General features: G+C 35.8%; 1 protein-coding gene across 1 annotated transcript; it reads left to right on the top strand.

The window, feature by feature from the left end:
• Positions 1-30,412: 30,412 nt before the first annotated feature.
• LOC138709039 (uncharacterized) lies at positions 30,413-113,112 on the top strand. Its single transcript, XM_069839520.1, has 10 exons — positions 30,413-31,163; positions 34,628-34,759; positions 36,946-37,028; positions 37,167-37,346; positions 41,059-41,237; positions 47,845-47,954; positions 61,173-61,297; positions 85,878-86,024; positions 101,522-101,625; positions 110,514-113,112. Exons 5-8 carry the CDS (start codon positions 41,232-41,234, stop codon positions 85,955-85,957), a joined length of 321 nt encoding a protein of 106 aa, XP_069695621.1. The 5' UTR covers positions 30,413-31,163; positions 34,628-34,759; positions 36,946-37,028; positions 37,167-37,346; positions 41,059-41,231; the 3' UTR covers positions 85,958-86,024; positions 101,522-101,625; positions 110,514-113,112.
• The last annotated feature ends 31,067 nt before the right edge of the window (positions 113,113-144,179 follow it).

Here is a 144,179-nt window from a genome sequence, read left to right on the forward strand (position 1 = left end):
TGCCAGAGAATCAGTCCTATTCCGAGGCTTATTGTAGGGATTCGTAACAAGCTGTTTTTTTATGCTGATGGTTGTTAGCCCTTCGCCCAACCCCCAAGCTGGAGGACCACCCCTTATCGGCTGTCCACGACTGCTTATTCAATATATTCGCAGCTACCCTCCATATCTGGAGGCCGTCTCCTCTATCCGCAACCTGAGGACACGCCATGCCGTGGTGATAGGGACCCACCATGCATGGTCTAAATGTATTAAAATGTAAAAATTAAAAATGTTATTATTTTAAAATTGTGACGTGATAGAAAAGAACGGACTTCAGATCTGTAATCAGCACACTCGAATTAGGGATACTTGTTTTTGTTCAGTAGCAAAATCACTGTAGACCAGTGATATTGAAGCAAGCCTGTCTGATTCATTTCAATCACATTGAATGGCTTCTTTTTGCTTGTAAGTCGTACAAGCTCCATTCAGTCATGAGGAATGTGGATTTTTATGTCACAGTTTTTCTTCTTTCCCTCAATTTAGTAATGGTCGGAGTTGCACTCCATATGAGTGTGGCCTTTTATAAAAAACTTACGACTCAATGTTTCAAGGTGTGGATGATTTTTCAGAACAGATACATACATAGCCAGCATGTGAGAGTTTTTTTTTGTCCCCCCCTCATGTGTCTGAATACATTATTACATGTTTCACATGGAAAGGCAGATTATAGAGAATTTTGAAATGCAAGATGCAATTTGATTAGCTCCCCCGGTCATTATCAACTTCACTCCACATAAAACATGTGATTTGTCCGTCTTTACAGTTATGTACGGTCAAATTAAAAGTCCAAATTTGACGCTTGTAGAAAGCAACAGAAGTGTTCAACAAATTGGTGTCTGTAAACATTAATGTAAGTAAAATGTTATAATGTAACAACCAAACTTTCATGTGACTTTGTCAATACGTTTGTCACAAATTGAATTGTAATAATTATTGTGTCTATTATAATATCATGAAACTGTTTTATGTGCAGATTGTAGCCCTGATCATAGGAAAAGATAACTGCCCCTTTGCTCATTGCAACTGATTGTTAAAAGACTCAGTTGGAGGTATAATAATTCAAGATAAAAGAGGATTTCACTCTCCTCCAAACAAGAGTTCACTATGAGAAAATGATGGGTAACTATCAGTGTTGAATTGCGGACTCAATTCACCAGCATTATCACCTTCATTCCATTAAGATGTTAAATAACCTGAGATATTGATACAGCATCGTAAAATAACCCATTGATTGCATATTCTTTGCCTTGAGATTTTTCAAGATATACTTTATCAGCCAGATCTTGATATTGCAATAGGGACGCTTGTACTGTTGTCTTTCCATCTCCGGATAAACAATTCAGTTTCATCTTCAGGGTATCACATGTGTGATATGTATCTACGAGTATTTTGGGATGCTTGATTTTTAGATTCACTTGATGAAATAATTGTTCATAGACTGTGCGACTTACTGGCTTCGAATTTCCACAGTATCGATTTAGAAGGAAGAGGTAGACTCATCAAACATTGCCAAGAAACACTTTTTGCATACAGGAACAATCTGTCCATCAATTCTCAATGGATACTTTGATATTAAACAATGTAGCTGTTATGCCATACTCTTGCATAATGTTGGTACCGCACATGAATTATTCGAATGATATATGCAGCCGTCAAATGCAAAAATATTGTTATTCTTGGTATGTGAAACAGTATATTTGCCAAACTGCCAGTAAATTTTAAGTACAGTGTTACAGGTCTACATGTGTCTTCATCTAGAGGTTGTGCAAAAGGGTATAAGTTCAGTACCAAACATGTATGTGTGAAGGGGATCCAGGAAATAACGACCGTTTTGTTGTAATAATTAAAAAAAATATATTTATTTGAAAAAAACAAAGTCTGTTACATAACTGAAGCTTCCTTTACTTCTCTACATAATCACCACCTACATTTAAACATTTGTCGTATCTGTTCACTAGCTGTAGAATTCCCGTGTTATACTCCTCTGCCACCAGTTCATTAAGCCAGGTGTTCACTGTCTTCTTCAACTCATCACTTCCAAAACGCGTACCACCCAGAAAGTCTTTCAGCTTAGTGAAAAGGTGAAAATCGCTAGGAGTAAGGTCTGGACTATAGGGCGGATGATCAAAGATTTCCCAACCGAACTGATCCAGCAATTCTCGAGTTGAAGCAGCAGTGTGCGGGCGGGCGTTGTCGTGAAGAAGCACAACTCCTCTCGAAAGCATGCCTCGCCTCTTGTTTTGGATGGCTCACCGTAGTTTTCGTAAAGTCTCACAATAACGATTTGCATTGATCGTAGTGCCTTTTGGCATGAAATCCAGCAAAAGAACACCTTTGCGATCCCAAAAGACAGTAGCCATGACTTTTTGTGTTGAGAGAGTCTGTTTGAATTTTCTCGGATTCTTGGGTGATGAGGGATGATGCCACTGACGTGATTGGTGCTTGGTCTCTGGGGTGTTTTGAGACACCCAGGTCTCATCACCAGTCACAATTTGATCAAGAAAGGCGTCTCCATCTGTGTGATATCGCATCAAGAATGTCAATGCTGAGGCCATTCTCTGAGTTTTGTGTTGGTCACTCAGTTGCCGTGGAATCCATCGTGCACAGATTTTGTGGTAGCCAAGATGTTGCGACACAATTTCACCAAGCAAAGAACGAGAAATGTCAGGAAAGGCAATATGCAATTCGTTGAGTGATGTGCGCCTGTCTTGCAAGATTCTGTCGTTCACTTTAGTCTTCAGGTCTTCTATGATGAGTGATGGGCGTCCGGGTCGAGTTTCATCGTGGACATTTGTTCGCCCATTGTTGAACATTTCGCACCATTTTCTCACATTTCTTTCATTCATTACAGTATCACCATACACTTCTTTCAATTGCCGGTAAATTTCTGCAGGTTTCAAATGTTGGGCATTCAAAAATCGAATCACACTCCTCACCTCACAGTCGGCGGGATTATCAATCACGTCGTTTATTTTGAAGTAACACAAAATGCACAATGGCGACTTGTTGCAACCAGTACTCACAACATTATGAGAACACATGTTAAGGAAGCCAGTTGACCTTCAAACAAGGAAGGGGAGTCAGCTGCGCAGCGGATATGCGCGAACGGTCGTTATTTCCTGGATCCCCCTCTTACAATTCCAGATTGTGTAAAGGGATATAAGTACCGGTACACTTATCTCCCTTTACTCAAACAAACATTAGCTTTTTAGAATTAATACCCTTTTTCACATCTCTATATATACTTTTCTGAACTAGATGGACTTATGTCCCTTTACCCAATTATAGAATATGCCTTTCCGAACATCATAGCATACGTAACTCATTTTTCGATTTTTTGGACTTACACCCATTTACCCGGGCACCACAGAATTATGAAGAATGGAGACAATCCACAATCAGGTTCCACTTCTTTTACTAGATGGCTCCCGATACGACATACAAGAGGGGGAGGGGGGCAACATTTGCAAACGAAATGATACTAAACGTGAGGAATGTTATTAGAGGTGTGTAGTATACGACAGGTTAGATTAGGTTAGATGTGAAGTATTATGTGAGAGGTTAGGTTAGATTAGATTAGGAGTGTAGTATTATGTGCCAGGTTATAGTGAAGGTTACTAATGTCCTTGACACTAGAGAAAATTGTTAAAGTACCTTGAAAATGCCTAGGATTTATGGTATGGAGTAGTGGAAATTGGATGTGATCATTGGAAGAGCTGTATGCCCACCCAGCCCGGCCTAAATACGTATTTTACTTCTACTGTGGATGTATTTCAAAATAGGCCTATTTTGCTGTTCGTGATCGAACTTATAAATTATTTTCATAATATTAACTGTTAAGTATATTTATATGACAGCTGGCGTGACTATGGGTATAACACTCCAAGCGACTAGCAAGTTAGATCTATAGAAGTTGCTGACTACATTATGATTACACGTCAGAAAACTGGCTTTGTGTAATGTAACTTACTTGATATTTTGTATGCTGTATATGGTTCTTATAATTTTATTTAAAATCTTACAAGAATTTTACACGCAGTTAATCTAGAAAAATTAATGAGTTTGTGAAGTTGAGAATGAACTTCATAGGAGGTCAAGATGTTGTAAAATTTATGAAAGCTCAAAGACTGAGATGGCTGAGACATGTAAACAGGATGCCTGAAACACGCACTCCTATTAAAATGTTGAAGGGTAGACTATATAACAGGAGAAGAAAGGGTAGACCGAAGTTGACGTGGATGGATGGGGTATCCAAAGATCTTGAAATTATGGGAGTGAGAGGATGGACTAACATGGTGAAGAACAGAGTAAGATGGAAGACTGTTGTTAAGGAGGTCAAAACCCACCCCGGTTGTAGCGCTAACTGATGATGATGATGATGATGATGATGATGATGATGATGATGATGATGATGATGATGATGATGATGAGAATGCACTTCATACTTCCTTCTGCTTCTTACTTTCAAGTGAATGGCAGTTTGAAATATATAACTGTTCGAACGAATCAGGATGGTAAATTCAGTTCATTTCTAAATATATTTATGAAATGAAATGAAATGAAATGAAATAGCCCAATATGTCCCATGAAGGGCAAAGGCCTCCTACCCTTGGGTAGGGTTAGCTCAGTTTTCCTAACTTGGCGAGGTACTCCATGTTAGATTCAATGCTGTTCGTTAGGTATAATGTTGTTTGACACTACACTTTTCACTGTTCACTATTAAACTTCCCTCAAACAATGATGCTTGCATGTTGCTGTTCTAGTCGTTGCTCAGTTGTCTGCCTAGTGACTTCCACTCTTCTCTGTCCCTTGCTATCCGTGTCCATTGGTGCCCTGCGTGATCTTTGAAGATGTCCTCCCATCTGCGTCTTGGTCTGCCTTGCGTCCTTTGCCCAATCCGTGTGTCCCAAACAGTACTTTTGTAGATCCATCTGTTGTCTTGTAGTCTGGCAATGTGTCCTCCCCACTTCCATTTGCTTTGTGTGGCTGTTTGTGCGACGTCTGTTGTCTGTGCTAGTTGTTGGATTGTGGTGTTGGGTATCCTGTCTTGCAGGGATATTCCTAAGATTTTGCGCTGCATTTTACGTTGACATATTTGAAGTTTGTTCTTTTGCTGTGATCTTATACTCCTAAATATATTTATGCATCATTTGAATTCTGTATTTCCTGTGAGAAATGTCAAAATTAGTAGCTTAAAAAACAGGGATGTCATTTCAGTTTTTGCTTAAGTGGAGGTAGTGGCGTAGCCCTCTCCCCCTCCCCCCCCCCCCATATTCTCTCAGGAAGTATTTAAAAATTATATTAGATTTAAACCATGAAGAAACAATCCACCATCGGCATTGCGAGTGTGACACTGAAAGAAACATATTGTTTGTTTCTACAGACTATGATCAGTATTTCGAATAACAAATCCTTTATATTTCTGCTGATATGTTGTTTGTTTTAAATTGTCTGATAGTTTTTTCAAAGAAATATGAAGGTACCATTCTCAACACAATAACTACATTTATTTAGGGTCGACATCAGTTCATTCACTCTGCAGTAAAGAAGATTGAATTTTGCTTTATAACAACTTCTGTCCTGCACTGTGGGTCGTGGTCTAAGGCATCCTGCCTAGGACTCGCGTTACGGAATGCACACTGGTTTGAGTTCTTATGGGGGAAGAAGTTTTCTCATGAAATTTCAACCAGTGTTTGGGACCAGTGCCCACCTAGCATCGTGATATACTTGGGGAGTTATGATAGGTAGCGAAATACGGTTGTGAAAGCCAGCTATAATGGCTGGGGGGGATCATCATGCTAACCATATGATACCTCCTTTCTGGTTGGATGATCGTCCACCTCTGCTTCAGCATGTTAACATGAGACCAGCAACTGGCTGGTCGGTCTGGGCCCTTCAAGGGCTGTGGCACCGTGGATTATTATTATTATTATTATTATTATTATTATTATTATTATTATTAATATTATTATTATTATTATTATTATTATTATTATTATTATTATTATTATTATTGTATGTGTGTGTATTTATTCACACTGCAAATGGGTATATACCCGATGGCAGTTGTAACTATTTACACTCAATAATGACAATAATAAACACAATTAATAATAAATTAATAATACTTACTTCCTTACTTACTGGCTTTTAAGGAACCCGGAGGTTCATTGCCGCCCTCACATAAGCCCGCCATTGATCCCTATCCTGAGCAAGATTAATCCATTCTCTATCATCTTATCCCACCTCTCTCAAATCCATTTTAATATTATCTTCCCATCTACGTCTCGGCCTCCCTAAAGGTCTTTTTCCCTCCGGCCTCCCAACTAACACTCTATATGCATTTCTGGATTCGCCCATATGTGTTACATGTCCTGCCCATCTCAAACGTCTGGATTTAATGTTCCTAATTACGTCAGGTGAAGAATACAATGCGTGCAGTTCTGTGTTGTGTAACTTTCTCCATTCTCCTGTAACGTCATCCCTCTTAGCCCCAAATATTTTCCTAAGCACCTTATTCTCAAACACCCTTAACCTATGTTCCTCTCTCAAAGTGAGAGTCCAAGTGTCACAACCATAAAGAACAACCGGTAATATAACTGTTTCATAAATTCTAACTTTCAGATTTTTTGACAGCAGATTGGATGATAAAAGCTTTTCAATCGAATAATAACAGGCATATCCCATATTTATTCTGTGTTTAATTTCCTCCCGAGTATCTTTTATATTTGTTACTGTTGCTCCAAGATATTTGAACTTCTCCACCTCTTCAAAAGATAAATTCCCAATTCTTATACTTCCATTTCCTACAATATTCTGGTCACGAGACATAATCATATACTTTGTCTTTTCGGGATTTACTTCCAAACCTGTCTCTTTACTTGCTTCCAGTAAAATTCCCATATTTTCCCTAATCGTTTGTGGATTTTCTCCTAACATATTCACGTCACCTGCTTAGACAAGCAGCTGATGTAACCCATTCAATTCCAAACCCTCTCTGTTATCCTGAACTTTCCTAATGGCATACTCTAGAGCAAAGTTAAAAAGTAAAGGTGATAGTGCATCTCCTAGCTTTAGCCCACAGTGAATTGGAAAAGCATCTGACAGAAACTGACCTATACGAACTCTGCTGTACGTTTCACTGAGACACATTTTAATTAATCGAACTAGTTTCTTCGGAATACCAAATTCAATAAGAATATCATATAAAACTTCTTTCTTAACCGAGTTCATATGCCTTTTTGAAATCTACGAATAACTGATGTACTGTACCCTTATACTCCCATTTTTTCTCCATTATCTGTCGAATACAAAATATCTGGTCAGTAGTTGATCTATTACGCCTAAAACCACACTGATGATCCCCAATAATTTCATCTCCATATGGAGTTAATCTTCTCAAAAGAATATTGGACAAAATTTTGTACGACGTCAACAAAAATTATATTCCTCGAAAGTTACTACAGTTAGTCTTGTCCCCCTTCTTAAAAATAGGTACGATTATGGACTCCTTCCATTGTTGTTCTGTAAATAAATTAATAATACTAATAAATAATTAATACTAAAAATAATAATAAATAATAATAATAATAATAATAATAATAATAATAATAACAGGGAGCATCCTAAATTAAATGAAGCACAATCACTTAAAATTACATTTAAAGTACATTATTATTATTATTATTATTATTATTATTATTATTATTATTATTATTATTATTATTATTATTATTATTATTATTTATAACAACTTTTGGATAGTCTAAATTTCATAGAATTAAACAATTATTATTATTGTCCTTTAAATATGTTGCATGTAAATTACAGAAAAATTTGCCAAGTTATATTTCCAATAATGAAGAAATAGGAGAAGAACACTTGTGGAGTAATGGTTAGCGCGTCTGGCTGAGAAACCAGGTGCCCCGGGTTCGAATTCTAATGGGGGAAAGTTACCTGACTGAGGTTTTTTCCTCAACCCAATATGAGCAAATGCTGGGTAACTATCGGTGCTGGACTCCAAACTCATTTCACCGGCACTATCACCTTCATCTCATTCAGACGCTAAATAACCTAAGATGTTGATACAGCGTCGTAAAATAACCTAAAAAACAGGAAAAGAAACATTTAATATGTATGCGTCCTTGCAAAGGAATTTGGGGCTGAGAATAACTGAATATGTGAGCTCGAAGCCTGTTCGCCACTTGTCTCACTCTAAGATTAGTCATTTCACTGAAAGAACAGTAGAAAATTTTAAAGGGAACAGTTGAAAATTGACGTAACCTAAGAGCTACACATTAGTGGGGAAAAGCATGACAACAGGTCAGGATCGCCTGCCAGCCCTTTCACTATCACACTCGAGTAAACTCGCCCCAATGTACGGAAGTCAAGGCTCGTATTTCGAAGGTTTTAATTTGGAAAAATGCCAAAATTTGTGGGTATGTCCATGGACCATTTCTTTTAGGGCTTATTCCGACAGTTGTCTTAGTGCCAGGGTGCGAATTAATGGCGGGCGGGATGGGAGAGATTCTCCCCCTTTTGGACAGTTACCCCCCTCTCATAAATTCATATTAACGCCCCTGCCAGGGATAATTTCTATCTCCCTCACAAAATATAATTGTTTTAATAAGAATATACTTTATAAAATACAGTATAAAATAAGCAAATAAAATAATATTGATGTATTATTATCACCGGCAAGCTGAAAACAATCAATAACTTACGAATTATACATCTTATCTTAAGCCTGCTCATGGATATAATTATTATTATAATCAAAATGCAAGACAAGCAACTCAGTGCGACCAAGTGTTGAGCCGGATAATAATAATTTTGTGTGTGGCATTCTCTATCTAGGATTCTACCCCCCCCCTCATCAGAAATCTTAATTCGCACCCTGCTTAGTGCCATAGGAAAACCACTGGAAACTACAGCCAGAATGAGTTTTCTAAATTTAGGACACTAGTGTCAATTGGCTCTGAGGTGACTAGTAAGCATAGGCGGAGAAAGAACAGTTTCCTTGGGAGGGGGGGCAAAGCAAAACCATAGAATCCTGATGATAAGGTTATGAGGGACATTATTTACCTTCTCCGCCCGTTATATGAGGCATGTTCTTAAAGTAAGTTCCATTTTCATTATAGCCGTCGCATCGCTGCAATCATTTTGCACATGCGTGTTTTCTTCTTCAGTCCTCAGACAAGCTGTGCATGCAGTTTCAGAGCTTCAGTCCATGTGTGTGGTTAGTTGTGATCAATTGAAATGTTTAAAGTGATCGAGCACCCCACCGACTGTGAGATGCGGTCTGTTATCCATTCCTTGAATGTGAGAAATGTCAAACCAGCTGACATTCATCGTCAACTTTGTGAGGCGTACGGTGATGATCCCATTAGTGATGGAATGGTCAGGAGATGGGTTATGAAGTTCAACGAGGGTCATGTCTCTGTGCATGACAAGCAGCGTACCAGTTGGTCATCTTTGATCAATGATGATTTGGTGCATGCTGTCAATGAAAAAATTCATGAGGACAGGAGGTTCACAATTTTTTCACTTTCCTTGAATTTTCCACAAATTTCGCGGAGTGTTTTCTACAAAATTGTGACAGATCGATTACGATATCGAAAATTGTGCTCACAATGGGTACCCAAGATGCTCACTGAGGAACACAAAACCAAACAAGCTTCCAGTGCATTGAGCTTTCTCACACGTTACAGTGAGCAAGGCGATGAGTTTCTTGATCATATCGTGACAGGTGAGAAGACGTGGGTGTCTCACATGACACCTGAATCGAAGCAGCAGTCCATGGAATGGAAGCATACTGCATCGCCAAGGAAAAAGAAATTCCAACAAGCCATGTCAACACGCAAGATCATGTGCACTGTTTTTTGGGACAGAAAAGGAGTCCTACTCATCGAATTCTTGCCTCAGGGCGAAACCATTAATAGAGAAACCTATTGTCAGACCTTGAAGAAGCTCCATCGCGCAATTTAGAACAAGATACATGGGATACTGACTGACGGAATTGTGTTGCTTCATGACAACGCTCGGCCACACACAGCTCGTGACACCCAAAATCTCATCTCGAAATTTGGCTGGGAACAAATTGACCATCCCCCCTACAGCCCGGACTTGGCTCCGAGTGACTTTCATCTCTTCCTGCACCTCAAGAAGTTCCTCAGTGGTCAACGTTTTGATGGCGAAGATGAAGTGAAAACAGCAGTGTGGGAGTGGTTCGCATCACAGGTGGGCGAATTCTACAATGAGGGGATAGAAAGACTTGTGCCATGACTCGATAAATTCCTCAATAATGGTGGAGATTATGTTGAGAAGTAATTGAAGTGTGGGGAATACAATGCAACAAAAATGGTTTGTAAATATCTTCCTGTTTACTTACTACACCCTTTTGGAACTTACTTTAAGAACACGTCTCGTAGCTTCACCGTGGTACAGTATATCGGAATATGAACATTTAATAAAGGTATTTTCGGGGGGCATATTTCTTACAGTGTTACATCCATATCCACGATGTTTCAGACCAAGTTGTATAGGACTAGAACTGTAGGTCTACTTACTTAAGGAACCCGGAGGTTCATTACCGCCCTCACATAAGCCCGCCATCAGTCCCTAACCTGAGCAAGATTAATCCAGTCTCTACTCATATCCCACCAATCTCAAATCCATTTTAATATTATCCCCCATCCATGTCTCGGCCTCCCCAAAAGTCTTATTCCCTCCGACTCCCAACTAACACTCTATATGCATTTCTGGATTCACCCATACGTGCTACATGCCCTGCACATCTCAAACATCTGGATTTAATGTTCCTAATTATGTCAGGTGAAGAATAAAATGCACGCAGTTCTGCATTGTGTAACTTTCTCCATTCTCCTGTAACTTCATCCCTCTGAACCCTAAATATTTTCCTAAGCACCTTATTCTCAAACACCCTTAATCTCTGTTCCTCTCTCAAAGTGAGAGTCCAAGTTTCACAACCATAAAGAACAACGGGTAATATAATTATTTTATAAATTTTAACTTTCAGCTTTTTTGAGAGAAGACTGAATGATAAAAGCTTTTCAACCGAATAACAACACGCATTTCCCATATTTATTCTGTGTTTAATTCCCTCCCGAGTATCATTTATATTTGTTACTGTTGCTCCAAGATATTTGAATTTTTCTACCTCTTCAAAGGATAAATTTCCGATTTTTATATTCCCATTTCCTACAATATTTTGGTCACAAGACATAATCACATACTTTGTCTTTTTGGAATTTACTTCTAAACCTATCTCTTTACTTGCTTCAAGTAAAATTCCAGTATTTTCCCTGATCGTTTGTGGATTTTCTCTTAACATAATCACGTCATTTGCATAACCCTGATATAACCCTTTCAATTCCAAATCCTCTTTGTTATCCTGGACTTTCTAATGACATATTCTAGAGCAAAGTTAAAAAGTAAAGGTGATAGTGCATCTCCTTGCTTTAGCCCGCAGTGAATTGGAAAAGCATCTGAGAGAGACTGGCCTATACATACTCTGCTGTATGTTTCACTGAGACACATTTTAATTAATCTAACTAGTTTCTTGGGAATACCAAATTCAATAAGAATATTATATAAAACTTCTCTCTTGACCGAGTCATATGAATCTATGAATAACTGATGTATAGTAGGATTTTTCAAAGGATCCCCAGTCGGTCTCTTTTGTTGCTAGAGGAACTTAGCCGCACGGTCCACCCCGGTCATTAAGGAACGAGTGCATGACTTTGCCACGTGGGTATGAAACAATCGTAAATTTATTTCTATACAACAAATTTTATTGTACTTTCATTCAATCAATCAATCACGAATTAATGAATGGTTTATTTTGAGTTACTGTATGTATAATGATCCGATATAGAACCATTGTACTGTCAACGTCTTCAAATTAATATTATTTTCATATTTATATCAATAATAATAATAATAATAATAATAATAATAATAATAGTAATAATAATAATAATAATAATAATAATAATAATAATAATAATTTTTGAGTACATCGTCTCTAGAAGGACGGTTTCTATGCTTCGTATTGTTGGTTGCCATTTCCTACAGGCTTGGTAAACTACTTAGCCGCTCTTTCTGCGTTTCCAGGGTGCACCACGAGGAGGTGAGTTTACCATGAAATATAGTTGTGGAGCCCTTATTACAGCAAACCAACAAAGGATTAAAAAACTAGAACGTGTACAGAATCAAGCTCTCAGGCTAATCACTGGTGGTGTCAAAACTACTCCTATAAACGCTATGCTGTTGCTCACAAACAATCAGGATATGAAGACTGATATTGTCCAGTCTGCACTTAAAATCCATGAAAAACTAATCCGCCTACCCGGTGTTGACTAACCCAGCAATATGCAAGGACCCCGAAGATTAAAGACACGAGAGGGATTCCTACAGAAAGTTATGAAGGAAAAGGAAAAACTAGATATATCATTTCAGCCATGCCCAATATTGCTCCCAGAAAATCCGTTAGAACAGGATGATATAGACTATACTCTCGACCTAACTCACGACTGTAACAAAAATGATACTCTTCGAGACATTCTGCGAGCCATTGCCACAGAAACTATTCTGACGAGGTATCCAGAAGAAACATGGCTACACATATATACAGACGGGTCACAGATAGAAAGAGATGGCACTGCTGAAGGTGGCATATACTGTAGGCTCTTCTCAACATATCTATCTCTAGGCAGAAACCACATTGCCTTTGATGGAGAAGTGAGAGCCATAAAAACTGCTCTCACACAATTATTGCCTCGGTTATCAACATTTTCAAATGCTGTAATTCTATGTGACTCCCAAGCTGCAATATCTGCCATCACCAACAACTCTAACTCTCCACCTTGTCCTGATATACACGAATCCAGGAAAATAATTAGGAACCTTACTGAGCAAAACAAAAAAGTGGTCCTGCAGTGGATACCATCCCATTGTGGTATCCCCGGGAATGAAATAGCTGATTCTGTTGCAAAAAAAGGCACTAAAATCCTGCCCTATGTTTGTGAAGTACCTTACAGTCGAGCATTAACCATCATACGACAGAAGGTAAAGGAAACTTGCAAACAATCTCTGCAAGATAACATAAGCACCTTTGAATGGAAAGACAATGTCACTTCGGTACCGGATTGGCCAAAGAGAGAAGCAGTTGCCAAATTCCGATTAGCAACTGGACATGATTGCATCTATGCCGCATTGGTTTACTCCAGAATCCTAACTGCCCACTCTGCAACCAGAACATCGTAATGGACTCAGACCATAATGGATTGTCCCAATCTGTCCTCCAGAACACTGGTAGAGAAGTACTGGGAAGCAAGAGAGAAGATGATGGCCATCCAAATATAAATATATTCCATTATTCTTGCTGAGATGAACTATTTTTGTACTCTTCTCAATGTTTGTTTATTTATTTGTATATTTGTTTACTTGTCTCACACTATTGCATGTTGCCATTATCACGGCTAAAGATAAACTCTACAGCCCTGCATTAAATAAATAAATAATAATAATAATAATAATAATAATAATAATAATAATAATAATAATAATAATACCGAAAGAAGATAATGTCAATTTGTATTTCGTGTCTAAATCCGTAGCGAAACCTAAAGTGGTATGTAATAAAATATGACAGCATTTTGCTTTTTTTACCTATATTCGTCGTCACTCTCTCCTAAATGAATCACAAATCTCTCTTGGTTACTGTCCCTGTTGAGCTTCATGTAATTCTCTTCCGTGCATGTTGAACACAAGAGGACCAATTATGGGGACCGATTGTTGCAGCTCCATCACGCAGAAGTTAACACACTAGACTCAAGTCAGGGTAATATTGTTTTTCTTAACATAAGACTTTAGTTGGTGCCAAATCATTTCCAAAGAATTTAGAATGCTGTGGTACGGAGGAAGTCGTAGCACTTCGTGTCCATATGAGGCTGTGAGCTCCTCCACTGCATATTTCTTACTACTATTGGTTGATTTGATTTCCTGCAACATAACTCCCTTGATGGGTATGGAGTTGGGCACAGTAATATTATTGTACCTCATGAAGTTAATTATGTCTGTAACATTGCTGTTCATCTATCATTGCTATCTTGGAATTGTAAAAAAAAGTAACTAATTTACAATATACTCCACAAAACAATTGTAATAATAATAATAATAATAAAATTGTAGAAGACTTTCAAATAGCGAACAAAAACACTTTTGAATTGTTTGAACATGTGAAGAAAGACAGCAGTTAGTGTTAGCATTCAGGGGAGAATTGTAATAATAATAATAAAATTGTAGAAGACTTTCAAACAGCGAACAAAAACACTTTTGAATTGTTTGAACATGTGAAGAAAGACAGCAGTTAGTGTTAGCATTCAGGGGAGAATTGTAATAATAATAATAAAATTGTAGAAGACTTTCAAACAGCGAACAAAAACACTTTTGAATTGTTTGAACATGTGAAGAAAGACAGCAGTTAGTGTTAGCATTCAGGGAAGAATTGTAATAATAATAATAAAATTGTAGAAGACTTTCAAACAGCGAACAAAAACACTTTTGAATTGTTTGAACATGTGAAGAAAGACAGCAGTTAGTGTTATCATTCAGGGGAGAATTGGCAACATTTATGTTTGCCTCAGAAAGTGGAAACAGAGATTACCTCATCCCCTGAGTGGACAGAAAAGGTTGGGGGACAGTCTTACTTCAAAAGGCAACCTCTGAGCGTGCGGTAGCCTCTATCTTTAACTGGGGATGGATAGAACGATCCTATTTTACTGTGCCTTATATTCCCATTTTTTCTCGAATATCCGTCGAATACAAAAAATCTGTAGGTCTGCTACAAATTATAATAGGGCATACCTTAAAACAATCTCCCCACTTTTCTTTGTCATACACAAACACATGTATACATCAATAACACTATGTAACAGTGCTAACAGAAATTTTTTTATTCGAAGCTTACCTTCCTGAAGATATATGAAATGTAAATTCTAATTATTTTACTTAATCTCTCGTCTTTAAGTTTACACAGTATACCGGGATCACTTTTCTTTTTTCTGCAATGTTCTGCAGTATGCTATTCATATTTCTCCAAGTGGCAGCCTGAGTGCAGGCTGTTACATATGAAACATTACAGTGCTTCCATTCCTCAAATGAGGTATAGAAATTCTTATACATTAAAAAATTTAAAATAAATATTATAGTCCAGACACATGATCTGAAGACATTAATTCGTTAATTTAAGTTAATTATAAAAATACCAAGAAAAATCTTTTGAATTCAATATTTTCTAACATTACTAAAAAAAAAAAAATAGTTCAGACAAGTTTGGGGGGAAAGTGCCCCCCTATAACTCCGCCTATACAATTAAGACATGGCCCAGTCGATCCTGTGGGTTTGATATTGGGATGATGAGTGTTATTGTAATAGTCTGAGATGAATTTCGCTACGAGACAGGATATTGAGATGTTTCTGGCATAAGATGAGACTTGATCAAGGAATAGATGCTTGCTGCATCACAGGTCACTCTCAATCCTGTATTCTGGGTTGCCAGAGACTGAGTTCAGCTTTGTCAGCTCAAATAGGATAAGGAAAGGAATGAGGGCAGGAATTCGGGGGCGTGGGATGGTTCTGGCTTAAGAAGAGCTGAGGGTGGGATCTGGTCAAGAGCTTCGAACAAGCAATCTTGGCCCTCATCCCATCTTGAATTCCTGGCTACACCACAGGGAAGGGACAAGATTTTTTTAGGACATCTTATAGGGTATTTTGCGTGGCGTACTCTCCCCCCTCCCAATTTCCTTGAAAATAACTATTTTCCATACTGTAAATTGGGGTAAACTCGACTGCTGAAGAACTGTTCACAAGAAAAAAGGGGGAAATTTAAACCATTTGAGATGCATTGAATATATTTTTAACGGTCATTATTTTTTTCCATTTCTTAAGTAAGCTTACCGGCACTTTTTTTTTTATAATTATAAGTCACAAATAGGGCAGATGTGGTTTAGTTTTTTATGGTCAAGTTTACTCCACTTTACAATACTTATCCAGTTTGCAAACATTAACCTAATTATAACTTATCATACTTATATGATACATACCTAAATTACGTGCACTTACTGTTAGTATAACGTAGGTATGAACAAATGAACATACTTCTGATGGATAAATTTTATCGATTTTGAATCTTGCGTACAATACTTTTAACACTTGAATATAAGTAATTGATTAACTAGCGGACTTACTCGTGTTAATTATGTAAGTCTGTGCTGCTTACAGCTGTTTCGGTGTTTCATCACACCTCCTCAGAGCCTACTAGATCTTGCCGTCATCTCGAACTTCTCTGCCTGTTATGTGGGTGCGTTTGATTGTTTGATTGTTGAAAGGTGTTGGAAAGTCAACTACAAACAGGCACCAGCACACAAACTAGCCACGCACGTGGACAAAATCATCAGAAACAACATAAAATCCAGAAAACAGACAACAATAAAGAACACTATAGACCTAGTCAACAAAACAAAACAACAACACATACCACACAGTGCAACACTAACATCTTTCGATATCACTAACTTATACACTAACATACCAATACAAGACACATTACAGATACTGAAACAAATGCTCATAGACAACAACTCACCACAAGAATACATAGAAGAAATCAACCAAATCACAAACATCATAACAAAGCAAAACTATTTCACACACAACAACAAATACTACACCCAAACAGAAGGATTGCCAATGGGATCACCCATATCTAGCATACTAGCAGAGATATTTTTACACAACATAGAACAAACATACATGCTCAACAATGAACACAACAAATATGCAGGCAACATAATATACTGGCACAGATACGTAGACGACACACTCATACTATACAAAGGAAACAAAAGACAAATACACAAACTACACCAATACATAAACAAATTACACCCAAAACTTCAATACACACTGGATCTTGAAAACAACAACTCCATAAATTTCCTAGACATCACCATAAAAATTGACAACAAACACACCTTCAAAATATACAGAAAACCAACCACCACCACCACACACATACACAACACTTCTAACCACCCCATACAACACAAACATGCTGCATTCAGGACAATGGTACACAGATTACTCAACATACCCATGAGCCAACAATACTACAATGAAGAAGTGAACACAATCAAATACATAGCACAAGAAAACGGTTACAATCCAAACATAATAGACAACATCATAAGAAAGACAAAACAAAAACTTAACAAACACAAAAACACGCAAAACACAACACAAATACAAGAACACAAGAAATACATCACACTAACATATGAAAACAAAAGCATACATAAGATCGCATCTTCATTCAGAAAGCAGAAATACAACATAGCATACAGAACAGAAAACACACTACAAAGACATCTCAACACACAAAAAACACAAACAAATAAATACGACCACACAGGTGTATATAAACTCACATGTAATAGTTGCGACAAGTTCTACGTTGGACAGACAGGCAGATCATTCCAAACACGCTACAAAGAACACATTAAAGCAATAACCAGAGGACACAATACATCTACATACGCTGATCACATAACCAATGCTAACCATACATGCAATAACATAAATGCGGACATGGAAATCCTACACATACAACCCAAGAACCAAAAACTCAACACACTAGAACAATACGAAATATACAAACACATTAAAACACACCCTAATCAAATTCTCAACACACAGATCAATTTCAGTACACACACACTATTTGACTCCACTTTCCAACACCTTTCAACAATCAAACGCACCCACGTAACAGGCAGAGAATTTCGAGATGACGCTGAAATCTATCAGGCTCTGAGGATGGTGTGATGAAACACCGAAACAACTGTAAGCTGCACAGACTTACATAATTAACACGAGTAAGTCTGCTAGTTAATCAATTACTGATAAATTTTAATTTTAATTGAGAAAGAAATTGGACTTCTATTCACAATAGAAAATCACTGGAGCTGTAATTATATAAAGTATTATAGGAAATGATCCTGTTTTATATTAAATTAAAGAAAATGGCTCTTTTATTGCTTGAGAAATTAATATGTCTGCCACATGAAGCTAAGACCGACGTAATGGAAATTTAACAACACAGTTTGAGTTAGTCAGTAAGTAAAAAATTTTAGAAAAGGATTATAGTACTGCATCAATTTCAGAAAAACTAACATCACGATCCTCACTTGGATACATTGATATACAATATAATCTTCAACTTCTGAAAATATAAAGGAAAAGAACACGAATACAAAAATAATGAAATTACTGGCATTAGAAACTATAAATATATAATATCCAAAATCAGATTGGTTACACATTTATACAGATGGATTTCTGCAACACATTAATATTGGTAGAGCAGACATTTCTTTTTATCTTTTTTGCCTTTACCTTACACTAGAACACTCCATGCACTACTATGGTGAATTAAAAGCTACTGTATTAATACAGGAGTAGCTCGCCAAGTTAGGAAAACTGAGCTAACCCTACCCAAGGGTAGAAGGCCTTTGCCCTTCATGGGACATATTGGGCTATTTCATTTCATTTCATATTAATACTAATCTGCAACAACTAATTTAGAGAACTCATTCATTTATAAAAGTAGCCATGTTTTCTGATTCAGAATCTGCAATTCAGGCCATTGTTTCATTAACATCAGGAGAGGAGAGTGAGAAAAATCTATACGAAAATCAAGTTTCTACAAAAACAGACTAAAATAGGCCTAGTTCTGTTGTTTTATAATGGAAACCTTCTTATTGTGAATTGAAAGGAAATAAAAATGCATACCTTTTTGAAAAAAAAAAAAAAAATAAAATAAAATAAAAGAAGAAACTACATTCCAACAAACATTTCAGTCTGACATTCTGTATTACTCAGCAAAATTATTCATGAAGAAATATTATATTAAGTAGCTATAAATTAAAGATTATATTGCAAGATCGTTTCTGAAATTTTAAATAATAAAAATTTGATTCTTAATTCTCCAAGAAGAACAGCAGTGGCTATCTTCAGATTATTAGTACTATTAGTGTATGGCAGTGGCGGCTCGTGATAAAATGTTACGTGTGTTCACAATTTTGTGTTCCAGAACCGAAGAAAATTTGAAATTGTATGTTTAGCCTAATGTGAAATGTCATGATTCCAATGTTTCACTATCGAAAAAACCGTATATAAATTCAAAACATATAATAATAATAATAATAATAATAATAATAATAATAATAATAATAATAATTATTATTATTATTATTATTATTATTATTATTATTATTATTATTATTATTATTATTATTTATTTATTTTTATTTATTTATTTAGAATATTAATGTGCGAAACAACAGCACAAGGCCAATTACAGTTTAGCACAAGATACAAACAAAACAACAAATGATGATGAGAATGAATGATAGAAATGGCAGTGAGATGAAATACAATCAATATAATAGTCTACATTAGTCAAATGACCAAATGCAACAAAATAAATAGCACAAATAATAATTATTAAAATTAGTTAATAATAATAATAATAATAATAATAATAATAATAATAATAATCAGTCTTTTTATTTCCAATTTTTCCTCGTATGTCAGTTTACCCAGTTCTTTACTGTTCAAAATTACTTGAACAGAGTTCATTGTTTACGTTTGTTAAAAATTAATACATGCCACAGTGCAGTTATTTACAAAAGCGTGGCTCACAACACACTGATACACTACAGCCTATACCAGTAGCCTACTGTAATCTCATTCGCATAGATTGATTACTATAAATACATGCCAGTAAATATTATTCTTAAATAATATACACCACCATACAGATACTTAAATTCATACTACTATCACAGTCAGCCAGCACGTGTTTGAAAGCCAAACTATGCTATTATGCTAACACTAAAGTACAGTAATTCACAAGCTACACTCTCGTAGTAGCACTGTACACACATCTACACGTTCCGACGGTAAGAAATGCTGACACCTACAGGCTAAAATACAGACTATTAAATTTCCTCCTCGAGATGTCTTTGTTCGAGATATAGCACGTGGTCGATAGGCATCGATGCACCTGAAATCTGTAGGATAGATTCACTGTTCACTTAATGCTTTGTGCTCTTGACGAGTCATAAGCAACCAGCGAAGACAATTTTCTCCCGCGCATGCGTGAAATTCCTGTAAACTTCTTGAAAAGAACACGGCTTGTATGTGAACACATGTTGCCAAGTTTACATAAGATGTTTATGCAGGATGCGGGAAGTTTAAAATACTCGATTGTGATATTATACATCCTCACTGCATCAAAACGGTATTAAATAATAAAACTAGTCGTGCATTAATGGAAACAAGGTGTTCACGTGCTCTTGTGCTCTTATTGAAGCACCGCCACTGGTGTCTGGTAACTTTATCCGTGGAAGGAACAGCAACAAGTATGAGCGGAGTCACCAGATAAGCTACTACCTAAACATCCTTCCTTCTGCTGTCCCCGCTGAGAAGGTCAGACCCTTCTACAACAACTAATCTTACTGGTCACTGACAGTAGTAACTGGACATGACTAGTTAGCGGTGCATTTCTTCAGAATTGGAATTTGTACATCACCAAAGTGTGTTCTTGGCAGAGAAGAGGATTCAGCTAAGAACTTGTAGCACACTCTAAACTGCAAAACTATAAACATTTCAGATAAAAGTGTTAATCATATCACAGAGTGGAATATGTTGCTATTCAGCAATGAACTGGTGCAATGGAGGGGGAAAGGAACTGGCTGCACTACCCCACCATCTCCTGGCTTAGTTGTCTCATGAGTGATGCCTTATTGGTGTCTCTTGTGAGGTTCAACCTTTCTCCAGACAGTTAACTAAACAACAACTACACCACAGACATTCACTGGCATTTTAGGAAACAAATGGAGGAAATCCAGTGTTTTGACAAGTGAGCATCAATTAATTAAATATTGTAATAAGCGACAACCACTAATGTAGCCAAAGGGTAACTTCTAGATTTAATTTAAGCAAAACATTAACTAGCTCGTCTTTTATTTCTTAAGTGTCTGTAAAAATAGAAATTTTAATATTAAGGGGGGAGATGGATGAAATTTTGGTCATTTTCAGTCAAAAATCGCATTTTCATTTTTTTTTTTTTTGTGAAAAATGAATTAGCAATCTCTTAGCTATGCCTCTATGTAGTCCAAGTTTCAATGCTCTGCAGCGCTTGAAAGCATAACAATTACACAATATATAAATGGCTGCACCCTTGAACTGTAATTCCATGCAAATTTTACAAGCTGTTTTGTCACTCCTTTTTTCAGCACATTTTGTTAGGTTCGAAGTCTAAAGGCTCTTACAGTTTTTATGCTAGGAACATGAAATTTTTACTGCATGTTCTATATACTGTGGTTAAGAAAGCAAAATATCACTTTTTTGATAAACTGAATACTTCCAAAATTAAGAAATAAAACTTATTTAGTGGAACTAAAAATTTTAATTTTGAACTTGCATATATATTTTTTAAAATTTTCTCTCCCATTTAGATATTACCCTTTAGCCTTCGTTGCGTTCTCTTGTTGAAAATGTGATGAATATCTTTTACACTTTTCTTCTTATGGTGTTAGTGTGTTATTAACCTAAGCATTGTGCATGTGTGACACACAGATTTTCATTTTTCACTGCTGAGCAGCCATGCTTTCCACATGATAAAACATGAAAGACAAATCCATTTTCATAGTTATTTTGAATGTTTCAGTGTTGGAAATAAAATAATGAAATTTTGTGACATATGAATGGACATTTCAACGATATTCATAAAAAAACACATTTAACACAAAAAATTGCCAGATTTGCAAAAAACGGCATACTTTCTGGCAAAAAACGGGAAAAACGCGTAAAATTCGTGACAAATCGCGATTGTAAAACGTGGCTACAGAACGAGTCTCGTTTATTCCTATAAACATTTTAATTCTCTGACTTAGTTATCAGAAATTCATGAGGAAATCATTTACGAAATTCTAATGTCCCAACTTATAAGCATTACAACTGAACAAACGTTCAGTTATAATATGTACGGAGGCATTTCAGATGGTGTAATAGAGTGCAGAAATTCTCTGGGTATGTTGTTTACAAAATTAGTGTCCTTACGATCTGATAGTCATGTATAGACACAGTTATACTCCCTCATGTTACTGTTGGTTAAGAATAGGACTTATTTATTTATAATGGTGGAATTAATATGAAACTGATTTACTATAGCTCTGTTGTAAGTTGAACTATTAATATCTATATAATCGCCAAAAAAATTATGTGGCGATGAATCAGTAATCAGAAATGATTCTTTTATCTCCTATCTGACTTTGTATCTCATTATTTCTCAGTCTTCAGTTCACGTTCATAAACCACAATTCTTAAATCCGAATATAATTTTGTGATTAAAATACATGAATTTGTAATAATGGAGCGATATATATATATATATATATATATATATATATACATTTTTTTTTTGGAAATCCCGAGAGTAAGATGTCTATATCACACCCCTAGAACAACATTGCCACAACTAAAAAATTGGCTGTTTTGAGTTACGTCCATTTTCTGGTTCGTGGAATAGTCCTCTACCACAAACTAAAACCGTCATATCTCTAACTTGCTTCAATCAGAGGCTGCGTGAGATAAATCGGTGTTAAAAAGCGTTATTAATATCACGAATCAAAACTTTAAAATGCGATTATCTCAAAAGTGACTTTTTTGAGTTACAGCAGCGTTGTTCCAGGGGTGCGATATGTTTATAATCAGGCAGCCATGACCAAAGTATATTAGCTGACTCCATTGTTTATTTTTAATTTTTTAACCATAAAAGTCTAGATTATGAACATTTTAGTTCTCGTACTTTTCCCGGAATCCTGAGATTAAGACCTTTTCATTAATATATAACACAGTTTGTTTATTTACGGTTTTCTCACAATTTCTGGCACCAATTCAAATTGGTTATGTTGCTTATGTTGTTGTTATCTAATGCTGGGCTTAGGCAATGAAGCCATTAGCTCTCTTCCTCTCCAATATTTCTCTTCATTGTTGCATATTGTTTTATAATAATCACACTAAACATCCTTGTCTTGTTACTATAGATACGTATGTTTTCTTGATCAAGAGTGAACGCATATTATGACTTAGCTAATTAAAAACGAAATATGTTTGAAGTATATGGGACATTTGCTAAACTCTACAACTTAAAGGAAAGACTCTTCCAAGAAGAACCACCAGGAAACGTAAGTCTCACATCAATTACTATATTAACCATAAGGTAGCTGTCCTTAAGAAAAGAGTTGCCCAAAGGATAGAGCATACTATGAATACATTATTAAATCACATGCTGTATTTTAAATTTTACCAATTTAATCTATTTAGTTTGCTATAGTTATTAATAACATACAGTATAACTATGAAAGAGATTAGGCCTACTGAATTTACTGGTGAAAGTGATTTAACCCAAGCTTTTGTATAACTTAGATCTGATTTCATGAGAGACAAGATTCTAGTTAGAAATCCTTCAAAATTTAATGCTTAACAGTCCAAATACACAAATTTATAGGCCGCTTTTTAAATTTCAGTTTAAATGAGGCGAAAATACAAATTATTTACTCTTTTTATTAATTGCCGTATATTTATTTACATTTCATTAATATATTCGATTAGAGGGTGCTACTGTATGTTTGCAGTGAAAGACCTGCCCTTGAGAGAATGAAAAGCTAGCTTCATTTTTCATGCCTGTGAGAGTGTCTTTATGCCATTCTACGATGTGATTTTGCATACTGTAATTGATCTTCATAGGATAATTATTATCTGCATAGTTTGATAAAAAATATAGCTGTGTTTATATAGCTGTTAACTATCTCCAGATCGATATAGATCAAGTGAAATTCTAAGCACTTTTTCTTTCAACATAATGTTGATTATTATTCTGTCTGGAATTATTTGTTACTGCTGGATTTGACACTGGTCATTTTTTATAATAACAATTCACGTTCTTGAAAAAGACTGTGACGTGCCATATATGTTCTATTTAAGAAGTGAGATGCAGAAGAGTAATGCAGTTTTGCACTTTTACACAGGTTCTTCAGCCAAGTCTCTTTGAGGATGAACGGTGGGTGAGAGAGGTCTTGATAGAACTAAGAAGCAGGGACCTTGCTATTACAATAGAGGAGCATGAGGCAGAAATCAGAAGCCTGAAACAGATATATAGGACGAAACTTAAACTTCTTTTCTTACAGTATAATAGAACCTGCTTAGCTCTGGAAAAACAAATAGAAGCTAACACACAATACCAAGTATGAAGCAAATTAAATTATGTATATTGTGTTGGTACGTTCAAAATCTTGTATGCACTGTAACTTCAAGGTTCTTATTGGAGACTTCACAACAGGTATGTGCCTTCGTTTCTAATTTATTACTTAAGAATGCGATGTTAGTACCTTGTGTTATTTGATGGATTGTAAGTTATTCAGGAGAAGAAGGAATGTGATCTTAACTGTGCTGGTGATTGTTATATACGAGGGTTGTTTTTTTCAACTTCCAATCGTGCCGGTAAACAGATAATCAAGTGGTAGGAGACGAGGAGTCTTGGAGGGCGACTGCGCATCTTCCCCACTATAACCTGTGCCACTTCCAACGTCATTATGACATTTTGAGCTGAGTTGCAGGCACATAAACATGGCTGCTACGATTTATTCTCCCGCCAAGTGCAAGTTGCTTAGTGTAATTCGGTTTCTTCAAACAGAAGGGGATAGTGCAGTGAAAATTCATCAAAGAATGAGCCGAGTATACAGTGAAAACTTTATAAGTAATGGTGTTCTGTGTGAATGGTGTAGAAATTTAAAGAAGTAAGTATTGTGACATTCTGTTAAATGACGCAAGTTCTGAATTGTCAGAGAAGCTACAGTGAGTTCAGAATATGTGTGTAAGATATGTGTGCAATATCTGGTGATATGATCACATATCTCCGTCCTTCTCAAGTCTTTCGTGGTTTCAACTTGCTCTTTGTCTTTATTCTTTCGAATTCTACATACCTCGTCATCAAATTACCTTTCGTCTGCCTTCTCTTATCTATACTCTAACTGCGATGTAAATACCAGAGCACTTATCTTTGGCACGCTAAGTATACCTCTTCATAGAACATCTTTTTACTCCTCATCTTTTAAAGTCTCCACCTCGTGACAATGAAATTCCTTTCACAAAATATTAGGGGTTGCAAGACAATAAACACTTTTAAAAATAGCTTAAAGAATAGCCTTTTTAGCAATTCATTCTAATTATACTAACTTTAATGGTCACTGATTACATGGTAATTTCGTTCTTTAGACATGCATTTCTGTATTTTTACAATTGTTTCGTAATAATTTTTTCCTATTATCTAATATTATTTGAAATATATTAACATTCTATGTACAGTATATTAGTTTAATTTTGCTACACAGTTTGTATCTCTTTGTTTCATTAATAATTCATAATATTTTACTGTTTAATGTCATTAGTAGGGAGTGGATTTTTATGTGCTAAAAAATTTAAATATATTTATTTTTTATGTGCTAAAAAATACGAAAATATTTGCTAAAAATAAAAAAAATATTTCCTTACTTACTTAGCTTGGAAAAAAAAAAATGCTACTAGATACTCACCAACCACACTTGAGTGCTAGTAGTTGGCCGAGAATTGCAGTGAACAACAAAGGTCATCTCCAAATTCTCCATCACAAATGCATGCCGATTATCTCTGAACAACGACTTATACTATGAAAATGATCTTTCCACATCACAGGACGCCAGACATGCATATTTAAAGAGAGGAATGTCACAAACACAGACACCGTCAATTTCACCTACATGCACATCCTCCAATACTTGAGACAACTTTACACATTTTTTTATATCCACTGTCTTTCCCACACACATTCTGGAATTTGTCTCTTAGTACTTGTACTTCTGAACCTGGTAGCGAGTCTAGTTTAATTTTCACGGCACGCACCACCTTGTTTCAGGCAACAGGTTTTTGGATGTTTCGAGTTTTTTTTATGGTGTCACACAAAAAGCTTAAACTTGCTAATAGGAAAGCTAAATCGTTTTTAAACAACCATATTTCAGTATATCTTGAAGGATATTGATTGACGAAGCCTGATAACAGGGAATCACAACAAGACGTATTGCCTTACTTGAGATTTGTTTAAATTAAATAATGTTCATAACCGAACTCTTATCTGTTGTGTTTCACAAACAAAGTGTGGAATGAAATCATCTTTTTTTTATTGGGTTATTTTACGACGCTGTATCAACATCTAGGTTCTTTAGCGTCTGAATGATATGAAGGTGATAATGCCGGTGAAATGATCCAGGTTGGGGCAAGTTACCTGGTTGAGGTTTTTTCCAGGGTTTTCTCTCAATTCAATATGAGCAAATGATGGGTAACTATCGGTGCTGGACCCCGGACTCATTTCACCGCCATTATCACCTTCATCTCATTCAGATGCTAAATAACCTGAGATGTTAATTCAGCGTCGTAAAATAACCTACTTAAAAAAAAAGGAAACCTTAAATCCAGACATTTCAGATGGGCAGGGCATATAGTATATGCAGGCGAATACAGAAATGCATATAGAGTGTTAATTGGGAGGCTGGAAGGAAAAAGACCTATGGGGAGGCCAAGACATAGATGGGAGGAAATAATATTAAAATGATAATTGAAAAATGAGTTCTATTCAGTCAATACTTAACATAAAACACAATAAAACATGTTATAATAACATTTACACAGATTTAAAAACAAACGTTTTCGCCAATTTTGATTGGCATCTTCAGGTCGTGTAGGTCGAATGGAACATGTTATAAAAAGTGAACACTTGGTATATGACGTTAAAAACCAAGTTACAACTGTAATATCACTTAAAAACAGAGAATAGAACATAGCAAAAAGCCTCCACGATGTGTGTAGAATCACTGTGTTGAAAGAGGCGTGTGTGAGTCAAGGAAACAGCAAAACTCTTCTGTCATTGCAGATACAGTTTTCAAGATAGATTTGAAGATGCTACGAACAGGTCGGTCGTATGGCCGTTATGGAGAGCAGGAAAAATCCTGTAAATTGTAAGGATAGAATGAAAGAATATTTAGAAGCATTTAAGTATTATTTAAATCTTCTAAAACAATACTTACAAAAAATGGAAGAACGACTTGAAATCCATGAGGACGGCGACACGACTGATCTTTACATTAAGTGGTAGCGTATGACGAAAACTGTATACGTTGCACGACTAGTGGATGAGTGACCGTTACTTGCGTGTGATTTTTATTGGTAATATATAGTTCCTCCGCAGCATTCATATAATTATGATTGTTAATAGTCTTTAAGACCTGAAGGGCTTCTTCTATGCCAATAAGTTCGTGATTAAAGGAAATGAGATGCGTGGCAAACTTTGATTTATTCCTATTGAATTTGAAGTCAGAGACGTGCTCTTTGTAACGCGTGCGAAAATTCCTTTTTGTTTGGCCAACGTATTTACTGGGACAGTTTTTACATTGTAATAGATACCGCTATTGGCAAATTCATTGTAATTTTGAAAGTTATTGGGAATTATATTATTAAGTTTGTTGTTGGTACGGAATGCTATCTATCTTGAAAACTGTATCTGCAATGACAGAAGAGTTTTGCTGTTTCCTTGGCTCACACACGCCTCTTTCAACACAGTGATTCTACACATATCGTGGAGGCTTTTTGCTATGTTCTATTCTCTGTTTTTAAGTGATATTACAGTTGTAACTTTGGTTTTTAACTTCATATACCAAGTGTTCACTTTTTATAACATGTTCCATTCGACCTACACGACCTGAAGATGCCAATCAAAATTGGCGAAAACGTTTGTTTTTAAATCTGTGTAAATGTTATTATAACATGTTTTATTGTGTTTTATGTTAAGTATTGGCTGAATAGAATTCATTTTTCAATTAACATTGAACTTAACGGAATCAATATGCCTTTGAAAATATTGAAATGGATTTGAGAGAGGTGGGATGTGATGGTAGAGACTGAATTGATCTTGCTGAGGATAGGGACCGATGGCAGGTTTATATGAGGGTGGCAATGAATTATTATTATTATTATTATTATTATTATTATTATTATTATTATTAATACTATCCCCATAGTTTCCCCCAAATGCAGGTTAAGGAGATAGATCTGTAACTAGCAATACATGTGGGGTCTTTGTTAACTTTCAGTATGGGGATGATCACAGCGATGAGACATGGTCTCACTCCCATATTTTTTGGGACCATATTCGGTTTGTCCTCTTTTCCTCCATCACAGTATGTTTCAGAAATCCTGCAAGTATCTTGTTCTTTAAATGTGAATTCCTACCTTTTAAATTCTTTATTGCATTGTATACTGTTTTTCTGATGGTTTTATTTCAATATGTTCAACACGATATATTCGGTCCCATGTTATAGCATAGTCCATTAAATTTCTACACTGTCTATTTTTCTTTCTTTAATTTTTCAGCATTGTTTAAAAGGTAATGGTAAAGGTATCCCCGTAACATGCCATGAAGGCACTTGGGGGGCATGGAGGTAGAGCCCCATGCTTTCCGTGACCTCGGCACTAGAATGAGGTGGTATGGTCGGCACTATGCTCTGACCGCCTTTTACACCTGGGAAACACCTAGCACTCAATTTTATAGGAGGCTGAGTGAACCTCGGGGACGTTCTGAAAGTTTGGCAAAGGATAAAAGATCCTGTCACCACCTGGGATCGAACCCCAGACCTTCTAGTCCATAGCCAGCTGCTCTACCAACTGAGCTACCCAGCCGCCCTTTCAGCATTGTTTAGTCTTTATCAACCTACACCTACACAAGATTGTGTTGGATGAGATCAATTAATATGAAAAGTCTCCTGGTTTGATATCATTTAAATGTAACTTCTAGACACGTGTTTGTTGTCCTTATGAATCTCATTCGCCTTGTGATATTGTAGCATAATGTACTGTGACACAAATTGTGTAGGTGATACTCTGGATGTCATGTTTTTTTAATAATGTGTGAGTGAGTAGGACTATGTAACTTATAGTTGCTGTTGAGAGCTAGAGAGTTTGCGATTGGGAGACAAAGTGCAATAAGGAAGTTACATATTAGTCACAGCTGCAGGAAGAGTTGAGTTAGCTGAAGGTTTCGTGTTGAGAGGTAGAGAGTTTGCGATTGGGAGACGAAGTGCAGTAAGGAAGTTACATATAAGTCACAGCTGCAGGAAGAGTTGAGTTGGCTGAAGGTTTCGTGTTGAGAGCTAGAGAGTTTGCGATTGAGACACGAAGTGAAGTAAGGAAGTTACATATAAGCCACAGCTGCAGGAAGAGATGAGTTGGCTCAATGTTTCGTGGTCACTGGATGCTACTATTCAGTAAAGGTTACACCGGCTGTTTGAGGATGTCATCTAACGTGAATAACTGTTAGGATGCAATGAATATATCTATGAAGAGTTAGTAGCATGAACTACTATGTTAGACCATGGGCTGCGCTGAATGTTTCCCTGATCATATTGATTTCTGCAGTCATTCCTCTCTCAGCATTTGGTTCTCCTAACTATTCGTAAGGGTTTAAGAAGCTGAATGTTGGTGTACCGATTCTGTTGATGAGAATTTCTTGTGTTCCACGTCTGTTATATGGATGTTTATCTGTATTGTATTTTTCAAAAGAAGGGCTACTATGCAATTACAGTCTTTACTAGGCTTTCCTTCGTCCTTAAAGATTAATTTTTACATAGTGTCACTGACATGAATTAATGACTTTCTTAGCCAAAACTCCTGCTAGGATTAACTCAATTTAAAAGAGCTGACCTTCAAACACCGAACGTCTTGTAGTTTAGCTAAACAAAAACATACCCTTTGGTACCTTTACGTACGTTTATCATTGACTCAATATTCTACATTGATCTATAGATGTGCTGACATGCATTTCATGTATTTTCTTAAATGTGTGTGATTTCGCTTGACATTTAAACACAGTTGATGATAAATAGGGAATTCTATTGTTCCCAGTCTGAACCCCTCTGGATGACAGGTCGATTAAAATTTACTATATGTCGGTCGTGCAAAAGATTCAATATATAAATAAAATAATATAATATAATATAACATAATATAAATTGAAGAATTCTTTACCCCTTGACTGCTATACGCATACTTTTATCATACCCAATTTTGTTTTAAATATGACATCATAAATGAAATCATACACGTCCGTATTGTATTAATTATATCACTTTTATTTTATATTATAATTAATTGAAAAATAATGTTTTGAGAAAATAGTATTTCAAAAATTAACAGATCGTTCTTTCCAGTAGGCTTAGCATACATACTACATTGGCGTCATGATAACACAAATATAATTAAGTAATAACACGTCTTCGGACATGGACAACAATATTTTGAGAGATATATATTTTAGAATTAATACACTGTTATTTTCAGTCATCTTACGTAGACTACTGTCCATTACTTAGGAGAAGACGAGTGAAAAGAATGTGACCTTCTTAACTATCGCTGCTGATTATTATAAACATCGCTCAGATAAGCATCCCAGTAGCCATGTTATTACTCGTACAGGAAACATGAGTAACAATGCATATGGAAATTAAAGCTAAGTTGAACAGAAGGAGACCTAATGTTTCCGCTTACTGCAGTACAAATATTGCACTTGTTGTTGTCCGTTATCTGTTCACATCCCTTCCTCCTCAATCCACTCTCGTCTTCTCATGAGTCACCAACAGTAATGTACATTTACATACTACAGTAGCAACATGGCATAAGTATCACTGAATTTATTTTCCATTTTTGCTTTCCCTTCTTTGTGTAAATAGCCGGTGTATACAAATATTTAGGTTTGCCCCGCTCCTGCCCTGGCTGTTGGACAACTGGCGCAGTCAGACAACACTGCGGCCAAGCACGCTGGCCCCGCTAGCGGCTTCTCCAGAAGCACAGCCGCAATTTCGGCCGCCTCCTCAATTGTTGAAGACAGTCAGGAAGTATCTCTTCAATGTACATGTGAAAGTTGCTTGCATGCAGGGATGTGCAAAGGAAATCTACCTGAGCCTTTTTTTTCTATTAGCTTCCCATATTTCAAAAGAAGGGCAACTATGCAATTACTGTCTTTACTAGGCTTTCCTTCGTCCTTAAAGATGAATTTTTACATAGCGTCACTTACATGAATTAATGATTTTCTTAGCCAAAATGCCTCCTAGGATTAACTGAATTTAAAAGAGCTGACCTTCAGACACCGAACGTCTTGTAGTTTAGCTAAACAAAAACATACCTTTCGGTACCTTTACGTCCGTTTATCACTGACTCAATGTTCTACATTGATCTAAAGCAGTGCTGACATACATTTCATGTAATTTCCTATGATTGTGTGCTTTTGCTTGACATTTAAAAACAATTGCCGGTAAATAGGGAATTCTATTGTTCCCAGTCTGAACCCCTCAGGGTAACAGGTGGATTAAAATTTTACTATCTGTCGGTCGTACAAAAGTTTCATTATAAAAATAAAATTATATATATATATATATATATATATATAATATAAATTTAAGAATTCTTTACACCTTGACTGCTATACGCATTCTTTTATCATACCCGATTTTGTTTTAAATATGACACCATAAATGAAATCATACACGTAGGATTGGTGCACCAGTAGCTGACCAATGTTATATATATTCCATTTTAACTAAGTATCCAGATGTCTTAAGGTCCTGTTCCTTCAGGAATCATTTTTCTGAACATAGCTTTGAGTGTATTGAATACACCGAATAACATGAAGTGGCATCTCCATTCATACAGGAAGTGTAAATGTACTGTACTGAGAGCTGCTGTAGTTAGCACATGGTCGAGCACCAGGTTGTAATATCAAGCTTCAGCCGCAGAAGAAAATGTAAGTATTGTTTTGCCTGTTGTGCTAAATATAAGTTAATAGTTTCCAGAAGTGCCTAAATTTTCAAGAATATCAATTTTATTTATTTTAAGTGTTATAGGTTATGTGTACAAGTACTGGTACTGGATTTATTAGCATGTTACTATAAGCTGACCAGCAGTGGTCAAGCACTGGGACTACTTGATGTACCAGTAGTTGTCCATATTGGTAATTGTTTAGATCAGTTTATTGTATCCTTACAAACAAACCATGGCACAACAGAACATTTTGAAGTATCCAGAAGGGGCCATGGTGAAAGCCATAATGGCTGTGCGAGAGGGGGAGGGTATAAGAAAGGCAGCAAGATTGTATGGTGTGCCACATTCCACTCTAATTAATACAATAAAAGGAAAAGTTCCCAAAGAGAGGAAGATGGGCCCTTCTTCCATTCTGACTGAAGCAGAGGAGAACCTGCCTAACACAACTCATCTACTACAGCCTGCAGATGTGTCTGTCTTTCGAAGTCTAAAAGCAGGTTGGTCAAACATAGTAGCAGAATGGAAACGGAAAACAAATAATAAGTATATCACCCGAGCACTGTTTGGATCATTACTGGAGAAGGCATTAGAAGAGAGAGCCACTGCAGATACCATAAGAAATGGTTTCCAAAAATGTGGTCTATACCCTTTCTCTCCAGATGCTGTGGATTATGAAAGATGTATGACTCATGAATCTCGGCATTCTGATGGTGCAAAAGGAATTATTGCCTGCAAACCTACCATATTTTCTGTTGAGCACCTTCTATATATCGAATCAGCAATGAAGTCAGGAAGGGCAGAAGAGTTCAGGGAAGCTGAAGGAGAAGGAACCTAGAATGGTGAAGAATCCGCACGGGAACTGTTCAATCTAGGGCTTAAACTTCGGAAGAGAGTTATGTAGCAGGCAAACCACTCTGATATGAAGAACTCCGATGCAAATCAAATTCAAAAGGAAAAAAATGGAAATGGGATATCTGACAGCTGTGACTTAAATGATACTTCAGCACCATCCACTTCAAAAATGCCTCCTTCAATACCATCCACTTCAAAAACTCCTCCTTCAACACCATCTAGGCCTACTACAACAGCAATTTCAACAGCACCCAAAACAAAAGAAGGTATTAGTCTTGCATTTGCGAACACCATTATTTGGCCGACAGAATCACCACAAAAATCCAAAACCGCAAGAAAGAAACTATGACTACCTCATGCTGCTATCTCTTTGGAATGGTTGAAATACTGGAAGGACAAGGAAGATGAGAAGCAACAAAAGGAAAAGGCAAAGAAAGCAAGAACACTGAAGATGAAATTAAACCAAGATAAGCCTACACCAGTAACAAATTTGTCTAAGAGGAAAAAATGTGACGAGAATGAAACTTCTGATGAAGATGGTATTATGGAACTGCAAGATACCTCAGATGACAGTGTATTTACAACTAGTGATGATGAGGCAAGCAATGTGTGTATTGGTAATCCAGCTACAAAGCAAAATGTAATTCCAGGAGCTTTTGTATTGGTCAGAGTCATGTCTGGAAAAAGAAATACCATCCCTTACAGATATGTCTGCATTGTTCAAGAAATGAAAAATAAATCTGAATTGAGTGTTATGGGTTGTAAATCTGTAAGTTCTGAACTTGTTGTTTTCAAATTACAGTTAGATGATATTTTTGTAGCAGGTTATGATGTTATAACTGATCTACGACAACCTTTGATTGAAAATACACAGGACAGAATTTGTTACCGTTTCCCAAGTAAAATAGATGTGAAAGAAAAATAAGCCCTTTATGTCTAAGCAAATTTTTGTATTATATACTGTTGTTTTGTGTGACTGAAAGGTTTTGTAACCTAGTGATAGTGACTGAATTAATTACTTGCTTTATAATGTCTTAAATTGTTATGTAATCTTCAAATATGTACTCTGGTCAAGTACTGGAACATTACTGTTCAACAACTGGGATGCAGTGGTCTGCTACTGGTGAGTTAACGCATTGCTTCAAGAATGTTTTTTTTTCTCAAACCATTTAATATGTATCCTACATTTTCCAGTACCATTCATTTGTGTAACCTTAAGCGAATCATTACTGATAATTTCAATGCTTATTTGTAAATATCCTTTAATTAAAATTATATTGTAGTAAATATTTTCACTAAATGGTCAGCTGTTGGTGCATCAACATTACGTATTGTATTAATTATATCACTTTTATTTTATATTATAATTAATTGAAAAATAATGTTTTGAGAAAATAGTATTTCAAAAATTAACGGATCGTTCTTTCCAGTGGCTTAGCATACATACCACATTGGCGACATGATAACACAGGTATAATTAAGTAATAACACGTCTTTGGATATGGACAACAATATTTTGAGAGATATGTATTTTAGAATTAATACTGGTACACTGTTATTTTCAGTCAGCTTACGTAGACTACGTACATTTACATACTACAGTAGCAACATGGCATAAGTATCACTGAATTTATTTTCCATTTTTGCCTTCCCTTTTTTGTGTAAATAGCCTATGTATACAAATATTTAGGATTGCCCCTGGCTGCTGGACAACAGACAGACAGACAACACTACAGCCAAGCACGCAGCCGCTGCTAGCGGCTTCTCCAGAAGCACAGCCGCAATTTCGGCCGCCTCCTCAATTGTTGAAGACAGTCAGGAAGTAAGTATCTCTTCAATGTACATTTCGAAGTTGCTTGCATGCAGGAATGGGCAAAGGAAATCTACCTGAGCCTTTTTTATCTATTAGTTTTCCATATTTCAAAAGAAGGGCAACTATGCAATTACTGTCTTTACTAGGCTTTCCTTCGTCCTTAAAGATGAATTTTTACATAGCGTCACTTACATGAATTAATTATTTTCTTAGCCAAAACGCCTGCTAGGATTAACTGAATTTAAAAGAGCTGACCTTCAGACACCGAACGTCTTGTAGTTTAGCTAAACAAAAACATATCCTTCAGTACCTTTACGTCCGTTTATCACTGACTCAATGTTCTACATTGATCTAAAGCTGTACTGACATACATTTCATGTAATTTCCCATAATTGTGTGCTTTCGCTTGACATTTAAAAACAATTGCTGCTAAATAGGGTATTCTATTGTTCCCAGTCTGAACCCCTCAGGGTAACAGGTGGATTAAAATTTTACTATCTGTCGGTCGTACAAAAGATTCAGTATATAAATAAAATCATAACTATATAATAAAAATTGAAGAATTATTTACGCCTTGACTGCTATACGCATACTTTTATCATACCCGATTTTTTTAAATATGACATTTTAAATGAAATCATACACGTACATATGTTATTAATTATACCACTCTTATTTTATATTATACATAATTGAAAAATAATGTTTTGAGAAAATAGTATTTAAAAAATTAACATATCATTCCTACCAGTAGGCTTAGCATACATACTACATTGGCGACATGATAACATAGGTATAATTAAGTAATAACACGTGTTCGAACATGGACAACAATATTTTGAGTGATATATATTTTAAAATAAATACACTCTTATTTTTAGTCAGCTTACGTAGACTACGTACATTTATATTCTACAGTAGTAACATGGCATAAGTATCACAGAATTTATTTTCCATATTTGCCTTCCCTTTTTTGTGTAAATAGTCTAAGATTGTTTTAGATGAGATCTTTTATTAAGAAAGAAAGAAGTGTAATTTGTAGACACGTGTTTGTTGTCATTATGAATCTCATTCGCCTTGTGATATTGTAGCATAATCTACTGTGACACAAATTGTGTAGGTGATATTATGGATGTCATGTTTTTTTAATAATGTATGAGTGAGTAGGACTGTGTAAGTTACAGTTGCTGTTGAGAGCTAGAGAGTTTGCGATTGGGAGACAAAGTGCAGTAAGGAAGTTACATATTATTTACAGCTGCAGGAAGAGTTGAGTTGGCGGAAGGTTTCGTGTTGAGAGCTAGAGAGTTTGCGATTGGGAGACGAAGTGCAGTAATGAATTTACATATAAGTCACAGCTGCAGGAAGAGATGATTTGGCTCAAGGTTTCGTGGTCACTGGACGCTACTATTCAGAGAAGGTTACACCGGCTGTTTGAGCACGTCAATAACTGTAGGATGCAATGAATATATCTATGAAGAATTAATAGCATGTACCGGTATGTTAGACCATGAGCTGCACTGAATGTTTCCCTGATCACATTCCTTTCTGCAGTCATTCCCTCTCAGCACCTGGTTCTCCCAACTATTCGTAAGGGTTTAAGAAGCTGAATGTTGGTCTCCCGATTCTGTTGATGAGAATTTCTTGTGTCCCACGTCTCTTATATGGAGGTTTATCTGTTTTGTATATGTACCACAGTTTAAGATGTATTGTATTTCCTGTCGGTTTTGTTGATGGGATTCACCATGGAATTGCCTAACATGCTTTTCATTTGGAGGAAACCTTGCATAAGAAACCCTATCAGTAACGAGCCAGGTAGCAGTATAAGCTATGTCCGAGTTAGTTCTCAATTTGAAGATGCTTTCTCTGAACTAAACTCGTTGGCTGTGGGTAGGTTGGTTACTTTGTTTTATTGATTGAGACATGTTTAGCTTCCAGGATTTCTTTGGTCTTTGTCTGGCCTGCCTGCTTGGTGAATACTACATGTTTGTCTGGTTTATTAACCTGTTGTCCAGTATTCTGTCGAATCTATTTTGATTTTTTTTTCCCCGAAACTACGTGGGACTGATTCTTCTGGCATGATACTTTTCTAATTTTTTTTATTCTTTAAATCCTCAACACATTATATTCTGTCCCCTTATTATAACATAGTCCATTGAATTTGTACAGTATGTATTTTTCTTTCTTTAATTTTGCAGGAGTGTTTACACTTTATAGTCCTACAGCATAACACACCATACATAATGATGGCTAAATTTGAAACAGAACAAGATAAGGTAAGGTAAGTCACTCTGTATATCATAGAACAAGGTATGGTAGTGATTTTGAAATGTTTTATTATTACAGTAATGTAACGGAAAGAATTAAATCTAGAGATCCACAATATTTTTATCGTGAACTGTCAAACTGTTATTTGCAGAGGAAGTGGCAAACAGTGCAGTAAGAGAAAGAAGCCATGTCTTGTGATTGTTAAAAACATCTGCCAGATGTAAAACGCGAACTGGAAGAGATAAAGATCGCGTATAAAAAGCTTCAGAAATCGCTGATTTTAAGCGAAAATGACAGGGAAGAAGCAATTGAATACATAGTGAAATGGCGGGTAAGTAATCTTTGATGACTCTTTGACCCTCTTGTTATTACCAATTGCATCGATGCTAAGGAATATAGTGACTATTAGTATAGTAGTAACAAAAGTACTCTTTGGGATAGATTCCACTTCTTTAAGGTAGAAGATGAGTAAATTTCTTCGTCATAGAGTTACTTTAATATTGTATAGACACATAGTAAGTGGTCATGTTAATGTTTGAAGTATATTGCACAGTGTGTGTGCGTGTGCGTGCATGCATAGTCCTTGAATATTGCATAGGATGTTAGTGAAATAAATGTTTATTGCTGATCTTAATGCTGGAGTCATTAATGGAAAGTGAGACTTCATATTAAGTTAACCTTCAGAATATATGAGGAACAAGATTGTGTTAGTGGAGATCATTTAATAAGAAAGAAAGAAATGTAATTGGTAGACACGTGTTTGTTGTTGTTATGAATCTCATTCGCCTTGTGATATTGTAGCATAATCTACTGTGACACAAATTGTATAGATGATACTATGGATGTCATGTTTTTAATAATGTATGAGTGCTTAGGACTGTGTAAGTTATAGTTGCCGTTGAGAGCAAGAGAGTTTGCGATTGGGAGACGAAGTGCAGTAAGGAAGTTATATATAAGCAAGCCTAGGGAGTTCAGCATTTTAAAAACAGGTTAATGATACACAAAATATATATTGCTGGTTTTGTTTGTAAAGCAACTTCCTCTGCCCAGTCCCGAAAGAATGCCCATTCGACTTCATACTAGTGATCGCTTGTCTGATAGTTGATAGCTAGTATTCCAAGAGTACAGGTGAGTACTAGTCTTCTGTGCACAATTACCATTCTGACAGTTTCACTGAAAAAAGAGGATAAATTAAAGAATCTTTTGGAAGTATACGGAAGTAAGTACGTTTATACAGATAACATTAATATCACATATAACGTGTGCCACACTGTAATAAAGGGCAAGAGTGCCAAATACATAGAACAGGATATCAAAACTCAGAGACATGAAGCTCATTTTCAATTATTCATATGTAACGAGAAGGAAGCAAGCGCGCCTTCTATTTCAAATTCTTATAAACACAATGATTTTTTTCCGGGATTTGTGTGAAATGATGGTGAGCTGCAACATTCCTTTTAACAAGTTGGAAAACCTCCACTTCAAGAATTTTATAGAGAAGTATATGGGTAGAATTGCCCTGTCTGAAACAACTCTATGTAAAGAATATTTAATGTCATGTTACGAAAATGTTCTTCATAGCATTCGAGAAAAAATATCTAATAACATTTGGATTTCTGTAGATGAAACCAGTGACAGCATGCGTAGAAGTGTAGCAAATGATGTTATTGGAATACTCAATCCACAAAGTCTGGGGAAAAGGTTTTTATTAACTTCAGAGGTACTCGAAAGAGTGAACCACAAAACTGTGTCAAGTTTTTTTTTATCAATGTCTCTTTTATAGCCCGACAGCATCAAATGTAGAAATGTTCTCCTCCTCATTACCGATGGCGCACCTTATATGACAAAAGCAGCTAAGGAAATTCAACAGCTGTATCCTAAACTGACCCATGTGACTTGTTTGGCTCATTGCTTGCATAGAGTTGAAGAAAAAATGTGATCCTGTTTTAGTCATGTGGATCGTTTTATTTCTTATATGAAGAAAATATTTTTGAAATCACCCTCTAGAACAAGAACCTTTAAAGAAATGACGCCAAAAAATCCTTTACCGCTTAAGCCTACTGTAACTAGATGGGGAACTTGGTTGGACGCTGTCATTTATTATGGGAAATACTACAATCGCATAGCTGAAATATTAAATGTACTCGATGACGAAGACACCGCTGCAATCAAAGAAGCCAAATGCCTCATCTCGAACAATCTATTAGAAGTTAATTGCAAATAAGTTTTAAGACCTTTACAAAACCATTATTCTGCTACAGTCAAGAAATATGGAAATGATTGAGGCCATCAGACTCGTTGAGGGATTATCTACTACAAACAATCAAAGTGAAGATGAAAAAAGTGTGTTGGTGCAACAAAAGTTTAAAAACATTCTCAAGAAAAAAGGTTGGATTTTCCAAACTTTGTGAAATTCGAAATAAAACAACAAATCGAAAACACAAAGCTTTAAACAGTGTATTGACAGTGATTGTCATAGTGAGTGGTGCATGGTTTAAGTTTGCCCCCACCACATCATGTGACGTTGAAACAACCTTTTCTCAGTTAAAAAATTGTTTGTCAGAAAATAGAAGAAGCTTTTCATTTGATAATTTAAGAATTTATGTTGTGGTTCATTGCAACAAATCATATGGTTCGTGTTTGTAAACAAAACAGTAAGAGGAATAACTAATTTCTAACATATGAATGTGTAAGATTTGTTTTTGTAATTAATGTTATATTTCTGTACTATTTTGCAGTTCACTTTGTCGAACGTAACGTAACCCTTTTATTGTTACGCTAAAGTTTGGGTGAGAAGTTATTTTTGTCGTAGTCTGTACTGGAACACCCGTGTACGTATTGTATGCTCACTGTATGTAAAGAGCGTCAGGGTTCAATAAACCTCCTTTCATACCTAACCTGTACGTATTGTTTACCTGCTGAAGTCCCGGGCTTTGCATGTAAGTCACAGCTGCAGTAAGAGATGAGTTGGCTCAAGGTTTTGTTGTCACTGGATGCTACTATTCAGTGAAGGTTACACCGGCTGTTTGGGCATGTCACCAAATGTCAATAATTGTTAGGATGCAATGAATATATCTGTGAAGAGTTAATAGCATGTACCAATATGTTAGACCAGCGACTGCGCTGAATGCTTTCCTGATCACATTCCTTTCTGCAATCCTTCCTCTCTCAGCCTCTGGTTCTCCCTACTATACATAAGGATTTAAGAAGATGAATGTTGGTATCCCAATTCTGTTGATGAGAATTTCTTTTGTTTGACATCTCTTATATGGAGGTTTATCTGTAGTGTATACGTACCACAGTCTGAAAATGTATTGCATTCCCTGTTGGATTTGTTGATGGGATTCACCATGGAATTGCCTAACATGCTTTACATTTGGAGGAAACCTTGGATAAGAAACCCCATCAGTAACGAGACCAAGTAGAATCAGAAGCTATGTCCCAGTGCAGCCTCAGTTCTCAAGTTGAACTTGCTTTGTCTGAACGAAACTCGTTGGCTATGGGGAGGTTGGTTACTTTGTTTCATTGATTGAGACATGTTTAGTTTCCAGGATTTCTTTGGTCTTTGTCTGGCGTGTCTGCTTGGTGAATACTACATATTTGTCTGGTTTTTTAACCTGTTGTCCAGTATGCTGTCGAAATCATTTCTGTTTTTTTTTTTTCCCTAACCTATCTGGGACTGATTATTCTGGCATGATATTGTTTATTCTTTAAATCCTCAACACATTATATTCAGTCCCTTGTTATAACACAGCCCATTGAATTTGTACAGTATGTATTTTTCTTTCTTTAATTTTGCAGCAGTGTTTACACTTTATAGTCCTACAGCATAACACACCATACATAATGATGGCTAAATTTGAAACAGAACAAGATAAGGCAAGATAAGTCACTCTGTATTTCATAGAACAAGGTATGGTAGTGAGTTTGAAATGTTTTACAATCTCGCACCATTGCCTTGTTGTTACAGTAGTGCAATGGAAGGAACTAAATCTAGAGATCCACAATATTTTTATCGTGAACTGTCAAACTGTTATTTGCAGAGGGAGTTGGAAACACGTTTGGATTTAAAGAAACCTTTAAATTATGAGAGGGGAAAAAAGCAGTCTGATGTAGAACAGGAGCTTGAAGAATTGAAGTTGGCCTATCATGAGCAGGAGAAATTAGTCAAGTTACTAAAATCTGAAGGAGAGCAGCAACGGTGGAGATCATTAAAATGCAGGTAATCTGTGGTGATTCTTTGGTCTTGTTGTTATCACCAATTTTATCGATGCTAAGTAATACAGTAAGTGTTAGTGCAGTAGTAAGGAAAGTACTCTCAGTGATAGATTCCTTTTTGTTTAGGTATGAGATATGCAAATTTCTTTTTTCATACAGTTCTGACACTTTAATTTTGTAATTTACTGCAAACACATAGAGAGTGACCATGTTAATATTTACATAGTGATCAGCCATGTTAGTGTTTGAAGTATGTTATGCTGTGTGTGTGTGTGTGTGTGTGTGTGTGCGCGTGCGTGTGCGTGCGTGCGTGTGTGTACATGTGCGTGTGCGCGCGTGCGTGTGCGTGCAACATCAGTGATAGTAGCTAATTCTGAATATAATAGTGTGTTAGTGAAATGATATATTTATTGGTGACATTAATTCTGGAATCATTAATCAAAACTGAGATGTCATATTAAGTTATTCTTCATAATGTGTATAAGAAACAAGATTGCGTTTTGTTGAAATCATTGAATAATGTAAGTCTTCTGTTTTGATATCATTTAAATGTAATTTCCAGACAGATATTTGTTGTTGTTGTGAATCACATTCGCCTTGTGATGATATAGCATAATCTACTCTGACACATATTGTGTGTATTGTAGGTGATACTATGGATGCTCTGTTTGTTGAATAATGTGTGAGTGAGTAGGACTGTGCAAGTTATATTTGCTGTTGGGAGCTGGAGATTTTGTGATCGAGAGACAGAGTGGAGTAAGGAAATTACTTATCACTCACAGCTGCAGGAAGAGATGAGTTGGTTCAAGGTTTCATGGTCATTAAACGCTACTCTTCACTTAAACTTACATCGACGGTTCAAGCATGTCACCAAACATCAATAACTGTCCGGATGTGATGAATATAATACTGTATCTGTGAAGAGTTAATAGCATGCACTGGTATGTTGTCATTATCTGTTAGAGCAGGGGCTGCATTTAATAATTCCCTTATCACATGTTTTCTTCTCTCCAACTCTGGTGCTCCCAACTCTACATAAGGATTTAAATAATTGAATGTGTCTTTCCAGTTCTGTTGATGAGAATTTCTTGTCTTCCATGTTTTTCTGTTTTCTGTATGCCCCACAGTTTTTAGATATGTTGGAGGAATTAGTGATGGAAGGGCGGATGTTGATGACCTAAAAATCTACTTAAAATGATCATTAAAATACCCTTAAACTAATGAAAAAAGACATGAAATTAAAAGAAATTGACATTTAAATATTATTCACCATACTCGCACCACAACATCTTAAAAATTAGTCACCTTGTTTCAATGACTGTCCTCCAAATCTCGGAGAGAAGAGTCAACTTCCTGGAATTTGGCTAAGATAAAGGAAAAGAACATGCAACAAAATTGAGGTTTTAAGGGAAAACTATAGGATTTTAATAGGGTTTACAATGTGTTTCAATCAGAGATGGTTCATGTCAGTGCCTTCATTCTCTCTCCTCCTCCTTCCGCGCTTCACTTTTGCTACCAGATCTTCCAGATGAGAAAGTGTGAATGACAAAACAAATTGTGGGCGCTGCGTGCATTCTTGCAATCTTCTTGTTAAAAATACTGCCTACTACTATAGACACCCCTTCCAAACCATGTTGAGGACATAAAAAAATCCTGTCCAGGACATGGTGAAAGTTTCCCCCCTTCCAAACAAATTCTAAAGATACCCTCTTACCGACAAAAGAACAGTAACAGTCAAACTCCTCACTTAAACTAAGCTGCTGTCAAGCATTTTATATTACTTCCATTGTGTGAAGTGAAGCCTTCAGTGGAATGAGGAATGGACTTTACAGTCTGTTCCAAATTATAAAACTCGAACTTCACTGTTATTCACTTATTCAGTAGGTAATTACTACTGACCTATTTGGTTAGAAAATGATTTAACAGACCTATCGGTAAAGAAAAAAATAAAATGCATTCCAAATGATCTAAAAGTTCTTCATAGTATTAAAAATGGCCAAAAAATTCCGAAAAAAAATGACCTATTAGTTCAAAAATGTAAAAAAAGTCTAAAAAATGCTATATAAGAAATTACTTTTTTCGTTGATATTAACATAGAAAGGATTTCTATATTAATAGGCATTGCCTTAATGTGAAAAATAAGAAGATGACTTTTCATCAACATCTGCCCCCTAGTGATGAAATTCACCATGGAATAGCCTACAATGTCTTATATTTGGAGAAAATGTCAGATGAGAAGCTCTTTCAGGTAACCAGACCAAGTGACATTCGAAGCTATGTCCGAGTGCAGCTTCAGATCTCGAGTTCAACGTGCCATAGTTTACACTATACTTGGGGAGAGGTTATAACAAACCTTCCTCATCCGAATGCCTTCTCTTTCCCATGCATTTCTAAACAGTTCCTAACTTCTCACGGTTGTCATGTCTTTCACTTACTGAGGGCTGGCTTCAAGGTCGTTACTGTAGAGTATCAAGTGGTGATTAAATGCAATGAGATAATTTCGTCCTAAATCTTTTAAGCATTATTAAAGTATTTTTTATTTTTATAATTATCCGATATCTGTTTCAACAAAATCGTTCTTTAAAGGTGTGTGTGTTTTTGTATGTGTGTGTGTGTGTCCAATGCCTAGACATTTGGCAACAAAGCCATTTGTCTTCCTGCACACCAAGAATTTTGGATCAAGATGCCCTCTTACTCTAGGGCAGCATATTGTCTTTTATGATGTTGCGTATTCATTTGTGATTATCATAGGTGCTTCCCAAAATCCGATGATGGAAATGTGAATCGCATCCAGTAATAAAATGGGGACCCTTGATCGTACGATCCCTTCAGATTCTCCTGTTGGATGAAGAGTTATTGAGTCAATGGGGAAATAGGATGAATTAGTGATTGGATGTGAATATCTGTGATTTTGTCACTGTGGTAGGTTTGTCACATGTCTGATATACTACTGAATACATAATGTACTACTGTGTTTATTCAAGGAAGAACAGTTAAATTATAGCCTGAATGAATTAGAAGTTGAAATGTCACTCATAGTACATAAGATTGTTTATGTTTGTACGCAAATTTTCACTTTCTCAATATATTGTGTGGTGGTGGTGGTGGTGGTGGTGGTGGTGGTGGTGGTGGTGGTGGTGGTGGTGGTGGTGGTGGTGGTGGTGGTGGTGGTGGTGGTGGTGGTGGTGGTGGTGGTGGTGGTGGTGGTGGTGGTGGTGGTGGCGGTGGCGGTGGCGGTGGCGGTGGCGGCGGCGGCGGCGGCGGCGGCGGCGGCGGCGGCGGCGGCGGCGGCGGCGGCGGCGGCGGCGGCGGCGGCGGCGGCGGCGGCGGCGGCGGCGGCGGCGGCGGCGGCGGCGGCGGTGGTGGTCTATAGCCCAGGAACTTGGATTGTCTCCATTGACCTTCTTGCTTCCCAGTATAATGTTGAAGCTGAGTCCAATTGCAGTGGGGTTAATGCTGGTTGTACAGGTATTCTATTGTCATTACTGAATTTTCTTTAGTGCATAAGACACGCATTGGAGATGGATATATATGAAGATTTTGTGCAAGGGTGCTGCCAAGCAGATGTGTCCTGTTATAATGCGAAATGCAGTCACTGCTTGATATCTAGGTGAATTTAGGATTGATGAATTGTTGGTCAGGACAGACCATAACTTGTTGTTACTTTCAAATTTTTGTCTTTGTTATAATTCTGTTTTAATAATTTTATAGATTATTAATTTAGCTGGTCTATATGACATACCGGTAATTCATGATTTGGAATTTTTTGGATTTTACTTGTTTTTGACAGGAGGCCCGCTGTTTTGTTCCCTTGTAGTCCATAGTGTGCTGGGACTTACTGCATATTGAATTTATTGCTTTAAAGACCTCCTCATATTGTTCTTTTCTAAATGTAAATCAGCTTAATTATCATTTCTAGTTTTCCGTGAGATTTCAGCACAAGTTTCATTTGTGTATCACATTTCACGCACTGTTAAAAAATCGGTAAAGTGAAAATATAATTTTGTGGGTTGGGACATTTGTATGCTGTGTGCCTCATATACTCATATAACTTCTTGGATAGCTGCTAAAGAATCACTGAGTATGACTGCTTTATTGAAGGCATAAAATTCTAGATTTTCTTGTAAATATACGTTTTCAGCATCTTTGATAACAATACTAGTTTTGACCATGCCATCTTGTCTATGGAGAGTGATTCATAATCAGTATTATATACTGAAACTGAAAGACTGCCAAAGAATGCAATAGGTCCAAAGCATTCCTCTGCTAAGACTATGGAAATACTAATTGCAGGTGTTGCATAGTTTAAAAGTTGTAATTATTTTTGATGTCTAGACCTGGATTTATATGTAAGTAACTTACTAAAAATCAAGAATGACACAGAGTACAATTCAGTGAATGTGGGTTCGGATGGGAGGGTTTTTGAGCTTGGATCACAGGACTCCGAATTGTAATAGACAACTTAGTAACAAGGACTTGACTGTGTATCTTGTAAACCACGTGCTAATTTATTAAAGACCTTTAAGGGTATCAAAGGTAAATACTGAATGACAGGAATGGCATTTATGGCTTGTATGTTCATAAATTATAGATTAACAATATTAACTTCTAGCACATATAAATCTGGGCTCTAGTTATGTATACAATTGGTGAATAATCAATCAATTAATCAATCAATCATTCTTCTTAATGTATCCAGCTGTTTACTGACAACATAAAGTCCACTATAGTCCACTGTGGTCTATTCAGTTGTTGTTTTTCACGAGAAAAGAGTGGTATTTTGATCAGTGTTCATTATAGATGCCTGTTGCTAGTAGCCAGAGGTGGGGTTTGGTCCATATATATTGCAGAGCTGTATCTTCTGCAACTGGTACGGATGATTTTAATTTACTTCTTTTGTGGTTTATGGATGGACAGTATAGAAGAATGTGTTCCAGATCTTCATCATGATTATTACACCACAAACAAGTAGGATTATCAGAAATGTGAAATCGGTGTAGGTACAATATTGTGTGACAATGTGACCTGTTCTGCCTCTTGTTAAAAATGTTTGAACATGTCTGGGCAAGTTTTTGTACATTTCCAGGTCATTTGATTTCTTTTGTACAGACTGTAAAATTTTTCCTTTGTCAGAAGAGAGCCAATTGTTGATCCATAGGTTTATAAAATGAGACTTTACTGAATCAAAAGCACTGGATAGAGATATCACTTGAAGAAGTCTTGGTTGCAAATATGTTGCCTGTTTTGCAATATTATCGACTTTCTCGTTTCCAGGTATACCACAATGACTAGGTATCCATTGAAATGTTATTTCCTTTGGAAGTTTTTTAGTTTACTTAGTTGTTCCTGAATTGGAATAATTCTATGTGCATATAGGTTTGGTACATATTGAATTATATTAAATATAGCCCCCTTGGAGTCGGTAAGTATGCAAATAGATTTTTCAGAAATTTGAGTAACACACTGAAGAGCAGCATCAATAGCTAGCAATTCAGTGTCAAGACTGGAAGAGGAGGAACATGGTATGAAATAACTTTCTTGATGTTTTGGAATACAGTATAATACCCTGCTCCTGATGTTCCATTATTAGGATTTAGAGATCCATCTGTATAAATTTGAAGATGATCCTTATATGTGCTGCAGAGTAGTTTCATGGCATCTAACTTAAGAATGTATGGAGTATCACAATTGGTGAATAAGACAGTGTGTTTTCTTGTATATTAACTTAAATAAAGAGAAGAATTTTCAATTATCATATAGAAGTACATAATTTTTCATATGACTCTTTCACCATGTGTGTATTAAAATTTCGAACACAATTGGAATAAGTTTTTTTCTCACTAATCATTTTTGTGTTAATTTATTCTTTAGTGTCACTATACCTATAACTGTTTTTTTCGAAAGATGGGACATGATACGCATCTCGCCAAAAATTTGTAACTTACTTATTTGTTCCACATATTAAAGTTTCAATGCTAATGTAAGATCTGTGGAATATAATAAATGAAATGAAAATGAGCGGCCATACTTGAAAGTATAGCATTACTTTGCCAATTTGAGCGACCTTATGATCAGCTGGTGCAAGCTACCAGCTGACGTTAGATGACTAACATTAAAACATTCATTGATAGTTGATGCGAAGTTTTAAAAGAATACAAAAATCGACAGGAAATGAAATACGAAACGTATTACTGGCTGACATAATGTTCACAACAAATGGCGCCAAAAGAGCTATTGAGCACTCACCACATGGGAACTATAAATTTGACAACTCAACCGTTGTTACCATAGCAACAGGCTTCCCTTGCTATGTGACAATCAGTCGTTTCTCCGATCGCAGCTCTAATGTCATGTCCGATCTTTAGAAAAAACGGTTATGCACCTCTTTCTTTCAACTTCTTTTCTAACTCCTTTGCTTTGATCATTGCTTGCTCAAGTTCAATTTTTGTAGCACTTATTTAGCGTCCTTTAGTTCTATTTCCTGTTCCTCCAGTTTCAATGTTAGTTCCTCCAGTTTCCTCTTTGAAACGTCTTTGGCATTAGTATAGCTTTTTAAAGAAATTTCCTGCTGCTGTAGCATAATATGTATTTTGTTTCATTTTCGCCTGCAGATTGAGATACTAAAAAAACAAATTAAGATTACTGAACAAGGAGACATATCTGAAGATGACTGGAGAATGTACAGGAATACAATTGCTGGATTCTTGAAGAAACGCTACCGGTATGAAGATAGAAGTCGTGGAGAGCAGGTTACAGATAAAGGCATAGGGCAAATGAAAGATTGTAAGAAAGCAAAGAATTAACTATGTATTTGTCAAAATTTAAGGTTATATTAATCAAATATTATATGTAAACAAAATTTTATAAAGTTAAATTAATAAGAAAAAAAATCTTATGTTTTATTTAATGTCACTCGCAACTGCAGACGTTATATCAGCGTCTACGGATGTGCCAGAATTTTGTCCCGCAGGACTTCTTTTACATGCCAGTAAACCTACTGACATGAGCCTGTCACATTTAAGCACACTTAAATGCCATCGACTTGGCCTGGGATCGAACCTGCAGCCTTGGGCATAGAAGGCCAGCGCTATACCGACTCGCCAACCAGGTCGACTAAATAAATAAATAAATATTTAAAATTTGCATTGAATTATCGTTGATCCTTTATTGTCATACCCAGAACATTTTCAAAAATTCCCTTTGGCTATAAAAGTGTAAGTACTACTATTTTAATCTTGTATTTATTTCTTTCAAGAGACTTCCTCCTTAATTAAAAAAAAGAGAATATAATAGAATTTACTGCACAAACACATGAGTACATCATGTGGATTACAATATATTATAAATTTTGTAATTTAATTACATAAACATTTTAATTAACCTATAATATTTACCTGAGACCTATGGCCTTAACTCTGCCAGTAGAAATAAATCTGTTAAATAAATAAATAGATATTATAATGAACGATTGTTACTAACATTGAAAATCGAAACATAATGTATTATCGCCGCGCTCTCATGGTTAACATTCGGCAGGTCTTTGAGCGGCCTCGTGCATAACATTCGGCAGGTCTTTGAAATTTAATTGTATTATTGTTTTCAATTTCTTATGTCGCTGCTCCAATCACTCGCCTCAATTTCAATATTGCAACCAATAAGCTGCTTCCATTATTAAATGACACCTACTTGTCTAATCCACGTGGACTAAAACCGAGGTTGCAATGTCTTGTGCTGAGGACGAATATTAAGGTATGTGATTAAAAATTATTATTAAAGAGTTATTATTAAGAGTTAAGAATGTCAATGTACTCATATATGAAATAATAATAATAATAAGTAATAGTAATAATAATAATAATAATAATAATAATAATAGCCATTTAACAGTATAACAAACTAGTTCTTATTCTTATCGAGGAAGTAGACGTGACAACGTGATGCTTAGAGTGAAACCTACAGAGTAACAATCGGTCAGCAAAATTATGTTTTAAAAGCACACTGCATGTTATTGTATCATGCCGACATGTTAAGCATGAGGCTGCGGCGATAATACCTACAGTGTTGATCGAGAAGTTTCGTCACAGCTCCATTAGTTCTAGTAACCCAGAAGAAAGTTGGCACTCTTGCTTTCATTCTGGTTTGATGGACTCACACCCTTCCAAGACTGACGGCCGCAAATCCTGACTGCCACAAGGGTTGAAGAACATTTGTTAGTCCACTTCAATCTCTACTTGATTGTGAGGATAGACGAGTGTAAAATTTTTTCTATCGATGAACGAGTGTTTGTAGTGGAGAATACGTTTTGAAGAGGGAGAAATTACACTGCGAAAGTGAAGTATAAATTCTTTGAAAGTTTTCCAAATTCAAGACTACCAGTACCACATCGGGATAATGTCCGTGGTTTAATAAATAAATTTCGCAAGACAACTTCAGTGCATGATGTTGGGAGGAGTGGTAGACCAGATATCTTAACTGAAGAGAAACTGGCTGATATTTCAGATAGGAGACTTAAAAGGCCAACGAAATCAGTAAAGAAATTGGCCCAACAAACCAATCTTTCTTATGGTTCCAGATACACAGCAGTGAAAAAAGAACTCGAGTTACTGTATATCCATATAAAGTGTCGGTTGTACAGATGACGTGAAAAGAATCCATTATTGCGAATGGTTCCAGAGATTTATCATGCACCATGGAATTGACATGTTAGATAGGATGGTTACCAGACATAAAGTCCAGGATTATAATGTCCATAGTTCTATAATGCCCACTTCACTCTGATGTCCAGAGTCAAAATGTCCATAATAGTATAATGTCCACTTCACTCTGATGTCTAGAGTCATAATGTCCATAGCTCTATAATGTACACTATATCCATTGTTTTGTAAATCGCGTATATACACAACACATCTTCGCAAATCCACCGAACACAAACAACAGAACAACACTGGAGAAACTCCTCTACAACTACCACCAGCCCCAACCACCAAACTAAAACACACAAACAAAACCTCATACACGTGTTGGATATTTTATTACTGTCTGAGAGGACACACGACAGCAACAAAGAGGCAGATCAATAAAATAACACTACACCATGAAAGTCTCCATATCCATTCAGACGCTTCTGCCACCGGAAGGGGAAACTTAAAAAAAAAGAAAAAAAATGAAAAAAAAAATGTATGTATGTGTGCATGTATGTATGTATGTATGTATGTATGTATGTACAGTGCTCTGCCCAAGAGCAGGTCTTTAACTGCAAACCCAGCATCTCCCATTCTTCCCAATTTCTTGCTTTCCTATTAATCTCCCTATATAATACCTTAATGCTGTCTATCAACTGATATCTTTTACCCCGAACTCTTGTCCCGTTCACCATTCCTTAAGCATCGCAAATTAACAAATTAGGCATACACCAAAATAATTAAAAAAAAAATAAATAAATAAATAAAACAATCACCACACTCACACACCTACTGGCACTTATGCCAGAAATAGTGTCATATACAGTATGTAAATATATATTTATTATTATTTATGTACAATGGCTGGAGAGGGCCTCTGGCTCAAAGCCAGTAAAGTCAATAAACATCACTTGATATCCATTGTTCATGGAGTATCCTATGTAAAAATTTTCAAGTGCAAAACTAATCAGAATTGAAATTTTTAAAGATGGAACAAAATCCTCAGTTAGTGCCATCACAGAAGGGTAAGCCATTTCTTTTGTTTTCGTGGATACCTGTACCAACATCATGACTTTAATAGAGATAGGACAAAAATATATTGACGATGCAAGGAAAGGAAAATTTGCAATGACAACTAACAGCAACCTGGATAACATTCGGGTTTTGCGGGATGGCACAGATAAGCATTTACTTAGTGCTGATGAAGCAGGTATAGAAGTAAAGCTCATCTTGAACCGTGTTAGGGCAAGAGCAAGAACGATGCCAATTGAAACTCCATCAACTGTTTTTGCGTTGTAGCAGTTTTCCATCAGAGTGATCCTGAACTGCAACAACTGATAAACGGTAACTTGTTTTTAAACCTGCAACAGATCGGAATTCCTGGAACCAATCTCCCTCGTCTGTAACACATCCACATCTTGTCCCAGACCCTTTACTATAAGCAAGTCTTGGAGAGTCTGCATGGCCTCAGTCATCCTGGCACATGCGCAACTGTCAGAGCGCTTCGTGTGGCTCAGTGTAAGTGAGATAGCCATATCTGACCCCGAGCTTGACATGTCACAGCCCCACTAGAAAATTTCCCCACACCATAAGCACGTTTCCAGCATGTGCACCTGAATCATTGCACCACTCCTACATGCTGGGTTGTCCAACATGTATCACAACAGGCCAAGGCCGACAGTTTGAACCCCAGCTCTTCCAGAACCTAGTGAAGTTAATCAGCACCACAAGGTTCTGTACAACCAGCTTGCATCCCAGATCTAATGATTGTTGTTATTGTTTAGTTAACTGTCCTAAGACAGGTCTGAACCTCACAAGTGATACCAACAAGGCACCACTTATGAGACAAATAGGCCATGAGATAATGGGGTAGGGTGGCCAGTTCCTTTCCCCCTCCATTGCATACATCACCGACTAGTTACATATTACACCAGTCAGACTTCAGATGCATACAAACAATTGTTCTTCCTCTGACACATATCGTCAAGTGAGATGTACTGTCTGATAATAGATGTACATATCAGCCAGAACCTCAATCAGAGGATGAATCTAATGATATGGTGGAGTAATTCCACCAACAACTGATGGCATCCATTATGTGCCAACTGGGCATGTCTTGGTTCTAAGCATTATTCATTGTCCTCCTTGGTATACGTAGCGCCCATAATGAGGATTTAGGAGCATCTTCAGCTGAGCTCGTGTACGGAGAGCCTATTCACATCCCTAGTGCACTGTTGAGAGCAACAGAGACCCAGAAACCTAAGGACACACCTCTGACTTCGCCACCAAAATAGTGCAACAGATGAGACGTCTTTGTCCAGTCCCCATATCATGGCAGCCCAGCACATTTATTTTCGAGGAGCTGGCCACCTGCACACATGTGTTCAGTGGAATGACACTGTCTGCAGCGCTCTCCAGCCTTCATACACAGGACCTCACTAAGTTGTGCAATGAGACGACAGGACACTAATCATAGAAATCAACAGTAAGCACTTACATGTCAGCATCGATAGAGCGAAGACAGCTTACATTCTTGCTGGTGACATTCCATAATCCAGACCCTCTCCCACATTATAATCCTGCAGTGTCAGCCCAAGAGACTGTCGTCACCACCCATTCTGGCTGCCATGTGTGGTCCCGGCCCATTTCATAGACTAGCTCCTTCACTCCGTGAGGGCTGGTGTGGCAGCATAATACCAATGACTGCCAGCATCACTCATGGTGAACCACTGTGCAGACGTATTTTTCGAGCTGAGTTGCCATGGTTACTGTGAGCACGTTCCTGCCAATATGCTATATTAGTTAAGTGTTAATAAACCTTGGTTGGACAAGTGTGTTACATATTATTCTTACGGCCTAAGATATCCATTCCCAAATATCTATTCGACACTTTCGCTTTTGTTTCCTTTGTATAGTATGAGTACCGTATGTCGTCTACGTATCTGTGCCAGTATATTATGTTGTCTGCATATTTGTTGCGTTCATTGTTGAGTATGTATGTTTGTTCTATGTCGTGTAAAAATATCTCTGCTAGTATGCTAGATATGGGTGATCCCATTGGCAATCCTTCTGTTTGGGTGTAGTATTTGTTGTTGTGTGTGAAATAGTTTTGCTTTGTTATGATGTCTGTGATTTGGATGATTTCTTCGATGTGTTCTTGTGGTGTGTTGTTGTCTGTGAGCATTTGTTATAGTATCTGTAATGTGTCTTGTATTGGTATGTTAGTGTATAAGTTAGTGATATCGAAAGATGCTAGTGTTGCACTGTGTGGAATGTGTTGTTGTTTTGTTTTGTTGACTAGGTCTATAGTGCTTTTTATTGTTGTCTGTTTTCTGAATTTTATGTTGTTTCTGATGATTTCGTCCATGTGTGTGGCTAGTTTGTGTGCTGGTGCCTGTTTGTAGTTGCTTACATAATTAACACGAGTAAGATCGTCATTTAATCAATTATTTATACGTACGAAAGATTCAATATGGATAAGAACACTTATTTCGAATTTTTAGTGCAAATACATATTTTCAAATATTCACATAAAAACACATAAAATTCAGTTTTCATCAAATAATTTTCGACAAAAGCCCTATTTGAGATTAGGCCTAATCGTCACCTGAATGTTCGGTGCAGTTGCTTAGAAATGACAGCTGGTAACTGTTTCTCGGAATTGCCTATGTGTGGACCTGTGAAACTACAGTCTGCTCTCTCACCACAAGCGATAAGAGCTGTCACCACTAAAAAATTGTTCAGTAATACACACAAACATTGATGTGTCATTTAGGAGTGCCTTGTAAGTTACCATAATACTGATTCAGGAAGTAATTAGAATTTCATAAACATCAGCTGCCTCTGGTTCCGTTTCCAATCATGAACATATCTCTAGCTAGTGCATGTTGCTTCTCAATGGCAAGGGCTCCTTATCAGTCTTACCATAAATATTTAAAAAAATATTCTGTTATTTCAAAACATTACACACTGGTACTTGAGTCGAGACCAGCTCACTCACTTGTTAATTTCTAGTCCTGTGGGGTGATGGTTTTCACAGTTACATATTTTTAGTCTATTACAACAATGCCTAAAGGAAAAGCAACGACAAGTTATCATTTGCAGCAATACGATAAAGAATTTAAGGACATTTTTAGTTACGCATCGTGTACTGCCAGCCATATGGGAAATCAATAAGGCTGAACAGCGATCTCAGGTCACACAATACATAGCTGGCAACAAACACATCGCTGGAGTTTCGAATAAAACGAAAAAACAAGCTCTGTTTAGTGATCCAGTTTCAGGTTATTTTAAAGGCCCTTCTAAATGAGTATAATTAATTACCACTGCCACCGGGTATTTACCCATTTGCTGTGTGAATAAATACATACAATCTTTTTGTAATCTTCATCTTACGATGTTTGGTGACATATACACATCCGTTGATGTGACATATTAATGAATTTAAATACTATTATAGTCACAATCATGCCATGGTATGAAAGAAAAATTTCACAACCTCGAGCGGGAATCGAACCTGCGACTTCCTGTTCTCCGGTCAGGCACTCTACCACTGAGCTATCGAGTTCGTCTCACGCCAAAGGCTTGGAATTATCCTTTCATACTGGCGACTCTGTTATAGAGTACTGTCCATAGCGTCTGATTTAGTCAGCACTGCTTATGGGCTGAAAGAAACTTTACAAATGTAATCTTCATCTTACGATGTTTGGTGACGTATACACGTCCGTTGTTGTGACATATTAATGAATTTAAATACTATTATAGTCACAATCATGCCATGGTATGAAAGAAAAATTTCACAACCTCGAGCGGGAATCGAACCTGCGACTTCCTGTTCTCCGGTCAGGCGCTCTACCACTGAGCTATCGAGTTCATCTCACGCCAAAGGCTTGGAATTATCCTTTCATACTGGCGACTCTGTTATAGAGTACTGTCCATAGCGTCTGATCTAAACGCCATTTCAGACAAGTTGAGAGGATTTGAAAGCATTTCTTTCCCCTTCTACTTTCTCTGAGTTCGTCAGCGACAGCGTAAAGTGAAATAAATGCTTTCGCATCCTCTCAACTTATATGAAATGTCGTTTACGCTGTCGCTGACGAACTCAGAGAAAGTAGAAGGGGAAAGAAATGCTTTCAAATCCTCTCAACTTGTATGAAATGGCGTTTAGTCAGCACTGCTTATGGGTTGAAAGAAACTTTACAAATGTAATCTTCATCTTACGATGTTTGGTGACGTATACACGTCCATTGATGTGACATATTAATGAATTTAAATACTATTATAGTCACAATCATGCTGCTCGAGGTTGTGAAATTTTTCTTTCATACCATGGCATGATTGTGACTATAATAGTATTTAAATTCATCTTTTTGTTTATTGTGCAGATTTATGTAGGACATTTACATCAGCCGACATGCTCATTTATAAAGTGAATTATCCTGTGCTACAGAAGTTTCTCACCAAATATTCAAATATTGACATTGTGAAGAGTCAAAATTGTCCCCCAAAGTGTTACAAAGAAACTCTGGAACAGATTCGTTCAATTTGTGAAAATGAAAAAATATAGGTTCTTTTAGACGAAACTTCGGACTCTACTGGAAGGAAAGTTGGAAATGTCATTGTTGAAGTATTAAAATATAATGAAGTGATTTCGAAGAAATGTTTTCTGTTAACATGCCAAGAAATTACTGCTACAAACCATGTGACAGCTGCAAATTATTTAACGAAGCAATGTACATTTTTTGGCCAGGTGTGAAATATGACAATGTTTCACTATTCTTGTCAGATGCTGCAGCGTATATGAAGAAGGTAGCCAGAGGTCATGTTGTTAGTTATCCTAAAATGATTCATGTTACATGTATTGCACATGGTTTACACAGAATATGTAAAGAAATTAGAACACTGTATCATAATTTGGATAAATTGATTTCTAATGAGGAAAAAATGTTCATTAAGTCAGCGAGAGGAATTGACATATTCAAGAATAAAAATCCCGACATACCATTGCCACCCACATTGATAATAACATGGTGGGGAACTTGGCTTGCTGAAAATGTTGGTGGTTTTGCTTCTGTCGTTAGTGAACTGAACAAAAAGTGATGCCACTTCAATTGGAATGTTTTACATAAATGACACAGTGTTAAAAAAAGACTTGGCATATATATCTCTGCTAACTTGTGTTTCCTTTGCAATACAATTGACAAACTTGAAGTTGTTGTTGTTGTTGTTTTCTAATGCCAGGCGTTTGCACTCCAATATTTTTCAAAGATATTATCATGACCAGCCATTGAAGCACAGATTTTGAGGTGTTCCGAATCCATATCTTGGTTTGAGTTGCACAATGGGCAGTTAGGGGACTGATATATTCCAATTCTATGCAGGTGTTTGGCCAAACAATCATGGCCTGTTGCCAATCTAAATGCAGCTACAGACGATTTTCGTGGTAAATCGGGAATTAACTGTGGATTTTGATGCAGAGTTTTCCATTTTTTCCCTTGGGATTGTGGAGTGCAGTGGCGGCTCGTGGGTATTGAATTCAGGGGGCTGCATACAAAAATAAACCATGCAACTTACCTTATTTAAAGATTAATTCCATGCGCCTTCTCTTGTAGGTCGCAAACTTTTTTATCATCTTCTTATTAAAATCCGATATGTCGTTTAACATAGTCTTTACAATGGAAAACATAGCTAATGCGGTCAGGCTCTCTTCTCTCATCGTATTTCTAAGGGAGGATTTTACTCTCTTCAAACACGAAAAGAAACGTTCTGGTTCGGAAGTTGTCATTGCTATGGTGATAGCTATGCGTAGTAGTTTCACAACTTCTGAAAATGAGGCCTGCAAGTTCTCAGATAGAAGAAACTGCAAGACCTTGACTGCGTCACTGATATTTCTGAATTCTTGTCTCTGATACAACACAGTGAGTTCCGTTTTTAGTTTGTCTTTATCGAACATCAGAAAAAGCTTCACACATACATTTAGGTCATTTTCAGGAAATGAGCTTTTGTAGCATTAAAATTTTTCTTGATACAGAAGAGAATATAATATCAGATGATCTATGAACTGGAATCGGGTGTTAGCTTGTGTGATAATGAGGTCACACACTTCCTTGGCTGCCGCAACCCTTGTCTGAATCCCTTCGACCTTATGACGCTTTTTATGGTTTTCATTTTCACAGATCTCGCCGCCCAACTGTGCACTGTTCCGTATTGTCTGTATGGCATTAACAAAGCTTGATATGCAGAGTCGGCCTCAGTAGCATAGTCGGTTGCGGGTTCGATCCTGGCCCAGGTCGATGGCATTTAAATGTGTTTAAATGAGACAGGATCATGTCAGTAGACTTACTGGCATTTAAAAGAATCCTGCGGGACAAAATTCCGGCACACTGGCGATGCTGATATAACCCCTGCAGTTGCGAGTGTCGTTAAATAAACCATAATTTAATTTTTATATGCAGATTTGAACCTTAGAAATATCTAACTGGCGATGTTGTAGTTGGTTGTAGCCCTATAATATATCTACATGATACATCAATAAAAAAAAAAAAAAAAAAACTGAGACAGAAATTGAATTCAGGATCTTCAAGGGTACGCACTAGGGTGCTTGCCTCATTTATTGTGATATTGTTAGATGTTTCAGATTCCATTATGGTTTGAAAACATTCTAGCAATAGCTCCTTCTTCTCATGAACAACATTTACTGTTCTTATTGTAAAACTCCATCTTGTCTTGCCCCAGCTGGTGGAATTGTCTTTGAAACACATTAATCTAATACAGACTGTGTGGAGATCGAGAGAAGAAAGCGGGGATACTGGATAAATCAGCAAAAAATATGCGAGCCTTTGTATTTTGTTTAGCGGCTCTTTCCATTATGAGATTCAACTGATGGCACTTAATTTCACATTTCTCCTGAATTGTTAAGGTACTGAACTTAATAGACTGTAAATATTGTACAGAATTAAACATTGTTACACTTCTTATACTCACGACATTAAAGAAAATGCATTTAAAACTGCACGCTACTGACAAGCTGCTGTAAATTTTGCAGCACCTGGAAACTCTGGATTCACGCGAGGGGCAGCAGGGGGAGAGGTAAAACTAACGCGCAAAGCATCCGAGACGAGACTGGCAGCTCCAGGGGAGGAAGTGGCTTCACTCATAGTCCTTGTTTCTGGCTTCGCTCTGGCAGCACCAGGGGAGGAAGCGACTTCACTAATGATTGCGTGCATGTCAATGAGAGCAGAATTTAAAAAAGTTCGAGCCGCTAAGTGGAGACTATAATAAATGTATTTCATAACATAAAATGAGACGAGCCACATATGTCTGGGGGTGCTGCAGCTCCGCAGCCCCCCTTCGAAAGCCGCCCCTGGTGGAGTGAAAGGGATCTTTCTGTCAAAAAGAGTTCAAGCATGTTCGTGATGTCGAGAAAAAACTTAACAGTCTTAGTGGATATACAGGATATGTGTTGCAAGAAAAATACAGAAATGTATTTGAAAAAATAGTGGGTTTCACACTATATATAAGATTACGTGTATGTTGGATGGTCAGCAAGAACAGGATATAGATGTGTGTGTGAGTGACATGCCTTATTATAAATTTGCCAAACTGACTTCTTGTGATGTGGAGTGCTCTTTTTGCCAGCACAAGGGAGTGTTCCACGATAATTGTCAGTAATTTATGATGAACAACTTGAGGATGAATCTCATTGTATACTGTAATTCTTCAGCAGTTGGCGAGACAGCATAATTTATACTGCTTATTGTTTGTATTCACATAAAATAATTGAAATATAATTAAATATTTTTCCTTTTTTGGCACATATTTTCCCGAATTTTAGCACCTAAAAATCCGAGCTCTAGTTATGAACTATGTGACAGAAAAACAAATTTGCTTTGACTATAGCTTTCACTAATCTTTTATTTTGTGCTTTTAATTTAGTAACCATAAATTAACAGATGCATTCAGTAGATATGCTCTTTTCCATCTCAGACCACAGAGGAACATGTTTCAGAAAAGCCTACTAGAAAATAGTATCTAAATCCTTGAAGTGTTTGTTGCACAGCATGTCTAAATATTTCATATAGTTTTTATAAAATGGTACAGTACTGTAGTTTCTTACACATTTCCTTTCTTAAGGGTATATGTATGTGAACGACCACAATTATTATCAGAAAATGCAGGCACTAAATTTCTAAAATTTTATAAGGAAATGAACTCACAATTGGACAAAAATTATAAGGTATCACAACAAGATTTATCAGAACTTAAATATCTGATAAAAGTATAAAAAAAGTTACTAATAATATTTTTAAGAATTCACTTTTTTCTTTAAATTAAATTTTCCAAAATTTGAACATTTTCCCACATAATATTTCGTAACTCCACAACCATTAGAGATAGAAGTCTGAAATTTTGTACACTGATTTAACATGAATTTATGCAAAAGGTAGACTACAATAATGCCCATTTCTTTGAAAACAGAAAAATTAGATCCCAAAAGAGTATGTAAATTTTAATATATTTTATATAGGACAAATAAAAAATTAATTGTATTAAAATAACTCTACATGTCTGAGAGTAGTCTACTTTTCAGAAATAAGTGTTTATTACATGCAGGAAAAATATTAATATTATACTACTATTGGTATTATTTATTAATAGTTCAAAAATACATAAACTTAATCTTAAAACTGATACATTCACAAATAATGATAATACACAATATTTACACAATTTAATAACAAATTTTCTATCATATAATTATTCAACTTATGTTGGTTTAACTTACACTTACTTCTGGTTTTAGTGCAAGTTTTCACCCTATCGCATTTATTTTACACATTCAAAACTTGTTTACATGCTAAGATTGAAATTCTCATTTTTTTTTTATTCTATAATAAACAAGTGTATGTAAATCGTCCCTGCTGCTATATTCATCTAATTATCTTTTACCACAGTCATATTTATATTTAAATTTCAGTTCCTCGTTTACAGAATACTTAACTATTTCATGTAATAAATATCGCATAGAGGTTAGCAGATGCCGACAATATGAGAACAAACAGAAAAGCTGAATCAGTGCATTCTATGTGTATATGTAGGGCAGTGTCTAACCTTGTGCTTACGCTTGTCAGCAAAATCCTCGACGTAACCTCAATACAGCTGTCAGCTTACTTGTTTAAACACATTATTTGTCAATCTAATTACATGATAACATAAATTCCACTTTAATCAATTCAATCGCATGCACTCATTTACATTCATTGCTATTATGTTTCTAATAAATTTATAACTTAGTACCATCCTGTCAAATTTAAAGAATAATATTTACCAATTCATAACGTCTTAATCTTTTTATCACTTTTTATCAGCTATAATAATTTACGCTGTTATTACTTAATAAATTCATAAAAGTATTATTTTCAATTTTATTTATTAAAACTTCGACACTAATAAATCTTATTTTTTAAATATGTCTACCATTCTTACTTAATTAATTATTAATTTTTCTAGTGACAGGAAAGTTTATTCGTTGTTGCTGCCTCTCTCTTAGCGAGTAAATTCTTTCAGTAACTATATCCTTATTCGAATTAGATTGTTCATATCTATTTCTATTAAAGTTCCTATCTGTCATTTTACCTCTGAGCAAATGTTCATCACCTGCATCCACCTCATCGTTTGATCCAGCAACGCTTCTCCTTACAGTAGACGTTTCACTTCCTCTCAAGCACCACGAACTTCCACCAGACTGTGTCACCAGATCTTCACTTGCGCTGACATCATTAGTTGCTCCAAAACCGCTCCTTCTTGCTATACATCCACTCGAGCCCCTCGGACTACCCTCCCTGGTAGCCTGTGGTACACCTCCCCTAACAGCATCCTCTCTGGCTCCTGTAACTTCTTCCAAACTAGGTTTTCCTTCTCCACTCTTGTTTCGTCTGTCGGGATTTAGGAAAAATATTAAAGATGTCAGAGAGACCATAACAAAGTTATGGTTACCAAATTATATAAGTGCAAAATTTCTTTCTTTTTATATTTCATACTCTGATAAAACTGGTTTGAAAAATATTATTAGTAATCTTTTTTATACTTTTATCAGATATTTAAGTTCTAATAAATCTTGTTGTGGTACCTCGTAATTTTTGTCCAATTGTGAGTTAATTTTCTTATAAAATTTTAGAAATTTAGAACCTGCATTTTCTGATTATATTTGTAGTCGTTCACGTACATGTGCCCTTAAGTAAGCCATCTTCATTTCGCAGAAAAGTGGGACATTTGAAGTCAACATTCTACAAAGAAAGGATATGTAAGCATTCTGCAAGACTCGGGGAAAACAGAAGGACAACATCCCCAAAGCAGGACTATTCTGTCAAAAGGAGGACATATGGTGAGTTTAACCATGACACTACAAACAGTATTAGAATAAGATAAAAATTTATTTTGAAAACAGAAAAAGGGAGTATTTTCCTGGACCAAAAATACAACACAAATTGAGAATATCAATACTGTGGCAATTCGTACCTAACATTATAGCGATTAAGTAATTGATTAACTAGCGGACTTACTCATGTTAATTATGTAAGTCTGTGCGGCTTACAGATGTTTCGGTGCTTCATCACAACATCCTCAGAGCCTACTAGATCTCGGCGTCATCTCGAACTTCTCTGCCTGTTGTGTGGGTGTGTTTGATTGTTGAAAGGTGTTGAAAAGTGGAGTCACGAGTAAGTCCGCTAGTTAATCAATTACTTATATTCAAGTGCTAAAAGTAGTGTATGCAAGATTCAAAATGGATTATAGCGATTGTCAATATTGCCACAAAATTTTGCGGGAAAATTCTATATCATTGTGTTAATAATGTAAATATATATATTTTTTTTCTCAACAGAGGAGAGGCCAAAGGCTTACCACTTCTGTTCTGTGAATGATAGTTGCTACTGAACAGCTGCATTCTTGTATGAATACAGAACATTTTACTGTGAATTTAAACCAGACTATGTATGGTAATGATAACAATGACATTTGAATAAATTATGACGATATGGGTCCGAGGCCAATGCCGAAATTTATCCAGCAATTCTGCTTCATTTGGTTGAGGGAAAGCCTAGGAAAACACCCGAATCAGGTAACTTTTCCCAAACGAGATTTGAACCCGCCTCCACTAGTTTCACAGTCAGACATGCTGTTACTCCACAGCAGTGGATATAATATACATACTGTATAATACCATAAAGTACCTTATATCAGAAGTAATGCATTGAATACAACATACAAGAGTCATTCCGAAAGTAAAGCCTCCTATTTTTTTTTTTTTTTTTTTGGATTGACCTTTAACATCTGAGCCTCTGAGCTGGATGTTAGTGGCATTGTAGCAAATGTTGAACCTTCATGCTAATGTCCTGTTAGTTTGATGTCATGCAACAAATAATGGCAGCAGGGCTGTCTACCAAAATGACATCTGACATAGAGATGCGTAAGTAACAGAGATTGTTATTGAATTCCTCACTACTAAACAAATTGCACCCATCCAGAAAGTAAGCTCCCCTAGGGCCATTTACAGAAAGAAGACTCAATTTCATGGAAAGTTTATTGGAACAGATACAGCAATATTGTTGAGCTATTTTTCAAAATATTGCCCACTGAAATTAAGACATTTGTCATACCATGGGATCAACTTTTGTATCCCTATATCATAGAAGTCTGCCACCTGAACCAGTGTGTGACAGCTGCCTGCAACCAGGGTTGCCAGATGTCCCGATTTTCATATAAAAGTCCCAGGTCTCGCTTTGATTCGAGACGGGACATAAAAAGTCCCTCCTTTAGAGAATTAACACCACTTGAATAATTTTATTGTTACCTAGTAACTATTTTCTTCTTGGCCTAAATAATTACATTAAATTTCAATTAATTTTCTTAACAATGTAGGTTTGCACATTGAAAAAAAACTAATATTTTGGCAAGTGTAAGGTTTGTAAAAACGAATAACAGCGAGTGGTGAATATGATATTCTAAACATTTAAAAAGAGACGTTCATCAGAAATGTATGGCACAGAGAATGGAAAGAAGCTTTTTGAAAATGCAGAAGTTCAGTAATAAATATGTAGGAAGCTCTAAAAATGTATTCTGTATGTTAAATGGTGGGTTTAGAGCAGTAATAGGCTAAGACAGAAACTAAATATGAATTTAGGTATAAATAAATTTTATGTCATTGTTATTAATTAATAAAGATTGAAATATTTTGTCACATGTGATGCCAGACAGAACTATTATTAAGTCATTCAAGATAATAATTTGGCATAACATATTATTGCCAGAAAGACGCCAGAGAAATATGATGATAGGACAAGTGTCAAAAGTGCGTACCATGCCAGGTTGATCTCAGGATGGCTCCCAGTGCAGACATTGCACTGAGATAGAAACCTTACCCCACATCTGGATTCTGCCAGCATGGAACTCTCATCTGGAATACTAGACACCATGCAATACGAGATCTTATTGCTAAAAGTCTTCCTTCCTTCTACAAGGTTCACCAAGAAGTCCACTGCCTTGCAAAAGATGGAAGTTCTCAGCGAGTTGACATCATTGCCATTGATAGAGGAAATGACAGAGCAATTATCATCGATCCCACTGTGTGGTTTGAAATTGCAGTTCAACAACCCATAGCAGCACATGAAGAAAAGAAGACCATCTGTGACCCTGTAATTGAATACTTTAGGGATTATTATCATATACAAGGACAGATTGAAGTATTTGAATTATTGTTCGGAGCAGGGGGAACAATTCCAAAATTCTCAGTTGAATGTTTTAAGTCTTTTGGAATTCCTTTAAAAATTATGAAAATTATTGCTGTAGATGTATGAAATATTCTGTCAGAATTTACATAATAACCTGTACACCTAAATTTCTTTATACTCTATCTGATTACTAATTAATTATTGAATAAACGCACTTTCCCAAGGGTAACTTCCATTTGAAAATAACAATCATTACACAAATGTTTATTTTTGTTTTTATTTGTTTAGTATGCTGTGTCTTTTGACAACCCTTACTGAAGGGCAGCTACCCTTGTGGGCTTTATATACCAGATAAATATTCATTGTTTCTTGTTCACGTTAACATTTATTTAAAACTTGAAACTATATTAGTTGAACCGTTAAAAGTGTTATAATTTAAGCAGGTTATGTACCTTAGATAGGTCCCCGTTTCGATGCCGGTGCAGCGCCATCTTCAGTGTCCTACGAACTACTCAATGAAGATGATGCTGCACCAGTGTCAAAATGGGAACCTGTCTGTCTAAGGTACATAACCTGTTTAAATTATAACACTTTTAACGGTTCAACTAGTATAATTTCAAGATAAATATTTCTTTTACTTGTCTTTTATTCAAATTGCAATTTTGAGATTCATATTACTTTCTTCAACTGCGGGATAATTTTTTATTTTTGTCTGTTTATTGTTTATTATTGTTTATTGTTAATAAAATAACATTGACAAAAATACAATCTTAGTTCTTCCCTGAAGGAGTAAAAAACTTGTGCTCAGGGAGATATCTAAACACAAAGATAAACACAAAGATAATTTTTTGACACAAACTGGGTCAAGAAAAAAAAATTTACAGGAATAAATTAAATTTAAAAATACAATTTCAATTTTAGAAATATCATTGCTGTAGCAACTGAAATTCAAGATTAGTAAAAATAATTTGGTCAGAAATCTTGGCACTGTAGATCACCACAGTGAATATATCTCAGCCATTATTAAGACAAATTCAAAATATCTATGTCATTTTACTCCTAAATGCACATTCTTTTAAATGTCTGCAGTATAATTTTGATATTCGCTTTCAAAATTTTAAAATGAAGAATATATCTAAAGAATCAATTTAAAAAATACTTTTATAGAAACATGGGAGGATATTCTTCAAAGGCAACAAAATAACAAACCTCTATTATACACAAAAGTTTCCTAATAGCCTAAGAATGTGTGTTGCAAATATCATGTATTATGTAGCATTAATAGTTCGGAAGATATAATAGTACATTATGCAACGAGCCTATAATGGTAGTAATTAAGACGCAATATAATTTTCATACGAGCGTCTTAATTACCATTATAGGCAAGTTTCATACGACTTTTTATGCTCGACCATATTTCTAACTTGAAAGTATTCAAAATTATGGTTATGTGCGAACTGACCTGAATTGTGAGATGTGCGCAGACGCGAAAGTATTGATTTTTTCCGAGACCGAATTTCATTGACCTTGGCACAGAATAAGATGAACATTACTCTGATATAACCTGAAAAATGATTTAGACTTGAAAAACGAGATGACAAAATTGAATTTATTTGAATATTATTTACAATTAACTCTAATTATTATAGTAACAGAACATAACCTTCTGCGACAGTATTGGATTTCCAGCCTCCGTGACTTTTCGCATATTGCACATCCGAGAATAATCGATACTTGCGGTTTTATAACGGTACAAAGCTGACTTGTCATTGGCTGAACACCTGTAAGCTGACTTGTCATTGGCTGAACACCTGTACTTTAATGAGTAGGTGTACTTTAATGACATGCATTAACCCATTATATCCCAGTGGCAACTAAAGTTGCCAAGGCAATAATGCTTTATTGAATGGTTGGTTTCAATTTTTTTTCTTTATTCACAGTAATTGGTATAAAGATTAAAATATCCTCCACTAGTTCGTGTTGAGGTTTAGCTCATTCGTTCGTTACGTCGTTAGTACAGAAGAAATTAATGAGGAGTGCACACAAAAGTTTTTCGACTGCAACACATTCCTTCAATAATGTAAGTATAATTATATCTAACAATTGCTGCACAACAATTTAAATTACATAAATCTTTAAGAATATGTGCAATTTTATTATATTAACCAAATTTTTAATGTACAACTTATCACAATTTCATTAGAGTGGTTTGAATTTGTGTGGCAACTTTAGTTGCCAGTGGGCACTTACGATTGTTTGTTTATCCATTTTACAAATTCTTTCAAATTTTACCATTGCTAATACTGGAAACGAACAATGACATAATATAATTTTTTATAGCAATTCTTTCCTTCACTACTGGCTAGTTCGTAGTTCGATTCCGTGCTGTAGTACATTTTTATTTACGTAATATCTGGAACTAATATCTCTGATTTTCATCTGTTATTGCATTATCGTTTCATAGATAGGCTATATATAAACTGTAAGTATAGAGATTTTATACATTCATTATGAAGTAATTGGAATAAAATTTATGTTTATTTTAGGATTTCACAAAATTCCAAGAAAAGTAAAGGTAAAATCTTGAACAGTTCACGAAATTCTGGCTATTGCAGAAGACAAAGAAAGCACGGTGAATAACATAGCAATCGGTCCTCCATTCGAGGAGAAGGAAGCTGAAACAGATCAGGATTTAGACCTCTCGTATAATGAAGCTCAAGACAAAGTTGATCACCTTCCAGCTAGAATACTTCGCTCTCGAGCTCCCCTAGAGTTTGACGCTGGGTATCATTCAGACACTTCTGCTGTATCTGCAATTACAAGAACTTTTGGAATATATACTAAGTTACTCCTACTAATACTAATGCTCTACTCCTGCTATGGTATCTTCATCCATGGTTCCAATGAAGTCTAATGTTTTGTCAGCGACTCAATGTTCATTTGCAGGAAATGTTCCAATACAGCCTCGAAAAATAATGAAGCTAACTACTTCAAACCTAAAATGGAGCAAAGGCAGCAGAGTAAAAACTTCAGAATCAAGAAGAGAAGTCCTGATATTCGACCATACGCTAAAGATCTACTTACAGAGAAAGAGCAAAATCCCCTTTATATGCTCTTAGACCAGAGATACAGAACTGGCGAGAGAGGAGTGGAAAAGCATGGGGAAAGTGTTGGTTCCCCGTCCACAGCCGTCACGTCACTGTCTGTGACCCGTACACATTCACATACATAGACAGTGAATACACAAACGGTTAGGGAAAACACGGAAATTTTACTTGAAGCAAGTAAAGCGATCGGTTTGGAAGTAAATCCCGAAAAGACAAAGTATATGATTATGTCTCGTGACGGGAATATTGTACGAAATGGAAATATAAATATTGGAGATTTATCCTTCGAAGAGGTGGAAAAATTCAAATATCTTGGAGCAACAGTAACAAATATAAATGACACTTGGGAGGAAATTAAACGCAGAATAAATATGGGAAATGCGTGTTATTATTCGGTTGAGAAGCTCTTATCATCCAGTCTGCTGTCCAAAAATCTGAAAGTTAGAATTTATAAAACAGTTATATTACCGGTTCTTCTATATGGCTGTGAAACTTGGACTCTCACTCTGAGAGAGGAACATAGGTTAAGGGTGTTTGAGAATAAGGTGCTTAGGAAAATATTTGGGGCTAAGCGGGATGAAGTTACAGGAGAATGGAGAAAGTTACACAACACAGAACTGCACGCATTGTATTCTTCACCTGACATAATTAGGAACTTGAAATCCAGACGTTTGAGATGGGCAGGGCATGTAGCACGTATGGGCGAATCCAGAAATGCATATAGAGTGTTAGTTGGGAGACCGGAGGGAAAAATACCTTTAGGGAGGCCGAGACGTAGATGGGAGGATAATATTAAAATGGATTTGAGGGAGGTGGGGTATGATGATAGAGACTGGATTAATCTTGCACAGGATAGGGACCGATGGCGGGCTTATGTGAGGGCGGCAATGAACCTTCGGGTTCCTTAAAAGCCATTTGTAAGTAAGTAAGTAAGTAAGACAGTGAATACAAATTCCCTCTTCTACCAAGTCAATGACACGGCGAAGAAGGAAGGAATGAGTGACGTATTCTGATGAGTGACTCAACGCCACAATTGGCGCCCATTTCTGCGAGCCTGTCTTAGACCCTTTTTCTCTAGAGAATTACTTCAGCTTATAGTTATGGAAACCAACAGATATGCGGCTCAGCCAGCATCTTATGCATAATTTGAATACCTCAATGGAAGAGATTCTTATTCTAATCGGTATTCTACTTCTGTCTGGGTATCACAAACTGCCATCAAGAAGGCTTTATTGGAAAAGCGATTCGGATGTTCATGTGCCACTAGTGCCAGAATCTATGCGACACAACCGATTTGATGAACTACTGAGATTCCTTCACCTAACAAATAATGACTGATTAGATGTTCTGATTCTCTCTATAAAGTGAGACAACTCTTCCATATACTGAACGCTTCCTTCAAACAGGTGTCCGGCAAATATGTAAGCATTGATGAAAGTATGATCCTATGAACTGTCTAGCACCAGGACAATTCATAAGGGGAAAGACTGTGCGCGTCAGATTCAAATTGTGAGTTGCTGCTGATCCATCTGGGTTTATCTTTCGTGCTGAACCATATTGTGGAAGTTCAACTTGCCTTCCTGAAACAGATCCTGGCCAAGGAAGTAATGTTGTTTTGGGATTGGTTTCTCATGTGCAGTTACCACAAGGAATAAAATTCTACTTCGATGATCTCTTCACAACTGCAGTTTGCATTTTTATTTTTCCTGATTCGTGTCTCAAAACATTTCATGATGCATCAGGACTATTTGGTGTTGAATAAAATCGACTCTTCCCTTAAATTAGACATAATAATTATGGACTGAGTGAAAAATAATAGTCTAAAGTGATGTGGTGTTTGTAAATTTGTAAGTGCTAAATAAAGCAAAAGCTTTTATCGAAGTAAGATGCATTTATTTCACAATAACAAAATATTAGACACGCAAGTGCCCAGTGGCAACTAAAGTTGCCAGCCTAGAATGGTACTTTTGGTTGAAGGTACATGAATGATATAAAATTATAGTGCTTAGGGTTCTTCTAGGATCACATAACAGAAATATCACGCTAAAATCTCATAGGGAATTACAGGCATTAATGGGTTAATCCAAGTACTATCAATTTTCTTATCTACAGCTACAACTTCTACGTGACTGATGGAAGTTCCATTTTTTCATTCTCTATGGAATTCACATTCATCGCTCAATGCGTAACAATGCGTCTTCAACAATGCAAATGACGTATTGGACCGCCATTATGATTTTTGGTTTCAATTAAAGCAAGCAAAGATAGCGCTTTATGGAGAGTATATGTATTGAAGAATTCTGTTCGATTTCCATGGGACAACCAGGATGAACCTCTTCCCACCGAGGTAAGCTTTCTAAGTTACATTATGATTCTTGCTTGAAAACTGCAACAATAAGTAGGGAATAAAAACATTTAAGTTTTGTAGCACCAATAGCGACTCTACGAATAAATGTGTAGCATATTGGGTGCTGATAATTAAGCCTCGACTGGACTGACACATTTAAAAACACTACCAAACGCGCGATGCAGTTTAAAAATTACCGAGAACAAAGTGGTTTTATGGTTTTAATACATTACATTGTTTTATGACCATCCTTTCTTATCAATATATATATATATATATATATATATATATATATATATATATATATATATAAATCGTGTAATGCAGCACTTCTGAAAGTTTGGAATTCTGTGAATTGTAAATTGTTTTTAAACAGCATTTCAAATTTGGAGATCACTGCAAAATGCAGGTATATAAAGTCACGAAAATACGAATCAATAAAACATAATCATCAATATTATTATTATTATTATTATTATTATTATTATTATTATTATTATTATTATTATTATTATTATTATTATATAATCGTAAATTACAAACTAAATATTAATCATTGTTATATTCCATTATTTTTACTATTAATAGGCCTACCTAAAACGAAATATAATGTTTATCAATTCATATCTGGATTCTCTGCGTATTTATCCATAAAAACTATTACAGAAATAATCTACAGCTTTCCGCCCTAAAATAAAATTATTATACCCTTTAAAAAGGAACATATTCATCCCTCTCAACAGAACAATAATTAAGTAGGCCTACTAGATTTTTTGTAATATTACGTATGTGAAATTGTTAAATACTAGTAAAATATACTAACATTTGTATAGTAAGGACTATTTTGGTTTGGTTTTTTTATTCTTTTAAAGATCTTATACAAGACGTTGTTGACGTCGTACAAAATTTTGTCCAATATTCTTTTGAGGAGATTAACTCCGTACGTAGATGAAATTATTGGGGATCATCAGTGCGGTTTTCGGCGTAATAGATCGACTATTGATCAGATTTTTTGTATTCGGCAGATAATGGAGAAAAAATGGGAGTATAAGGGTACAGTACATCAGTTATTCATAGATTTCAAAAAGGCATATGACTCGGTTAAGAGGGAAGTATTATATGATATTCTTATTGAATTTGGTATTCCCAAGAAACTAGTTCGATTAATTAAAATGTGTCTCAGTGAAACATACAGCAGAGTCCGTATAGGTCAGTTTCTATCTGATCCTTTTCCAATTCACTGCGGGCTAAAGCAGGGAGATGCACTATCACCTTTACTTTTTAACTTCGCTATAGAATATGCCATTAGGAAAGTTCAGGATAACAGGCAGGGTTTGGAATTGAACGGGCTACATCAGCTTCTTGTCTATGCGGATGACGTGAATATGTTAGGAGAAAATACACAAACGGTTAGGGAAAACACGGAAATTTTACTTGAAGCAAGTAAAGCGATCGGTTTGGAAGTAAATCCCGAAAAGACAAAGTATATGATTATGTCTCGTGACGGGAATATTGTACGAAATGGAAATATAAATATTGGAGATTTATCCTTCGAAGAGGTGGAAAAATTCAAATATCTTGGAGCAACAGTAACAAATATAAATGACACTCGGGAGGAAATTAAACGCAGAATAAATATGGGAAATGCGTGTTATTATTCGGTTGAGAAGCTCTTATCATCCAGTCTGCTCTCCAAAAATCTGAAAGTTAGAATTTATAAAACAGTTATATTACCGGTTGTTCTATATGGCTGTGAAACTTGGACTCTCACTCTGAGAGAGGAACATAGGTTAAGGGTGGTTGAGAATAAGGTGCTTAGGAAAATATTTGGGGCTAAGCGGGATGAAGTTACAGGAGAATGGAGAAAGTTACACAACACAGAACTGCACACATTGTATTCTTCACCTGACATAATTAGGAACTTGAAATCCAGACGTTTGAGATGGGCAGGGCATGTAGCACGTATGGGCGAATCCAGAAATGCATATAGAGTGTTAGTTGGGAGACCGGAGGGAAAAAGACCTTTAGGGAGGCCGAGACGTAGATGGGAGGATAATATTAAAATGGATTTGAGGGAGGTGGGATATGATGATAGAGACTGGCTTAATCTTGCACAGGATAGGGACCGATGGCGGGCTTATGTGAGGGCGGCAATGAACCTTCGGGTTCCTTAAAAGCCATTTGTAAGTAAGTAAGTAAGTAAGTAATAATAATAATATTCTATGATCTAAAATTTGGCATTGCAACAACATGATGATGTTCAATGTCTGTTCACTGTCTCAGGTATAAACCCTATATTTCCTGGGTACCTTGTTGCGGTCTGGAGAGCATTGCCTACCTACGTAATCATATTATTCACCATATTGCAATAGCAATATTACGACGCTTGCTACAGAAGAAGTAGTGGCAGTCCAAGAATATCTAAGCTTAAGCTCAATATTCCTGAAATATTTTTCCTAGACCTAGCAGAGACGATCATATTTCCCCACTTGTAGGTATACACTAACAAACTTATGTTTCTCTGCATGGGACCATGAAACCTTTGACAGATATGTGTGCAGACACATGAAATTAGCACTTTTTAAAGAAATTAGAAGAATCTGTTGAGATATTTCTTTTTAGAGACAATCTAAGTAAATGAAATGGATATTTTTTGAGTATACTAGCAACAGCAGAGTTGTATGACTCACTATCCTAGTATTCATCATTCTCTGAAATGTTCTGGAAAAGCTGACTGAGGTATCAAATGGGATCGAAAACAGAAAATCGATAAATTTGGACTTAATGACATTTTTTCTCTGACTTCTTCATTTGTAAAATTATTCATTCATTCATACACAATAACAAACTTATGTTTATCTGCATGGGACCATGAAACTTTTGATAGATATGTGTGTAGACACATGAATTTAACATCTTTTTAAGGACTTAGAACATTTGTAATTTTTATTCATGTTTTCATACTAAAAAAATTTCGCAATACTAAAGCAAGGGCAAAAGAATGCCACCTTGAGGACAGCCCCTGGCCGTAGTCACCTTTAGCATTTCCCAAATAGGCTCATGGTAATTTGCCTATTTTCTAGTATAAAGTGAATCCATCTACAGATAAGTGTAGGGACTTTATGCTCTTGAAGGGTAGTGGTCGGAAATGGATATTTTGAACGCCACGAGGTCTTGAAACTGTATGTGAGGGATGTTTTTGGAAACTGCTTTAATTTAATAACAAACAACTGCCTGGCACTTCCATGGTGATATTTCTTCTCTTCCTGGCAGCAGCTCATGTTACTGCTTATAGTGCACCCCAAGTATTTGAAGCTGTTCACTTGTTCTACTGCGTCATTCAGAATTCGAAAGTTTACCTTTCTTTATTCTTTTTCCTATGGCCATGGTTCGTCTTGTTGGTCCTGAATTACCAGCACAGAGAAAAGTCACATCAACTACCCAAGAGAGAAACGATGCAACCCCCATCTTCTATAACCAGGAAAGAAATGGAAGAAAGAATTACAGCCAAGAACTGTTTTTTTTTTATTTTGTTTCTATGAAAAACTGGAGAATTTTTTCTTTAAGTTGTCAACACCAGCTGTTAAAAGCATGTGCAGATGTAATCACACCTGAAGAGATAGATTGCAATCTACACCTTTGCATGTTTAAGTTCACTTGAAAATATTTACATAAACTCCAATTTCTCAATAGACCGGTGTTGCTTATTTTGTAATGTTAGCAATAACATTGATCTAAGCTATGTAAAGATTGCATCTGTTATTACAAAGAGACGATGTATCATTGAAAAATATGAATACTAGAAAACGCAGTTTCTTCATTACAATCAGAGGAGAAAGGCAGTTAGGTCAGCACTTAACTATCAACGCACATTCTTTAAAGTTGATATTAACAAGATCCATCATTGTTTGCTTGTATGTTCAATAGGATTACCATTTAGTTTTTCAAAACAAACCCAGGACTCTTGCGTGATCAGTTAGTTACAGTTGCTTTTCAATTAATACAGCACTATTTCTTTATAAATTAAATTGTAGACAGAATGACAACAAACAAAATTAATATTCACTTGTGGCAAATAATCGAATGTCACATTACTCGATTTTACACATATAGCATACAATGTTACAATCTGGCTGGACTGTTAGAATACCTATAATCTAAATTTTAATGGTCCTCTGATCTCTTGAATTTAACATTCCAATAATTCTCCTACTGCCAATTAATCTTCTTTCAAATTCTAGATTTGTCATTGCGTTTTTCTTCAAAACTGAACCAAGATATTTAAAATTTACAACATTTCTTTTTTATTTTTTTTTGTACTAGGGTTAAACAAGATACAATTGCATATCAGATTTAGATTTGTTAACATCCGTGTTACGTTCTCATCATAGGCGGAATTATGGGGGGGCACCCCAAAACTTGTCTGAACTCTTTTTTTTTTCTATTAACCTAAGAAAATATTTAATTCAAAAAATCTTTTTTGGTTTTGTTTATGATTAAGTTTCTGTGCTTAAATTGTTGATTATGTGTCTGGACTGTAATATTTATTTTAAATTTCTGAATGTGTAAGAATTTCTATCTCATTTGAGGAATGGAAGCACTGTAATGTTTCTTTTGTAACAGCCTGTATTCATGTGTTAAAAGTCTGCAGGTGTTCAGGCCGCCACTTGGAGAATATGAATAACATACTTCACAACAATGCAGGAAAAAGAAAAATGATCCCGGTATAATGTGTAAACAAAGACGAAATTAAATAAAATAATAGAGTTTACATTAAATTTCATATGATATCTTCAGGAAGTTAAGCTTCATATAAAAAGTTCCTGTTAGCACTGTTACGTAATTTTATTGATGTATGCATGTGTTTCTGTACGAGAAAAAAGAGGGAGATTGTTTTGAGTTATAATATAATATGTAGTAGATCTACAGTTCAAGCCCTATACAACTTGGTCCGAAACATCGCAGATTGGATATAAGAAACATGCATCCCGAAAGTAATAATAATAATAATAATAATAATAATAATAATAATAATTCTTTATTTACACTGGCAGAGTTAAGACCATAAGGCCTTCTCTTACACTCTACCAGGTCACAAAGTATACAAGCAGTTAAAATTTAACAAAAATGATCATATTCCGCTATACTGTACCACGGTCAAGCTACAACGGGGGAGGAGGTAAATGATGTCACCCGTAACACTGTTAGGCCTATATGGGTATTCTATGGTTTTGCTCTGCCCCCTCCCCCCAAGGAAACGGTTCTCTCTCCGCCTATGGATGTCATTGCAAAACAACTTCGTTTATACATCTATAAAATGCAAATTAATTCAAGAAATCATGCTAGTTGACAAATAACAATGACAGAATTTTGTAATTGACATTCTAGAATGCATCAACCAAAACCATGATTCCTTATCTTGTTAGCCTATATTTCCTGACAAAGCTAAATTCCCGTTGCGTTTACAGCCGTACGCTCTAATTAACATTACCCCTGATGCAAGATAGATATATTTTTACGCAGTGCACCTCGGACAAATTACATGACGGGAAAATTAGCCCTTGCCCCTGGTCGGCTGAGAGACTGTACTGTAACATCCATAAGATGTAAACAAATTAAACAAATCAAGTTTATGAACAGCATCTACTAGCATATTATCAATGTTAAAATCTCTACATATTACTAATATTGATGTACAGTAGTGGAAAAAAACCGTACTGACCCTTGTAGCTGATTTCAAAGCTTTGTTCACTCCAAAGCACGGTAGACTGGTAACTAAGATTTTCGTGGTTCGAATCCTGCCTGGGAAGGAAACTTTTTTTTTGTTCCTTATTCATATTTATTCCCAATACTTTTCGATTGTTGGTAAAATTCATGTTCTGGTAATAATAAGTTAATTAAGTAGTAAAATATCGCTGCAATTGAAAAGTATTGGGAATAAATTTGAATAAGGAACAAAAAAAGTTTCCTTCCCAGGCAGGATTCGAACCACGAAAGTCTTAGTTACCAGTCTATCGTGCTCTGAGTGAACAAGGCTCTGAAATCAACTACAAGAGTTGGTCCGGTTTTTTTGCCACTACTGTACACAAATGATTAACGTTTCAAGGGGGACAAAACCAACTGTGGTAACTTTCGAGGAATATCACTTTTGTTGACGTCGTACAAAATTTTGTCCAATATTCTTTTGAGAAGATTAACTCCGTACGTAGATGAAATTATTGGGGATCATCAGTGCGGTTTTCGGCGTAATAGATCGACTATTGATCAGATTTTTTTTTTTTTTTGTATTCGACAGATAATGGAGAAAAAATGGGAGTATAAGGGTACAGTACATCAGTTATTCATAGATTTCAAAAAAGGCATATGACTCGGTTAAGAGGGAAGTATTATATGATATCCTTATTGAATTACATACTAGGATTAAGTGAAATAAGGAAAACAGGCGGGGCCATCATAGAAAAAGAAAATGGAGACCTCTTCTATTACAAGGGAACGACCCCAGGCCAAAAAGTTGTAGGGTTCATAATAAGAAAAGACTCAAAACATATGGTACACGAGATAATAGGTGTATCGGAAAGGATAGCAGTGTTAAAACTAACCACAAGAAACCACAAGACAACAGTTATACAAGCATATGCACCGACTGCGGAAAGCAGCGAGGAAGAACTGGAGGACTTTTACGACAAACTAGGAAATACCCTAGACCTACACAGATCAACAAGGAACATAATAATCGGAGACTTTAACAGCAAGATTGGAACAAGGAAGCACATAGAAGAAGAGGCAGTAGGAAATTATGGCTTCGGAGTTAGAAACGGAAGAGGAGATAGGCTTCTCCAATTTGCCCAAGAAAACAAACTGCAAATTGCGAACACCTTCTTCAAGAAACCAACACACATGAAGTGGACGTGGCGATCTCCAGATGGCAAGACCAAAAACGAAATAGACTACGTCCTCTGCGACATACTGGATGAAGTAAGAGATATTCAAGTCATACAAAACTTGAAATTTAGCACAGATCACAGAATGGTGCGGGCAAAAATAAGGTTGAGCCGCAAAAGAAGGGATTATGCGAAATCGCACAGACCCAACCTATAAATCCTAAACAAGGACCAACTACACACTGAACTAAAGGAACAAATATCAAAAGCAATTGTCACATCGGAACTAACAGTACAAGAGCAATACAAGGCACTAGAACAAGCCATACAACGGGCGAGCGAAACGACTATAAAAAACACAGCGACAACTACAAAGAAGAACAAATTAAGCGCAGACACCATCGAACTAATCGAAAGAAGAGCAAAACTACAAGCTTCCAGAGACCACTCAGAACGCAAAAGAACCGAATACGCGGAATTAGACAAACTGACAAAGAGAAGAATCAGAACAGACATTAGAGCCTACCGCTCACTCACAATGAAACAAATCCTGGAAACTTCCGGTTCAGTTAAGAAAGTAAGGAGAAGCATGCAAAGAGGGAAGCAATGGATACTCGGAGCGAAGAGTCCTACAGGAAAAAGCATAACAGCAAGGAGGGACATAAATAAAACAGCTACCGACTTCTACAAAAACTTATACAAGTCCTCCCTCCAAGATGATGACCCGTATCAAACTACCCACAAGTCATCAAACACACAGATCACCCCACCAATCCTGCAAAGCGAGGTCAGAGCCGCAATAAACGAGATGAAAACGGAAAAACCCCAGGCGAAGACGGAATTTATAACGAGCTCATTAAACTAGAAACAGAACAACTAACACCCATCATATGTACCATATTCAACAGAATCATAGAAACGGAGACAATCCCGGAACAATGGAAGACAAACACAATTATCCTCCTACACAAAAAAGGCTCGAGGGAAGACATAGGCAACTATAGACCTATAAGCTTGATGTCAAACTTATACAAACTGTTTTCAAAGATAATAACAAAACGGATAACAAAAACCCTGGACGAAAGTCAACCTCCCGAGCAAGCAGGATTCCGCACAAGTTTCAGCACGACAGATCATCTGCAAACCATAAACCAGCTGATAGAGAAGTCAGAGGAATTTAACTTACCTTTGTACCTAGGCTTTGTAGACTACAGCAAAGCTTTTGACTCAATCGAACACAGAAGCATTCTGCAGGCCTTGTCGACACAGGGAGTGGAAGGCAAATACATTCGTCTATTGAGCAATATTTATAGACAAAACTTTGCTAAGGTAAGAACAGAAAAAGAAGGTCAATCATTTCGTCTAGAACGTGGAGTACGACAAGGTGACCCAATCTCTCCCAAACTCTTTACAAGCGTTTTGGAAAATGTATTCAGAAAAATGAACTGGAACAAGCAACAGGGAATAAACATAAACGGAAGACACCTAACAGACCTAAGATTCGCGGACGATGTAGTCCTGTTCGCAAAAACACCAGAAGAACTACAGTCAATGCTCCAACAACTCTGTACACAAAGCAAGACCGCAGGTCTATCAATGAACATGACAAAAACACAGCTGATGACAAACAGACAAGAAATCCCCATCTCAATTGACGGAACAACGCTACCATATGCAATGGAATACACATACCTAGGCCAACTAATTTCCTTTAAAGACAAGACTGGAAAAGAAATAAGAAGAAGAATATCCTTAGCTTGGAAATCCTTCTGGTCCCTCCAGTTCATACTTCTGGACAAGTCAATCAGCAGAAGACTCAAATTCGAAGTCTACCCAACACTACTTTATGGATGCCAAACATGGTCGACAACAAACAGACAGATGAATGCGCTAGAAATATGCCAAAGGAAAATGGAACGAAAGATATTGGGAATAACTATGAGAGACAGAATTTCCAATGATTCGCTGTCCCAAATGGCATCAACAACAAACGTCACACAAAGAGCAAACAAATTGAAGTGGAAGTGGGGAGGCCACATCGCGCGGATGAAAGACGAAAGATGGACATACAGAGCCACCATGTGGGACGCGCGCACAGGAGACCGGCACAGAGGCAGACCAAGGAAGAGGTGGGCAGACTTCTACACAACACAAGCAGGCCAGCAATGGTCCAGAATAGCAAGAAGCAGGGGAACATGGAGAACAATTGGAAGTCGACTACAAACGAAGACAGTGCCAATCACAAACAACATCCAAGTTGACTCAGTGAAAGTGCATTCAATATAATAAAAGTGTTAGTGAAATCAAATTAATCAAAGTGACAGCGGAATCAACTCCAACCAGACAAAGAAACACTAGACACAACCTAACGCGGAGTAGCTCACCGCGTTAGTGAAACAGAGCTACCCTCTAGCAGAAGGCCTTTGCCCTTCAAGGGACACATTAGGCTATTATTATTATTATTATTATTATTATTATTATTATTATTATTATTATTATTGAATTTGGTATTCCCAAGAAACTAGTTCGATTAATTAAAATGTGTCTCAGTGAAACATACAGCAGAGTCCGTATAGGTCAGTTTCTATCTGATGCTTTTCCAATTCACTGCGGGCTAAAGCAGGGAGATGCACTATCACCTTTACTTTTTAACTTCGCTCTAGAATATGCCATTAGGAAAGTTCAGGATAACAGGCAGGGTTTGGAATTGAATGGGTTACATCAGCTTCTTGTCTATGCGGATGACGTGAATATGTTGGGAGAAAATACACAAACGATTAGGATAAACACGGAAATTTTACTTGAAGCAAGTAAAGTGATTGGTTTGGAAGTAAATCCCGAAAAGACAAAGTATATGATGTCTCGTGACCAGAATATTGTACGAAATGGAAATATAAAAATTGGAGATTTATCCTTCGAAGGGGTGGAAAAATTCAAATATCTTGGAGCAACAGTAACAAATATAAATGACACTCGGGAGGAAATTAAACGCAGAATAAATATGGGAAATGCGTGTTATTATTCAGTTGAGAAGCTCTTACCATCCAGTCTGCTGTCCAAAAATCTGAAAGTTAGAATTTATAAAACAGTTATATTACCGGTTCTTCTATATGGTTGTGAAACTTGGACTCTCACTCTGAGAGAGGAACATAGGTTAAGGGTGTTTGAGAATAAGGTGCTTAGGAAAATATTTGGGGCTAAGCGGGATGAAGGTACAGGAGGATGGAGAAAGTTACACAACACAGAACTGCAAGCATTGTATTCTTCACCTGACATAATTAGGAACATTAAATCCAGGCGTTTGAGATGGGCAGGGCATGTAGCACGTATGGGCGAATCCAGAAATGCATATAGAGTGTTAGTTGGGAGACCGGAGGGAAAAAGACCTTTAGAGAGGCCGAGATGTAGATGGGAGGATAATATTAAAATGGATTTGAGGGAGGTGGGGTATGATGATAGAGACTGGATTAATCTTGCACAGGATAGGGACCGCTGGCGGGCTTATGTGAGGGCGGCAATGAACCTCCGGGTTCCTTAAAAGCCATTTGTAAGTAAGTAAGTAACCTACAGTATTTTGTGAAATCTCCATGAGCCGCAGTCAGAGCTGCTATACGTCGTGGCATTGAATAATGAGCTTAGCTGTACACTTGAAGACATTTCTTATACACGCCTCTGCTTTGTTTTTCCTTTGTTTTGTTTATTTCTTGCTTTTAGTATCTGTTTAATCGATCAAGCATTAAGGATAATATATAACGATACAATATAAACTCGTTTCACTTCAACACGAACCAATACAGCCTACTTTTATTTTGCGTTTATTTGCATTTTTTTGGTCTTCTATTGTTTACTGGTCATTTTGTTAGGAAATGTTCTACTTTTTGTTGCATTATTGCCCTTTTCTTCTTTTGATATCATTTTTGTCATAATAGTACCGGTATACTGTTATGCAAAAATTAACCTTTTAAGATAAAATTTCGCCAGAGTACCTTCGATTTCCGTCTCTTTACTTTCTCGTTACCCAAACCATATATAATATAATAATGAGTAAATTTAACATTTCAAGGATTTTCAGCATGCATGGTAGGAAATAGATGTAGGTAGTCGTATAAAACGTCTTTGGTATTTTTATACAAGATACAGGTTTTCACGCTTTCACCGTCATCATCGATGTGCAAGTATTGGTCCTTAATGGCTCTAGCCATCTCCTTTTAGGTCTTCCAGGAAGTCGATGACCTCTTGGTGTATAACTATTATGATAAGATTAATTTGGGAAATCTAAGGTACAGTAATTTTAATAATTTTTACAATGGCTTTAACTTTACAAATTCGAATTGGCCTCCTTCAGTGCCATTATGAATGCTATCGACAATATGCACATGCATTGAGAAAATATCGAATGTTACATGGATTGAGAAATGGACAGATGAGGCACAGAGAAACATTTCTTGAAGGAATTAAATTTATGTGTCTATATAATATATGTGAACCGGAGAATTTTCCTATATTTTAAAAGTATTTAGCAGTAATATCCTGGTGTAGAAAAATCATTCTTTTCAAGGAGGGGGAATGTGTAGTGTCTCCTCTTCTGCTAACAACGCCATATCATCAGCATATGCACTTTATTCTTCTTCCTCCTTCTTTTACCCCTCCCATGTTCTGAAAACAGTTCTTCACCATTTTCTCCAAGTAGATTTTGAACATGGTAGGTGCTGAGAGACCCACAGGCTTCTCTAATTCTTGGTTGCATGTCTTCTCTAGTTGTGGTAAAACATGCTTTTAATTCTCTCCCACAAGAAGAAGCCTTTTGGAGCGAAGTCAGGAGATTGGGAAAATTAATTAGAAACCAGAAATTCGTGTGTAACGGTAGATGCAAAAGAAAATCAAGAAGCGATTAGTGCTACTTCTGAAAAAAGTTAATATTCCAACAGTAAAATTCAGAAGTTCAGGAAGTGTGTGATAGTAAATGATAAAGTTTGTTCTAATACATCAAATATTCATTATATGAGATCTCGCCATCCTCATTGAATATTAACACGACTACTATGAAATAGTCAATGTGTATTATCACCATTAATACATTACAAGTTTATTAAGCTGTAACTAATAGTTATTAGTCTAATTGTGTTTCACAATGGATTCTTGTACACTTAGTTCAAAAACCGATATGGTAGCCTAATAGGTTGCATTCTTTGTGCGTGGAATAGCCAATTATTTCTATATTGCTTTACTCTCTCGTTAATCTCAAATATTTCTAATTCTTCTCGGATATCTACATTCCATATCAATGCACTTGAAGAATGATTGAAGTCCAGGGTTGCCAGATTTTAGATATACCAAAGAGGGATATCTTTTATCCATCATATAATACAACACTTACTTTTGTCTTTTAAAAAAAGAATAAAAGTTATCCCTCTACCTATGTGCAGTCAGTGACTAATATGAATAGCAATTTTAATAAAAGTCAAATTTTAGGTACAGGTTTCCAAGTACAAAGCAATATATATCTGGCTGTAAGTTACATCACATTTCTCTGGCATCTTTTTGAAGGCTTGTGGCAATAATATGTTTATGCAAAATTATTAACTTAATGGTTTAATAGTAGTTCTGTCTCATAGTTTTCCCCAGCTGTTTATTGTTAACAATAAAGCACAAATTCCAAAAGATGGATCACGTGTGACAAAATATTTAATTTTCAATGTTTATTGATTGATTATAATGACATAAAATTTATTGATATCTAAACTGACATTTTATTTTGTGCCTTGGCATCTACTGCTCAAAACCCTTCATTTAACATACAGTATACATTTACAGAGTTTATATAGACCCTACATATTTATCACTGGAGTTTAGCATTTTCAACAAGCTTTTTTCCATTCCCTGTGCCACGCATTTCTGATGAACATCTCTTTTTAAATGTTTAGAAATATCATATTCACCACTGAATTCACTGCTACAAACCTTACACTTGCCAAAATATTCGTTCTTTCCAATGTTAGAAAACAAAAATTTTAAATGTAATAGTTACTAAGATCATACAAGTGATGTTAATTTTCTAAAGGAGGAACTTTTTGCGTCCCGCCTCGAATCGAAGTGGGACTCAGGATTTTTATATGAAAATCGGGACATCTGGCAACTCTGTTGAAGTCTCTTAGTCATACTAGAATGTGAGTCAATTAAATTTGAATTGAAGTCCCCCATGATTGTAACATTCTCATATTGTGGCGTTACGTTTAGTAAGGGGATTTTGCTGCCTATCGTAGCTCCCCAAGTGCATCACGATGCTGGACACCCATACGCTGGCAGTAATTTCATGAGAAAAGTTCTTCCCCCATGAGGACTCGAACCAGTGCGCATTCCGTAACTCGAGTCCTAGGCATAAAATAAGAAAGATTGGAGAAAGCTGAGTTTGCAGTAAAATACCTGCCCTTTGGCAGGACACTAAATGAATTAATGAATTATTAGAGTGGGTTTGGGTATAAAAGCAGCCTTTTTTAAGTTACGCGCCAGTACTAAGCTCAAGTTAGGTTGGTGATGGCTGCATCATACGCAGGATTATTTTCCAATTTAATTTTGAATTGTGATAAAGTCCGGCAGTCTCTGACGTCATTAGGTAACGAATTCCAGATGCGAGGTATTTCTTACAGTAGGCTATAGAACAAGCTTGTGGCCTAATGATGTGGTATTCATAAAGTTACAATATTACATAGAAATAAACTAAGAAATCATACACGCAGAGTGGAAATTACTCGTACTATTCAAATATTTTTTCTAGGCTATCTTGTCTTGAATTATCAGTATGGACTTTAAAACTGATATCATAAGGTTAGTTGAGTCATTTGAGATGTAGGTATACAAGATAGTATTAGAATGGTATGAACGATGGAAGCTAGAAATGTGTTGTGAATTCCATAGTTAAAATTTGTTACGCAGTGTTATCAACGATGACAGAAATTAAAATGATATGATATGTTTATTCCACCAGCTTACATTGGTCGTGATGGCCCTTCACATTTCTGTATATGGTGCCATCATAACATTCTGCTTACACTTTTTTAAATATTCGACTATTACATATAAATGACCCAGATCACTTTTTTATTACGTCACTCACCTCTGTTTCCCTCCCTTCTTTTTCTATTTACCCTTGCCATTCCTAGTTATCTATCTTATTCTAACTAATCTCATTTAACAATACAATCACTTCTCTCAACCTCTTATTACTTGTTCCCAACATTGTTTACATTAGTTGAACTCTTTCATAGTTGTTAACTTATTTATTCACTTGAATTACTAACGTTCACTGACCACTTATTCCCATTAACCTACTCTGTATATTTTCAGACGAAGAAGTTTCTACAGTTTCATTACATTTCCATTCATACTTTTTTTATTATATTTAAGTCACTACTGACGGCCTTATCTCTACCAGGTTAAATAAATAAATAAATAAATACTAAATACTAAAAAAATACTAAATAAATATTTATTATCACTCTTTGGTTATTACTTGTATCTTATCCTTTTTCACTATCATCCCCTTGCCTTACCGTCTTTTCTGTCACCATCACCATTTTCACTTTATCACTTTCCTAAGTTTTGTCACTAATGCATACCATTTTCACTTCATCACTTTCCTATGTTTTGTCACTCATACATCAACCTCTTAAGTTACAACTTTTCTGTCCCTTATTTTCTTCCCACTGACATAACTCTATTCGGTGTCACTAATAGTACTTCATCCCTTCCAGTTCTTGCAGAAGTTTGACTTCTTATCTTAGTATTTTCTTCATCTGTCGATCCCTTTTGTAATTGCTCACCCATATTTTTCTTCCAGCTGGATTCACTGCACTCTTTTTGCTGTTCTCAGCTCCTGTATGCCGTCCTTCTGTTCTCCCCTGTCTACCTGATGGCGTCATCATAATTTTAGTGCAAGCCTCTTGTTTCTTCTTTAATCGCTTGTTGACATCCTCGTCTGCTGCTGTTGCTGCACTCTGCAAACTCTGGTCGCTGGCCTCTCTTCTGGCTCATTTGACTCGCTGACTAATTCATTCCATCGCTTGCTATTATTTCCTGTGTGATGACCTCTCCACCTTCTAATTTTTCAAATAGTTCTCCCTTCGTATATTTCATTATAATGTTCCTTATCTCCTCTTTCATTGTCCCTATCTCTGTATGGTTCAAATTTTCCAAACGGAATTCCACATCAGACATCTCCCCATTTATATAAATTTGACTCCGTATAATCTAGCGAAATGACCATTTTTCCTTGCAGCCTTCATAAAAGAAATCAATATTCTTCTCCTGCATCTTACTTCATATTCAAAATCATGTTCCAGTCTAATATTTGAGTTTATTAAGTCCTTTCGTTTGTTCAACATTTTTTCTTTTGCCATTACACTTGAGAATTTAACTAGAGTAGGACTATTTCCATTTTTCCCGATTCTGTATGCTTCTTTTATTTGTCCATCACTCACATCAATCCTGAACCAATCCCAGCACACTTTCATCACAATCTCGTATGTTTCCAATGCCTGTTCCTCCTCCTTTTCCTCGATTCCAAAAAGTATTAAGTTCTTTCTTCTCTGATCTTCTTCTAGATATTCACCTTACTTTTCATTAGGTCGTTTTCCTTCTGTAGAGTTTCCAACTTCTTGTAGATCTCTTCAGTGTTTGCTTCCAGGTTTACTACTGCTTGGCTATTATCTTCAATATTCGCCATTATTATACTGCTACGCGATGTCGGTGTCAATGCCTCTATACAATATTTCTTCACTGCCAAACTCCCTCTGCACACGTGTATACTGATCCGCTGTTCGCTCTGGACTGAGAAATTGAAATGTGTTGAATTCCATAACTACTTGCATCCCACTTGGTCTAATCACTTGCTTGGGTCACGTAATCCCGTAGCTCATCATGAATTCATTTTGCCTTAATATTACCTCCATTCCACCAATTCAGTCGACGCTAAGTGATCTCGTTAAATAACAGACTCACAAGCTGCCAGAAAGGAAAAAGAAAGTGTATGCATTTTATCTTTCCACGTTTGTATGTGGAAAGTTGCACTGTGTGTACTGCATTTTCGGCATTGCCTCCAATAGCGTGAAAAGAAAAAAATATGTGCACATAATTATAATCAATCAGCCGGAGTGTAATCAAACTCACATCCCAGCACACGAGTCCCTTTTCCTACTCCATTTACGCCGGTTATCACCAGCTGTGTTAAATTGCATTCCAAATTTTAGGCGGTGTTTACAAGTCTTTCAGAACTTTCGAAAGAATTCCAGGAATCTTCAAGTAATTCACTGATTCGATTATCGAAGTTTCTTGCAGTATTGTAGGTTTACAGAGACATCTTTTTGTGAAAGAGAACATTTTCAGAGAAAATGAACTCTCAATCTTTCATAGAATCCACTCATTCAGGAATAAGACTAATTTAATTGCGTCAATCTGTATCATGGGATATCTCACTTTATTTTTATTAAATCTACATAAGTTACTTAGACTTCAACAAACAAAATTCGATAACACAATCCCAAGGGAAAAAATGGAACTCTCTGCATCAAAATCCACAGTTAATTCCTGATTTACCACGAAAATCGTCTATAGCTGCATTTAGATTGGCAACAGGCTATGATTGGCTAAACACCTGCATAGAATAGAACCAAGAAATGGATTCGGAACACCTCATAATCTGTGCTTCATTGGCTGGTCATGATAATATCTTTGAAAAATATTGGAGTGCAAGAGGTCAAATGACTTTATTGTCAAACGCCTGGCATTAGAAAACAACAACAACAACTTTATTTTTGTTCTAAAGTGAGACAAAGAGCCCTTAAAACTTCACCATCGTCGATTAAAGTTTTACCATTTATTGTTCCACATTTCTGAAATTTTCTAGGAACAAGAGGGGCCCATGTGGTGGGAAGGCATTGTCGCCGACAACGACCTGCAGCCCATGGGGTGAGATCCTTTAACTAACCCAGTCGAACATCAGGATTCCAGACAATGGAATTAATGATGGTGGACTAAACGTTTCGCCAACAAGGTAAGACCTTGCAGCTTTCATCTTCTTTATTAGGTCTAATAATTGAATTAGCATGAACTATTACTCCAGAAATATTCCTGGTCCGCATTGCAGTAGCAGGAAACTGAGGGTTTAAGATTATTTACCTCTAGAAATGTAAGGCTTTGGCTTTGAGAAATATTAATGTTAAATTATTGCATGTTCATACCATCTTGAACGGGCAATTCTTCTTAATTCTTGAAATTAGTTAGTAGAGATTTCTTAATAGTTTCTGCGTTCAAATTGTGTGAAAATATGTTGATTTTAACGACGATAAAACAGTATGTTCTTCCTTTTAGGGGTTTGTGTCTTTCGGGGTTTAGGTAACACCAAGACTCAAGGGGCTTTAGTAGCACAATCAAAATTATCCCATGCATACCTGTGTGCCTTCCACTCCATACGAATATAAAACTTGAAGTTAAAACTTTTTTTTTTTTTTTCAGAATTCTATCAATCCTATAGTTATTACTTTAATAAATTATATTCAGTTCACGAGTTTTCTTTGTATTTGTTTCACAACTTCTCTTATCACTGCATAAATAAATAATATTGAAGTGTTAGTTTGCTTAACCCCTTCGGGTCTGATGTTCCTACAATATACTGTACATTGTTTCTTTTTTTCTTTTTTGGAATGTTTTCGATACTGGTACTTTTAAATATTTTGAAAAATTCAATGTGATAGAAATTGAGAATATTATTTTTTAAACATTTCTATACCTGAATTAAAAATAAAATTTAAAATTTTGGGGCCCCAGAGGTCAAAATTGTTCCTAAATTTTGATTTTCTGTGAAGACTTTATTCGGGAATTTTGGATCCCCAGAATGATTATGTGACCAGTTTTTTTTTTTTTTTTTCAATTTTTTAAAACATAAATTCAGGTCTGAAGGGATTAATCTTGATAGAAATTTAACTTTATCTTGTTCCTGTTTCGCATCTAGTTATTGCGCAAACTAAAAATTAATTAATAGTATTTGTGAACTTAAAAATTATGTCGTTCTAATAATCTTATTATTAATGTAGACAGAACTTCACGTTTATTTCTTAGCATGTAGCCTATGCATCTAATGTCTACTCACTTCAGTTTAAGTGATTCGGATTCCGCATATTGTGGATAGATGGCAGGACTGTGACCCATTTTCTAGACTTGTGTCTAGCGCCTAACCCATCAAAAGCTTCCACTTGAGTAAGTAGTTATAATTTCAGTCACCAGGTGGCAGTGGTGTTAATACAAAAAACCAAGGTCGGTGAACTGTCGGTCGCTATCACTCTCACAGGTCCCTTCTTAACAGCATTTAAAGAGACAGTCAAGAGGGTTGTAAATCTGTGACGTCACCACGGCAACATTGTCAACCCTCAGCTTGCAGTTTCTAACGATAACCAAGTGATTTAAAGACCTATATTTATATATTTGTTTGGGTTACATACACACTGGAGGAGTAAAGGCTTAGAGGTAGAACTCTCACTTCAATATCCCATCTTTTTTTTTTAATTCAATGATCGTTTATTTTCCAAATTCTCATAGCAATATAAAAACTATTGTGAATGCTTCATTGTACCTACTTGCTTTTGTATCTCTAATCTTTGTAGAATATTTCAGTCCAATTTTAAAGAACGTTATTAACGAATACACATTGCTCAATAGGTAGCCTATATTTAATTTATTTTACACAGCAATTTCTGTTTCCGAGCCTCAAAATATTAATTATATTACTGATGAACGACAGAATTTAAATTACGCATGCAAAATGTATTAAATTTCTCTTAATAACAGTGGAATAGAGTGTGTACTAAAATAATTAACTAATTAATAATTAATTTTATACAGGATTGTAAAATGAAATTTTGTAAATTAACCTATTTTAGTGAAATGGTTGAGGATGGTTTGCAATAGCAGCGGAGAGTAAAAGTATCCCAATTTTAACACTGATTGTACAAATACAACAATTTATTTTAAGAATGTTTCACAAAATTTGAACTGACTCAAATAGTCTTGTGAAGGACGTGATGAGCAGCTCTGCAGCCATTGCTTCTGCTTCATATGGTTGCTTCTTTTGACGTCCTGTTTTCTTCTATTTAGGTAACGAATTCTAAAATATGTTCGTGCTCTACTAAATAACTTTAGTAATTCCAGGTCTTCATTTGGAAACTTTGTCCTCAAAAATCTAAATAAACGGCCTATGTGCCTATGACATTCTTTTTTCTCTTGACTGATTTTTTATGAAATTTTCTAAATATAACTTCACACTCTTCAATTGTTGCCATCCACTGAGGAGAGGGATGAACCAGTCCAACACGTGTAACGACCTCTATTCATCCTGGAGATTGTTGACTGGAATTAGCATTCGAAACAGCACTTCTGTTGTTACATTTTCTAGCAATATAACCAGCAACATATCTGAGCAATTCTACTTCTTCCCTTTCCATTAGCTCTGTTGTGTCAATTCTATCATCAGTATCCACTTCTAATGAGTTTATTTCCTCAAGGATTTCGTTCACGCTTTCATGAGAAATGTCCACGAGATCCTGAAAAACTTGCTTTGTTATTATTATTCCACCTGAATCTTCTACTGGGGCACTTGTAGGGTGGGGCAGGCGACGTCCTAATATTAATAGGCGCAAGAGATTTTTCACTTCCACGGTCAGATGATTATTATAAAAATGTCCCATCCCACGAATTTGGGAAAATAGGTTCTCCAGAGCGTCCTGATTGAGTTTCCTGGTCATTATAGAATCAATTCCTTTTCTTTTAAATCGCTATACAACCGTTTCAAGCTCTTAATAGAGGTAAGGAAGCCATTCTGAAAAGGTAGAAGAGTATTTTTGCCTCTGACTCTCAGTTCTACTGTTTCCTACGTTCCTTCTCTACTTGTTCCTTGTGGGATCTTTCGGAATTCCCGAATTCATTACATCTGTGAAGTCATTTGTGAATTAAAAAATTCATGAACTTACTCAGTTTCGGGTACCAAATATTTAATCAGCGCAGCAGTGAGATGCGAAAAAAGTTCCATGGCTGGTGCAACTCTTTGGCTGTCATTCTCTTGCACGGTAAAGTGACCCCAATGTAATTTCGGGAATAGCTGCAACTCCTAAGAATCGGATCTACTAATCCGTTCAATTACATTTTTTTTCTATAATTGTGTCTTTCAATTGAAACCCACTATCAATAAAATGGTTCCTTAATAACTTAATCAGGTGGGGCAAATATTTTCTTCCGAAGCAGGATTTGAAAAGCAGGTCTGATTTACATTTATATGTAACTCATTCCACAGTCTTCTGTTGCCGCCACACAGATCAGAAACTATTGCAACTACTCTGAAACCTGCCACTTCAATTTCTGTTATAATTTCGAACAGTAGCTCTCTGTCCATTGTTTTATCGAAATCATAACAGATGGGCTGCTTCCACTCATCTGTCAATCCTCGGATCATTACGATTTGAGCACTTCTGTGAGGGCCCAATATCGAATCATCCTCGTGGTCATAACAAATGACACCATTGACTCTCAACTCATCAAATAGTAACACTGATAACTTATCCATTTCGCTCAAAGACAGTCCCTGCTCTTTTAAAATTTCCAGTACCGGTGTAAGAATACCAGGAGAAAAGGGCAATTTTTTTGTCCAACTCTGCAGGGTAGCAATGCTTGGTAGAGGAATTCCCACCTGTGATTTCAAATGATTGTACAGTTTATCACTAATTGCTCTCTGAGCTAATGCAGGGATTATGTCTTGTTCTTCCCTTCTTTGCTTTCTTTTCCCGCTATAAGCATTTTTATTTGCCCTGGAGTGAATACTTTAGCTAATCTGAAAAAAAACAGTCGAAAACAATCTGAAAGAAAAAAAAAATAAATTTGACTTTGAACTAGCTCAATTTTATTATTATTATCAAAGGAGGAAAATTGTTCGTCATATAATATCTTCTTCTAATTCAATTGAATGTAAACTCAATACCTCAACTGTTTCCGATTATTTTAATAACCAGTTTGGATCTACAAATTATATTCTAATGGAAAGATATAATCTATATATTGATCTTGATAACTTAGACCAAGAAAGTATACTAATAACAGATACTGACGTCATCAAAGCTTGTAGGAGTATACGCCCGGGAGAGGATGGAGTAAGGATGAAAGTTATAAGAGAACTTAAAATATATAAAACAATTTCTTACCTCGCTACATACATGCTTCGTTGGGGTTATGTCCCACTCCCTCTCAAGCATGGTCGAACAATTTTAATTTTTAAGAATGGTGACCCAGCTGAAGTGAAAAACTGGCGCCCAGTCACAATTTTCTCCTTAATCTGCCGAATTGTTGAAAAAATAAATGACACCAAATTTAGAATGTCTCTCTGCCTTAATGCCAACCGACGAGGATTTATGGCCACTCCAGGTGCTTACATTAATTCATCGATTTTGAATTGTTGTTTAACTGATTCCAAATTGAAACATAAAGATTGTACAGTAGTATTCTTGGATATAACACTAGCTTTTGATAATATTTCTCATGCTCACATAGAACAGACTCTTCATACTTTCCCTGTTCCGTCTAAATTGAAAAATCTCATCATTGCTTTGCTTAAGGGCAATACAACTAGTGTTTCCATAAAAAGAACATCTAAAACAGGACAAATCTCAATGCAAAAATTAGTTGCACAAGGTGCTCCTCTTTCACCTATTCTCTTCAATATGGCACTAGATTTTCTTTTAAAAGAATTGAGTGAAAAGCAAGTTGTAGAAGAATATGGTTAAAATATCATTCCTAACTTTAAAAACATATCAGTGCTAGCTTTTGCTGATGATTTAGTTCTTATAAATCAAAATGATAGTGCTGCAAAACATCTGACAATGTTAGTCAAGAACTCACTTGCAAAAATTGGACTGCAGATTAATACTGATAAAAGTAAAGTCATTTCTCTTCACCGAGGTCAACTCTCTTCTCAGCCTTTAAGTTAATAGATGGATCTATAATATCCTGTCTGACTTCTAATGAAAACATCAAATATTTGGGAATCACTTTTCATGATCAAATTAAATTTAATCCTACAGAAATTATTAATAAATTGACAAATAGTCTCAACCACCTAGTGTCATCACCTTGCTCATTCCTGATCAAAAACTTAACATTTTAAACCAATATATTTGGCCTCAGCTTATCTATCCATTTCAATGTGCACCGTTAAAGGATCTTAAATTAAAATTTCTTAATGATATTGGTAAACTTATCCGTAGTTCTGTCAAGGAAATTGTTGGCTTACCGACAGATGTACTGGATGCAATGCTATATGCACCTCGAAATTTGAGAGGACTTGGAATTTTTAAAGCATAGTGGGAAGCTTTTCTCCAACATCTATGTTGAATCAATGCCGTCATACGTTCGTTCATTCTAACGTTGACCGTAATCAAATACACGGAGCTTGTATTTGTCTAACTTCAATGTACTTCACCGCAATGTAATGTAATGCAAACAAATGTCGATCATAATCCCGGCCTTAAGGATAGATTGAAGTAACATCGTGTTCAAGAGTGCTCCCGGAGAATTGTTATTCTGATAAAAATCAAGTAACAAGACTGCAAAACATAACTGCATCATAAAATGTACATAATATCATATCCTCCAGAAAACTTAAATACGTAGGCCCTACATATTTTTCAAATGAAAGAACAAGCCCTAAATAAGGCTTAAATATCATCATCATCATCATCTTCCTAACAAGTATTAGGCAAAGTGGCCTGTTACGGTCTCAAACTAGAATTTTCAGTCCATCTCTTCTTTGGACGGCCTAGAGATCTTTTGCCATATGGATGGTAATGAAACAGTGCTTTTGGAATTCTGCATCGATTCATTCGTTCGAGATGACCCTTCCACTGAAGTTGATATTTGCTGATGAACTGTATAATGGGTTCTATTTGAAGTTCTTGCATTATGTCATTTTTTTTATGATCCCAGCGAGTATATCCAGCTGTTGCTCTCATAAACCTCATCTCACTTGCTGTTATTCTACTGACATCTTTATTCTTCACAGTCCACGCTTCACTACCATAGCTTAATATTGGCTGTGCTAAGGTTTTATACAAGCCTATTCTTGTGTGTCTTTGTACTACTGAAGGTTTCATGATTTTATTAATGATCTCCATTGTTTTATTATATTTACATATTTTTTCAGCAATATCTACTTCATCATAAGGTGATAGTGTATAGCCAAGGTAAGTGAAGGTATTTACTCTTTCTATTATTTTATTATTCAAACAGATTTTACTTGGTACAGGGAATTTCCCAAAAAATGACATGATTTTCGATTTTTCAATATTAATTTCCATGTTATATTTTTCACTGACCATATTTAAATTGTGTACTGAATATTGTAAATCATCTTCAGTTGATGCCATGCGAACTAAATCATCAGCGAAAAGTAAAGCATCAAGCTGCAAATTTCGATTAATTGGAATAAATCCATGGCGTGTCTGTCGCCAATCTTGAATGATTCTATTTATATATATAATAGAAGTGGTGAAAGGCCACAGCCTTGTCGTACTCCACTATAAATGGGTCGCCATTGTGAAAGTTTATTGTTGCTTCGAATTGCTATGATGGTTGTTTTATATATAATGTAAATATTTTGTATAATCTGTTGAGGCACTTGATCATCTGCCAAAATCTGAAGTAATTTATTCCGATTAACTTTATCAAAAGCCTTTTTAAAGTCAATGAATGCCATATGCGTTTCTAGATTAAATTCTCTATGTTTCTCAACCAGTAATTTCAATGCGAAATATCCATCACATCAGGACCTTCCTTGACGAAAACCATTTTGTTCCTCACTGATAATATTGTCATAATGCTTATTGAGTTTGTTTTTCAAAATATTTGCATAAATTTTATATCCTGCGTTCAATAAACTTATTGCTCTATAATTATCTGTAATTTTCAAATCTCCTCTCTTATGTATAGGGATTACAATAGATTTAGTCCAGCTTTCTGGAAATCCTTGTCCCTCCCATATCAAATTTAAAAATCTCAAAAATCTTTATAGAAATTTATGGCTAGCATATTTAAATAATTCACTGTTTATTAAATCTTCTCCTGGAGATTTATTGTTTTTCAATTTAGCCAAGACTCTTTGTAGTTCATCCATAGAAACTAACTCCATTAAAGGATTAGTTGAAAATGGAAGCGTGAGAGATTGTGTTGATGTAGACCATAGTAGTTGAAAATACTGTAACCAATTGTCCTGAGAAATAACATTTATTCTTAGATTATCTTTTACTTCACAATTTAATTTCTTAAGAATTTTATAAGTCTGTGGTTGAGGCCGAGTAATATCATTTTCTAAGTATGCCACAAAGTTTATCCAATTCTGTCTATGTTTTTTTCGAACTTCTCTCTTTGTAATTGCCCATTTCTTACGATAATCAATTTGATCTTCTTCTTTCTTGGTTGAGATATATTTATTGAATGCTTGTCTTTTATCAGCAATTATCTTGCTTATGTCATCATCCCACTGTCACAAGCCTTTCTTTCTAAGCCACACCTTTTTTTGTCCCAAACTTTCTTTGGCAGCTTGTGTTAAAATTTGTTTCATATTCAACCATTCATCTTCAACATTATCAAGAAGGGGTAATTGATCTACAAGAATAGCCATTCTATTTCGGTAGAGATTAGCAATACTAAACTCTCTAAGTAAACTGACTTTGAAGAGTAAATTATTTTTCATATGCGTTTTCTTTCCCAACCATCTTGGTTTTAAACGTACTGAGCTAATTAGTAGATAATGATCTGTTTCTAATTCCTGGCCTCTAAAAACTCGGGCATCCATAACCATGTCTGATAAACGAAAATTACATTTGATATAATCGATGATAGATTTTGAATCCCTGGCTTCCCATGTATGTTTATGACTTTCTTTATGTTCGAACATTGTATTCATGATTTTGAGTTGATTATACATCACAAAATCAATTAATCTATTACCATTATTATTACATGTGTCTTCACCATGAGTACCTACAAATTGTTCAATTTTTGTATTTTCTACTCTACCATTAAAATCTCCCATGATTAAAAGCATATCTGATTTGTTAACTTTACTGACAATTTTTTGTAAGTTAGTATAAAATTCTTCATTTTCTTCTTCTTTCCCTTCTACTGGAGCATAGATGCCAATAACTGTAAGATAACCTCTTTGCAATTTTAATCGTAATTGAATCAATCGTTCAGTCCAGTAATAATAATTATCTACAACATGCCTGAGACGTTCATGTATCATTACCATGATTCCAGCTCTGGCCCTACTCTTGCTGTCAACACCAGAATAGAAATGAAGGTAGTTTTCAGTTTCTTTAGATCCTTTCAATTTCCTTTTAGTTTCCGAAATTACTGCTATTGATATATTCTTTTTGGCTAAAATATCATCTAATTGATCTTCCTTGTGTGAAATGCCCTGTACATTCCAAGTTCCAAATTTTAAAATATTTTCTTTTTTCCATGTCTTGTCCTTGTTCTTGCCTGAGTCGTCATCATTATAATCCATCCTTGTCATCTGAGGCTTCTGTTGAGACTTGAAAGCAATGTGAAAATGACGCGCAATGGGTTGCTAGCCCAGAGAGGTGCAATTGATGGCTTAAATATAAAATATGAAAATGACGATATTTAAATTTCCTTGCGGCCAATTGACTACATTTAAAATCAGGTCGAAAGTTCTCAACACAAGCATTATCAGTTTTTTTACCTACAGCTTCTACTCACTGAACTGTGCTCACTGGCGCTAGTTCCATTTTTTTATTCTCTATGGAATTCGTGTTCATCATTCAACGCGTAACAATGCCGTCTTTAACAATGCAAATGACATATTGGACCGCCATTATGAGTTTTGATTTCATATAAAGCAAGCAAAGATAGTGCTTTATGGAGTGTACATGTATTGAGGAGCTCGGTTCGATTCCCATGGGACAACTACGATAAAGCTCGAGGTAAGCTTTCTAAGTTACATTACGATTCCTGTTTGAGAACTGCAACAATAAGTAGGGAATAAAAACATTTACGTTTTGTAGCATCAATGGCGTTTCTAAGAATAAAATAATATGTATATTATTGGAGGTTGATAATTAAGCCTCGATCGGACAGGCACATTTAAAATCACAACCAAACACACGAATCAATTTAAAAATGACTGAGACAGTGAGGTTTTATGGTTTTAATACATTACATTATTTTATGACCATCCTTCCTTATCAATAAATACAAACAAAATAAATCTTATATTGCAGTGCTTCTAAAAGATAGGAATTCTGTGAATCGTAAATTGTATTTAAATCGTTGCTTACATAGTATAATCACGTGAGCAACGATTTAATAGTACCGGTTCTTTAAATTTTGAGAATATTGCAAAATGAATACAAAGTCACGAAAATATGAATCAATAAAAACATTAAATATCACCAATAATGATTGTTATAGTATAATCGTAATATTAGAAAATAAATATTAATAATTATCACATTCCATTATTAATATCATTAATACTATTAAAGATCTAAAAAAATGTATAGTATTTATCAGTTTCATATCTGGATTCTCTGCCTATTTATCCATGAAAACAAATTATCGAAATAGGCTAAATGCAGAAGGAGAAATGAGGCTACAGCTTCCCGCACTAAAACCAAATAATTATACAAAAAAATTTGTTGTTGTTGTTTTCTAATGCCAGGCGTTTGACAATAAAGTCATTTGACCTCTTGCACTCCAATATTTTTCAAAGATATTATCATGGCCAGCCACTGAAGCACAGATTTTGAGGTTCCGAATCCATTTCTTGGTTTGAGTTGCACAATGGGCAGTTAGGGGATTGATATATTCCAATTCTATGCAGGTGTTTGGCCAAACAATCATGGCCTGTTGCCAATCTAAATGCAGCTACAGACGATTTTCGTGGTAAATCGGGAATTAACTGTGGATTTTGATGCAGAGAGTTCCATTTTTTCCCTTGAGATTGTGTTATCAAATTTTGTTTGTTAAAGTCTAAGTATGTAGATTTAATAAATCTTTTCACAGAGTAATACATAGATTTAGTAACAGGTCTGTAAGTAGCAGTGCTGCCCTTCTCTGCTAAAGCATCCGCATTCTCGTTTCCCAGAATTCCACAATTGGATGGTATCCATTGGAATACAATTCTTTTATTGAGTGATATTAATTGAGAGAGCATTTTAGTTATTTCTGCTGTTTGAGATGAAGGTGTGTGTTTAGAGACTATTGATAGAATAGCTGCTTTGGAGTCTGACAATATAAATACATTCTTAAATTTATTGATGTGGCATAGAAGATTCCTGAGACTTTCACTTATTGCAATGATTTCACCATCAAAACTTGTTGTTCCATATCCAAGAGATCTATAAAGTGAGAAGAGAGAGCACGTAACACCTGCACCGGCACCTTGTTCTCTGGAGATCAAGGATCCGTCGGTGTATAAATGAAGCCAGTTTTGTGGAGGGTACCTAATATTAATTGTCTCTAAAGAGAATTGTTTCAGTATTTCACTGTTTACTTCTGATTTCAGTATTTCTTCTGTTAAATTTAGATTATATTCTATATTTAATAGAGTTAAAGGGTTTGGTTTAATTTGTAAGTTTTCTTTTAAATTCGGGATATTGATTTTCTGTTTTAATTCTTGAACAATGGATATGAAACTTTTTTAAGTTTTCAATCTACATAGAGGACTGTATGAATGCCAATTGTTTCCTGGTAATCTGATAAGTTTTTCATATTGAACCAGTGCTTTTTCTTCTATTGTCATTTTGATACTGTTAATATTAGTGAGGAATCTCATAGAATCTATTGGAGTTGTTTTGATTCCACCAGTAATGAATCTGAGAACTTGGTTTTGAACATATTCTATTTCGTTTATGAAAGGTGAAGTAATTAAAATTTCTCCGCAGTATGTCAGCACTGGCTGTATAAACATTTTGTATGTAATGTTCAAAGTATTCCTAGAGCATCGCCATTTCTTTCCTGCTAGTCTTTTTAAAAGGGAGAATCTTTTACGAGCTTTTTCAGAAATGTATTTCAAATGGTTGCTCCATGTTAACTTACTATCGAAAATAACTCCAAGATATTTGGATTCGTAAGTCCTAGGAAGGTGTTGGCCATTGTATTGGATATTGTAGCCTTTAAAAAGAAACATATTCATCCCACTCAACAGGGCAATTAAGTACCAGTACTACATTTTATATAATTGCCTGTGTTAATTATTAAATACTATTAAAATATATTAACATTTGCATTGTAATGATTATTTTGTTCGAGTAAACTGAAAATGCAAGTTTTTAGACAATGTAATGTGCATTATTAACATAATTAGTTTCAATTCTATAGTTACACCCACGTCAATAAATGTGTAATAATAATAATAATAATAATAATATTATTATTATTATTATTATTATTATTATTATTATTATTATTATTATTATTATTATTCTAATAATAATGAAACTTCGAAATCCTCCCATTCCACACATGAGACTGTTATCTGATTTGCGTTGTATTTTTTTTCCAACATTTAGGCCCGTCATTGCTCCGGACGCACTGCAGCCTTAAGCTTATTGTGCTACCTATGTTTTATAATATAATACCGATTCATCAGCCCTGTTGATTAAGGTATACAGTTCAGATATAGAACTCGGTTCAAAATCTTTTGGTTCTAAAGAATCTTTCCCAAAGGTAAGGTATGGTATCTTCTGCGAGCCAATGCATCGCAGAAGCAAGTAATGTTCTGGGCTGTTTCAGCCTCCTTCCCGCAGAATCTACAGTGTAGGTTACCTTGAAGTAGGCCCATTAAATTAAGATGCTTTTTCACAGGTGCATGACCTGTGAGAAAAGCTGTGACTGTTCTCAGCTGAAATCTGTTACATTGTAGTAATATTTCAGCTCTTTTGTTGCTTGGTCTAATAATAAATTGTTTCCCATGATTGATACTGGTGTCTTAATCCAGGTTTTGTAATGTTGAACCTTGGACCATTTTTTAATTGCTTCTCTGACAGAACAACTAGGTATTCTGTTACAATATATTTTGAAGCCACTCCTTGTCTTGCATGTTCGTCAGCTTTTTCGTTTCCCTGGTACCCAGATGAGTTTAACCTCATTCTGTTCTGCCAGGATCGAAATTATATTGAGGCAGTTAAGAACCAGTCCTGAAGTAACAATATGGCATTTAAAGCCATAAGGGCAGCCTGGCTATCCGAGAATATAAGAATCTGCTTTCCTATATAAGCTCTCTTATATTTTCAAGAACGCATTGCATAATGGCGTATATCTGTGTTTGAAAAACAGTGGCATATTTACCCAAGGGGAAGCTTAAGCTAACCATTGGTCTGATGCCATAGACTCCTGATCCAGTTCCTAAGTCTGTGTACCTCAGAGACTTCTCAGGAAATTTTGGAGTTTTGTTTTTCCATAGTTCAGAGTCAATGATGACTGAAATTCTTTGTATAATGTCGAACAGGATTAATATGGTCTGATTCCATGCACAGTATGTCATCTGCCATAAATCTCTTGAATTCCAGCAAACCCAACTCTACATCTGAGAATATCAGTTGCTTAGAATGTTGCAGTCTCGCTTCCTCCATTCCTACTGTGTCTAATGGAGTCAAGTTTAAGAGTGCTTCCATAGCTGCAGTGGGAGTCATTTTCATAGCTCCCATTATAGCCATGCAGGCTGTTCTTTGAATTCTGCATAGCTTGATTTTGGAATTGTTTTGAAGAACTTTTTTCCACCAAACGAGAGCTCATGGGTTATAGATGGTCTGATTATTCTAGTGTAGATCCAGTGAATCATACTAGGCCTTAGTCCCAATTTTTTTCCGTACGTGCTCTAACAGTTTCAAAAACTGTATTTGCTCGTTGTGTTATTCTTTTTAAATGTTGATTCCAGTCTACCTTAGAGTCAAAAATCACCCCTAAGTACTTGACTTCCTCAACCATTTTGAATTTTTCACGTTTAAGAAATAATGGTCCTAATCCCTTCAAATTTCTTTATCTGGTGAAAGGTACTAAGGCTGTTTTATGAGGACTGATCTTAAGACCTTCTCTCTCAGCCCATGTTGTTACCTTATTTAGGGCCACTTGCATAAGTTCCCTAATGGTATTCGTGAATTTTCCCCGAACTATGATGGCCATATCATCAGCATAGTCCATAATATCAAATCCTAGATTACTGACTCCATTACATCTCCCTGTGGACATCCACTCATGACCTTTGCAGCTAAATTGCTGCCCATGAGGGTTGTATATACCACTCTGCCTTTCAAGATGGACTCAATCCATCTGATACAGGTTTCATCTATACCATGTTTCTTTGCAGCTGTAGTAAAAGCTTTAAAGGAGGTAATGTCAAAGGCACCTTCAGTATCAATGAAGGCACCTAGTGCCACCTCCTTTGCTTTAATTGTCTTTTCCAGTTTTCGTGAAACCTGAAAAAGTGCAGTGTCTATTGATCTGCTAAACCAGGTCAGCTTGGTATCAGGATGACATTGACAGACAACTGCCATCTTGATACTCGCAATAAGACACAGTCTGCTCCGCAGTGAAGCTCCTGTGGTTTTTGGGATGTTGTTTGACGGAAGTAGAGGTGCTAGAATCCGAGTGGGGCCTTTTTTACTTTTGGAGAGGTATTCTTGTGCGGTTTTTCAACTGTCTAAGTACCTTCTTTCATTTTTTTTTATTTTTCAGGAGTTTTTTCCTTTGAGCTCCTGAAAGCTTCCGGACTGCAGTCAATGCCTGCAGCCAAGGACTCGACAGCCTTTTCTGAGGAAGTACTGCCAAGTCTGCCGAAGTGGCTCCTTGGTCAGTTTCAGTTAGTTTGTTTTCTGTACTTGTGTTCGTTTAGATCCCACGAGTGTGGGGGGATTAAACAGTCCACACTGGCAGAGCCCTCTTTGCCAGTGCAAGGCTGTTTACTCTGAGAGGTCGCCAGTTTCTCGGAGATTCCATTAGTGACACATCCCATGTGCCATGCACCCGATCGGCACGGAAACGCGTAACACTTCAGGGTTGGGGAGTTTGTTCACAATCTGTTATTTGATATTCAGAGACAGGCCTAGTGATTTCGCACTATTCCCAGTGCAGGTCCTCGGCTATCCACCACCTGCTGGCACATCCGGTACCCACTCAAGGTTGGGCTTTTAGGGGTTTGTGGATAATTAATATCTGCCAGGGACCCTCCAGCCCAACTGTTACCTACTAATATAACCTTGTCAGTGAAGACATCGTGTCTCTAGAATGGTATGTTACAATTTTGAAGTTATTTTCAATGATATATGCACGTTTTTCCTCCCGAGTGTGGTGAAGAAGTGCCAATGATTAATAATAATAATAATAATAATAATAATAATAATAATAATAATAATAAAAATGGACTACAAGAATTCTAAGTTTGTACAATATGTTAAAAGTGATCGGAAATGGAAAAAGTTTGAGAAACACAGGCACAATGCATTACAATAAGTTTACAGTTATTATTAAATTTAATTCAAATTCAAGTAACTGTTATGAAAATCTTCACCTATCTCTAATTTAACAGGAATATATTGTGCGAATGAACAACTGCTACGAAATGTTTGTAATTTTTCATCCACGTTATGAACTCACAATATCAAAGGCCTTAAAGGTGGCCACAGGTCCCTTAATAACAACTAAATTGACATGAACTCATCTTTCTTCTTTGGAGCTACTATTATCGAAGTGGTCTCAACATTGACAGCAATTGAAATATATTGAATTCCACAACTGCTTGTATTCCACTTGGTCTGATCACTTGTTTGGGTCACATAACCCTTTCATTTTGCCTTAATAACATCTCCATTCCACTAATTCAGTCGATGAGTGACCCCGTTAAATAACGGACATATAAGTTGCTGGAAAGAAAAAAAAGTGCATCGGCCTACAGTTTATCTTTCCTCATTCAGATGTGGAAAGTTACACTGTGTACTGCATTTTCGGCACTGCTTCCAAGAGCGTTGAAAGAAAAAATATATGCTAATATAATCAGTGAGCCGGAGTGTAATCAAACTCACTTCCCCAGCACATGAGTCCCTTTCCCTATTCTATCTACGCCTGTTATCACTAGCTGTGTTAAATTAAATTCCAAGCTTTCCGAAAATTTTATAGACGGCTTTTACAAGTCTTTCAGAACTTTCGAAGCAATTCCAGGAATCTACATGTAATTCGCTGATTCGATCATCAAAGTTTCTTGCAGTATTTTAGGTCTATAGGAAGATCTATCTGTGACAGAGAAAATTTTCAGAGAAAGTGAACTCTGAATGTAACATAGAATCCACTCATTCAGGAATAAGATTAATTTAATGCATCAATCTTTATTTTTGTTGGAAAGTGAGCGAAATTACGGCATTTATAGCCCCTAAAACTTCACCATTGTCGATTAAAATGTTACCATTTATTATTCCACTTTCTGAAATGTTCTGGGAACAGCAGGAGCCCATGCAGTGACACCGAGAATGACATGCAGCCCATGGAGTGAGACTAACCCGGCCGAACAGAAGTAATGATGGTGGATTAAACATTTTGCCAGCAAGGTAAGACCTTGCGGCTTTTATCTTCTTTATTAGGTCAAATAATTGAATTAGCATGAACTATTACTCCAACAATATTCGTGATCCGCATTGCAATAGCAGCAAACTGAGGGTTTAATATTGTTTACCTCTAGAAATATAAGGTTTTTGCTTTGAGAAATATTCATGTTAAATTATTGCATTTTCATAATGTCTTCAATGGGCATTTCTCCTTAATTCTTGAAGTTAGTTTGTAGAGATTTTTGATAACTTGCATGTTCGAATGTGTGAAAATATATAGCTTTTAACGACGATAAAACAGTAGCCTAAGTTCTTCCTTATAGGGTTTTGTGTCTTTTGGAGTTTCGGCAACACCAGGGGCCTATTCCACAAAGGTATGGTGTTGTACATTACAAATAAATTCTCTAGTAAGTACTGAACGTATTAGAGTTTCTATTCCACAAAAGACTCCTCTACAGTAGTATTTTACCACTCCATACTTACAAATTACCAATGAAGTTTCCTGATTGTGTTCCACAAAAGTACTAATATATTTAACTTACTAGTGAATTGTCAAGTATTAGGAGACTAATACATTACATGTACTAATGTGATTTAATTATATTTGTTTCATAATATTAAGATATATTTTGATAAATATGTGCTATAGAATATCTTCTTTTCTTGCTCCTATTTCCTTCAAAAGAAACAATTTCATCTCATTTGACGCCATTTCAATAACTTTGCAGTGTTTGTAATTTCGCAACAATTAAGTTTGAGGGTGAATATCATTATTATAGTAAAGTCAGAAGAAATAGGCGGGTTTTTGGTCTTGTGCGGAAACTATTCACTCCACACTTTCCCCAGCGGTTTATGACCTGAACAAAGAGACCTTCCTGTCGCTGCTAGTTGTTGACAAGTGCTCGTCTGTGATATTACTATGTTAGAGCTTGTTCGTAAAAATATATCATAATAACACAATAAACAGTATTTTGAAATACTAATTATCCAGGCAATCACTGTCATGTCTCAGTGGAGCCCTGATATCAGAAGTCATGCTAAAGGCGTTATTTATCAAGTTTGTTGTTTCTTGAAAGAACTTAAAGTTTGTGACGACATTAAAAGTGTCAACACAGACAGCCACTGCGAAGGAGTGTGGTGTATCTCTACATCAGTTAAGAGAATCTGTGCAGAACAATTTTTAGTCATATTTATTGTGTTATTTCTTTTGTTAAGCTAAGCCATTCTTAAGTGTGCTTCTAATACATAAGTATTTTTTATTATGATACTCGTGCATGTTACAATAACGTGTATATTTTTTACAAACAGAAAAATATATTACTTTTTTGCACTTTAATTCTTAATTTCCTCATGATTCACAAAGTTGACAACTGTATAAACTTCATTTAGTAGTTACTATTTCAATACAATATTCTGAAAACACATAAAAACAAAATACTAATAATTGTGTGTAATGCTAAATATTTGATTTCTCGTATTACGTTCCCATTACATGATGATAATTATTACATTTGTGAAATGGCTAACTTGCAAAATATTATAAATGATAATATAATCTAAAGTCTGATTAGTGTAATATGTTACTATTCAGCGACATATGCAAAGGAGGAACTGGCCACCATAACCCATTATCTCCTGGCTTAGTTACCTCATTAGTGATGCCTCATTGTTGTCACTTACGAGTTTGAGACCTGTGTTTGGACAGTTGACTAAACAAAACAACAATATTCAGTAAATCAGGTATTTGTAATTACTAGAAATCACGTTATTATTTCATTTGTTCTTTTAAGTTTTCCTATAGTGCAAAAAGTGTGAATGGAGGAGTAAGTTATTTGGCACAGGACCATACACCCAGCAGGTTCTGAGGGGTATAGAGTCGGGGTAGTGAATGAGGGGTTCGCCATTCCCGCCTATTTCTTCTGTCCCTAGTACAGTGCTAATATGGGAAACTATCGAACTATCAAGGAGCATTATGTGGGGATCACAGAGGAACATGATGATAATAAGGAAGTAAATTTTTCATTATTAAAGAAGTAAACTAAAATAAATAACATTGCAGTGTTACGAAATTCATAGAATGTACGAATCTTTGCTCTATAATCAACCTTAAAATACATTACAATTAAAGAGGCAAACATAACTGAATTCGATTAATGAAATACGAAGATAACCAGTTGCTTCATGTTATGACATAGTATGTTTATTGATATGACTCATTAGTAGCGGTTCATTGGTAATGTACAATACACTTTAATTCTTTCGTGGAACAGAAAGATACAACTCCATACTTTACAACATCTTTCATCAGTAATTTGTAATGTACAACACCATATCTTTGTGGAATAGCCCCAGGTGTTACAAACCACGTACAAAAGTGTCAACCACAGATCTACGAGTATGTACAGATATGGAAAACAAATTTGGAACTCTCTTATTGTATAAGTTTTGCTTACAGCACACTGCGCATGTGCAGTAAACAAGAGCCCCTGTATATATGCTACTTGTGGACAGTCGTGCGAAATTGTTGGCTACATACAGGTGGACTCCCAACAAGACTCGCTCCAAGAAAGAATTTGGAGAAGAATAAGTACTCAGCACATATGAGAATGTGCGTATTTTTATTACGATATTGTTGAGATGGGCTGTTCACTCTTTGTAGTGCCTGTTCAGTCTGCTTAGCATTTTCGTGTAACTTTAATGGATCATACCTGGAAATGAAAAGTGCCGTAACTTTAACTGTGCTTTTTCTGGAATGCACAAGAGTAAGATTATTCCAGCTTTCATGTTAAACAGTGTAACGTACACAAATTTACAATATGAATACTAAATACTGTTATTGTTGTTGACCAATGCTAAGGATCTTGGATTTCTCTGATTCTCCCAATAATATATGGTGGCCTGTGGTGATAAATCAGCATTTATTTTCTTTATTGCTGGGCATTGTAGCAAATGTTGTTTATTCCATGATGGAGTTTTTATTTCTATAGAGGGTGCAGTGTGCACTGTGGATGCTAGTAAATATTAATCCAATGCAAATGAGAGGTGATTAAGCGAAATATAACTATAGCCCTTTTTATCGTGGCAAATCTGGGATGTTATTACTGTTTAGCAGAATATTCCAAGGTTTGCCTTCACTTTTCTTCAGGGATTCCTGTTGACAAAAGGACTGGACTATGTGTTTGATCCTGACTTTTGAGGTATGAAAGGAGATTGTACTCATATTATTTCGAGTTTGTCTGATGTTTGTTCCTTTTTTGGCTAGGAAGTCAGCCTTCTCATTAGCTACTGTTCCACAGTGTGAGGGTATTGATTGAAAAACTACCTCTTTACGAAGCCCTTGTAACATTTTAAGAGCAGAAAGAATTTCTCTTACTAGTCTGTTTTCTGGAGGACTCGATGTTCGTGCTTGGAGTCCAGATTTACAATCACTAAGTATAACTGCTTTGTTAAATTTATGTATGTGATGGAAAGCTGTTTCAGGGCTCTATTGATTGCTTCTAATTCACCATCATAACGAGTGGACATTGTTCCAAGAGATAAGTAAAAGCTAAAAAAAGTCACTTAGATTCCTGCTCCAGCGTTACTGTGTTTGTCAAGCGGAGATCCATCTGTACAAATATGAAGCCATTCAGATTTTGGATATCTTGTACATATGGTTTCAATAGCTAATGATTTTAATACTGATTGGTCAATGTCACGTTTTGCAGTGATGTATTGTATCAGTTCATTTTCACATTTAATTTCTGGGAACAGAAGTTTTTCTATATTTTCAGTTGTTTGTACATTGTATTTACTTCGTAATTTTTAAATATTCTGGAAGAAGCCAGATTGTGTTTTGAGTTTCCTTCAGAATTTTTGTAGTTCCTCCTAGTAAGCATTCTTTGGAATTCGTTTTAATTTCTCAAACAAAATAAGACTTCGTTTCTCAATTTCGTATTTAATAGGTACAGTTGGCAGTTTAAATGTAAAGTTTTTAAGTCAGGCTCACACAAGCAAACTCATTGTGTTCGAAGGCAATGCTGTGTTGTTTGTTCCGGTTGATTCTTTGACAGCGACTCATCTGCAATGCAGCTATTGCAACGAGGTGGTGTGGCATTGGGATAATGTTTCTGATTTCGAAACCAGAGGTGTAAGTTCGCTTCCTGGTAGAGTTGATTTTCTCGTATTGTATTATTTTATATTTTTAATGACAAATGTTAGTGGAATTTGTTAATAAACTTAGTTATGCAAGTATCATTGTGGGCTATTATTAGGCACGACCTAGTCTGTGTACAAAATTAATAGTTTATTTGCTTTTTTGAAAATCAGAAGCACATCAAATATGAGTAAACAACATTTATAGTCAGTTTCATGGAGTCTTAAGCAAGTTGCAGAGGAAGTCGGTTTGCTTTGTGCAAGTCAGGAGATAGTAACGTGTAGTAGAGGCGTTGACCTGTGTAAACCAGTGAATAAGTGTGCGTAATAGTGAAATGGAGGACAGTACAGTGAAACAAGACCTAATGGTTATGAAGGAGAGCATGGCAGAGCTAAGGAAGAAGATGGAAGAAATTCAACTGGAAAACGAAATTCTGAAAAGCAAATGGGATCAATTTGAAGAGGAAAAGAGGAGAAAAAACTTGTTATTTTTCGGTATAGAAGAAAAAGATAGAGAACAGAGTATCGATACATATGAGAAGATATTAGGAGTGTGTTGGGAGTGTTTTGGTATGGACGTGAGCGATGGACAAGTACAGGAAGCATTTAGAATAGGAAAAAAGCAAGTACAACATTCAGAAGAAGCTAGGCCAATATTAGTAAAATTTAAGAGTGTGGTTATGAAGGAGAGGATTATGAAGAATAGAAGAATGCTAGGGAACACAACAATCAGAATAGATGACGACTGGAGCTACGAAGTGAGAAGTAGAAGAAGAGTTCTAATCCCTTTTCTTAAAGCAGCACGTAATAATGGACAATTCGCGAAACTCATCAAGGACAAAATTAAGATAAACTATTTGGTTTTTAGTGTAGAGGAGTGCTTAGTAACATTAAAGGAACCAATCGTAGGCTCAGAAGAAAAGGAAAGGAACAGAAAAATTTTGAAAGAAAAAATCAAGAATATCGTAGCTGAAGGCGAGGTTAGTGACACAAGTATGGTGAGTGTACGCGAGAAAAATGCAAACGTGTCAAATTCAGTGACGATCTCCGGAAAGCAGGCAGTGACGTCAACTGATGAAACAGAAGTGACGCGAACTGGCATTCAACAAGCTCAGCAGAACAAAACCTCAATGCAAGCGAATGGAAATAGTGGACATCAGATGGGAGCAATTCCGAAGCGGGTGAAGGAACTAAGATCTAAATCGAGGCTGACGAGAAGCAGAGTAATGCAAGTAGGAGATAGTTCAGGGAGCAGTGATGACGGAAGAGGGGAAAACAAGGTGAAAAAACAGTATGACTTAAGGAAATGGTGTGGAGGGGAAATAAATCGTGAGAAAAGAAAACTAAGATCTAAAAAGTAGCAATGTGGAAAAGTGAGTAGTGAAAAGTGCAAATAATTAGAGATGTAGAGTGAGGGGAAATGTGTCATACAGGAGGGGGTTATAGTATTTTTGGTATAATGATGAGTTAGGAGTAAAATAGGGGATGAATTGATGACAGACAAAAAAGGACTAGTGGAAGAATTGCAATAAGAAATTTTAACAAAGTAATGCCCTAATTGACTTGTACGAGAGGGGTGTAAAACGGTGAGACGGCACTGTATGCTAATATTGTGAAGTGCCGCCTCACCGAAAGGTATATTGCTTAAAGACAAATATATACATACAAATATATACATACATACATTTATAGTCAGTTCCATGTGTTCACCATATCACCTTAATAATAATAATAGTAATAATAGTAATAATGATAACGATGATAATGACAACCGTGAAAATAGCGATAATAACAATAATAATAATAGTAATAATAATAATAATAATAATTTCCCAGACTCTTATACTTTGCAGAAATTAATAATTTTATGTGATATTAATTATATAAGTACAGCCATGCTACAGAGGGAAATTATAATTATATCTCAATAAACAGAAGATTACAATAATAAATGGAGACAACACGTAGAATGAATAGAATCCTGGAATACCATATAAAGTAAACTGCTTTATTACAAACCAGTTGAAAGGAGAAACATAGGGCGTCCAAGAAAACGCTGATCAGACAAATATTAAACCACTTTGAAACTGAAATAATTTGACTTAATCCGTGTCGTAATATATGACGATGTTGATAATAATATTATTTCTACTTGTTTGTTGAGAAATGTCCAGACCAAGCCACATAATCGCTGAGTGAAGACTGTCTCATTGTAATAGAATTCTCTTCCCTTGTCATAACACGTTTGTAAGACGTGAATGATCCAACATTATGAGAGTTGTAAAAATTTCTTGTCACGGGTGTTTTTGGACGAAAATACAATTTATTTCTGGAGTTAATATTCAAAACACATATTAAAGTAAAATAATTTTAATATGTATCTAAACAAAAAAACGAACTATCCTTCTCTAGTCCCCATGCAAAATTTTACGGTTTAATTCGATATGTAGGCCCTAATTATTGTTTGCAATATCATGTCTGGCCCAGAAAGGGGCTTCAAGAACCTAAACGGCTGCAGGTATCGGCTGACATATGACTGATGAAGAATATGAAATATCAATATAATATGTTATATATTAAGTAAAGTAAATCCATTGCACTACAGCCCATGAAGGGCCAAGACCGACCAGCCGGCTGCTGGCCTCACGTCCACATGCTGAAGCAGAGGTGTACGATCATTCAATATGTTATATATTATTATAACATATCACTCTACTTTTTATTATTATTTCAAATATTGTTTTATTATTTATGAAAATTGGCTTTCAAATGTTGTCAACATTCCCTGTGAAGAATATAGGTAAACAAAACAAAGCTAAACTGAAGAATTGTAAACAGTATCACTTCAGTATTGCCATTATTAAAAGAAATAGAACAAAATTAATGTTTGCAATGGTAACATGTTTTAATGTTGTAGTTAAACATTTTTTTAAAAGCTATAAATGAGATATAAATACAGACGGTTTTATTAAGACAGTAGTGTTGCCCAGGGGACGGGTTGTGCTATGTACTAAATATTCAATCGACATAGTAATTTTGTAATGTAAAACACTAAGACTAACCGAGATTCGAACCTCCTACAACCAATGCTATCTCGTTTAGACCCATGTTTAAGCCACCTATGCTACAATGGCTCATACTTTAATCTGGCGTGTAACGTAGCTTTCTCATTCATCTTCGTTTTGGTAAATTTTGTACTCCATTTTGATAGATTTAGTATTTATCAATTTTATTGCCATTTCACTCTTCAGTTGTTTTAGAACAAAATGCAGTACACTTACATGAACTGGAGCTTCAAAGCGACGCCATGCGCACTGTTCTGTTCCTGGAACTCAGACATGTGTCATCGGCCCATTCTTTTTTAACCTTATTGTACGTATATTGTCAGTACTTATTTGCGTGGGGGCAGATTTAACACTACATGTAATTATCCTCTTAGCTTGGTTCTATTTCATTAAGTTGTGTTGATATAAGAACTTCACTGCCATACATTAAAACTGGTTTCACATACGTCTTATATGTCATTGATTAAATTTCCGACTTCCTTCTGTGTTAATCTTTAGGTTTTATCTTGCTTGACTAGTTTCGAAGTCTTGTGCTTAATTGTCCAAAGTCTAGTGGAAATCCTGCGCTATCTTCTGGTTTCCTGTTGTGGTGGGATGTGTTCATGATTGTGTGTGTTTTGAAATTGAGTTGAGTGTTCAGGATGTGCTGTAGGTCTGTTTTTGTATGCTTATAAATTTCATATTGTTCTAGGGTGTCAAGTTTCTTTTTTTTTTTTATTGGGTTATTTTACGACGCTGTATCAACATCTAGGTTATTTAGCATCTGAATGAAATGAAGGTGATAATGCCGGTGAAATGAGTCCGGGGTCCAGCACCGAAAGTTACCCAGTATATACTCGTATTGGGTTGAGGAAAAACCCCGGAAAAAACTCAACCAGGTAACTTGCCCCGACCGGGATTCGAACTCGGACCACCTGGTTTCGCGGCCAGACGCGCTGACCATTACTCCACAGGTGTGGACGTCAAGTTTCTGGCTGGATGTGTAGTATTTTCATGTTTTTGTCTATGTTGCTGTAGCTGTGGTTGGAGTTTGTGATGTGTTCTGCGTAGATTGAATTGTTGTGTAGTTTGGTAAGGCTGTGGTATGCTCTTTGTAACGTGTTTGAAATGATCTTCCAGTCTGTCCAATGTAGAAGTCGTTACTGCTGTTGCATGATAGTTTGTAAACTCTTGTTAAGTTGTATTTATTTGTGATGTCTTATCTGTGTGTTAAGATGTTTTTGTAGTGTGTTCTGTGTTCTATGTTGTATTCTAGTTCCTTGAATGATGATGCAGTTTTGTATGTGTTCATGTTTTCATATGTTAGTGTTGTTTGCATTTAGTCTTTCTTGTGATGTTGTCTATTATGTTGAGGTTGTATCCATTTTCCTATGCTACGTATTTGATAGTGTGTATTTCTTACTTATAGTCCTGCTAGTTCATAGGAATGTTGATGAGTCTGTGTATCATGGATCGGAATGCCGCGTGTTTGTATTGTGTGGGATGATTGGAGGTGTTGTGTATGTGTGTTACCATGGTAGTGGGTTTCCTGTATATTTTGAACTTGTGTTTGTTGTCTGTATTTGTTATTGCGATGTCTCAGAAATTTATGTATTTGTTGTTCTCTGTTTCTAATGTGTAGTGTAGTTTCGGGTGTATTTTTTTATGTGTTTGTGTAGGTTTTTAAATCTGTCTTTTGTTTCCTTTGTATAGATTTAGTATGTCGTCTACGTATCTGTGCCAGTATATGATGTTGCAATGCAGAAGGAAAGAGAGGGAATGGGGGCAGTAAGCATGGAAGTTGAGAATGTGGAGGTGCCAACAAAAAAAAAGAAAAAGAAGATAATAGGTCTACTTACATTAATAAGACTGTGGCAGCTAAGGAAGTCTGCGACAACATCGCAAATCAAGCAAAAAGAAGATTATCTTTTACTGCTCACTTTTCTGCCTTGTGTCTCTTTGATGCCAAATATTTCAACAATATGAGAAACACTTCCCTTATGAACTAATTGAAGAAATAATAGATGTTTATGAACTTCTGGAAAAGGATCACCTTAAAACAGAATTGCAGATTATCTACAGAAGATCGGATTTTAGGAATATGAGTGGCGCTGTCAGTCTTTTGCAATTTCTCATAGAAAATAACTTACAATATACATTTTCAGAGACTTACAAGCTATTGCTCATTGTTATTACAATTTCTATGACAACTTCTGAGGCCGAGAGATGCTTCTCAACCTTAAAAATGATAAAGACCTTTCTAAGAAGTACCATGATCGAAGGAAAGTTAAGTGCATTAGCAATGCTTTCTATTGAAAAAAGCATGATTAGTAACATTGCTAATTTTAATGAAACTGTGATTGATTTGTTTGCTTCGAAGAAAGAAAGAAGGATCGACTATACCAAAACTGTACATGAACATTGTTTTACTGTGTACCAAATTCTTAAATATTGTCTTATTTTGTGTCAAATCTTTTTATGCTTGTATTATATTATCCTATTGTATGTAAAGCTTTAGATGTTGTTCTATCATGTGTTAAATTTTTAGAAGGCTTATATTTCCACAGATAAGACGAGGTATAAATTTCGAGCACAGTATTATGGTTTTACTGTAGCTTATATCTGTCCTTCAAGACGAACCCCAAACTATGAACATGTGTGCTGCGTCACTTATGAGTTCGCGCTGAAATCATGGAAAAAAGTGGAAGTGGAAACAGTGATAAAATCCTTTAAAAAATAAGTGCGGAATTTCTAACGCTAGGATGTCCAGAGGATGATTTGTTATGGAATGCTGATGAAGTAGAACTGAGTCACCACTTTCAGAATGGGACCATATGACGACGCTGTTAACACTGAAAGTGAGGGTGTGCTTGACCAGTTCTTTGCCTTGGACGACGAAAATTATGATTTTGCAGGATTTTAAATATACAAGTAAGTGATTTGTTGTATTTTGTAATGGTTTTAGTGCAGAATTTTAAGATCTCCTCCTTTTTGTATCTGTCAGATGAGACTACCCTCGTCTTTTGGATATTTTTATAATTCAATTGTCGTCTTATCTGCAGAAATATACAGTATTTGTGTTATTGTGTGTAAAACTTTGAGATATGTTCCTACTGTAAAAATATTTAGACACTTTCTTATTTTGTGTCAAATCTATAAATATTAGGCCTATCTTATTTTGTAACTGATCATTAGGCCTACGTGTCTTATTTTATGTCGAAGCTTCATACATATGTGTTATATTACCCAATGGCATGTTAGATCTTTAGATATCTGTGTTTATTGTGTGTCAGATCTTTATATATTTTCCTACTGTGTGTAAAATATTTAGACGTTGTTCTATCTTATTTTTGTGTCAAATGTACAAATATTGTTTTATTTTATGTCCGATCTTTAGGATGTCTTATTGTGTGTGAAATATTTAGATATTTTCTAATTTTGTGTCAGATTTAACATACAGTATCATTGTGTATCAGATCTTTTGTTTATATTTAGCTTATACATGTATAAAGGATACAAGAAAAATCGAAGTCCAGCCGTGACATAAAAACTGAAAGATGCATATTCCTAATGGGTACTTTTAAGATAATACACTTTATTTTTTTTTTAAGTGCAAACTATCAAATTGTTTTAGTAAAAGGAAATGTTTATTGTAGAAACAAATAGTAAAACCAAGATATTAAATGCTTTTACTTTGAAAATTTTAGATATGAACTTGAATTTTAATCTTCATATTAATTAAGCTTATTGTTTAAATTTAGTTTCAGACCTTGTCAAAATGAATTTCTCTTCCAGTGCCTATTTAAAAATATTTGTCTTATATTATTGGCAATTAAAGACACATAAGAAAAGGACAACATTTAATCAATAGTCTCTTTTGTTATCCATATACTATTGTGAACCCCGAATTTAATAATTCATGAGCCGCCACTGTATTATTATTAATCATATTGGTATCATATCCTATTTTTTCTAGTCAGTTAGCTTAAGTGATTTGTGTATTCTAAAATAAAATTCACTATTTCAGATTATTGTGCATGTCTTTTACACTTGCGTAGTAAAACAATGTAATAAGGACCGAAGTCCATCACTTATCATCCTATTTATTACCCACACTATTAAATTCAGACGTGAGTGTTCATTATCAGTCAGAGTGGTGCATTATGACCTGCAACTATGCAAATTTTTGTTAGTGTTGGTATAATGATTTAGGAGATGTGATGTTTTTTTCGTCTCCTGAAAAATTTACTTCTCTGGACTTCAGTCCTTATTCCACTGACTGATTCAATTATAACATTTTTAAGCCTTTTCCTGTGTATAGCATGCTTTGTTAATGGTTACTAACAATCCGCCACTGATCATCCTAGCAATTAAGATAAGCGGACAAGTCCACACCTGTGGAATAATAGTGCGTCTGGCCGCGAAACCAGGTGGCCCAGGTTCGATTCCTGGTCAGGGCAAGTTATCTGGTTGAGGTTTTTTCTGGGGTTTCCCCTCAACCCAATATAGGCAAGTGCTGGGTAACTTTTGGTGCTGGACCCGGACTCATTTCACTGGCATTATCACCTTCACCTCATTCAGACACTAAATAACCAAAGATGATGATAAAGCATCGTAAAATAACCTACTGAAAAAAAAAGATAAGTGGACGCTGGTCACAGTTTGAATCTTCCTTCCTACTCTGCCCTCCTAGTAAACAAAGTATTGCGTAATATTGTGCCTCACGCAACTGAAAATTCTGCCCATGTATGATTTATTTGTTTCATGATTGTTCTGGTAATACTGTTATCAGTAGATATTAACCCAGAAGCTTATTGATTTTTTGGCTATCTGAAGAAAAGGGTGTTCTTGAGGAAACCTACGACAATTGATGAGTTGGATTTCATCACACACACCGTGGCAGATATTCCAGAACACGAACTCAGCCTGCTGTGTAAAACATTGAAGAGGGGCTGTTACTTGTACAAGAACAACATAGTGAACACACAACAACTATGATTAAGTTATTACGATGGGTGGTGATGCGAAAAATCCTATTTCTTGTGTAATATGCCAATGCCAGAATTTTTATTCTTGATTAGGTATTACTCTTTTCATTCATTCATAGTGTTCTGCCCAAGGGCAGGTCTTTCACTGCAAGACCAGCATTCTCCATTCTTTTCTATTGTCCGCTCTTTTAACGTTTATATATTACTGAAGAACTGTTAAGTTCTTTTTTAAATAAAGAACTACTTCACTGTGTTGATATTAAACTATGTATTTTTGCCTTAATTGATTAGTTACAATGTGACCTATGCAGAACACATAACAAACCCCAACTACAACTACAACAATACAGAAACAAAAAGGGACTGAAATATTGTTATGGACGACCTCCCAACTTTTGTATCACAACTTGAAATTAGTTAACTGCTCATTTAGGAATGAGTTTCTCTCAGATCTTCAAATAAAGAATGATGGCAAGAAATGGGCTGGTCTTGTTGACAAGTCAGAGATACTAGAGAGACTGTAGCTGCCACAGGACACAACTGCCTGGCAGAATATTTATATAAACTGGGTATTTTACCATCACCTCAGTGTGTCATTTGTAATGAGGAAAATTCTATTATGAATTGGGAACATTGTATTGTATTGTATTTATTAACATTCCATGGTATTCATACATGCTTACAGCTAGAATATGGAACAAGTCAAAAAACTTAATACTATTATAAAATCTTAATTTATAGTCACAGTCTAGATGAAATATATACAGACGAGATTTACAATATAGTCTACTAGTACAACACAAAGTTTTAGTATCAATTTCATGAAGTGTTATTGAATGTCATGAATTCACCTACAGAATAGAAGGCGTGAGAAATTAGGTACTAAGTCTTTAATTTGGCCTTAAATAATTTTATGTTTTGAGTTTCATTTTTTATATCGATAGGGAGGCTATTAAAATTTTTACTGCCATATAACGCACTCCTTTTTGATAGCATGATAGACTTGCTGATGGAGTATGAAAGTCATTTTTTTGACGTGTATTTATGCTATGAACTGTTGAATTAGTTACAAAGTTTTCACGATTGCATAGGAGGAAGATTATTAATGAAAAGATATACTGACAAGCCATGGGCATTATTTGTAGTTTTTTTTAAAATAGCCCTACATGATTCCCTAGATTTGGCACCTACTATTATTCTAATTACTCTTTTTTGTAATAGAAATATATTGTTACTATCTGTGGAATTTCCCCAGAATATTATTCCAAAACTCATATTGATCCTTGAGGAATTCCATTATTAATAGTTCCCCATGTCGATGCAGATTTCATACTTGTATTGATTTAAACTTTCTGTTTTCTGTTTGAAATGTTTGTAAAAACCTTGTACATTTTAAATCCTCTATGAGAATTTTGTACTGGACTGCCAGAAACCAAATGATGTTGAATCAATCTGGTTGAGCATCACATACATACATACATACATACATACATACATACATACATACAGTCGACCTGGTTGGCAAGTTGGTAAAGCGCTGGCCTTCTATGCCCAAGGTTGCGGGTTCGATCCCGGGCCAGGTCGATGGCATTTAAGTGTGCTTAAATGCGACAGGCTCATGTCAGTAGATTTACTGGCATGTAAAAGAACTCCTGCGGGACAAAATTCCGGCACATCTGGCGACGCTGATATAACCTCTGCAGTTGCAAGCGTCGTTAAATAAAACATAACATTTTTTTTACATACATACATACATACATCATTGTAATTTTAAATGTAAATTAACCCAGGCGTGTATATAGAAATTTCAATCTTATAAGTATAGCATTAAATTTAGTTAAGGTGATGTGTAAATTCAACTCTCATATTATGAAAAAGCAAATTGTAGCATAATATTGTAATCACACATGTAAATTATTTTGTATAATGCATGTAATATTACTATGTAATGGGGCATGCAGTTGATGTTTTCAATAAAAAAAAAATACATACATACATACATACATACATACATACATACATATATGTTCATGGGTTTGTGAGATAAGATACACTCATCCCTGGCACAGCTGTACAGTCATGTGCCAATATAACAAGTGCAATCAGTAGTCATAGTGAAAATTGTGTAACTATATAATATTCATCTCTTAGTAATACTAGCGATATAGCAGTGTATCAAGTATAAACACATACACATACACACACACACACACACGCACACGCACACGCACACACTTATAGAAACCGACATTCAACCAAAACTCTACAACAGGGATGGGCACTGTTTTCCCATACGGACACTGTGTACATTCATCATTTCTCTCTCCACAAATATTTTACCTGTCTGTGTGTATATACTGGGTGTTTCAGACCACCTGTATCAGCCTTTCTTCTCGAAAACTATATATACTGTTTGTTCATATAACAATATTTTGATAACCAAAAGCTATGTAAAGAATCGATTGGTGGTAGTACCATTTTCTGTAACTGTAACAAACGGAAGTAGGTTTACCTGCGGTCAACTTCAAAATTTCAAATGAGAACATGGTTCATTGAAGGCACTATTGGAAATTACTTTTAAAAAGAAACAACTTTTACTCAAACTTTTTATTGTTTACTCACAAAGCAACAAAAATGGTATCTTCTGAGTAAGGCTGTACTACATTGTTTATGTACGTACACTCTTCATAGTAAGTGTTCAAAATGACCGCCAGCCTGTCTAAACAACGCTCTGATCTCCTCCTAACATCCATGATTGCACTGAGCATTTCAGCACACCTGACGTGAGAGACCCACAGGCTTCTCTAATTCTTTGTTTCATGTCTTCTCTAGTTGTTGGACGCACCTTGTAGATCATGTCTTTAATTCTCTCTCACAAGACGAAGTCATTTGGAGCAAAGTCAGGAGATTGGGCCAGCCAAGCTACTGGTCCTCCTCGTTCAGTCCACTGTAGGGAAAATAACCAGTTAATAACTCACTGAGCCCTATGTGAAGAGTGAACTGGACAGCCATCCTGCTGAAGCCACATTATTAACCAAAGTGGAAGGGGAAAATCATGAAGCAACTGGTGCAAAATGTTTTAGAGGAAGCATGCGTACATTCTACCATTCAAATTCTTAAAAAAGTATGGTCCTGTGACTCAGTGTCTGAGGAGGCCACACGATGTGTTGAGGCTCCACACGTGCTAATAATCCATTTCCCCTTAGCCAATGTGGATTAACCTGAGACCAATAATGGACATTGTAGAGATTCACCTGACCATTACTTTTGAAAGTTGCCTCACCAGTCAACAGAATTTTGGGCTCGAAATCATAGTCCATGTTTAGAAACCAGTTGCAGAAATCAACACGAGTTTGGAAGTCATGTCCCCCAAGTTCCTGATGGAGATGGATATGGTATGGATGAAATTTGTCTTCGAGAATTCTAAATACTGTACTATGTGTAATTCATGGGCAATCCTTCTTGTGGAGTCATGAAGATAACTATCACTGCAGTGAGGACATCGGCAGCTTTCTCATTCCTCACAGATCGTTTGATACGCTCACCTTAATTTTGTTTCAGTTGCACCATGCCGATTATATGCACACGCTTTGCAAGACGCTGGAAAACATTGTACGAATGATGGGCTCACAATGGATATTTCTCTGCATAATCATGTGCTGCTTCTCAGCAATTCCAATGGCATTCTTCCAAGTATCATGAACATGTTAAATGCTTCTTTGTTTGTGAATGGCATTTTCCAAATAGCAAACCCAAAGGAAGACGATGTGATATGGATGAATGAACAAAATGCACTATGGCTATGTAAAATAAAAGACAGTGAAAAGTGACTTGGTTTCAAAACCTGCATTGTTTACAATAGCTGTACCTACTACAGGTACAGTAAGTACATAAACAACATACAGCATTTTTCAGAAGACAATTTCTGTTGCTTTGTGAATAAACAATAAAACCTAGAAAAAAAAATGTTTGAGTAAAAGTTGTTTCTTTTCAAAAGTGGTATCCTATGGTACCTTCAATGACCTATGTTTTCATTTGAAATTTCGAAGTTGACCACAGATACCTCTACTTCCGGTTTGTTATGGGAAATGGTATCTACTACCACCAATGGATTCTTTACTTAGGTTTTAGTTATCAAAATTGTTATATGAACAACCAGTATCATATTGTTTTTGAGAAAAAAAGCTGATACAGTAATCACAGGTTGGCGTCGGTATCATAGTGTTCTGATTAGGGGTGTGTAAAGTCTGAATATGACGAATAAATTGTAGGTTTCGTTTTAATTTCCAAGAAACATGGGAACAAGACTGTTTTGTTATTATGAATAAAGGTAAAATTCAATGTCTCAACTGTTCAGTTGAGATTTATGTAAAATGTTATAATATCAGACATGACTTCAATCTTGAACATCAGAAGGATTTTGGCGAACATAAACTTATTCATAATAAATAGACAGTCAAATGAAGGTTCTTTTATCATTTATTTATACGTCGTCATCATCATCATCATCATCATCATCATCATCATCATTATATCCTTCACGTATTAGACCCTACAGGCTCTGTTACGTTCTCATGCCAGCGCTTGCGTGGTCTTCCCAATTTCCTCTTTCCTCTTGGTACATAAGTAAGAGTCTGTTTAGGCCATCTAGTGCGATCCATCCTTTTGACATGTTTTTTCCACTGAAGTCGATATTGTTAAACAAAATTAACTATAGGATCCATTTTTAGTTCCTGCAATATGTCCACATTTTTACGGTGTTCCAGCAAAGAGCATCCCGCTGTTCGTCGCATGAACCTCATTTCAGCTGTCATCAGCCTTTGCTCATCAGCTTTTCTGATTGTCCATGCCTCGCTACCATAAGTGAGGACCGGTCGAGCTAGTGTTTCATATACCTTTAGCCTTGTATGTTTCTGAACATGGGATGATTTGAAGACGGTGTTAATTATGCCAGTGATTTTTATAAATTTAGATATTTTGTTTGACATATCTTCATCAGTGATGTAAGAGAGGTTATAACCTAAATAGTTAAATGAATTAACACGTTCAATTAAAGTATGATTTATCATGATCTTACTTAATTGGGTTCTCTCCCGAAAATGCCATGACTTTCTTTTTCTCTTTCGAGATTTCCATATTGAAATCTGAGGCGATTATTTGCAAATTATAAATGCTCTTTGTAAAGCTTCCTCTGTTTGAGCGATAATAACCTGATCGTCGGCAAACATTAGTGTATCGAGAACTGTGTTTCGATTAATTTGAATTCCAGCATGATGACTTTGCCTCCAAATGTATAAAATATGGTTCATATATATAATAAACAACAGAGGGGAAAGACCGCACCCTTGTCTAACACCTTGGTTGATGGAAGTCCAGCTAGTAGTTCTGCGTTCAGGTCTTATGGTAATTTCATTTTGTTGATATAAATTATAAATGGAGAGAATGATTTGGTTTGGCACATTATCATAGCGTAAAATCTCTAAAAGTTTATTTCTATCAACTCTATCGAAAGCTTTTATGAAATCAATAAAAGCTAAGTGGGTTTGAATATTAAATTCTCTGGTCCACACCTGTGGAGTAACGGCTAGCACGTCTGGCCGCGAAACCAGGTGGCCCGGGTTCGATTCCCGGTCAGGGCAAGTTACTTGGTTGGGGTTTTTTCCGGGGTTTTCCCTCAACCCAATATGAGCAAATGCTGGGTAACTTTCGGTGCTGGACCCCGGACTCGTTTCACCATCATTGTCACCTTCATCTCATTCAGACGCTAAATAACCTAAGCTGTTGATAAAGCGTCGTAAAATAAGCTAGTAAAAAAAAATTAAATTCTCTGTGCTTTTCAATTAAAATCTTCATGGTGAAATAGCTGTCACAACATGATCTTCCTTTTCGGAATCCATTCTGTTTTTCAGTGATTTTGTCTTCGTAAAGATCTGATAGTTTATTTTTGATTATGGCTGTATAGATCTTATATCCAGAATTGAGAAGACTTATACCCCTGTAATTTTCACATAATTTTTTGTTTCCTTTCTTATAAATGGGTACTACAATGGCTTTTTGCCAACTTTCTGGGGGTTTAGATCCTGCCCATATATTGTTTAAGAAATATAAAAATCTAAAGGTAAATTCTTCTCCAGCGTATTTAAGAAGCTCGAAATTTAAATTATCCTCGCCTGGGGCTTTCCCGTTTTTTAAATGTTTATATACTTCAATGAGTTCATCATAAGTAATAATATCTGTTGTGTTGTTGTTGGAAGTCTTTAATGTAAGAGAGATGTTTTTGTGAAACCATATATTTTTAAAGTAATTAAGTAGAGATTCGTTAGGAATAGGGTTTATAACAACATTTTCTTTTATCTTCGAATTTATTTTCTTTAAAATTTTGAAAGTTTTAGGTCTTGGTAATGTTAAATCTCTTTCTAATCTTGAGACGAAATCATTCCATTTCTCTCTGTGTCACTTTCTTGTTTCCCGTTTTGCAATTGCTCTCTTTCTTTTATAATCAATTTCATCTTCAAGTTTTTTTGTTTGTAAAAATTTGAGATATGCTTCTCGCTTATCATTTATCACCTTCTTGATATCCTCATCCCACTTCAGTATGCCTCTTTTTCTCTTCTGCTTAATATTTTTTACGCCAATACTTTCAAATGCAGCCTTTTTTAAAATATCTGTTAAGTTGCTCCATTCTTCCTCTATATTATCCGAGATTTTGATTTTTTGAAGATATTCCTTTATGCGACATTCATAAAGCCATTTAATACTATCATCTCTCAATAAGTCTACTTTAAAAATAAGCCTATTACTTTCTTGCTTGGAATTTTTAATATTTCTTTTATGCCATGGTGCTGGTATTCTAATAGGGGATACAATTAAATAATGATCTGTCTCTAATTCAGGACATCTACAAGCTTTGACATCTGAAATGAAGCTAAACAATTTTTGATTATAGATGACATAATCAATAATAGATTGTGATCCTCTTGCTTGCCATGTATATGTGTGTATATTTTTGTGTTTAAAGAAAAAATTCATTACTTTTAGATCATTATAAATCACAAAATCTCGTAGTCTTTGTCCATTATTATTACAAGGTGCTTCGCCGTGTTTTCCAATGTGCCCTCTAACTTTATTATTACCAATTCTTGCATTGAAATCCCCTAATAAAAGTAACATGTCTGATTTATTAACTTTATTGATGATGATTTGTAATTTATTGTAAAACAACTCACTGATATCTTCGTCTCCTTCCACAGGTGCATAGGTGCCTATTACTGCCATAAAACCTCTTCTAAATTTAATTCGAACTTCTATTAATCTTTCATTCTAAAATTTATAATAATCAATAGAGGAGCGTAGTGATTTATGAATCATTAAGATAACCCCAGTTCTTGCTCTTTCTTGTCTATGAACACCACTGTATAATTGAACATAGTTATTTGTTTCTTTTGATCCGTTTTGTTTTCTTTTTGTTTCACTAATTGCTGCAATTTTGATACCTTTTTTAATAAAATGTCATCAAGCTGATCGTCCTTGTATGATAAGCCTTGAACATTCCAAGTGGTAAATTGTAAAATATCCTTTTTTTTTTTTTTTTTTTTCATTTATTTTTACTCATAGTCCTATTCACGCCATAGTCGTCAACAGATTCTGCATTCCGGCTGTTAATATTATGAGACTTGAATGTAATATAGAGTTCCTGTGGATAGGTTACAAGCCTGTCGCACAGTAGTCCAGTGGTAGGGCTGCTACCTTAATAGCCTTCTGGACAGGCGTTTATATGGCATTTCCTCCATATGTGTTGGAACAGTTACACCGCTGTGACTCAGTCCCCAGCGCCTCATCTGTTTAGGAACAGGTTGCACCACGTGAAGGTGAGGTTGGGAATTAGGTAGGAGAGGTGATAGATGGAATGAACTTCACTACCCTTTATACGTAAAAGTTTAAAATGGGATTGTTAAAAATGGTTTACATTAATGAAATAGTTGTTACATGCAATGAAGCAGTGTGTTATTTTAAGTAATTTGTTGTGCAAGTTGAAATAGTAAGAAAGTTTTAAAAAATCCATAAGAATAATTTTTTAATGGAAAAGCCAACCCATAATCGCTAGATTACTAATTGAAAATGCAGTTCGATCAATTTATTGTATTTCAATCATATAAGCCGGTCATAGAGAACAATCCCCTTTTTCAAATGTCAGGTAAAACCAGCAAGGAATTGTGTGAATTATTACCTAATAACAGGTCTCCTAACTTACGTAATTTCGTAACTAAGATGCTGGCAATCTCTGAATCCCCATATGTCTGAGAACATTTCTTTTTTCTAAAGTGAATCCGATGAAAAATATTGCTTGTACACATCTAAAGACCTATCTGTAACTGCTCTACGTTTATGTGGTAATAGTATTCATCCTAATATAGACAGATTCATCCTGACCAAACAGTATAGGCGATATAACTTGTAAGTGATTATTTATAATGAGTATATTACATGTTCAGTGTAACTGTTTGCCACATTAATTTTGTATATTCCTAAGCAGAAGAAAAGCCAAGAAATATTGTTATGCCCAGCTCTGCTCTACAACAATACGAAATTTATAGACACACAAAACCATACCCACTACACATACTGAATACACCCGCTACTAATTAGGAACATACCCTACCAAGAATAACAGAAAGCCAGAAGATTGCACGAGACCTCACTAGAATTCAGAAGATAGTGCACATCACATCGAAACTATGAAAGTCTAGTTTTTCAGGCAAAGCTCCTTGTGACGCAGACTTGAATAATTTCAAGGAAAAAATTGTTCTAGGGCCGGATATCGATCCCAGAACCTCTGGTTGAATATACCGTGCTCTACCAACTGAGCTACCCAGGAATTCCATCCGACACCATCTCAATTTTTTCCCTTATATGCACACAACTCGACAGGGCTGACAAGATGCCAGAGACCCACATTGAGTGCACACAAATTCTGTGTGACTTGGAATTGTGTTAGCGTACCTAGAATAACGTATATACGAGGCGTGTTAAAGTAAGTTCCAAAAGGGTGTAATAAAGTAAACAGGAAGATATTTGCAAACAATTTTTGTTGCATTGTATTCCCCACACTTCAATTACTTCTCAACATAATCTCCACCATTATTGAGGCATTTATCGAGTCGTGGCACAAGTCTTTCTATCCCCTCATTGTAGAATTCGCCTGCCTGCGATGCGAACCACTCCCATACTGCTGTTTTCACTTCATCTTCGCCATCAAAACGTTGACCACCGAGGAACTTCTTGAGGTGCAGGAAGAGATGAAAGTCACTCGGAGCCAAATCTGGGCTGTAGAGGGGATGGTCAATTTGTTCCCAGCCAAATTTCGAGATGAGATTTTGGGTGTCACAAGCTGTGTGTGGCCGAGCGTTGTCATGAAGCATCACAACTCCGTCGGTCAGCATCCCACATCTCTTGTTCTGAATTGCGCGATGGAGCTTCTTCAAGGTCTGACAATAGGTCTCTCTATTAATAGTTTCACCCCGAGGCAAGAATTCGATGAGTAGGACTCCTTTTCTGTCCCAAAAAACAGTGCACATGATCTTGCGTGTTGACATGGCTTGTTTGAATTTCTTTTTCCTTGGCGATGCAGTGTGCCTCCATTCCATGGACTGCTGCTTCAATTCAGGTGTCATGTGAGACACCCAAGTCTCGTCACCTGTCACGATATGGTCAAGAAACTCATCACCTTGCTCACTGTAACGTGTGAGAAAGCTTACTGCACTGGAAGCTCGTTTAGTTTTGTGTTCCCCGGTGAGCACCTTGGGTACTCATCGTGAGCACAATTTTCGATATTGTAATCGATCTGTCACAATTTTGTAGAGAACACTCCGCGACATTTGTGGAAAATTCATGGAAAGCGAAGAAATTGTGAACCTCCTGTCCTCATGAATTTTTTCATCGACAGCACACACCAAATCATCATTGATCAAAGATGGCCGACCGGTATGCTGCTCGTCATGCTCAGAGACGCGGCCCTCGTTGAACTTCCTAACCCATCTCCTGACCATTCCATCACTAAATCATCACCATACACCTCACAAAGTTGACGATGAATGTCAGCTAGTTTGATGTTTCTCGCATTCAAGAAATGGATAACAGACTGCATCTCATAGTCGGCAGGGTACTTGATCACTTTAAACATTTCAATTGATCACAACTAACCACACACACACACGGACTGAAGCTCTGAAACTGCATGCACAGCTTGCCTGAGGACTGAAGAAGAAAACACGCATGCACAAAATAACGATTGCAGTGATGCGACGGCTATAATTGAAAACGGAACTTACTTTAAGAACATGCCTCGTATTATACCAGTCTAGTTTTTCAGGTAATGCTCCCTGTGAAATTATTCACATCGAAACTAGTCAAGAAAGGCAAAAATACGTAGTTTAATAGTAATACAGCGAAGTATTCTATTTGAATAACTTAACAGTTCTTCAGTGAAATATGAACAATTAAAATTACCTCTTACTTTTGAAAAAGCTTTTATTAACAGATTTTCGTGAAGGAAACTGTATTAACATATCTCTCATAAATGAAATGCATCTTACTGCAATTAGGTGGTTGACAATAAGAAATTATGTTATATATCGAAATGACGGACCAAGAACACTACAGAGTGCCACTGCTATAGAAGTGAAATCTTCATTTCATTAAAGGCCATTCCCAACGTCTTAATTCATCAATCTAGAAGCTTCCTTTATAGAAATTCCTATAAAGAACACAAATCTGCAAATTGGAAACATTTACTGTTCCCCGAATTTGACATTATTAAAATCATATTTCTATTTACTTTGCTTTCTTTCAAATATTTAGGCCTATATGCATGCTGGGAATTTTAATACTAAGAATATAAGTTAAAAAAAAAATCCGTGGCGCTACAGCCCGTGAAGGGCCTAGACCGACCAGCTCTGGCTGCTGGCCTCATGCCCACATGCCGAAGCAGAGGTGTACGATCATCCAACCAGATTGGAGGTATCGTGTGGTTAGCACGATGATCCCCCAGCCGTTATAGCTGGTTTTGCAACTGGATTTCGCTACCTATTGTAGCTCCCCAAGTGCATCACGATGCTGGGTGAGCACCGGTCCCATTTCTTCCCCCATGAGGACTCGAACCAGCGCACATTCCGTAACGCGAGTCCTAGGCAGGATGCCTTAGACCGCGACACCACGGCGCGGGACAAGAATATAAGTTAGAATTCATCAATCACAACTTTCAGTGAAGAAATAGTTGTTGATCATTCAACTCAACATCATTGCAATATTATATCTCAACCTACACGTTTTCCATACATCAGTCATCGACCTGATTTATTGGATATTGCAGTAATTCATACAGTTACGTTATGATATTACTTTATGTAGAATCAATAGTAGCTCTAACTTCTGATCATAACCCTGTTATTCTTATCTTGCACTATTCTTCAGCCTCAACAGCAATAAAAGTTAACAGTGGTGCTGACAATGATTGTAAAACTTAAAGTCATTTCCATTCCTGGAATTATAAATCCTACGTGAATTGAAGATTTGGATATCGCAATGGATATGTACTTATATATCAACTATTAAATTTGCAGTCAAAATAGCAACAAAATGATACGACTATTCATTCTAAACAAATCCAGGAATTAAGTATTTATGCCTACAAAAATCAAAAGCCAGAAATAGTGGCAAAGAACTAGATCTGAGGCTGACAAAAATGTAGGCTATATGGTAATCTCAAAAACAGATTATGGGAAAACAAATGAGATAAAAATAAACAAATTTGAGGCTCATATTCGATATGCCGGACCCTCTAGTAATATTTGGTGTATCACAAAACATCTTAGTAAACCAACTATAAAATAATATATCTTCAGAATTCATTGGAATATCTACTGTCAACTTATGAACAAAACTGAAGCTCTTGGAAAGTACTTAAGAGACTATTTAGAGAACCCTCTATTCATGAATTGAACATTAATGAATAAATTATTTCATAGAAAATATTAGTATAGGCCTACCTTACACTACTCCGTCAGAAAAAAGAAGATACTGGTAATTAAAACTCTAAAATCGTTCAAAGCTCTGGGATCTGACAAAATAAATAATCTTGCTTTGAAAATAATATCCTGTAAGACAGTACCTATACCACATCACTATGCTGTTTAACACAGTACTAAAAAAATGGAAACATACAAAAATAATTACAACTAAAGCCAACAGAATAGAAGACGTATCATTCCACTAGAGCACCTATGACAAATTTTTGGATAAAAAATTATTATGAAAGGAATTGATCAAATAATCCCTCCTTCACAAACTGCATATGAAAAATGTAAATCTGTAAATAATTTACTAGCACTGATTGAAGATATTACAGAAGACAAAGAAGAAAGAATTTATGGGTCTTTATAAGACTGCAGAAAAATGGCTTTGTGTCTCTTACTGATTGGGTGAAAGATGTTGTATATACACATACTGTATATCAAGAAGAATGGTTACAAACTCAATGTCTACGTATAGAATATAGAGTAGTCAACCAATGATAATGAAATTCAATACAAGTGGGTAACATTGAGGTCTGAAAGAGTGTGGTGAAAGAAAGGTCGCCCTTCATTGGAAAGAGAGGGGTGGGCCCAGTACTTTATATCCAAAGGTAAGAAAAATCACAGAAGCCAAATTGAAGGATCTCAAGCAACTTTTTCCTTACATGCAACCAATGCAACACATATTATCACAAGATGGGGTAATAAAGTTGAGATTGTTGTTTCTATAAAAAAAGATGATGAAACCAGTACGAAAATATTCAGTGCAAAGCCAATTTTGTGGTTTAATGCAATGTAAAATGTAAGATACATACTACACATTCTTGCAGTATAAATGTACAGAATGAGTATTGTCCAATTTTACCTCAAAATTCTGTCACATAACAATAAGAAGAACAGAACATTACCGACATCAGCCTTTCAGAAAGAGGATTAAATCTCAATCCTCTATAAAGTAAATCTATTGTCTTACGAAAAGGAAAAATCACCACTCTAGAAGGATCAATTATTGCTTCAATTACCTCAAAAAACGAACATATTAAATATCTAGGGATATGTTTTAATAATGAAATCTCACTTGATAAAACTAAAGTAATAAAATGCATAACACCTGACTTGAATAACCTTGTCAAAACAAAACTATTGAAACCAGATCAAAAACTTAAGGGACCCAGTAAGCCAAAAAATCTTGAATTTTTCATTTTTTCCTGTTTTATTGATCTATAAAGCTTTATCTTTGAGATGAGCCTTGATTTAAGTGTGTATCTGATTCCTAAGTATGTTTTTTTTTTCGGTTTAAATGGACAGCGACATTTAAAGTGGGCGTGTCCCCTGTTCGTCTGGCATTCTACTGTTTCAAATTTTGCGCCTTATATGCGAAATTTTTTCATTGTAGGGAATTTATATGTATTGGCACACCTGGTTTAGCGTCCTGTGCTCTGTTTCGTAGCAACGGTTTGTTTACAATGATTGTGACGTTATACACGTGCTGTACGATACAGTTGAGTTGGATTATAGACGTGCATTTTGTGATATTTTCTTACAATATGGGTTATAGAAGTAGTTTGAAAGTATTTAAATTAATTGTGAAGCTTGGGCACGCCATTTCGTATTTAAGAAGAGAAGAAATGTTGGTAAACGTAAGAACACTGTTAGTAATGTGAATTCTGACCTACAACCCTCTAGCATGTGGTCATAGTGAATCTGTAAAAGTGGCTGTGCATCAGGAAAGAAACTTGAAGATTCTAAAATGAAACTCTGAAACAAGAACAGAGTGTTAGTGATACCAATGAGGTTATAGATGTTCGCATATTATCTAGTGTCCTGCAAAAAATGTACTCTGTAAAGGCTGTGGCAAAGGTGGGACATCTCTTAAGGTAAAAAAGCACATTTTATTTTGAAATAATTACTCTAACAGCTAGTAAAATAGTTGCAAAAAAATTTGGCTTGTTATGAGACTTAGCAGGACACTTCAGGAGATTCAGAGTGCATTTAGATTCTTAGTGCAAGCCCTATTACTCGGGTTACTTAATTAAGATGTTATTGTCACGTATGGGACACTTGAAGTCCACCATTATATTGCTTTTGTAAGACTACTATCAAAATTCAGCTAAACTATCAATGTTAAAAATTTGACCATTGTGTTCCATGGATTGCCTTTTCTATTTCAGTTCTGATATCGTCTCTATTAATGTGGAAAATACAAGTTTACGGTATAGCTGTGTTGCCAAATCAGGAAAATAGTTTGCACACTGCACAAAGTTGGAATTTCTTTTATTTATAATTTTTTGCCTCACTAAGCGTTTCACATTACTGCCCACATCATCTATCACATCTTTCCTGTGAGACGTAACGAAGTATTTTCAACTGAATTGTTTCTTGTGTTATCAGAGAGGAACTGCATCAACCTAAAAATGTACTTATTCTTAAATTCAGAAGCTGGTTCATCACTCCAAATTGCTTCTTCAGCAGGCTGTTGTGAATCCCTTTCCAACATAGGCCTAAATATTCTGTTACAAAGTTGATCATGACAAATATAATATCTTTATCCTTGTGTACAGTATTAGAACAGACTTGAAACATCTTGCATTTATCCATGAAAATGTAGCAGCTGTAAACAAAAGGATTCTTCTCCTAGACCATAAAGCCATAGGCGGAGAGAGAACCGTGTCCTTGGCTGGGACAAAACAAAACCACAGAATTCCCATATAATGGGGTTGTGGGGGACATCATTTACTTCCTCCCCTGTTACAGCTTGACTGTGGTACAGTATCAGAATACATACATACATACATACATACATACGTGTTCTGCTGATGGTCAGGTCTTTCACTGCAAACCCAGCATTCTCCAATCTTTCCTATTTCCTGCCTTCCTCTTAACTTCCGCCTATGATCCACATATCTTAATATTTCCTATCATCTCATATCTTCTTCTGTCCCTAACTCTTCTCCAGTTCACCATTCCTTCCAGTGCATTCTTCAGTAGGCAATGGTTATTAATGGATATTATTGGTTATTAATGGTTATTCTGTAGGACAAAAAAATCTTTACGTAGCTTCAGTAGGCAGTTTCTTCTCAACCAGTGACCCAACCAATTCCTTTTTCTCTTTCTGATCAGATATCGGTAGGGTGACCTCACCAGTAGTTGACCAGGACCCAGTTGTTGACCACATGGGAATGTTTTAATTAAAAATAAGCATTTTGGCACCAATGAAAAATATTTGTTCAGTTATATATAATCTTTAACATCTCTTTGTTTCATGTGACAACAGTATAACACGAAATTATGGTTTTACATAAAGCAGGAAATTTAGGAAACAAAGCTTGTGTTTGCAGTATGGCTTCAGCTGGTGCTTGCTATTAGGGAAGTGTTGTAGCAGGTGTACAGAAATATGAACACAGCTCTGACATATAATTATATTATATTGAATGAATGCATATTTTGCCTTCTGTATAAGCTATAGGAACTATGTATACACATATTTTCAGTTTTTATAGTTCTTACGAGTAATTAATAGGGGTGGTCATTTACTAGTTCTTAATTTTTATCAAGCACCAGTTTAAAATAAAGTGATATCCAGTAGTTGTCCATCACTTGCAAATGTGATCCTTCCTTTTTATGTAAATCATGTAGATTGTATGTAATCTGTGTTTTAAATGTTTGCAACTATTTCTTATGACTAGGTCAAAAAATGGAAAAAAAATTCTTCAAATATATAAAATAATCCTAAAATAATGGAGTTAAGGATGCTCAAATGACTTTATTCCAATTCGAAAATTGCAAGAAAATACTAAATACTATATTCCACCCTGACTAATAAGCTGAAGTCCACACGTGTGGAGTAATGGTTAGGCGTCTGGCCGCGAAACCAGGTGGCCTGGATCCGATTCCCAGTCGGGGCAAGTTACCTGTTTGAGTGTTTGAGGTTTTTTGTGGGGTTTTCCCTCAACCCAATATGAGTAAATGCTGGGTAACTTTCGGTGCTGGACCTCAGACTCATTTCACCAGCATTATTACCTCCATCTCATTCAGACGCTAGATTAACTAATAGGTTGATAAAGCGTTGTAAAATAACCTACTAAAATAAATAAATAAATAAAAATAAGCTGAAGGATAGAATGCCTCCTCCTAAATTGATGGTCACCATAGTTGCCAAATTGTATGCAGAAAATAAAATTCTTCTGTTTGCCTTGCTTATAAATGCTACACACATTCTATAACCTGCTGATATTTCTGTATTTGAGCTCTTAAAAACTGGATGGAAAAATGCAGTTGAGGATTTGCCATATAAGTATTAGGGATGTGCAGTATAAAAAACAAATTTTGGTCAGTCACTAGAGAGAATGTTCGATGAAAGAGCCACTCCAGAATGGTTTCTGTAAATGCGGCATCTTTCCATTTGATACAGATTCAGTAGATTATTCTCAATGTATGAGCCTTGAGTTTGTGTGTGTTGATGGAAATGGAACTGTAAACCTCAAACCAGCAAAGTTTAATGTGAAATACCACATGTATTTGGAATCGGCTATGAAAGCTGGATGCACTGAAGAATTTAGAACTGTTGCAGCTAATGAAAATTGGACTGGAGATGACGTGGCATCTGACCTCTCCTGCAATTGGTTAAAATTATGGAAAAGATGCATACAACCCAATAATTCTAACAACACTGCTGATGGTGCCATATTGACTTGTCAAAAACAGTAATGTTGAAGAAGCACAGCAAAATGGAGAAGAAATGCAGACTGAGGAAATGCAGCAGGAAAATGTGTTTACAACATGAGATTATGAGTAAAAGGTGGCTAAAATATCATTAGGATTTAAATGTTAACAAAAAGAAAGAAATACGGAGGGAAGATAGAAAAAACAATGTGGGGAAAAGAAAAGAGATGGAAGTAATCAGGGAAGATCTGATAGCAAAAATTCTAAAAAAAACCAAAGGCCTCTCAGTCAGATTGCTCTGAGTTTCAGCTAGAATTCCAGACTTCATCATTGGACTCTGATGACATGCCTTTGGACATTTCTGAGGAAGCTAGCAACAACCAAAGCAGTGGTGATGAGAACCATATGAGATACGGGTCATAGGGCATTGTGAAATATATATCGAGGAAAACTTGTCATTTACTTTGTGGGAAAAGTGGTAAAGAAAGAGGAAGAAGGTTTTGATCTATTTGCTCAACAAGTGACTGGAAATGTATTCAAGTGGCTGGCACAAGAAGATACTGATACTATATCTCAGGATACAGTGCAGTGTATTTTTCCTGAACGCAGGAAAACTATGAAAAAAGACACACTTACGGGATTCATATTTTCAGTTTTACAGGTTAAAATCTTGGTTAGAATGTAAATGCATTTTTATGTAATAGAATATGTGTCTTTTCTATGTTAAAATAGCTATATCTAATTTTTTGTAGTGGTGGTCAACTACTGGTCGAAAACTGGTCATTTACTGACGCATTGCGGTCAACTACGGGTATTTTTGTAAGCCACTAGTTTAAAAATAAATTTCATCATGTTACATTGCTTTAAACACACATTGAATAGCACCATTGCTTTTGTCAATATTTTATTATACTTTTACTGTAGAAATCTTTTCCTTGTGACTTTATCTTCAAACAAAATGGACATTTAAGAAACGAATGTTCCTTAACTGGTCCACTACTGGTGAGCTCACCCTATATGATAATTTAATAAAAGTATTTTTGGGAGGACATGTTTCTTACAGTGTTACATCCATATCTGCGATAATTCGGACCAAGTTGTATAGAGCTTGAACTGTAGGTCTACTACATATTATAGGTCTAACAGGGCATAACTTAAAACAATCTCCCTCTTTTTCTCTATCATACAGAAACACAAGCATGCATCAATAAAACTACGTAATAGTGCTAACAGAAACTTCCTTATATGAAGCTTACCTTCCTGAAGATATCATATGAAATGTAAACTCTAATTATTTTATTTAATCTCGTATTTAAGTTTAAACATTATTGTGCATTATTGTGCAGTATGTTATTCATCATCTCCAAGTAGCGGTCTGAACACCTGCAGACTTCTAACGCAGGCAGTTACAAAAGAAACATTCCTCAAATGAGGTAGGCCTATAGAAATTCTTATACATTCAGAAATTTAAAATAAAATTATACTGCAGACACACGATCTGAAGACATTAATTCGTCAATTTAAGCACAGAAACTTAATCATAAACAAAAGCAAATAAGATCTAAATTTGTTGTTGTTGTTGTCTAGTGCCTTGCATCTGGCAATGAAGCCATTAGCAATCGTGCTTTCCAATACTTTTGAACTGTAGTTTCTTCTGATCTTAATGCTTCACAGGTCTTCAAGTGATCTTCATTCATTTCTGCTGGATCGTTACACAGGACACAAATTGGTGAAGCTGAGATACCTATTCTGTAGAGACGACTTGCTAGACAGTCATGATTTGTCAATAGTCTGAAGGCTGTAACTGCTGTTTTCCTTGGTCTCTGGGGGACTATATCTGGGTTGGAAAGTAGTGTAATCCATTTTTTGTCTTTAGCATTTGATTCTATTTCTTGTAGGTATGAATGAGAAAATTTTGTAGTGGTCAAGCGTTTTATTGAGGAATATGAGAAATTAAATTTAGACTTTTATTTTATTGTTGTGCCTTTCTTTGCGAGTGTGTCTGTGGTTTCATTCCCCAAGACTGCACAGTGTGCTGGAATCCATTGGAGATGGACAATCTTATTAACTTTTTGGAGTTGTGTTAACATTTTGTAGCATTCTCTTATTTTTGTTGACTTCTTTGTAACATTTGAACATATTCCCTGAATTGCAGCTTTAGAATCGAAAGAATTACTGTCTTGTTATATTTATTTAAGGGAAGATTTAATAATTGTCGGAGAGCAATGTGTATAGCCTCTATTTCACCATCATAATTTGTTGTGTCTCTGCCAACAGAATGATAAAAGGAAAAATGTGTACATGTAACTCCAGCTCCAGTAAGGTTTTCTGTGGTGGATCCATTAGTATATATGTGTAGCCATTCTTCTGTAGGGTATCTAGTATTGATCGTTTCCAGTGCTAGAAGTTTTTGTATTTCTTTTGGTGGGTCTGATTTACTTATTTCCTCTGTTAATTCCAAACTGAAGGTAGGTTGCAATAATTCCAATGGATTTTCTCTTATGAGTAAATTTTCTCTGGTGTTAGGAATGTTCAATTTGGATTTAATCTGTGTTACCTTTTCTAGGAAACTACTATGAGTTTTAAGGATTGAAGAAGGGAGGTTCTTTTCTGTCCATTTAGAGTTTGGCAGTCGTAACATTTTCTCGTGTTGGAGCAGTGCTTGTTCTTCTATTTTTGTTGTTATTGATGGGATCCGTGTTAAGGCAAGCATGGCATCAACAGGTGTGGATTTAACTGCTCCAGTGATTAGACGAAGAGCCTGATTTTGTAGTTGTTCAAATTTATTGATGTTAGCATTTGCTGCTGTTATTAAAGCTTCAGAACAGTACAAGAGGTTTGGTTTAATATACATTTTGTATGTTGTAGGGCAATTCCATAGTTACAGACTAACATTTGTACAACATTAATAAACTTCTATATTCGTGCTTTGCATCTTAAGCACGTGATTTGCCATGAATTTGATATCAATTGGTAGAAAAGAACTTGCGCTTTCAAATAAGATGTTTACCTGCTGTATTTTAAGTAGTTTACAAATTCTGGATCATCTTAAACATTTAGTTACAGACTAACAGAGAATGGACAAGATTATTCAATGGTTGAAATAAGTAGAAATTTCACTGTATAAAGTATCTTAGGACATGTGTTTTATACTTCACCTTGTAGAGTACATTCAATAGCAAAGGATACCATATCACATTATCAAAATAGATTACTTGTACATAATATATTTGCTGTTATATTTGTTAAGACTAACAGATCATGGTTACAGACTAACATTTTTTGTCCACATTGTATTCACCTCAAATAAGTACAACATTTTTATTCAAATAACGACCTAGTTTGAAGGTTAAAGAGGAAAACAGTTGTATAAAAGAACTTAAGTGAATATTTACAAGTTGTTCATTAAATGTATTAAATAATGCTATCAAAACTAACTAAACAATATGTAGAGTATAGTACCGTACATTAATATATTAAATAAACAGACCACTAAAATTACATTAATGTTCTTGAACAAAACACAGATTATACTTTATTCCTATTTACAAAGAGGGTTTTAATGTTCTTGAAGTCACAGTTACTGATCTTGAGATATCGAGACCTTGTAGATGACATTGGATATGGAGGTTCTGATAGACAGTAGAATATGTTGTCAGGATCAGCGTAAGCAATGTCATTAACTTCCTCAAACTGATTTAGCTCAGGATTCTTCTGATGAAGAAATTGGAACTTAATTTTGTCTTCTTCAACAGATATGGTTCGGCCAATAAACCAGTACTGAAATCGTGGCCAATCCACTGCATACCAGTTTTCACATTTGATATGACACAGTGGTTCTTTGGAGTTCTCAGTTGGTGTCACTGTTGGATTTACATCATGGAATGCTTCAGTTTTAAAGGCAAACAATGACCCCTCTTCTTCGGAAATTACTGATATTTTTGCAACGAAGGGTTGTTGTGCCCGGATGCAGTGAAGCTTATGTATGTCAGGGAGTTTCTCAGTTCCATTCCACAAAATATCGAGGTCTTTTTTCTTGTTTTCAATGTTATTTTTGGAAATAAACAAGATGGTTGTCTTCCCTGATACATCTCTTGCGCATTCAGAAAAAGATCTGGCATCAATGGGATCAAAACGACCTGCTCGCACACCATCAAATACATTCCGTTTCACTGTACCACCTATCCCATCAACTGCCCCTTTGCCATGAGAAGTGGCAAAGAAGTGCCAGTTAATGGGAACTGGAGCAGTAGTCGCCAAAGATAAAGTGAACCGCTGTTTAAAATGTTGAGCAGCTCCGTCAGAAAAAATATTAAGGATTCTGACATTTGGAGCAAAACTTTTAAGTTCATCAACAAGTACATTAACAAATTGTGCAACAGCATACTTGTCATGTGTCATATAGTCAGATACAATCACATAACTTTTCACCTTATCTTTGTACCAAAAGCATGCTGTGAACAAAGTTACTTGATCATGCGACCAATGTGCACTTTGCACCTCATTTTGATGGATGATGCTGTAGTTCTCGCTGAAGTCTACCTGGAGGAGAACTTCAGTATCAGAAGCATTGTCAAGAAGCATTCTAAAATAAGCAGACTGCTTTTTCTTCACATAACAATGGAAGAGGTACTTTGGTGACATAACAGTTAATGCTTTAAGTGCATCATTGACAGTAGAATCTTCAATACAGCATTTTATCATTTTGCCTTCACTATCTCTTATCCATTGGTGGTACTGTAGTGGTTCAGAAAGTGTGTCTTCATCTGTGGTAGCTAAAAGTGTTTCGACTTTGTGTGTACATATGCTGCATTTCCTATTGACACACTCAGAATTTCCAATATCACAGACTATGAAATCCGTAATCGGTAAAAGATCTGGATAGAATTTTTTTTAAAGCACTTACAAGCAATGCCATGTTCTCGTGATACATGCAGAGACATGCATTTGTAGGTGTCTTGCCTATAGATTGTTTGGCCGTTAATTAAAAAAATTGGACTTAACGACTTTTACAGCATTCTCACCTACATTATCTGCTTGGAAGAGCTCGAAACACTCTCTTATGCTGTAGAGGAGGTAGTGGCGTTGAACTTTGTTTTTAGTGCCATCATCATTGGTGACATTTATAAAGTCTTTTCGTCCAGGTGTCATACATGAAATATCATCACGTTGATAAAATTCTATTACACATTCTTTTGCTTCTTTTATCAATGCTGAAGTTCCTCTGATGACTTTATTTTTGTCTTCTGTAATTCCAAATGACTTTGCTAACTTCCTAACCACAGCTTTTTTCTTTCGAGGACTCTTTGGCAATGCCAGTTTAGCACGACTGACAGCCTTGTACAATGACAGGTTAGAACCATATGCTGTTTTGCTTGGAGATGAAATTTCTTCTGGATCTCCATTATTAGGCACTTCACTTTGTTTGACTTGGCTTTTTCTTAATGCACGCAATTTCCGCATACTAATGCGTACTTTCTCACGATCAATAGCTATTTGTTTTTTACTTCTCTTCGACCTTTCTGATGCTTTATGCAATCTATCCTTCTCACGAATTTCTTTCTTTTTAACATCACTTAATTTTGCCCTAAATGCTTGTACTTTCTCTTTCGATGTCTTAGCCATGTTACATAACCTAAAAAGGAACATGAAAATTGACTTGTTTCATTTTGCCTTTACTACTGTCTTTTACCCATGGCAAAGTTCATTTTGGATGTTTAGCCTCTGTTAGTCTGTAACCATAATAGATTGGACGATTTTTGGATTTGAAAATTTTTACTGCTATTGCTGTGTAGGTTGGATCCCACACTACAATCAAAATGTAAATAAGTTCAAGTTGATAATTATTTACTTCACCAGATAAAAAATAAATAAATTTTGGTAACAGACTAACGCAAGCCATAGGTATGCTTAAATAATTGTAATTTATGATCAATAATAGCATATTTTACCTCAAAAGTGGTGTTAGAAGCTCAAAAGCAAATAGCAGCAGGTATCTACAACAGTGCAATCATCACCAAACAGGTGATGGGGCATTGAAATGGGGCATTTTGAAATGAGCAAAATACCTTTCAAGACTCATTCTTTAAACTGGTGCTAAAAGTAAGTAACATAACTTGGTAATACAAAAATTCTCTTTTGTCCATTTTATCATGGAATTACCCTGTATTAAGGACTCTCCTTGAGCAGCCCCATTTAGCACCAGCTAACCTTTTCAGGATTTGCAGTTTCTTTTCAACCTTTTCTGAGATGTTTGTTATATGTTTTTTCCAACTAAGTTTTCTGTCGAAAGTGATGCCCAAGTATTTGGCATCATCAACTGCTTTGAGTGGTTTATCATTATAATTTATGTTAATAGTCACTGGTTTATATTTTAGTGTAAATAATTCATAAGTTGTTTTTTCTACATTAATAGTCATGAGGTTTTTGGAGCTCCATTCATGTACTTTGTTTAGGGCTGTTTCTATTCTGTCTTTAATTAATTTAGGTTTTTTTGGAGAGCCTGGAGTCCAAATGACTATGTCGTCAGCAAATAAAGCAATTTTGGTTTCTGAAGTTTTTATTATTGATGGAAGGTCGTTTATATAAATATTAAAGAGTGTTGTGCTCAGAACAGCACCTTGTGGAAGTCCTCGGTGTGTTTGTTTATATTTGGAAATGTATGTATTATATTTTGTAGCACAAAATCTTTGTGAAATAAACTGGGTTATCCATTTCAGCATGTTACTTTTCACACCTATTGATTGCAGCTTCTCAATTAATTTATTTCTCCAGACTGAGTCATACGCTGACTGAAAATCAATGAATACTGCTAAGGTGTCCTCTTGTCTATTGAAAGCTTCCTTGATGTCTTGGCTTAGTAGAAGTACATTTTCACTTGTACTATGATTCTGTCTGAAGCCGGTCTGTGAACTGTTAAGTAGGTTGTAGTATTCTAGGAACCAGTTAAGTCTAGATGCTACCATTCTTTCCATCACTTTTGCAATAACGCTGGTTAAAGATATTGGTCTGAAGCTATTACTATTGTTTGAAGGTTTATTTTTCTTTAAAATCGGGATGATAATGGCTTTTTTCCAGTCGGACGGTACAGTCATTTTCTACATGTGTTATACAGTTTAAGTAGGATTTCTTTTCCTTTCCTCCCAAGGTGTTTAATAAACTCTGGGTGAATCTTATCAGGTCCTGGAGATTTTTTGTTCTGTAATTGTTCTATTGCTAGATCCAGTTCTGTGTCATTAAAATCTTGATTGAAGATATCATTTTGTATATTTTTTGGTGTATTAGTTTCTCTGATAGTTTTGTGAATAGTTTTATCTTCTTTCTTGTATGCTTGGGGTATTCTTTGAGACTGAGCATAAAATTTGTTAAGGGATTCTGCTATTTCCCTATCTGTAGTTAAGCTTTTGTTATTATATTGTAATGGTTCTGTTGTATTTTTTGATAATTTTGTTTTATTAAGAAATTTGTAGATTTTATTTCCGTCTTTCCTATAGTCCATATGTTCTACAAAATTTGTGAAACTGGTCTTCTTTGCTGTAATTAATTCTTTCTTAAAGGCGGCTGCTTTTCTTCTCCAGTCTTGTACATCTTCTGGACACTTGGTTCTTTCGGCTTTGACTCTTGCTATATTTCTTTCGTGTTTTAACTTAGATAGAGATGGAGACCAAAAGTAGCTATATTTCTTTAACTTTCCTTTGGGAATATGTGTTTTGGCTGCTGTCAATAATATTTCACAAATTTTTTTATTCATTTCATCTGTTGACTTGAACTCTGATTCTAGCAGTATATTACACCTCCCTTCTATCTCATTTTGGAAATTGAACCAATCTGCTTTTTTAAAATTCCAAGAAGTTTTTATTTTTGGTTTATTACTTTTATTTATTAGATCTGTTATGGAATTTATGGTGATTCTGTGGCCTGAACCTGGGTCTTCTATTATTTCTCTTTTTGTATTGTCAATTACATCAGATGACACCATCAGAAGATCAGGATTTGTACCAGAACCATTATAATGAAGGTAAGTGGGTGGATCATTTGGATTAAATATTAATTCCATTGTTGATGAGTTTATGAGATCTTCTATGACTCTTCCTGCTGAATTTATATCTCTGTAGCCCCATCTAGGGAAGTGTGCATTAAAATCACCTATTAAAATACTTTTGGGTTCTATGGGGATAGAATTTAGATCTAGTTTATTGTCTGGAGGATTGTAGATACTGTAAATTCTGTAATGGTAGTTACTTTTCCATACTTCAATTTTAACTATTTCTGACTTATCTTGTTCTTCCATTGTTTTTTTTTGATTTGGATAATAGCTTTTATATTTCTTTTAATTCCTGTAAGAATACCACTTGCTATTTGACGAGCCTTTGGAAGTATGTGTGTAGTGTACTGATCCATTTCAAAGTATATTTCCTGTTCTTCTGAAAGATTGGCTTCTTGTACTGTGAAGATATCTATATCCTGATCTTCTAATATTTTCATTAGCTCTTGCTTTTTAGACTGTGACATGCCTCCTGCATTCCACTGTAGAATTCTTAAAGTATTGGAATTGGTATGGTGAGATTTGCCTAAAGATGTCCCCACCCGGAGATCCGATTGGGGGACAGTTTTAACTGCGGAATATTTATCTTTAGGACTCATACTCATGTATGTTGTGGCTTTCATGTAACTGTTTTCTTAACGGGCACCAGCTTTTACAATGTTTATTGTTTATTGTTTATTGTTTATTGTTAATAAAATAACATTGACAGAAATACAAACTTAGTTCTTCCCTGAAGGAATGTGGCAGTTACATCACCCGACTTAAACCCCCATTATGCAAGGGGGACCGCACCTGTCGTTGGTCAACAGGTTCTTCGGACCTAGCCGGGAGGACTAAATAGATGTTATTTAGATCCACCGACCTTTCCCTCATGTGCCGCTGAGGGACGCTGTTGTGCTGTGATAGGCCAGCACATATGTAAATGGCATTTCCTCCATTTTAGATGAAACAGTTATACCGCTGTGACTCGGTCCCCAGATCCTCATCTGTGAAAAGCAGGATGTACCACGGGCAGGTTGAGGTTGGGAATTGGGTAGGAGAGGCTATAGTAGGCGCGTCACTACCCCTTACACCCCTAAATTTAGATCTTTTGAATTCAATACTTTCTAACGTTAACCGGAAAAAAAAGAGTTCAGACAAGTTTGGGGGGGGGCAGTGCCCTGCCCCCCGTTTCCCCCTCTCCCATAACTCCGCCTATGCATAAAGCACTTTGTATTTCATCCTGGTATTCACAACTGAATGACACTGAGAAGTCCACCTGTAATATACAAATATTATAATCCAATTTGTCATTTTCAAATACCATGGTTTGAATTCTCTTCAGATTGACATGTCACATCATTTCTGGAAAATAGTTAATTACAATATCTCTAAGTTCATCAACAAAGCCTTCCTTCAAGAAAAAAAGTCAGTCTGCCTCTGAATCTTTTTCCCAGACCTTCCAGTAAGAGTTCTACCAACATGCAGAATTTAATAAAACATTACTTAGCGTAAATTTCCAGAATTCTTCAGAATAAATTATTTTTAGTGCTTTCAATTTAAAACTGAAGTGTTCATGTAAATGATATCTGCATTGATCACATGGTATATCCTTCAATAAGAGGACATTTTTGAGTTTCAAACTGCAAAACTTTGAAAAGCCTGAACTGTTCCTCTCGAAAGATAGCTTAAGCCTCTTTCAAAAACATTGTAATGTAATGTTTTTGTAGTGTCACCTTTTTGGCATTTTCCCATGTAACAGTTGAATCTTTCCTGGGCATGTGTATACAATGTCAGGATGAGGTAGGCGAGACCTCATATATAATGAATATGTGATGTAGCTATTAACTGTTAGCAGTTTTCACAAACTGATGTTGAATATGGTCATAAAGTCATTTAAATATGCGCTCCTGCATGTATGACTTACATTGTCTAAAGTGCAGGTAGTAAGGCCGTAAAACATTATGAGAGGAGTTCAGCTGGCACCGTGGATCGTGTCCCGGCATAGCTCAGTTGGAAAGAGCACTCAGCGCGTAGAGCTGAGAGATCCTGGGTTCGATTCCCGGTGTTGAAACGAATTTTCTCGAATTAAATGGTGATAACCAGGGAAAGGATTTATATGTAAATACATATTTACTTATAAAGCTAATATAATTTATATTTTGCATTATCTTTATGTTTCACAATGTGTAGGGTTGAAAAATCCTACTTTTATTTTCCATATTTTTCCATATTTTAGAGTTTAGTACATATTTTCGTTAATTTCCATATATTTTCCATATTTCATATAAAACAGTCCATATTATATTAGGTTTAACAATAAAACAAAACAAAATTCCATTAACTTTTAAAAATACATTTCAACAATAGAGATTTAAACACATGTTCAGTAATCCCTTTAACATCAGAGTTATTTGAAAATTAGCAGTCCTATCAACAATGGGAAAGTAAGTTACAAAACTGTATTAATTTAATTTAAAATTTTTAACAGACTTCAGTTGTGCAGCTCAACAGTTAAATGCCAGTCAGAGTACACATAGGTTCAGTTTTGTAAATCATACTATAAAGACGGTAAATATGCCAAAAGTACGTCATTCAGTCAATTTAAAATCAAAACTAACAAGTTACATTTCAGAATTTAAAGAAGATGGTTTATCAACTGACAATAAAATATTATTTTGTAATTTGTGTCAGTGTGCAGTATCATCTACACAAAAGTTCCTGGTGCAACAACACATTACAACTAGTAAACATCAGGCCAACAAACAACTAAATTCCAAGCAGAGACAATTGTTTTTAACACAACCAACAACATCGAATGTAAGATCTGAGTTTAACATCGACCTGTGCCGTTCTCTCATCTCTGCTGATATTCCTCTCTACAAACTAAAGAATAAGGTCTTCAGGGAATTCCTTGAAAAATATACTCAACATACAATCCCGGATGAGTCAACACTTAGGAAGACGTATGCTCCATCCATCTACGATGAGACAATACAGAAGATAAGAGATGAAATTAAAGATAGTTCAATTTGGGTTTCCATTGATGAGACTCCCGACAAAGAAGGTAGACTTGTTGGTAATGTAGTTATCGGTTTGTTAAGTGAACAATATTCTGAACGAATTCTTTTACATTGTGATGTTCTAGAAAAGTGCAATAACAAAACTATAGTTAAACTGTTCAACGAAGCTATGGGTATCCTGTGGCCAAAGGGTATTATGTACGATAATGTGTTATTCTTTATTAGCGATGCTGCCCCTTATATGGTCAAAGCTGGACAAGCATTATCTGTTGTATATCCTAAATTGACTCATTTTACTTGTGTGGCGCATGCATTTCATCGTGTGGCAGAAGTGGTCAGAGACAATTTCCCTAAAGTAGATTTGTTGATTTCATCAGTGAAAAAAGTATTTCTCAAAGCTCCCAGTAGAGTTAACGTGTTGAAAGAAATGTACCCTGAAATTCCATTGCCACCAAAGCCAATTTTAACTAGATGGGGTACATGGCTAGAAGCAGTTGAATATTATGCCGAACATATAGACTCTATTAACAATGTTCTCCTTGCATTGGACTCTGAAGATGCAGTCTCAATTGATACTGCGAAAACAGTTACCTGTGACATAAGTGTGAAGAATGACTTAGCTCACATTCAGCATACATTTTCATGCATCATAAAAACGCTCAAAAGTCTCCAAAATAGGCACCTTTCACTATCTGAAAGTTTTGAAATTATAAATAGTACTGTGGAACAACTGAATCGTGGTAGAGGTAAAGTTGCAGATGCAGTAAGAGCTAAGGTGGACACTGTACTTTCAAAAAACCCTGGATATGAAGAACTACAAAAGGTTGTTGCTGTGCTGAGTGGTGAATCAACAGTGAAGATTAACTTGGACTTATCCCCAGCAGACATTGTGAAATTGAATTATGTACCAGTTACTTCTTGTGACGTCGAACGCTCTTTTAGTCAGTATAAATCTATCCTCAGAGACAATAGAAGAAGATTCACTTTTCAGCACTTGAAAGAAATGTTTGTAACCTATTGTTATGGTAACAGACAATAAAAATTGTGTTTTGTTGAAACTACATTGGAAGATAAGGTACGTCCATTATATTTTTTGTTTAGTTTGATTAAAATGTACCAATATTTAACGTACATAGTCATTTTTTTATAATTTTAAGTCCATATTTAATTCCATATTTTGGTAAAAATCCATATTTAATTCCATATTTTGGTAAAAATAACTACATATATATTTACATATTTCATATATTTTTAGTCCATATAAATCCGTTCCCTGGTGATAACACACATTGGCTACTTCATAGTAGTCGTGTAATTTTTTTTTTTAGTAATTTAAGCTAGTCTTCAATGACGAAGTAAAATTTCCCTATATAGGAAAACTTGCAAAATTAGTACTGACACTACCTCATTCAAATGCAGAACTTGGAAGGATTTTTTCGATAGACATGTCAAAAGGAAGAAGAGAATAGAATAGCACATGAAGCTCTCAGCTAAGTTGTACACTTTGCTTCCAAATAAAAGAATTGAACTAGAGCACCTTTGAAGTCACCAGCATCCATTTTAGTTTCCACTATTGGGATACACTATGCTAGATGTGGAGGAGATTTGGTGGTTGGTACATCCACCCTTCTCTTTTATTGTAGCTGAACGTTTAATTATGACCTAATTAATTATTTTATTGTAGCTCACACTGTAGGTTGTGGGAAAATTTGTGTTCGTGTGGGAAATTTTTATACTTTTATATGGGAATACCATAGTAGACAGTCTGAAGAACTGTTAATTTAAGGTAGTATTTTGACTACTTATGTATAGGACTGTTTGTTTTTAGGTCTGTTTTTTCAGCATTTTAGGTCATTATTAGAGCCCAGAATTTTATGTGCTAAAAGTTAATGTCACTGAGTGTAGATGAATAGAAGTAGGCCTAGTGCCTGTGAGGAGAGTTTTAAGCTTAGTTCACAAGAGTCCGATATGTAATAATAGACAACAGAGTCAGAAGGACTGAGCAATGGATCTTGTAAACTGTGTGCTAATTTGTAAGTGGGGTTAAGAGGATTAAAGACCTTTAACAATACCAAAGGGAAAATACTGAATGACAAGAATGGCATCTCAATGAAGTGGAGGTATGGCAATGATCTTGTAAATCGTACGCTAGTTTGTAAGTGGTGATTAAGAGGATTAGAGACCTTTAGCAGTACCGAAGGGAAAATACTGAATGACAAGAATTGCATTTCAATGAAGTGGAGGCATGGCTTTTATATTAAACTATAATGAGGAACAATATTAACTTTTAGCACTTAAAATTCCTGGTTCTAGTCATTATAATGTAACTTTTTGGGTCTTTTATAGATCATTTTTTAAGTAATCAAAATTTGTGGTAGCTGTACAGGCTGGTCAGCACCAGAGAGAAGCTGTGTCATTGAGAAGCCTTTCCCGCACAACACACGTGATAGACGTGAGCTTACACTCACCTTCGGCACGGAGTAGCCACAAAGATACGTGTGTGCAATGCCCAGACTGAAGACTGACACAATCCCCATGACCCTGCAATCGGGAAAACCTGTAAAACTTCCTATAGCTTTGCCAGTTTTCAATTCCATTACAGCAGTTTCTTGATT

Source organism: Periplaneta americana, chromosome 11, assembly GCF_040183065.1.
Source record: "Periplaneta americana isolate PAMFEO1 chromosome 11, P.americana_PAMFEO1_priV1, whole genome shotgun sequence".
Classification (NCBI taxonomy): domain Eukaryota; kingdom Metazoa; phylum Arthropoda; class Insecta; order Blattodea; family Blattidae; genus Periplaneta; species Periplaneta americana.

Bases quoted from the DNA above. Each gene is read 5' to 3' on its own strand.
- LOC138709039 (XM_069839520.1), top strand. The intron at 47,955-61,172 runs GTATGAAGATAG...TTCATTTCGCAG, and splicing joins TTCTTGAAGAAACGCTACCG to AAAAGTGGGACATTTGAAGT. The intron at 61,298-85,877 runs GTGAGTTTAACC...GAAATTTTCTAG, and splicing joins TGTCAAAAGGAGGACATATG to GAACAAGAGGGGCCCATGTG.